Below are 144,179 nucleotides of genomic sequence, written 5' to 3'. Positions count from 1 at the left end.
CATATTTTTACCTGTTATATCGTTGTGGATCGATATATTTTTTTAAAGTATCGACACATTATAGGCGCTATAACTGCTTCTCTTTTAAATTCACAAAGTGTCGATCCTTATATAACGTATCGACACTTTTAAATTTACCGGTTTTATCATTTTGTTACCGGTTTTATCATATTTTACCTGGTATATCGTTTTGGATCGATATTTTTTAAAAGTATCGACACTTTTTAGGATTTAAAACTGCTTTTAAAGTTATGTAATTTATGTTTCAATTTATTTAATAGTGTTTCACGTTTTCCACCTACAATATTAATTTAATAATTTAATTTACACAAAATTTTATTTGATTGTTTTGATATTTTATAAAATATTATTTAGAATTTAAATTTAACAATATTAACCAAATAATTTAATAAATATGTTTTCAACAGTGAAATAAGTATGGACACTTTTATAAAATGATATATACTTTTTTGAAAGTTATGTAATTTATGTTTCAATTTTTTTAATAGTGTTTCATGTTTTCCACCTACAATATTAATTTAATAATTTAATTTACACAAAATTATTTGATTGTTTTGATATTTTATAAAATATTATTTAGATTTTAAATTTAACAATATTAACTAAAGATAATAATAAATATATTTTCACAGTGAAATAAGTATGGACACTTTTATAAAAAGGATAGATAATTTACAATATAACAGGTAAAAATATGACAAAACCAGATTCATTATGACAAAACCGGTAAAATTTACTTGATATGTTAAACGTATGGACACTTTTATAAAAAGGATAGATACTTACCGATAACCAAAGTTTACCGGTTACCAAATTTTTAATAGTTTTTCATATTTTCTACCTAAAACATTATTAGTTGTCAACATAATAGGTACCGCTAAACCGAATTTATTAAATACATTTTAATGTATCCGGTAATGCTGTATATTAGCCGTATATTAACCCGCCTTTCCTGAGACAATCCCGTATTATGTTGTAAATTAAAAATATATAATTTAAATTATATTTACACTTATTAATATTGTGTTACATAAAATATATCAATTAAATTATAATAAAAATATAAAATAAATTATTAAGTAATAATTATTAAAAATACATTACTAAATAATAAATTATTTTTTAATGATGTTAATATTAAATTATTAAGTAATAAATTATATTAAATACATAATTTAAATTATATGTACTTTTAAGGGTAAAATTATAGTTTGTTCCCAAATACAAAGTTGAAAATGAAAAGCTTAAAATTTCAGTTTTTGCGGTTGGTTTGAAATCACCATTTCCACTGCAATTTTTTAAAAATATTTTTTTCCATTTGACATTGATTTACTGTCAAAAAGGACTTTTTTTTATCTAAAAGTACGTTTGATAAAAATGTATACATAGTTATATATATATATATATATATATATATAGTTAATTAAATTTATACTAGCTTTGTCATTTTTTATCCCAATTCTTCACTTTTAAATCGTATCTATTTTGATATCGTTGGTTAAATTCATTAATTTTCCATTTATTTAATTTATTACGTGAAGTCATGAATTAAACTACTTCAGTGGTTTAATGAATAATTGTTATATATAGAGATTCTATATTCGAGCAACAATGACTACAAGGGTGATGAATTTTCATTGTCAAATTGTTGATAAATTTTATGACATATATTACCTTATAATCTCCCTAGCTTAGTAGAAGGAATTTACAATGTAAACTTAATAATGACTATTTTATAATTATTTGATAAGTTTAATAATTATGTTATAAAATTTAAAACTTTAATCATTAAAATTGTATAAAAATCATCATTTAACAATTACTTATGTACTTTATAACTTTTTTTTTATTAATATACATTCTTTCGTATTTTCACATCAATTATACCTTTGAAGTTTGAGCATTTAGCATATGGTTAGTACTTTGAAAATGTCACGTGTACGAAAACAAAATCACATGTAATTTGTAAAGCATTAGACAAATAGTGGAGGAGGGGTTTGGGTAATATGCTTACTATTTCATAATGGGTTTGAGTTTTGAATTTTTATCATTGGTTCATGTTTTATATTCTTTATGTTGGATATTAGGCCATGGTAGGTGGGATTCGTATATATATAATAAGGGATTAGTATATATATAATAAGCAAATGGGTAACTTTTGCAATCAATTTATCGTTTTTGTCCCTATCGTATTTTCGTATCAATTTAGCCTTCGAATTGTTCAATTGCATAATTCTATAACCTATTCCTAACTTATAAACCCTAAATCATAACACCATAACCTTTAAACAACAAACCTTATACCTTAACTTAGGACTTATAATTTAGGGTTTAAGTTGGAGGTAGATTATAGAATGATGCAATTGAGCAACTTCGAGGGATAAATTAATGCGAAAATATGATATGAGCGAAAGTGACAAATTGAGTTTATTACATGGACAAAGGTAAAATTTAACCTATATAATATATATATTTATATATAGGATTAGGATCTACTTACATTACGTAAAACTAATAAGTTTTATACTAATTTATAGTCATTAGATTTAAATAAATAAATGGACTAGATTTAATTAAAATTTATAACCATAAATAAATATATTTTACGTTACAGTAAAACAATATACTTTTCTTATTAGGATTAGATTTTAGGAATTATAGTTTTAGATTTAGAATTTAGGGTTTAGGGTTTAGTGTATATGATTTAGGAGTTGAGTTTGGGGTTTAGAATTGTGGGGTTTGGAGTTGGGAATTAGGGTTTTAGGGTTTGAGATTTTTATGATTTTGGGATAAAAGAAGATATTATTTTATCGAGTTAAAATATATTTATTTATGAGTAATAAATTTTAATTAAATCGAATGGCTATAAATTAATGTAATACTTATTAGTTTTACATGGTGTAAACGGATCCTGCCCCATATATATATTAATTTTATCTAAAGGAGAGAAGAAAGGAGACTTTAGAGGGAAAAGAGAAGAATGTTCATAATGAATTTAGTACCTATATATTTAATGAACATGAAAGCTTAACATTGGTTTAAACGTGGGATGATTATTTAGTTTTGATTTAGTTAATAATATGTTGTTTTTAGTTTTTTTTAAAAGTAAATATCTCTATATTTTAATATTTTCTAATTATATATTATCATTTGTATATATGTGATTTATGCTTAAAATAGGCTTAATTATCACCTTTGTCCTTGTAGTAGACCCAAATTATTAGTTTCGTTCCTATTGTGTTTTCACACCAATTTAACCCTTGATGTTGTTCCATTGCGTCATTCTATATCCTACTCCTGACTTTAAAACCCTAAGCTATAATTTATGGTTTAAATGTTATGATTTAGGGTTTTAAGTTAGAGTATGATATAAAATGATGTAATTGAATAACTTCAAGGGTTAAATTGATGAAAAAAACGTTTGTGACGAAATTGATAAATTGAGATTTGAGTTTTATATAGGTTAATTCTTTATTATTTAATTCTTAGAGTTGAGTTCTAAAAATACAATTGACAGAATTATTTTATTTTCTAATAATATATAATTAGAACCACCAAGCAGTCAACCCTGCTAGGCACCAATCAAAACAACAAACCTATCCAAAAACCAACTCATACCAAAATAAAAAACCAGAATATAAACATGTAAGAAACAAAACATTTCAGCAGACTTAAGAGAGAAAACAAACTCTGCAAAGTGATGAGTCTTGCACTGAACCTCCCGTCCCCAAAGAACCACTCTCCTCAACAATTAAGCAACCAAAACAGCTAAACTGAACATGCCACGGTCCATTTTCTAAAATCCAGTCACGAGCAGATTCAGAAGAAAACGAGAAAACGAACAAACATAGAGGTTATTACCCGCTAGGCTTACCTGAACATGAGAACCCATCAAAGCCTTCTTCCACAAGATATCCACAATCCTTTGCATAGAAGCAAAATTCGGCGCAGCCCTAAGGAATTACCCCACCAAGGACAACTTCCATTCAGAAATTCCAGCATCAAATACCTCCGACGGGGGCTGTACAGTCGGAATTCCATCCCGAACCACCGGAGGAAAGAACTCCAAAGTCTGCCCAGCAGAACCACCAAAAAGCTTCCTCCAATCCAGCATACCAGCACTCATAATGAAAAGAAGATCGTAGAAGATAACAAACAGAAGAAAACCAATCGAAAACCACCGTAAAGAAAACCATGAACGTGCGCCATCGCTTTTATGAATATTAAGATGAAAATCGATGAAAATAAAAGTAAATAAAATTAGTTAAAACTCTGGAGGTTCATCAACTTCCTACTTTAAACTAACATAACGATAATCACCAACAAAAAAAATCCAACAAGCATGACATATGGTTGTGGAATTCAAACCTCTACCTGTTGGCAGCGGTGGTCAAGATCAGCTGCTGATCGGCTCCTCCTCCTCCTCCTCTGGCGCTTCGTTCAAGTCCAAAACGCCGCTCTCCGCCACGGCTTCGGCTTCCTTTCTATTATTGTTGCTTTTGTTGTTATCGATAACTTCCTTGGCGGAGTCTACGTCGTTGTTGTCGTCGTCAACTTCGGCTGCCATGACGGTTTTCTCAACCTCAACCGCTGCCGCCCTCCACCCTTTTCCGTCGGCTCCGCTGCCTTGGTTGAAATATTTAACCACCGCCTTCATCCTTCTCAATATGGCAAAAAACTCCTCCACCTGATCTTCCTCACTGGAGGCGGCTTCTTCATCTTCCTCTCTTGTTACCTTCTTCTTCTTCTTCTTTCCCTCCAATATTACTCCCTCTTTCAGTTCCTTTTCACCCCTTTTTCTCTTATCCTTCTCCATAACTAATATCTAATGCATCAACGGACAAACTCCAAGTAATCTTAACCAAACGGAAATATTCTCTTTTTCTCTAAAAAAAAGAAAAAGAAATTGATTTGATTATGCGAGTGGGGTGGGTGATTGGTTTCTTGAACCACAATTTGTCTAAAAAGAAGCGGCCAAAGGTAAAAAAAAAAGAAAAAGAATAAAAAAGAACATGACTAATAATATAAACAAAGTCATACTTTATTATTGTTTTGTTATGAATAATTATCCATTAACATCTTTATATTCATCTTCAACAATCCTTCGTTCAAAAAAATAACCTACGATTAAACACCACTAACTTCCATCCCACTAATCGATGAAGTTCAATGATTTTAAGGATGATTCTCTGTCAATCTATTTATTTTTATTAATTTAAAATAAGTATAAAAAATATATATTTAAAGAAAATTCTCAACTTTTCGACGTTGAATTCTAATGCCTTTGACATTTATAGTGTTTGAATCTAAATCCTCATAATAACAATTCTTTTCCTTTTACCAAAAAAACCGTTTGATTCGTGCAAATATTTATTCGTTAAAAAAACATTTGGTCGAATATTTTGTAAGTGTTAATCGTGTTGGCCCGTACATTAGAATCTACAGTCGTTTTCACCCTTTTGATAGCTCATACTATGACGTACCGTGTCGGCAAACGCGTTGGATCCGTGGACGTGAGAGGTGGGAAAATACCGATTGGACTCAGAAAAGGGATGGTGCTGGCAATGCGCGATTGTTTGATACGCGAGGATAGATGGGATGGTAAACATGTTACGTGGTACTGCAAAGGAAGAGCGAGCTCCGCGATGATTCGTGAAGACCATTCGGACAAGGAGGTCAATGTTTTCGGGTCGTGAAAGTTTGGAAATTATAAGGTGTAGTGTGATGTAGCGTAAGCTCGTTGAAATTGAATCGTGAGGCCGCAGATTGATGTCGAAAGATATTGATGGAAATGCATCCGGATAGGTCAACAGTATTTGAATTTTCATTCTTTCAAGTACAAGAAAACATAAACTAATGTCTCAAGTTGTAAGAAATTCAAAGCTCCCCTCCAATACTTTCGGTACATCGGTCGTCTTCTGCCGAGAGAAGCGTTATCGTGCCCCGACAATCTCGTGCATTCACCCTATGCGTGAGGAAGAGGATATTGCTACATAATTTTCAGATCACATACAAACATAACAATTTAAGGTCCCTTCAAATCATCAGAAAAGGCCAATTCACATACAAGAGCAAGATGGTCGCTACCCCACCTCTGCAAAGTCGTAAATGCTAGATTAATATACCACGAGTCACGAAAAGATAGAGAAAACAGTTTTATAATATGCTTAGTTAATCAATTTATTACTTCTACAGGGTTACCTCAGTAGGAAGACTTGCATTTCTTCTCAATACATCAATGGGTAACGTGTCGAGAACTCTCACAGGAACAAGTTCCTCCGTATGCCTGAACGAATCGCTTTTAAGTAACTAGAAGTTTAAAAAATATACAGTATTCTACGAAACAATAATTCTACCATAATAATCTACAGTCCCCATAACTTGGAGTGGTACGATGTTGCCAAGGGCTCTCCATGACTATCTCTTGTTCTGCGGTTCCCCTAGAAAAAGTTTAACCAAAACGAAAGTTCGGGTACACTAATGTAAGGGCCAGCCATTTACTTCCAATGCCCAAAATTATACCACAGAGCAAAGAAGATTAAAGAAAACTTACAGGAGCCCTGAGATAAGCACTACAAAGGTTCAATTTGTGTTGCAGATGAGTGACTTGTTTATTGCCGGTTGCAAGCTCTACTTCTTCATCACTCCATGAAGACATTAACTGCCTGGAGTCGTGCGTCCAAACACGGTGCCTGATGTACGAAATCCAGTTAAAGCAAATAAAAGTATAACTCTATACGCTTGGTGTATAATAATCAGTGCTTATAAAAAAGGTAGTTCAAAGCAGGAAAAGGGAAAACAATCAGGATTATTCAAGGCCACGAATTTTGTTTAAGATAGAGCTTCTAATATAACCTCAACGGAGTCAATCTCAGGTACTCCGATATATCCAATGGATATAAAAAATCATAATAAAAGAAAAACCTGTATATATGCTTGTGTTGAGCTCTAATTTCTCTTCTCCGTGATGGATATTCAAGCTGTCCAGAAATCTGTCGGCGATCATGGAGTTGGGTATTGAGCTGCAAAACGAAAATCAAATAAAATTAAAGATGCATATAGCCAGACAACAAATAAATGTCACTGAGTGAAAAAACCAATAATACTTCAAGGACATGGGCTTGAAACACCAGAAGAACCAAAACTCACCTCTGATGATGCCAGAAATTGATACATAGCACTCTGGAAACAAGATGGTTAGATGGAAACAAATTCAAGATAAAAATGGGCCAGCAGAAACAAGATAACAAGCTGCATATTGAATCCGTACGTATTCATGTAGTAGTTAGGTTGCATGACCCCACCTGAGGAATGCTGTTAAAATCCCCTACAAGTATAACAGGGATATTGCCCCATTCTTGTGATAGTTTGTGAGCCTTCTCAAGAAACAGCCGGACCTATATCATTGCATGTTATATTTCCAAGCATCAATGGCTTCAATAAATAGAAGACAACGGTATTCTAAACGAGAAGGATCCTCCACCCTCCATATTTTTGAAGGAAAAAAATACAGGCGAGAAAAATTTTAACTTGGGAGGATTTGGCATTAATTCTGTGGGATAAAAAAATAGAAAACATCGTTGAACACCCAGACCCAGTACCTGGCCCAGCTTTATATCTCCACGGTTTGGGTTGAACAACACATGTATATTTCCGACCAATAATCTACGGCTTCGCCTTTTTTTTATCCTGTATATTCAGTTTTGTAGAAAAAGTTTTAAAATACAAAATAAATTTATCCAACTAACTATCAATGAAAAGTTTCCTTTTAGCCACAAACCATACACAATTTTTCATGTAAATGCTACTAGGCTTCCGGACACAAGGTTCTAGGGTACAGTTCTTGAACAAAAAGCTTCCACTTAATACACTTGCATTTTATTTAAACCAAATACATTTAAGTGAAGATAACTTATCGAGCTAACTTTGTTGGTGATTGTGAATCATGTTGGTATTTTGTGGAGTTCCCTTCAGAGGCGGATGTTTTTGGTTTAATGGTTGCAGGTGTTGTTTTTATGTATGTTATGTCAGTTACTGTTGGGTTGTTTACCTTTTGATGGAGGTTTATCTTAGGTATATAGTGATTGCCACTTGATCTTTGTGGTCGAGAAGGCGAGAGTTTTAGGTGATTATGTGTTTTGTAATGGTGTTTATCCCCGTTTGAGGGTAGTTCGTGTTTTCATATGTAATGGGTGTTTATTCAATAAAATATGAGGTACTCTTTTCTTCCTTCCAATGTTCGTTAACATACTTCTTAGTATGTGGATGAATACGAAGGGAGTTTTTAATGAGACCTCAAACTTCTATACAAAAAAAATACATTTAAGTGATAACTTTCGTTATTTGAGAATTATTTTGAAACATATGAAAGTTGAGACCTAATGTTACCAAATACAAAGTAATTCCTACTGAAATCTATACAAAGAGGGATGTCGCTAAAAGTTTAAACTTACTTTGACGGATTTGCATGCGAATTAGACTTTGGTTGATGTTGTTTTGTCTGCATGGTGAAAATTATTAAACATAAAGGAAAGGAACCATAGAAATTTACTTCTAAAGTAAGTACATGCAATAGTAATGGACATGTAATAATTTGGGGGGGGGGGGAGCAATAGCACATTATGTTGAGGGTTCAATTGGTACAAATAAAGACACGATAAATGTACAAGATAGAAGATCTAATATCTTTAGCAAGAAAATAATAAAGCATTAAGATGTTATGGATGGTAGAATCAGAAAACCAATTAACTGCAACTGATAAACTTCCAAGCATCCTTTGCGAATCACCAAAATGAAGAAATGCCTCGAGGCAAATAGAAAATCACATAATTTAACAAAAACTCAAGAAATCAACCACTTTAAAAATGGGATTAAAGCAAGTAAGGTTTAACTACTTGGATAAACAGTAATAAATCATCCCCAAAATACCTTCAAAACACAAAATTGTGCAACATTGTCACGGAGGTCAAAATCCCGGAAATCTATATTTTCTTCATGCAAAAGGGTAAATCTGCATTCAGATTTAACATTTTAAAAGTTGGATATGGCAAAGATGATAAATGAAAACTAGAACAATGAAACAATTCTAATAAACAATGAGCTCACAAGCAATGAATCAAATTTTGAAAGGGACAACTCCATGGCAAAAGAAAACTACGTTCATAGTTAACTGCTTGCTACATGTTTCACATTTGTATTAGGCAAATGAGTTGACAGCATTCTGTCGCGTCAAATAAAATAATAGCAATAATAATAGGTTGTGTTTATCTTCAATGTGTATGAGAATAAGCATCTAGGCATGATTTTATTATCATAGGAAATAAATGCTGCATATGAACAAAAAAGCAACAGTTCTACCCAATCAAACTTATACTAGTATAAAAGACTTTAAAAATCATCAAGGGAGCTTGATAAGATTACTTTTTGTGGTTCCAGAATAGAGCACAACCATCACAAGCATCACCTGTGCGAGCCTAGAGTCATTTGTGATTCTGTGTTAATAAAATAATTTGAAAGCAGACCAGCTAGACTTGGGGAAAGAACAGGGAAGATTTTATTATACCTTGTAAACACCTTTAAAGCCATCTTTACACAGCAGATCGTCCAAATCCTTAAAGCGGTCAACCTCCTATGGCAGAAAGAGTGGACTATAAGAATATATCTAACAATATTTTTCACATCTAGCTGATTTCAAATAGGTGAATTTACATGATCACAACCCTATAAGACAAAAGGAGGGTTGTCTTGCCTTATAATACAGTTCATCGGGCTAATATATAATATTTTTTCTATTCATATTAAAAGACTCATAAACACACCTGAAAACACAGGATGTCCGCATTGTAACAATTGACCTCCTTACATATTAGGTCTTTACGCCAATCCCACTCCAAGAACTTTTGTGGGACATTTAGATACAAGTCAGGATGCTTTTCCACATTTTCCACACCAAGTATATTATATGAAACAATGACAATTTTATCTGCAGAGAAAAAGTTAAAAGAATTATGTAGAGAAAAGACAAATTATTAAAAAAAATGAAAAATACATCCTCCCTACGTGCCCAAAATTATTCTCATTCAAATATTTGATACTCAAAAACATTCTCAACTTCCAGAAAAGGGAAATATGGAGCAGTAGTAACCAATGGCTATGTTCTTCAGCTTTCAAAGTTCAACCAGAAGATAAGCATTGAACTGTAGATTTTACTGCTTGCTGAAGATAAAGGAAAATACATTTGGAACACAAAGAGAAAACATATGATTTTACTTTCACATATAGTAATCATGTTTGCAATTACAAGTTAGTCATTTGATATATTTTGATCCATTAGGGTATCGCTTCTATCATTCCTTCCATAGGGTTACTATGGAGCTAGCCAGCTCAATTAACACGCATAGCTACAGCATAAGTCAATTAACTAGCAAAAGAAACAAACAAAAGTTCTTAAATATAAATCAAAACCAATATATAAACTTTTTCATTCAACAGGTTCATCATAAATTTTAACAGATATTAACACCGAGAGAAAACAAAATATGATTCTTGGCTAACGCCCAATGTTTTAACTAACCGAAATACAATTATATTAAAATATTTAATTTTACAAAACATATACACTCCAAAGTTCGATACCTTTACAATCAGAACAATCATAGGAAGAGAAGACCCATCGGCGAGAAGCTCCAGAGCTGCTGAAATTGCTTCTCTTCTGCCTCTTTCTATGCACCCTATACGATGAAGATGAAGACGAGCAAGGACGGAGGGCTTGGAAACGGTTCAAATCTGGCGGGTTCCGTACCGGTTCGGCTTGTAAAGCTAGGGTTTTGATTTTAATTTCGCCTCCAGAGGACAACCGTTTTTTCCGCTCGCTTTGTATGTTATGGTCAAATTCTTCAAAGTAAATATGCTTCCGTTTAACGGTGGCGCTTGACGTCTCCTCCGCTATCAGCCGGCAATCGTTTTTGCTCATGCTGCCGGAATTTTTAGATGAGCCGGAGCATTAACCGACTATTGTTTTGTTATTACAGTGAACCAAGTGGGCTGGGCTGGAAAGCCCTAACTATCTGACCTAAGACATACATATATGAGTAAATTACATATTAAGTACCTAAACGATCAGTATTTATCCGTTTTAGTATATAAACTTTCATTTTTTAAAATCATACCTAAAGTTTAGTTTTTGTTTCATTTTAGTATCTCTGTTCAAAATTTAATGTTAAAGTTTTGAAAAAAATTAAAAGTTTAGGTACTAAAACATACTAAAACTTATAATTTATGTACTAAATGCGATAATTTTTAATGGTGGCCGGATGTGTACTAAAATGAAATAAAAACTAAAAGTTAGGTGTGGTTTAAAAAAAATTAAAAGTTTAAGTACTAAACGAATCAAAATTAATAATTTAAGTACTAAACGTGTAATTTACCTACATATATTTAGGTCTGACTATGTTTGGTAATCGCATAGGTTCTGTTTAAATTCGACGATTGAGTCATATAAGACGTTAAATAATAAAAAATATAGAATTTATTAAATGAATTTAATGGTTAAAATATTATTTTTTAAAGATTTAGAGTTTGGACAACTTTATATGTAAAAATATTTATGCGTTATTAATGAATAAAAAAGTCATAAACATATTTTTTTTATACAAAAAAGTTTAGGTAAGGGGTGACTCTTTTAGTCCAAGATCAAGACATACCTAAGATCGAATTGAGATCTACATAAGAATTTATAAATTGCCCACCAAGAATGATGATGATATAATTCGAACTTAACCTTATAAACTCAAAATTTTAAATCTTAACCATTTATACCAACTCTCGTTGGCGTTATAAACATATAGTTTATAATCACCTTATATTATAAAAAAAAATTATGAGTATTCGAAAATAAGTGAGGTTGAATATAATTTGCGCGTGCATATGAAGAAAGAATCGAATCGCCGGCAGCTTGGAGACGAGACAAATACAAAAGGCCCTACCGACCGTACTATCCTTTGCCAAAAGCCAGGGCTCCTCGGAACTCTAGCAAAAGCAATGTCCTTTAAAAGTAAACCAAGTCCACTCCCCAACAAGGGAAAATGGGTTCCATCATAAGATCAAGGCCGTCCTTTAGTCCACGTTGACGAATGGGTTCCATCATAAGGTCAAGGTTAATGTTGAGTTCAGCTCGATGCATGGCGTGGGAGCAACTCTATCCCCATTCTTTGCCCACTTATTGGACTGAAGGGAGCTCCATCACTTCACCATATCATCTCCTTTATCCATCTCATCTATTTTTCTCAATTTCATCTCCTTTATTAAATTCATGGTTGCTTGTTTTCTGAGTTTTAACTCTTTCTTCTTCTTCAGGTCTTTATCCAATAAAAATGAAGGTCATCTGTATACGAGAGACCAGAGTTCAGTATACGAGAAGAGCCTTTTACTGATCTGGAAATAATCGGAATTCATACAGCCATATCGGACAACAAAACAAGTGGAGACCATGTTTTTCATTTGATCGCTGTAACAGTTGTGTTTAAGATTTGAAAAGTGGAGACCATGATGCCATTTGTTTTAGTCTCTTATTACTCAATCTTCTTATCATTCAATCTTCTTATCATTCCATCTGACATGCATTGGTTTCGATTTGTTTCTACCCTTCCTTTTAAGCATTTAAAGAATTATTGTTATTTTTTGAGATCTCGAGATTGAACATAAAAAAATATCGAGATCGTGAGCTTTCAATATCAAATGACTGAGATTATCTTTGAACACACACTACCTTATACTTATCCCAGATTAATTAAAAAATATTTCATCTTTATAATAATTGATTCTAATATAATCCTTCGTACTGATGTAATAATTGTAATTGTATCACACAAAAATTCTAAAACTTTATTGTAAAAACATTCATAGAACAACTTAAAGGGTTATAAATAAGACGAGACAGATCGTGAGCTACTCAAGATTGGTTAGGTCAAAATTCGATAAATAATCTATTTAAGTTCTTAACGAGCTGAAACAAACTATTTAATACTCAACTCGAAAAATTTGCCAATAACTCGAAAATATAACATATCAAGATTTTACTTTTTAAAAAGTTAAATTACTAATAATATTAATATTTAAAGTTCATATTCAAATTTGAGTTTAAACTTAATATTTTTTTCTCATTTTAAACTTTTTCGAGCTTCAATTCATGGTTTCGAGTTCGAATTGAGCTTTAGACTCTCGAATTTTTAAATTGAGTCGAATCGAACTTGACTCGGCACAGGCAAACTTACATTTTTCTTGAAACTCAAGTTTCAATATATAGTCCCAGCCCTAATTGAGAAATGAAATACATTACCAAACCTGGTGGTGTTAAAAATGAACAAATTGCTATTACAGGCCAACTCATGCCGGATGATGCATGAAAACCCTTACGGCCCCGTATAACATACGCTTGGTTCAAGTGATAAATAACTTAATATCACTTAAATAATATATTGTGTTTGAGTCCTTCAGCATGAAAAAAAATCCTTATCAGAAGATTCACTCACCAAAATTAAATGTGCGACGCGGATAGATCTGGATTGAGAGAAAAAAAAAACAATCAAAGCATAATGGGAAGACAAATCGGCCATCATGGATGGATATGCCCGCTCCAGCCTGACGTTATCGGGAAAATGGACCGGTTGCCTCAATGGATAATGGAGTGAACAGGAAGAAAAACTGTCTACTCAGTTTAAGCAATATGTGACAGAGAATACGGACAACGATGATTTGGGACCAGGAGAGTTCATATATGTAAGTGTGTCCCGCATGAAAAGATATCTAATATCAAGACATAGAGAGCATCAAATGATTTAAAAAGTTCAGCTTTGCATACTACTAGGGTTCTTGGTATAAGAACATGCTAAACACCGAGATACATAAAAGCCTTATTTATTTTTATTAATTTGGGGTAAATATAAGATAATGATATGTTTAAAGATAACTTTCAAATTTTTGACATTAAACTTTCACCCCCTGACATTTATGATGCTCAAATTCGGATCTTCAAAGAATAATAACAATTCTTTTACCGTAGAAACCACTTGATTCGTGCTACCTAAAGCCTTTAACTTGTAGAAGAAAATACCTTAGCCACTATCATATCAACAAACTTTTTATGATACAAATTATTTGCATGTAAATTTAAGAGAGACAACTCATCATACATGACCTTAGCTACTATTTGTGTTTGAATTATGCAATCCTAAAAGCAATAAAAGTGCCTCAATGGATAATGGAGTGAACAGGAAGAAAAACTGTCTACTCAGTTTAAGCAATATGTGACAGAAAATACGGACAACGATGATTTGGGACCAGGAGAGTTCATATATGTAAGTGTGTCCCGCATGAAAAGATATCTAATATCAAGACATAGAGAGCATCAAATGATTTAAAAAGTTCAGCTTTGCATACTACTAGGGTTCTTGGTATAAGAACATGCTAAACACCGAGATACATAAAAGCCTTATTTATTTTTATTAATTTGGGGTAAATATAAGATAATGATATGTTTAAAGATAACTTTCAAATTTTTGACATTAAACTTTCACCCCCTGACATTTATGATGCTCAAATTCGGATCTTCAAAGAATAATAACAATTCTTTTACCGTAGAAATGATGCTCAAATTCGGATCTTCAAAGAATAATAACAATTCTTTTACCGTAGAAACCACTTGATTCGTGCTACCTAAAGCCTTGAACTTGTAGAAGAAAATACCTTAGCCACTATCATATCAACAAACTTTTTATGATACAAATTCTTTGCATGTAGATTTAAGAGAGACAACTCATCATACATGACCTTAGCTACTATTTGTGTTTGAATTATGCAATCCTAAAAGCAATAAAAGTGCCATCAATCCCAAATCTACAAAGCAGTGATGCCTAATCTACGAGGATTATTATGCTGCGTATGATGTACGTGACCTTTTGTCCGTAAGCATTTCTGGTAAGCCGAACTAGATCGGTAGAACGATAATATTATCGTGCAATATCATAAGGTAAATTGCTTCAACTTTGAGAAGATCTTCTGCTTCGGAAGGCGACGAGTTCAAAAATCCCGACCAAATCCTTGATCTTGTTCAGGAGCTGTACCATGTATTCTTCTTGCATGTCTTGAAGAGTTTCGAGTTCGCTCAATGGAGCTGGAATCCCTTCAAGGTTGCTATCCTCGATTAAATATTGAACCTTGATCATCATTTGTTTCATCTGTACAAACCAACATCAAATAAGATGTCAGAGTTCGACATTGTTCGATTGTATAGGGCCATTGAAATCGACATAAACAACAAGTTTTCACCTGGCTTGATATTTGATGAGCTTTCGTTAAGGGTGATTCAGGGTCCACACTTGGTCTTTTCTCTAGTTCTGGAACTTTTCTCGTAACCTGCACGTGAATCTCCCCCCTTTTGACCCCTTGAAGCGGTATCCACTTATCAGCCATCTCGTTCGGGGACAATCTCTGATATTCTACAACACAAACACCTATGCTCGATGTTGGTAGCAAGGCGTTGTGATCTTTGACGTGCAACAATAAAGGACTGCCGTCATCCGGGAATTCCAATGTTTGATGCCACTTGGGGTTCAATGTTTTGTACATAATCTGAAGGGCAATCCATGGAACCGTTAAAAACTATTGAAGTATAGAACATAGAACAAACATGCATCATTCATTCAAGTCTCAATACCTTTGTTCGTCTCTTCAAGTTTCCATATTGCACCCTCACATACGGATCACTTGTCACTCGTAGATCGTCAGCTACTAGGTCTCTTGCTTCAATAACCACAAGTTCGACCCAACCATTTCCATGATTCGCAGAACTCTTGTGGAAATACGATGCACATATCAGCATAGATGCACTTGAGATACAAGATCACCAATTAGTATGCATAAAAAGTTAACGTCGATCCTTCATAGTCGTCAACCCGAACTGCTTCTATCTGGATCCTTAGTTCTTCTGAACTCTCTTTTTCAAGAGGTATCCTAACATCCCTTGGTGACCCTTCTACCAGTCCCTCGAGACTTATACGAGCACTGCCAATGCTGTCATCTCCAAAGACCTCTTCGGTGTAGCATTTTATCTTCAGATATTCACCATCTCCTATTTCTTCAAACTCAAACTTCTGGTTCCAGGTCGGATTAAAAGAATGTGTTGTCTTTGTTTTCTGAGAACCTGAAAAAGAATTCATAGCAAAAATCGATGGTAAGCATAATGAATTCTAGTGCGACAATGTGCAATAACAGACTTGCAAGTTGCAACCTCGACTTCATCATACCTTTCCGTATTGCAATTTAACATAAGGGTTACACTTTCAGCTCGTCTTTGTCATAAGATCCTTCCCTTCCACGACAGTTACACTAGTCTCCTTCCAGTTCTTGAAGGAAATTCGATGACCCGCTCAGCGATGGTTGTGAGCTAACACGTAAGTTGTTGGAGCTAAGAGAATCATCAGAAAATTGCCATTCTTTTACCACAAGCTTCACTGCCAACTGTTAAATTATATAGATAACAATTTTAGTCCGTGTGCATAAAATTCAATAATTCTCCACTAAAGAAAGGCACATCAGGTCGCACCTCCCCTGCATCGACCCCTTCAAATGGAAGAACCATTTCGTGTCTTTGCCGCAAAATTCAGAATGCTTAGCTATTACACCCGAGTATGGCCCTATTGTCCAAAACATTGTGGGATCATATGTAATGTATTTCATCTGCTCAATGGACACGAAAATGGGAAATTAACTTACCAGTGCCATTAAAGATGATGAAGATAATAAATAATATTTTGAAAAAGAGAAGGTTGTCCGATGATATATTATGGTTAACAATCAATAGCATGTTACTCTTTATATAAACCTTTTATTAACATGGAATTATGCGACTAAGCTACGTATGTAAAAGATAACATATCAAAGCAAAGCAAGTACCCGACATCTTTACTGGTAAGTAATTTATTTCCCAGAGCTGTCCTAGGGTTCATAATATATTGCATGCATTTCTTTTACACCGTATAGAAACCACCTAAAGTCATATATCAATCTTTGGCATTGAAATTTTTAATAAAATAAGCATCAACTTTACAGTACCTTAATCTCACAACTTGCTAGATAGTCGCATGTCTCACTGCCTGGAGTATGCTCGTAGAAACAGTTCCCGTATTATCATGTAAAACCATGTTAAATGTTGAATTCCATTGAGGACAGGAGCCTGGCCTCACACTATAGTTCTTGTGGTTAGCTCTCCTAACTCAACTTCAACAAATGTCTGTATAATTTTATCGTCAATGTGCTGTTGTAAACAACCTACCCCAGAACTCGGTTGCTTTCTCAAGGGGCTTCCTCTCAAGCTACTCCTCGAAAGTTTAGTTGCGGAAAGGAACGTCACATAGACAATACCGCCAACAGCCTTCTTCCTTAAATCTACGGCCGGTAAAGAGAAATATTGACGGCGAGGTTCGAACATTGTCTTAGCTAAGGTATCAGTCAAAAGTTTAACCTGCATTACAAAAAAAATAAAAATAAAGATGAAGATCAGCCCAATACTGCAAAATAAGAGCTAAAATTATTGAGATGACCTGTTTGATTTCTAAGTTAGTCCTCGCTAAGCAAAAAAAAAAAAGAGAGAGAGAAGTATGAAAGAAACATATCAACCAAGAAGAAACACCAGGCAGCTCTATTGCAGGTTGTGATTGGCTTCCTCCACTGCCGAAGGCAATTGTTATCCTAACTTCATGAGTGGATATCGAGTACAAAATCACTTTCCCATCTAGAATCGACATCAAGATCAGAAGCTGGTAAGGTAAATGTAATATCGCAAAAGGATTTATAAAAGAACTTGTCAATTCTCCACATTCAAAGACTTGTAAAAGTAAATTTGCAAACCAATCTATCAAATGGATCAAGTTTCTAGATAGAACTTCATCGTCCGATATAAATTTAAAGAAGGAATGGATACATGGCAGAAGCTTTTCTACATACATCACCCTTAATGTGAAGGCTATTTATAACATTCATTGCAGTTCTGAAGAATGGCTTGGCCACTTCGGCAAGCAACATAATGCTGAGGTCAGTTGTGTCCCAATCGAAACCCAAGCGCATAACTCTCTGTCAAAATGAGTATATGCTTCGTGAAGGTCTCAAATATATTACATTAATCAGACAAAAGAAAACAAACCATTAGAAGTGAAAAGGAAAATGACCTTGAATAATAAGTTGTAATGGAAAAAAAAAAACAGAAATCGAACCTGATCACCAAAAGTTGACCAGCAAGTCCCATGAAGACCCAACCAAGGTGGAGATGAACCTAGCGAAAACTCCAGCAACTCTACTCTTTCCTACGTGAATAATAGTCTCATTGGTGAACATGTATGTATACAACAACAACAAAACCCTATTCTCATATGTAATGGAGTAAGGGGAGGTAGGGTAGTAGGCTGCCCCCAACGCCAGGTTGAGAGCAGCTTCCGTGGAAGACCTCCAGCAGTCAGAAAATTAAAAAAATAAATATAAAATACAATGCATATATAAATAAATAAATAAATAAATAAATAAATACATAGTTGAACAGTCTTCATATGCAGTCTACATATGCGAGTCTATAATGGGAAGTAATCCCTGCGTAAAAATCTCTGCATATAGACAGAAACGTAAGTCCAGACTAAATTTAAAAAGAGGAAACATGAAGAGAATGATACACAGTAGTCAACGATAGCAAGTTACGAGAAGGAATAAAGTCAAATGGGTTAAAACCTAAACTAAGGTTACACTACTCTGTTACCCTAGTTCTAAGCCTTCATAAATTCTAATGATATAAACGTTTAAAAAGTAGAAGTTATGTAAATTACTACAAAGAAATTAAAAAGAAGACAGAGATGCTACACTTTATTTCTGTGACCCACACTACTCGGCTACCCGGGTTTTAAGTCTCCATACTTTCCTGTTAGAGGTCATGTCCTCGGTAAGGGCTAAATCCTTCAAATCAGATCTCAAGCAGTCTACCCACTTCCTCCTTGGTCGACCTCTCCTTCTGGCACCGTCGACTGTAATCGACTCTATCCTCCTGACCGCATCCGACGGTTGTCGCCTAAGAACATGCTCAAACCACCGTAGTCTTCTCTTCCTCAACTTTTCGGATACATGCACCACCCCCAAGGACATCCTAATTGCAGAGTTTGGTGTCATGTCCCACAGAGTCCTACCACATGTCCATCGAAACATTCTCATTTCTGCGGCCTCCATCCTCCTTACGTGATCTTTCTTGATTGCCCAACATTCTGATCCATACATCAGTGTTGGTCTAATTGTCATTCTATAAAATTTTACCTTTAGTTTTAGAGGCACCTTCTTGTCACACAAAACTCCAGTGGCAGTCCTCCACTTTAGTCATCCCGCCTTTATACGGTGTGTAACGTCATCATCTACACCCCATCTTTATGTATCATAGACCTTATGTACTTGAAACAATCCTTTGAGGGGAGAACATGTATGTATCTAAATATTAAAATCAATCAAAAGGATAAAACTGTTAATTTGAACTTTTTCTTGAAAACCGAATGCAAATTATATCACTTACAATAAGTTTCGATTTGTGATGTTTCAAGCGTTTTTGCAGGCAAGAAGATCCACTTAGTCATTTGATTGTAGTAAATAAGAAGTTAAAAGAATGTTTGTGTATATTTCTCTTTTTAAGAAGAAATAATTAAAACCAATATAATCTCAAAGAATATTTCTTCAAATATAGTATGTATTACAACGAATTCATCATTGTCACGCAATAGGTTAATATTTCATTAAAATCCAAGAACCACCAAATAGTGCAATAAGATAGGAAAAGGGCTATTATGATGCTGGCTCCGGCAAAGTGAGATGGGATGAAAAATCTAATTTTGCTCATCGTTGGGATCCCCTTCCAAGTGGAGAATAGAGGGTAGAAAGAACAATAAGCGAGCATAAACTCGTCAATCATATAACCATTGACAGCAGATAATTGGATGCAAACTTGATTATTTTCCAAAATATAAACAAACATATATTTGTGTCATCGGACCAGGCAATGTCCAGTAAGTTAATCTAGAAGAAATTGTCATTCAAAGATCCCACAAGATTTCAACTAGATAAAATACTTAAAACCGGAGCTTGTTATAAGACTAAATTCATGAAGTTTCTCTAAGATCCCACTGTCCTTACCTCAACAATAGATTGGAACCTTAATGAAAGTTTTGGATTCATGTAGTTGGAAAAGAGAATGGTTGAGGAACCGTCCTGATGACGAGGGAAAACAGCAATTGAACCAACATAGTCATTCTAAATCTTGTAATTCAACCCTCATTGCTAGCTGAATCTCAAAGCACCTATTAGCTACAAGGGCTGTGCCTAGCTAGCTCCAAAACCAGCTAAAAAACCGGACATGCATACGATTTAATTCAATATAGCGAGTTTAAGTTTCAACATTGAACTCCATTTGTATTCTTGTCTTGAAGTAACAATGACATTTGACATGGTAAAGGAAGCAATAGTAATTGACTAATTGTGGAGTATCAAGTACCAGAATCATGTAAGACTATGTTACTTCCACTAAGAACCATTGGCTGGCGATTGAGAACAAATAAAAATCAAGTTGCAAATATTGATCCAAATAGAAAGTAATTTTCTGAACTGAAAACAAAATGCCAGCAGGTCACATGGGGGGAACTTAAATCCAATAGTATCACCTAATCAACTGAATATATACATATAAGCTGGAATTTGAATTTTGAACGGTGTACTAAAATGAAATAAAAATTAAACTTTAAGTATGATTTTGAAAGAATTGAAAGTTAGGTACTAAAATTAACTGAACCCTAAATTTGACTAACAACAACGTTTTTAAATCAAAATGTTAATTTATCAAACGTATATAATTAATATATCTTATCAATTAAGCAAAGATCATTGACATAAAGGGAATAATAAAAGGCGGGAATCAATGTTATAGAATTTTATCAAACTTATTGAATTATTATAAAATAGTCATTCAATTTTATCAAACTAGTACAAAATGACCATTAAGCTTATTGAACCACTATAGAATGACCACTAAACTTTATCAAACTAGTACAAAATGGTCGTTGAATTTATCAAAATTTATCACTGTTTTACATGTAGTGATCATTTTGTAACAGTTCAATAAGTTTCATGACTATTTTATAATTTTTAAAGTTGAATAACCAGAAAGATTACTTCATCATAGCTTAGTGGCCGTTTTGTGTGATCTACCCTTGTTTATTTGATACACAACATAAAAACACAAATATGGAATAGTTGAGTGTTTAATTTTGCACTTTTTTTGAGATCTACATTTATAGAGTTATGTGAAGAAAACCACCACTTCTGTACACACAATTAATTAGTACACTAAAAGAAGAAAAAACATAAAGGACAGCCACGGCCAGCAAGGACCACAACCTTGTAAATGTCTCCATGAACAAGGACATATGCATCCAAGTTTTTACCATGGCCGGGACTCTCGCTTGCCCGGTTCATAGATTTAGCATCACGGGCCGACTATAAATTAGTTTGGTTCGAGAATATGTTTGATTCGATCAGCTAAATTGCTGATTGAGTAGTTAATTTGAAGACGACAAAACGATAGATGTTGTAATATGGATGGGGGTTGGGGAGTTTGTGGGCTTTGTAAGGAACGAGAGAGGCTGTAAAGAAATGGGTCAGATGGGGCCTCTCTAGCATCTAATGACCCATGTGCTTTGGATGGGACCTCGGTTGGTGTGTATTTGGGATTAAATTAGATACCGGGGAGATGAGTAGATACGAGCGAGTTTCGATTCGCGATTTATCAAGATTTGTTTTAATAGAAATTTTGAGTTCAGGTTAGGTCGGGTTGATTACAACTCGGGATCGTTTGCCAACTAAGAACAAGTTGATTGCGTTTAGGTTGCAAGTCGATGGCTTGTGCGTCCTTTGCAAGCGCGCGAGATGGAGTCTCGACTACTTTGAATACATATTTTTATTTTAACTTCCTCCTTGTCAATAGGGAGTTGTCATAATCAAATGCGAAATTCAATAAATAGAAATTCAAAACCTTGAAAAAATAGACGTAGAAAATTCTTCAAATTAGTTTGGATAATTAATAATATTAAAGACTTTTTTAATCACAAATACAAAGACTAATAAGACACTTTGAAGTTAATGATCCAATAGTAGGCACTGGCGTTAATCACGCGTGATCTCCTTCGCTGCCGTTGCACATTCATAGCTAGTCTTTGACCCTTCAATCTCTAGAGGTTCCCGTTGTTCTTAAACTATATTCATCATTATAAACTCGGGTTAAAAACTAGTTAAACTTTAATTATATAATTAATTTAAAATTCTCACAATTGGATATTGTATTTTCAGGATGATATTGTTGCTGAATATTTAATAGTTTTATTCTTATATATCATATAAAGGGTTTTGAAAAAAAATATTATTCGAAGTTTGTATGAAATACAAAACACTTATCGTAACTTATGAGATAAAATCGATCTGAATATTAAATTAGTGCATAATATGATTTATATAGGCTTAATATAAAATAAGTGTTTATATTATGTTTCTAAAACTCTTTAATGATTAAAAATTTCGTTAAAAATATGTCTAATTTTTTAGTTACACCTTAAGTGTATACCACTTATTTTTAATTAAAAAATATTTTTTTTAATTATTTATAAAAAAAACTTAATTTTTTACTGAAATTATAAAAAAAACCTTAAAAATCTAAAATATCTCATTTCAACCCTATTATAAACCATCACCGGTAATTTCGACTACCATCGCCGTCGTAACGGTCACCCACACCCATCGTCACACACCCATTGATCAATTGTCATCCTTATCGTCACCCAAAATCCCTAAATCTAATGAGGACCTAAATCCCTAATTCTCAATTTCAATTTCCTAACCCAAAACGGTCAGCCATCTTCGGCCACCATCGTCGTCACCAAAAGATTGAGTTTGATTGGAATTGCATGGTGGTTCGAATGGTGGTGGCAGTATAGCTTATGAACGTCGGAATCGACGAAGAATGACAATGGTGACTTAAAATCCGACGAACCTTTAAACGCTTCTCCATTACAAACGATGACATATTATGACGAAAGGTTAACGAGGATTTGATCGGGTTGATGCTGATGAAGGTGGCAGTGACGATCACTGCTGGCCGACCGGCGACTTTTAAAAGGGGGAAAGGGGAAGGGAGAAGGCACCGAGGGTTGTGTGTGTGTATTTTTTTAATTCTCAAATTATCAGAACATGACACGTGTCACTTAACGGATATATTTAACGGATGTTATGTTCGAACACCTAAAAGTATAAGGTTTAAAACATTAGATACCTATTTTAGCGATTTTTTTTACACTAAAACATTTTTCGATGCATAGTTTGATTACTTATTTTGTAATAAGCCTTATAATATTGGTTATGAATTTGATACTGCAACAACTTGGCGTTTTCTAGTGAATTTCTTAGCTTTAATTATCATGAGTGGTGCCTTACATGATACTCAATTTAGTCCCCCTTGATTCATGTCCATATCCATACGTCTTCGTCACAATAATTACGAAGGCTCGGTTTACATACCATGAATTCCACTTATAGATTATATAATCACAACTGGTACATGAATTCAAAGTACGAAGGTATGACACTAATTAAGTGACTTTTGTAGTAAATAAATTATTGTTATTCTTTGAAGACCCGGATTCGAGCACCATAAATGTCAAAGATGTGAGCGTTTAATGTCAAAACTTTGAAATTTATCTTTAAGCATATATTATATTGTACTTATCCAAAATTAATCCAAAAAAAAGTAAGGTATAATGACTTTATAAGATTGTTCTTTTAAATGAGGTTGAGACAGATTGAGACAAGTCTTGGGAAGAAGAGAGTTGAGATTGGGATATAAAAGATTTATTAATCGACTGGAACCAGATGATTCCTATAATATTCCTATATTTCCTAATTAATCTATCCTTGCTCACTAGCGGATGCATTAAGGTTCGACGGTTCACCCGAAATTTCGAATTTTCTTTAATTAATTATTTTATTAATGGTGTCCACCCTGAAAATTATTATGCACATCTTGAAATTTGAAATTCCTTCGATTATGACCTATTTATTGATGATGTTCATTCACTAAAATTTATTTATGATAATTCGTTCAAAAATTTTATATCTTTAATATATATGTGTAATCTTTAAAAATATTTATAGATCCGCCAAAATCTAATCTTTGCTGTTGGCAAATTCCCAGGCTTTTGCCTTGGTTGCTTAAAAATAAAAATGCCGGCTCTTTTTGGCCAAGGCCAACAGCAAATTATCCACGTTTCTTTCTACACCAGTAGCATCCAATGCTTTTGTTCAGTCAAGCACGTTTCTTGCTCAGCATATTTGAAAGCATCCAGTGATATAAATTATAAATAAAATAAACCTTATTCCACCTAACAGCACCACATTTCATTTTGAACTAGAAAATAAGCCATTTGTGGTGATTCGTTAAACTGTGTGTATAATTAAGTTGTTAATTAAGTACAGTAAAGCTTAGAAATTTATCAGTGCGTGTATATGTATATATATATATAAGTATTGGCCTTGGCTATTACTTAAGATAGAGGAATATGTCATCTCTTAGAAAAACCAGTACAAGTTCCAGTGAAGATGAAGCTGAGCAGCTCAGGAGAGGACCATGGACTCTAGAGGAGGATTCGCTTCTTATTCAGTACATCGCTCGCCACGGCGAAGGCCGGGGAACTTGCTCGCCAAACATGCAGGTCACTGAATCAGATTCTTTATTCTATTCGATTTTCGATGTAAGGTTTCGAGTTTGAGCTTTATGAATAGAAAAAACAGGATCCGACCCGGTTGGACTGTGAGAGTACTTCATTTTTTTTTACCGTTTTGTTGGTTAGGCTTAAGGAGAACGGGCAAGAGTTGCAGGCTGAGATGGCTAAATTATCTGAAACCGGACGTTAAGCGTGGAAACCTTACACCCCAAGAACAGTTTTTGATCTTTGAACTCCATTCTAAATGGGGCAACAGGTATATATCTTTATAATTTTCCCATGGTTTTATTATCGGACAGAAGTTATCATTGATAGTGGACAAGACATAAACTTGTACATGTTGGGATTCTAGGTGGTCGAAGATTGCTCAACATTTACCAGGGAGAACGGACAATGAGATCAAGAACTACTGGAGAACCGCGTGCAAACATGCTCGACATCTCAAGATCGACGCGAACAGCGCCGTGTTCCGGAATGTTATCCGGTGCTATTGGATGCCGAGTTTGCTTCAATCGATGGATGCTCAAGCACGAAACGAAACCCCTCAGCGTCAAGTGTCGACGAGGCCCGAGCAGAATTCGGATTCGGACCGGATTCGGTGCGGAACTTCATGTGTTTCTTTGTTAGAATCAATGGATGACATCTCGAAAGTGTCCGGATTTTCAGAGTACCAAACAACTCCTATTAGCGTCTTTGGTAACAATTATGGATGCAACACGCTAGCGGCATCGAAGGATTGCTATAGTTGTGATGATAGTCTCTATGACGTGGAAACCATCAACCTGGCAGCCACGTCAGCACTAGCCGAGGGATTTCCCGACCCAGTGGGCGATTGTCACGTGGCGGATAATGATTGGGTTAACGATAGTTTTTCAGATCATGGCCTATGGAACATGGGGAACTATGGGAACTCAGGAACTTCCATTGAATGGGAACCTTGTTATTTTCCTTTTTCTTTGGTTAAATGACAGTTTTGGTCCCTCTATCATGTTTAGATTCGATATTTAATCTATACTGTAATTTGACATAATTCAATCTTTTACTTATGTCATGACAAATTACGATATAAGATTAAATCCAAATCTAAAGACGACATAGAGCCCAAAATCATTGTTTAACATTTCATTCGAACAATTGCCATTTCATTCAAATATGTCTCGAGTTCGAATATTATAGATGTAGAGAAATAATCGTTTAATGTCAAACGATTGAATTATTCATATTGCATAAATTCTTCTTAGCCTATAAGTCAGATGATATTGAATGTTTAAACATATTAATATTATATCTTTTTAAATAATGTACCGACAACAAGATCAATTAAACTAATCTCAAGTATAAAATAACATCTTTTTATGTAATTGATGTAAACTACAAAGTTTTATCTTTTATGAATAAAAAGGGGTTACATCAAAATTGAAAATCGAATAAGTTGAGCCAATCCTAGGAAGTAAAGTTTCTTGTAAACGTGCCCTCTTGTAAACGACCTCTATCAATTGATTAATTTGGATTGAGTACTGCAGAAGTGAGGATAATATTCCCAACTCAGTCCGCTCTATTTGCAATCGTCAAGATTCGAACTCCTAACTTTGTTTAAAAGGTCTACTTCTTCATTCCATTAGACCGACCAATTATTGATTTCAAAATTGAATAGATTCACCAAGTTAATGTGTTTAATGCCATAATTTTAAACCATATTTGTTTAGGACACCTATACTTTAGTAGAATCAAGTTATTCTTACTCTAATGCCATATTTAGACAAAGTGGAATAATTCCAAGGTAAGAAGAAACTTGGTTGTCTGTTTGTCATCATAATAGCTCCAATTCTTTCACAATCAACCTAGAATTAGTCGGTTAACTAAAGTTGAAAAATTAATAATTTTATATAATAAGCAAATTTGAAATTAAAGTGTGTTTCATAAAAAAACAAGAATATTGGTCAGTCGATTAAACTGTTATCTTTGTTTTATATTTCTTAGATTTACGAGTTTTAGACTTATTAGGAACAATCTATTTCTTTCTCTTAAAGTATAGTTTTTCTCTCATCTTGATAGAATTAGGATTGATAAGATTAAATTTAAATTTTATAAAAAGAAGTGTATTTGAGAAAGAAATAGTAATAGGAGAGAAAATTATTATTTTTCATATTTTGTAAGAAAAACAAAAGGCATAATGATAAAAATGCTTCTAACTTTTGATTGAATAATCACTTTGACCTTAACGTTTTATTTTGAGACAAAAAGTTCGTTCTATAGATAAAATCGTTAGTTAACAAATGGTTAGCGCTTCAAATACGAATCATTTTACCTTAATAAATCGTTAAAAGATAAAACATTCTGAGAAAAGAATTATTTTAATTTTTTTTACTTATGTTATAATATAACGAGTTAAATTGCATCACAAATATGATATAAAACCCTATCTAGCAAAATTGAATGTGGGAAGCACGCACGATTAGCATATATGGAGACATTATTAAATGGATCTGAAATCATGTCATCTATGATTCAACCAATAAGATTCATCCATTCAAGATAACTCCCAAATAAAAACTACCCACCCCTTATTTACATGTAGGAAAGAGATAAGATTACGTTGGAAAAAAATGAGATGATACATTTTATTAGTTGAGATCACAAATGACGCGGTGATTGTGACGGAGCCACAGCTTGGTGGGGGTGGGCATGCACATCCTGAAATCCGAATTTTCTTCGATTAATTACTTATTTTACTGATGGTGCCCACCCTGAAATATGAATTTTCTTCGATTAGTTACTTATTTAAGGACGGAATCTATCTTGAATTTATTTGAAAAATATTTTGGATCTACAACTCAGATTGATCTAATAATTTTTCGTATATATTATATATAATATATATATATATATATATATATATATATATATCTAATATATATATATATATATATATATGGGATTTGGAAGCTAAGAAAGCCTTTGTCGCATAGATTGCGGAATTCCATGGGAGAACTTATTATCAAATGGGATGCGTGGAGAGGTAGAACTCTCTTTTGGTCTCTTTCTGTTTACATGTTATTATTAAGTTCCATGCATTGCATGACCAAGACGCCTGATCTCAAATCTCGTGGCGGGCCAGCAAAATCCTTTTCCAACTCACTGTTTCAACTCACCTCGAGATAGAATCCACTTCCAAACTACGTTTGCATCGAATTTTGATATAGGGGAAGAGTAAATTAAATATCTATTAAATTAATTGAATCAATAATCCTATCACTGATCTTATTAAGTCAGGCCTTAATCTTATAAATGAATCAGCCCATTTAGACCCGAATATCCAAAACACATCCCAATGATTTCCAAACGGAATCACTGTCGTCCACGTGTTCTGAGGATTCGCTTCCACAGTATAAAGCTCAAATAGGCCAAAACCCTAGCTCCTCGCTTATCCGCTGCAGGGAGTCCGTCGTCGCTTGTTCTGAATATTTTGAGGTGATCTTTTGGTTTTCTCATCATTTGCTTGTTTTCCTTGATAATGTGAATGATACAGCTTGAAATATAAACCTTACTGGAAAATTCTTTAGTAATCATCCTGTTATTTGATCTTGAAATTGGTATTATTGCTCTACTCATCTTAAGTTGAGAGCTTAGCTTCTTAGATTTTTAGTGAAATTATGAAGCCCTTTGATATTTGTATATGATAGTTAAATACTTGATCCTGTTTCTAATTCATTTGATTTTTTATTTCAACTTGTTATTGAAGATGTATACATCGAGGAAGAAGATCCACGATGATAAGGATGTTGAGCCAACGGAATTCGAGGAGTAGGTTGCTATGGTTCTAAAATGCTTTTATGTTTGGTGCACATTGAAATGTGCTGTGTTTTGAACGATGGTAGGAACAGTGTTTTAAAAAGCACGCCTGAGGCGCTAGGCGAGGCGTTTAGAAGAAAGCCTTCAACCACCAAGGCGGCGACGAGTACATGAGACGGTAATTCAGTCGTTGGAGGCAGCGAGAGGCAACGAGGCGATGCTTTTAGCGATTCACGTACCATGACCCATTTCAGATTGGGCTTTTTGTCTTCATGCGAGTGAGCTTCAGAGATAGAGAACGAGATCCGGTCAAAGGAAGAGAAGGGGAAGGGAGAAGCTGGGAGTGCCTTCCGGGTCGACTCAATGAGCCGTGGATGAAAGACACAAGGGAGTTGGAGGCGGCTGCCATTGGTGGAGAGATGAAGAGAAGAAGCAGGTAGCAGCGGAGATTTCGTGTTTGAAGCAAGTGGATTCAATGGTGGGCGCCAAACTAAAACAATAAAAGAATATTTTTTTTCCTTATGATCTTCGCCATTCCCCAACTGTGTTAGACATTTTCGATTCATGTTCTCAGGGATTGTATCAGGAAAGGTCGATTAATATACGGTGTTCTCAAATATATTAAAAAATATTTGATAAATTCGGTTTAACGCTACCAGAAATATCGAGTAATAATAATGTAATAGGTAGAAATTATGAAGAAATATTAAAAAATTTGGCAACCGACAAACTTAGCTTGTCGGTTTGTATCTATACTTTATAAAAATATATTAATCCATAACAATATAACAGGTAAAAAAATGACAAAATCAGTCTATAAATGACAAAACAGGTAAAGCGCTACCGGATATATTGAAAGTGTCGATACTTTATAAAAATATATTAATCCATAACAATATAACAGGTAAAAAAATGACAAAATCGGTCTATAAATGACAAAACAGGTAAAGCGTTACCGGATATATTGAAAGTGTCCATACTTTATAAAAATGTATCGATCCATAACAATATAACAGGTAAAAAAATGACAACTGGTCTACAAATGACAAAATAGGTAAAGCGCTACCGGATATATTGAAAGTGTCGATACTTTATAAAAATGTATCGATCCATAACAATATAACAGGTTAAAAAAATGACAAAACCGGTCTATAAAATGACAAAACAAGTAAAGCGCTACCAGATATATTGAAAGTGTCGATACTTTATAAAATGTATTGATCCATAACAATATCAGGTAAAAAAATGACAAACCGATAAAGAGCTACCAGATATGTTGAAAGTGTCGATATTTATTATAAGTATCGACACTTTTGGAATTTAAAGAAAAGAGTTATAACGCCAAAGTGTCGATACTTTATAAAAATGTACCGATCAATAATAATATAACAGGTAAAAATATGACAAAATCGGTCTCGAAATGACAAAACCGATAGTAAAAAAAGTGTGTGCTTGTGTGGTCATTTTTATTTCAGAATTTCATTTTTAATACAAAGTTGGATTTTAAGCAAAACCCAGTAAGAAAAAAAACAAAAACTTTGCAGTAACAAAAGAATAACATTGCAGTAACAAAAGAATAACATTGAGAAACTCACAATGTTATTAGTTTTCAAAAAAAAAAACACAGAAAATACATCTCTCAACGCAAACTTATGATATACTCTATTATCTCTATAGAATAAAGTTAGGTCAGTTTTAGTTTTATTTTTTTGTTTAGAATTTTGTGTCATGAAACTGTTGATTGAAGAACTCAAATTGGTGCACGCATAAGTGTCGATGCATTTATGAAAAGTATCGATCCAAAAAACATCGAAATAATAATTATTATGTAACAGGTAAATTTATAATGTAACCGGTAAAAATATACTGGTTAATTAGCAAATAGGTTTACATTATGTATCGACACTCTTTAAATATGTGTCGATACTTTTTTCCCAAAATGAAAGCACAACGAGGTGCACGCATAAAGTATCGATACATTTAAAATTGTATCAATCCCAAAAACATCAAAATCGATAATTATAATGTAATAGGTAAATTTACAATGTTATTAGTTTAAATATACATGTTTAGTTAGAAAATATGTCAAAATAAGCGCTACCTATTACATTATATAAGCGCTACCTAATATATTATTGTACTTGATAATATTTTCAGTTAAATGATATAATATAACCGGTCTAAATTTTAACCGGTCACGCCGTTTTTTAGACGCCGCACTGCAGAAGCTCCCATGTTTTCATCGTAATCATCGCCATCAATATAACTGCATTATTTTACCTAATTTTTACACTTTGTTAATTCAATTTCTTGAAACATATATTTTCCTATTTTTATAATAATTAATATTTTAAATTTAATCTTTTAACGATACAATAATATTAAATATTCTAAAAATGGTAACGAATTAAATTGGATCAACTTTTTATCAATACGATTTTATTCGAAAATCACAGCAGTCAGATTGATGTTTCTGGTAGCCGAAAGCTGTCGTTATCCTGTTCCATACAGATTGAGGAAACAAGGTTCAAGTTAGCTTGTGAGGGAGCTTGAAAAGAAGTTCAGTGGCAAGGTGCGGGAACGCTAACCTATTTCTTGCGCTCTGCACAAATTGAAAACAAAACCTGTTTTATTGTGTTATTCATGTATCTTTTTGCTTGATTCGGGTTTTGTTTGTTTCACATGAATTTCTGTTGTATTTATAATGATTATTGCATGTTGGTTTGATCGGTATGCTCATCTTTCTTGGTTTAATTTTAGCTTAGTTTATGCTTACATGAGAGGATGTGATTCTTATTGCCACCCGAAGGATACTGATGCCTCCAAAGAAAGCTCTGCTGTTCAGAGGCCACACAGACGCACATTAACTGCTGTACATGAAGCAATGCTAGAAGATATAGTCTTACCACTGAGATTGTCGGCAAGCGTACTAGATACAGAATTGATGGAACAAAGATAATGAAGGTACAGTGCTGCTCATATAACTATTAATTCTAATGCTACACTCAGGATGCTAAATGTGAATGGAATGTCCTAGTCCTAGTGATTGTGTTCTCCAGAATTAATTCCGGTTCAGTCCGTAAAATATATGGTGGTTGTCATCCTTCTTAGATGCTAGCTTGAGACATTCTCTGCAGTTACCTGAAGCTTGCCGGAAAAAGATGTTGTGTTTGAGTTCCCTGTTTCAGAGGCATAGATGGATCTTCTTTCAAGTGTTTGGACACTTTTTTCTGTCGATTTTGCTCCTTGGACCAAATTTTGTAGTTGAGTAACTTAAAATTGAGATTTAGAGTTTTCATGGGTTCGCAATTTGGTCCTAAAAAATGAAACCAAATGGTTTTTAGTACCCTTTTACAGGTGAGCAACGTAAGGACCTTCTCTATTGGGGTCCCATTTTCACTTTGAAGATTCCTTTGGGCTTAATATTTATATTTGACACGTGTCGCTGTTAAATTTATTAAATTAATTTAAAATTAAGATAAAATTGATAGGATTTGTAAATAATGAGATCAAATGAGTAATTATACTAGTTTTTTTATATAAACTTATTTTCTTTGTCAAATGTTAATGTTAAGTAGTTTGATTGACATTATTTAGATAATTATGTGATAAAATTGATAAAATTAATAGATTATTGGTCAAATTGTAGTGTTTTGTAGTTAAATGATCATTTATGTAGTTTACCTATCTTTTTATATGAATTGATCCTTATAATATAGAGATTAGTTGATCTTTTTAATAGTTATGGATTAAATTGAAGAGATCTATACAATAGGGGGCCTATCAAGTACTTTTACCCACGTTTTTAATTGGTTGAATGGTTGGTATTATTTTTAAACATCATTAACGATGTAAGATAAACTAAGATGGGATATTCGATGCACCAAAATGAAAAAAAAAGAACACTTATGAGTGGAATCATTATTAAGTCATAATTTAATTATAGAAAGGGCTAATGATTAAGTCATAATTTAATTATAGAAAATATTATTTCTTAATGGGTAAAACATATTGGAGATCAATAAAATATATCAAATGAAAATATTGATCACTGAATTTTAAAATTTACAAAATGATGAAAATTTATTGAATTATTTCAAAATAATCATAAATTTTTTTAAAGTGTTATAAAATTAACATTAAATTTATCAAATTGCTATAGGATGATTATAAAATTTATAAAATTCTAACACTTATTATAGTATCACTATGATCATTTTATTACCATTAATAAATCTAACGACCACTTTGTATTTTTTAAATTTCACTAAAAATAATTGTTAAATGTAAATTAGTGGTCTTCTATATACTTACTTTATTAACTATAAGAAAAAAATATTTGAGGATCCTATACTTTTGAGAAAATAAATGTGACTCTCGTATTATTTTTCTCTTAATATGGTCCTCTAACTCAAAAATAAACTTAGTATGACCCTCTAACTTAGAAAATAAATCCAATGTGACCATTTGATCAACATTTTTTTTGTCATTGACTGTTACCAGGGCCGTGGCTAGGTTTTCGGGGGCCCTGTACAAATTCTTATAAAGGGGTCTATTTTTTAGATATATTCGATTTCGGGACAATAACAGTGGCGTTTTTTTTTTGAAAAAAAACGTCGCAATAGGTCTATCTATAATGACGTTTATTGGAAAAACGCCACTATATATATATATATACTTTTTGGGCTTTTTTGGGGCCTGTACAATAATAGTGGCGTTTTTTTTGAAAAAACGTCGCAATAGGTCCATCTATATTTGCGTTATTGGAAAAACACCACTATATATATATTTTTTGGGGGCCCTGTGCGGTCGCGCAGTTCGCGCCGCCCCAGCCACGCCCCTGAATGTTATAGAGCTGATGTGGTAGTTCACGGCACTGATATGACAGTTCAGGCAGAGATTCAAATTGTGATAGCAGTCGCGTTGCGTTTATCGCGATTGCGAATGTAACTGATGTTATTGCGGTCTTTGTGTGTATCGTGGTCGTTAATTTTTCCAAATGAGTGATTAAAGGTCCACTATTCCACAATTATTCGTTATTCGTTAAATTGTGACTACAACCGTCGTTATTGGTGTGATTCACTTCACACTGCTATTTTTCACGATAGTTGTCTCGGATGCCGTTGCGACTGCGATATAACGATCACTACCGCTATCCAATCACTTATTGAATCCTCGAGTCCATAGTAATAGATTAACGTGGTGGATGACATAACAACTTTACTAAATTGGTAACTCAAATGAGATGGTCTGTAATATCAACATCGTTGACCAACATCAGTACTGTGAACTGACACACAAGTATTGTAACAGTCAACAGAAAAATATTGGTCAAGCGGTCACCTTAAGTTCATTTTCAAACCTTGAGTTCATTTTCTGAGTTGAAGGGTCGCGATCAGATTAGTTTTTTTTTTTATTTAACTACATGGACTTACCTTTCTGCCTTAACCATATAAATCGGATAAAACGAGTTAGGATTTGAGAATATTTTGAAACTGGGCCAAGATACAGCCCAGATCATGTAGGTTGATAAAGTGAAACGGTTGACTCAAAGGAAGATGAGGTCAAAGTCATTAAATTATACTAATACATGTACAAATTACATAGGTTACTACGTGGCGGTTACCCTGCTTTCCTCTAAATTTCCAAGAGCCTGCTTTTTCTTCTTATTATTATTTTACAAACCTTCCTTGTATTTAAACCCTCTCTTACATCATTGTTTTTAAACATCAATTTCCTCATATTTTCTCTTTCGATCTTCCCTTTTCTGTTGTTGGTTTGTTTGTTTTTTTGCTTTCAAATATATCATTCACCTGAAGAAGATGGCGATGAAACGAGTTCTTAGTGAGTTATGTTCTGGTCCAGATGAGTCGACGAAGGAGAAACGCATGAAGCCTCTCCTTTTTTTGCTTCGTATGAATTCTGATTGTTTGAGTGTGTGAAATTTTTGGTGTTGATAATCATGTGAATTCTAGTTATTTTGAGTGCCGAATCGGATTGGTGCAATTCAAAGCTAATTTCCTTGGTTGTTTATTATTTACAGTGTGATCGGGGACGATGCCATGGTTAACCGCTTGTCTACAGCTCTGGAACCGGTCCTTAGAAGAGTGGTATGTTTCAAGATCACTTAAAAGCATTAATCTTAATTAGTATTCATGTTATCACTTTTAAGCTTTTGAATCATTGGTTTTCGTTGTGATTTCTGTTAAGAGTTTGTTTTCCGTTACTGATTTACGATACGTTTTCAGGTAAGCGAAGAAGTAGAGCGCAGTCTTCGAAACCGAATCCGTTTTTTCAACAAGTCCCCGTCTCTTCGAATCCAGCGCCGGAGCCATCGACCCTCGAGCTGGTTTTCCCTAAACCCTCACCGTTCCTATCTTTACCGGAAGCAAGATCGTGGACGAAGAGAGCAACCAGCTTCGAGTCATGTTGGTTGATGCCAGGGGAAACCAAACGGTCCCGGTTCTTTTCCCGAGCCCGATTAAAATAGATCGTGGTTCTGGACGGCGATTTTCCGTCTGTCGACGGTAAGAGTTGGAGTAGCGAAGAGTTTGACCGGAGCATCGTGAGGGAAAGAACCGGGGACGTCCCTTGCTTACCGGAGAGTCGGCGGTCACGTTGCGTGACGGAGTTGGCTTGGTCGGAGGTATCGAATTAACGGATAACTCGAGCTGGATTCGGAGCCGGAAGTTCAGAATCGGTGCAAAGGTCGCGCAAGAGAGCTCCAATGGTGTTCGGATTCGAGAAGCCATGACTGAAGCTTTTGTTGTCAAAGACCATCGTGCGAACGTAAGTTTCGTTCTTCTTCCATAGTTATATACATGTGAGAATTTATATTACACGGATAATTACACCAAACGTCCTAAACTACCGTCCAGATTTCAAATTGGTCTCAACATTTCAAAAACCTTTTAGTTTTCAAAGTTTGCATTTTATCAATATGGACATTAAATGTCAGTTCGAACTTGATGTGAAGCATATTTAAAGTACATGAATCAAATTATAAATATGTACAAACCTAACACATTAGATAAGTTGTCCAATAGGCACACATGTATATAATTTATTTATATGCTTTATATATAATCCATCATTTTGAGCTGACATTTAACGTGTGAACTAGATTGATAAAAAATTTCCGATAGATATGATATGATACTTGAGAGTTCATTAGAATACTTTCAAGTTAGTGATTAATTTAAAATTTAGAACAAACTATCTTATTGGCCACTAAACTATGTGGTTGATTTTATTCTTACTACTAAATACATTTTATATCAAATAAATCATTGAACTTTTAATCTAGTTTCGATCAATCTAGAATTTAACATAAATATATCTTTTATCGACCATAAAACTAATACTTAACTTGATTTATCGTGCCACACCTGAAATGACCATTCAACTCAGTTGGAGAGCACAAGGCTCTTAACCTTAGGGTCGTGGGATCGAGTCTCACGGAGGACATTTCATAATTCAGAGGTCTACTACGGAAGCTTCTCTTTACTTGGCGTTAGGGGCAGCCTACTATCCTACCTCCCCTTACCTCATTACATATGAGAATAAGGGTCAGCTAATTTTTTTATCGTGCCACACCTTCACTCGAGTCCAAGTTTTCAAATCCCCTTATACTCATTATTATTTTGCAAATATATTGTAACAATTCTAATTTAACCCAAATACTATAAATTTTTGTCAAACATGAAACAAAACTTAACTTGATTCAATCGTTAAATCACTGTGCCTATACCTAGGTCTTAGGTTCAAATTACCTCAAACTCGTTCTTGTTTTCCTTAACTAGGACTAAATTGATATCATATGTAAATATTGAAACTTATTCGTGTAATCGTGACTTGATTAAAACCAAGACTTCATTGACGATAAAATTATTTAATGATTAAAATATAATAACTCATGGTTTAATGATAAACAAAATAATTATCTTAAGATTTAAACCCTAATTTAAAAGTGTCTGATGTAATTAAACCTATATATCACATCAAGTGGTCCTAAACAACATCAACTAGTACTAACAACAGATATGATTAAGATTTTGATGGCGAACTTAGAATCTAACTTAATTAATTTTCAATCATCAACAAGCTACATTGAAAATGATAGATACTGGGCACATAACCTACAAAACTTTTCAATAACAACGGCGTTTGCCTATATTCCCCTCGGTTTCTAGCAGAGCTGTTGTACTTTGCATCTGACCATACCTGAGATTTATATATGTTTCTTTTAAGTCAAATTTCAAGTTGGGAGTTTTATATATAAAAGTCTGCGTCCCTTCCATGGTCACAAAACCATTTCAAGTCATTTTCAGTCAACAAAGTGCAGCACCACTTCTCCATATTAGGTCGATCTATGATATTACTTGCCATAAATAACACCAAAACCATGTGTTTCAATCAATATCATCTACTTTTCAGTTTAAGTCGGATTGTAGTTTCGGTCCCTCGACTACCTAAAATTTAGGATTAAGTCCTATGATTTCTTTTGACCAATATATGTGCATTACTTGGGAAAAGAATCTTATACAAATTATTTGGTATTGAAGTATACAAGAAACATCATCCACCCACGTTGGGAGATGAGGTTTGGCGTCTAGAGAAGATCGGTAAAGATGGGGTATTCCACAAAAGGCTAGCCTCCGCGTGCATTAACACAGTGCAGGACTTCTTGAAAATGTGGGTGGTCGATCATGCCAGGCTTAGAACTGTAAGTATTTGCAATCACTTGTAATTTCGCTAACAGTGTATAAAATTGTTATACAGCTAATGTATCAAACATATATGAACTCTTCTTATATATGATCATAAATAACTTGTTTTGTAACCGCGTTGAAGCAGATTTTAGGAATCGGAATGTCTGAGAAAATGTGGAGCGTCACAATCAAGCATGCCAAGACTTGTGTCATGGGAAACAAATATTATGTTTTTGGAGGATCGAATTGCAGAATCTGGTTGAATCCCATTTGCCAAATTCTTAAAGCAGAGATTAATGGGAGTTTTTATCCTACTCACAACCTCAGTGGTAATAACAAAGTATGTGTCTGACACCCCTCAATGTTTAGTAGCCAAAAGGGTCCTATCTAAGCTGAACTAGATCGGATAAGATCCCATTTTGGAGGATAAGTTCTCCCAGCTTAAGGGGTATTGAGTTCATTTATCACTCGATCCAATAGGACATTGGTTACTAAACTAAATATTCTGTTAATGTATTTTGGGTCTTAAATGTCTACTAGTCCTAATGGCATTTCCATTTGCAGGCATACTTTGAAAACTTGGTCAGACAAGCATACGCAAATTGGTCTTCCTTGGAAGAGAGAGAAGAAATTTCCAATGAAATTGGCCTTCTCACACAAGGTAATCCCTTTTCCAAGGAGCACAAGCTAGTTCTTTTATTAGTGTCTGGCTAGTTGATGTTCTGAGACCCTTTTAGTAATGTTTTATATGTAAATTTTTATACAGGGGATCATGTGGTAGACCCCTACCCCAATCATCAACAAACCATGGTGAGATCATTCCAACAAAATGCGTATCTCACCAATTGTTCGATGGAGGGATATTTTCCGGGCGAAATGCAAGCAGACGGCGGTAACTGGGAAGCGAGTCGGACGTATTTCAACACCGTAAACGAAAATGGGGTCGGAATAAACATATTGAAGTCGAATTCAGAAGACGATTTGACGTCCCCGAGATCCTTTATCACAGGGGGTTGAAGGTGAATTATGCATCACTGCATGGAAACGAACATTTGCCAACAATGAGAGTGGTCAGATATGATCATCTATTCATATCTAAGTTGCAAGTGTACTTCTTTTTCCCTTTCCCCCTTAGTTCCAATGCTATCTTCTAAGTTCTAAGCAACTGATAGTCATTGTAAATAATAAGTATTTGGCTGGTATTATATTCTTTAGATGTCCGATAACTCTTTAAGGATTTATCACTCGAATGTACACCTCCCACGCATATTCGAACCTATGACGTTCTCTTACAGGTATTACTTTTACAATCATTGTCCCTTTTAATCTAAAAATATTTTTTGGGGAAAAAAAAGGAATAAGAGGCCCTTATACTTTTGTAAAAAAACCAATGTGGCCCTCGTATTCTTTTTCCTTTCAATGTAGTCCTCCAATTCAAAAAACAATTCTAATGTGGCCTTTTTACCAACTTTTTTCGTCGTTTGACCGTTATGGTGCTGACGTGGCGGATTACGGTACTGAGTGACAGTCTATTTTTCATGTTTGAGTTATCAATTTAGCTCATCTGTCATGTTATCTGTCACATTATCAACCACTGTGGATTGCCATGTCAACACTGTGGATTGTCACATCAGTATCGTAACGATCAATGATGAAAAACGTTGGTCAAATGGTCACATTGGACTTATTTTCTGAGTTGGAAGGACACATTGAGCGAAAAATAATATGAGAACCACATTGGTTCTTTTTCCCAAAAGTATACGGACCTCTAATGCATTTTTGTCAACAAATTTCATATAAAAGGTTACGATTTCAAATAAAAATGTACTTTTAGGTGAAAAATACTAATTAAATTTATTGATATATAATAATTAAATTTATCAAATCATTATAAAATAATTTTTAAATTTATTGAATTGTTTTAAAATGATAATGAAGTTTTATCAAAATTTTATAATTATTATAATATTATCGTGATAGTTTTATGATAATTTAATAAATTTAATAATTATTTAATAATTTTTAAATATTTAATAATTAAATATTTTACTCTTAAACTATTTATAAGTATAAATCGAAAAGTCGTTGATAAAACTTGAAACCCGGTGCCGCTTTTAATGTTTGGGTTTCCTTTTAGGTGATTTTCCCGATATATCACTGGTGACCGGTAATATTACTGATCTAACACCGGTCAGACTATATTTCTTGATCTAACACCCTTAGCAGTAAAGCGCCCTCTGCACCGCGCTATACGATGATTTGGCGCCACGTGGAGTATAGCGCGCCCCCTGCACCGCACTATACGGTGAGCTGGCGCCACGTGGGTATAGCGCGGTCCCTGCAGCGCGCTATACGCCACGTAGGGGTATAGTGCGGATCAGGTACCGCGCTATACCTTTACTCCTGACATAATTTTGTATAGTGCGGATATGCCTCATCTCTGTGACTATGGGTATTACTCATCAATAAATAATGGTGAGTTATCTTTAGGCATGGAGTTTTCAAGCAAAGAAGAAGCGATGATGGCTATCAAAAATTACAATATACGTAATTCTGTTCAGTCCAGAGTAGACCGCTCCACGACCGAAAAATATGTATGCTACTGTGCCCAGCGCGAAAACAGATGCAATTGGATGGTTTGCGTATCGAAGAGGAAGAGGAAAAACAACAGATGGGAACTAACAATATACAACGGTCCTCACACATGTTGTGCTGGAGGGGTCAACCAAGATCATCCCAACTTGGACTCTGAAGTGATATGCCAAGCCATCATGCCCATGGTCAAAGCAAGCTTTCATATAGCTATTGCAGTGTTGATTTTAGCTATACAATCGCAGTATGTGTACACTGTCTCCTATAAAAAAGCTTGGTTGGCAAAACAAAATGCCATTGTCAAACTTCATGGCGAATGAGATGTATCTTACAACGAACTTCCAGGTTAGTTTAGGCTGGTGCGAACGTTGAATCCTAGGACAATTGTGGACTTCGAAACCTCCTATGCATACCATAATGATCGAGTTCTTCGCGATCGATGCCAACTCTACCGAGTTTTTTGGAGTTACCCACAGTGCGTTAATGCTGTCAAATACTGCAAGCTTGTGGTCCAGATCGACGAGACTTTCTTGTATGGAAAATACAAGCAAGTTTTATTATTGGCAGTTGTCCAAGATGGCAATCGCAACATTCTTCCAGTTGCTTTTGCTCTTGTCGAAGGAGAAGATACAACTTCTTGGGCTTTTTTCCTCCGAAATTTACGGGCACATGTTATCACGAGGGAAAACATCTGTGTCATTTTAGATCGCGGAGCTGGGATCAAAGCAGCAATGGAGTCTTTGGGTCCAATGTAGCAACCACCCTTTGTCTAACATAAGTATTGTCTTCGACACATTGCCGCTAACTACCATGGAAGGTACAAGAAGAATGATGAGCGTCAATTAATTGTGCGCATGGGTAAGTGAAACTTAGCAAGAAGAATTGATCGTGGAGCTAGGATCAAAGCAGCAATGTAGTCTTTGGGTCCAATGTGGCAACCACCCTTTGTCCTCAAGCGTGATCGTGCACTCTCCGCACGGAAGATGGAATGTGTGGGTCTCCGGCCTCCACCGCTATACTAAGGCAGAAATCAGGTCTGGCTCTATCTTACAGTGACCCTGATATCTACCTATGTAACCGAATTCAGCCTCTACTAAATACGGCAAGACACGGCTGGGTATCACTAACTTAAGATTCCTAATAAAAGGATCTAATACACGACCATTCTCCTAAAAATAAATAATTACAAAAATTAATTCTTAATCTAATAATCATGTATTAAATGAATCAACTAATTATTACTAATAATTTAAATTAAATTAAAACGTTAAAATATTACCGTATCAGCAAAGTGTCGAGATATTTAATTCTTAATCTAATAATCATGCATTAAATAAATAACTAAATATTACTAATAATTTAAATTAAATTAAAACGTTAAAATGTTATCGTATCAGCAAAGTGTAGATATATATGATTTTCATCCGAGCGAAGTAGACTGTCTTCCATTATATATCTGCAAAAGAATTATATTAGTAAAATATTAAATAAAGTAAAAACATAATAGTAAAAATATTATAAAATATACCTTAAAAAGAGAGTATTTGAGAGAAATTTAGAGAATTTGAGAAAATTTAGTGTGATAAAAGTGATTAAGGATGGGGACGTGAGTAATTAGGGGTATAGCGCGCCCCCTGCACCGCGCTATATCCCACGTGTCAGATATACAAGTATAGCGCGCTGCAGGGGCCGCGCTATACCCACGTGGCGCCAGCTCACCGTATAGCGCGGTGCAGGGGGCGCGCTATACCTCACGTGGCACCAAATCATCGTATAGCGCGGTGCAGGGGGCGCGCTTTATTGCTAAGGGTGTTAAATCGGGAAATATAGTCTGACCGATGTTAGATCGATAATATTACCGGTCACCGGTGATATATCGGGAAAATCGCCTTCCTTTTAATGTTTTTTTGCTCTGATAAAGTGTTTGGACCATTATGCGTAAATGAAACGGTTTATGAAGGAGTGAAGAATGTTGCTTTGTCTGCTTTGGGAGGCATAAGTGGTATTTCAATTCTGATGATTGTTTATTAATTGTTTGTTTTCCCTTTATTGAACACTTGAAATTATGTAATTTCTGATACAGCTACTATATTTGCATATGGCCAAACCAGCAGTGGGAAGACATACACGATGAGAGGAATAACAGAGAAGGCTGTTAATGACATCTACCAGCATATAATGAATGTGCGATTCAGCTTCCCTTGAAGTTTTAACTATTTTTCTTGTTGCCCATAATTTGATTTGGAGTTTGGATTTTATATGTTTCCTCAATTGTTTTGTTTTCTATTTGAAATTGCTGCAGACACCAGAGAGAGATTTTACCATTAAAATTTCGGGACTAGAAATTTATAATGAGAATGTTAGAGACCTGTTGAATTCTGAATCTGACCGTAGTCTCAAGCTTCTAGATGATCCGGAGGTAATGGCTGTTATTTAAGCACCTATGATTTCAATCCTCCTCCAGTCATTTACAAGATTTTTGTCTGTTTAATCTGCTTGCAGAAAGGTACTGTGGATGAGAAGTTGGTGGAAGAAACAGCCAGCAATGATCAGCATATAAGGCATCTAATTAGGATTTGTGAAGGTAATTAATGAAGCAATTGATTTGAGTTAGAAGACCTTTTCCCTCTATTAAAAGCGAGTCTAACTGTTTTACTGGCATTTGTTGTAGCTCAAAGACAAGTTGGAGAAACTGCCCTAAATGATTCTAGCTCACGGTCGCACCAAATAATAAGGCTGGTATGAATGAGGATTTTTGTTGGTTTTGTTAGTATATTCGATGCCTTATGGAAGCTAATTCATAAATTTCCTTGGCTTACATTGTAGACAATCGAGAGTACTCTGCGCGAAAATTCTGATTGTGTGAGATCATTTGTTGCAAGCCTGGTAAAAGTGATCATATCCCTTCTATGAGCTGTACAATCCACACTTACTTTACTAGTTGTAGATAGCTGGACAAGTCTTATACAAATATAATAAAAAAGCTGTACGGATTGTTGTTCTGATGACAATATGCTGGGACCAAACTTGCAGAACTTTGTAGATCTAGCTGGAAGTGAAAGAGCTTCACAAATAAATGCTGATGGTGCAAGGCTCAGGGAAGGCTGTCATATTAACCTTAGTTTCATGACCCTGACAACTGTAATCAGAAAACTCAGGTCAGAGTCTATTCTAGCACATTTTCTGTTCATATATCAGTGCATCAGTTTCAAATATAATGAAGTGGTAGAAAAATAATGAATGAACTTCAGAAAGTTACATATTTTAGCATTTGGTATCAACTACATCAACACTTTCAGTTTTATTTTAAGTTCTATTATCATTTTGTTCATGATTGATTGATTTCTTTTTGCAGCGTTGGTAAAATAAGTGGTCATATACCATATAGGGATTCGAAGTTTACTCGAATACTGCAGCACTCACTAGGTGGAAATGCACGTACTGCCATCATATGTACTTTGAGTCCAGCACTAGGTCAATTTGAACAATCTCGTAATACTCTCTTCTTCGCTACCCGGGCAAAGGAAGTGACAAATAATGCACAAGTCAACATGGTACTTATCTTTCATTCCCGCTCTACGAGATTGACAAGGATTTCCAAATGAACTGACAATAATTTTTTGTTTGGAAACTTTGTTAGGTTGTTTCGAATAAGCAAATTGTCAAGCATCTGCAGAAAGAAAACAATCTCGTAATACTCTCTTCTTCGCTACCCGGGGAAAGGAAGTGACAAATAATGCACAAGTCAACATGGTACTTATCTTTCATTCCCGCTCTACGAGATTGACAAGGATTTCCAAATGAACTGACAATAATTTTTTGTTTGGAAACTTTGTTAGGTTGTTTCGAATAAGTAAATTATCAAGCATCTGCAGAAAGAAGTAGCCAGGCTGGATGCTGAGCTTCGCACCCCTGATCCTTCTAGGGAGAAAGACTTAAAAATACAAGAAGTAATCACATTTCGAATAAGCTATTCAGAACCGTCTTCATCTTGAGTCAATTTATTTCATACTTTATATATTGAAGAATAAGTAAATTTAGAATATGGTACTAAAATGAAACAAAAACTAAAGTTTCTAACGGCGGGTACTAAAGTGAAACAAAAACAAAACTTTACGTATGATTTTTAAAAAACTGAAAATTAATATGCTAAAACATACAAAAACTGATAGTTTAAGTATTAAATGCGTAATTTACCTTAAATACTAATATATATTATTTGTCTCAACCGCCAATTTAGGGAAGTGTTGGTCGAAACCCTTGCAAGAATTTAGAAAATCCGATATAAAAATATAAGAAAATCGTGGGGAGCAATAGTTCTCATTGAAACTTCTAGCCAACCTCCTCTAAATTAATTTGACCCACAAAAATACATATATATGTATCACCAAGCTTTGATTCGCCGCCTCTAGCTGCTTCAAGTCCGATCATATTTAAATTTATACTCTTGGGCTTCCTTCCACCGTCGTATTCTTCAATCAAAGCTTGAGTGTTATACATACATATATAATGAGTCTTTAATTACATCAAAGTTTGAATGCGATTAGTTTTGTTGAGTGGAAAAAGAACAATGGGTGAGAAAATGATGTACGATACAATTTTGGCTAGAAGCTTTAGTAAGTATGACCAAAAGAAGTTGGGATATGGAGCATTTCTTGCTTGCTTTCTCGTGGCATTGAGCTTCTGCACGGTCTTCAAGCCCTACTTGAGTCCTTTACCAGTTAGTAAGTTCCCCCATTCGATCTTTTCTTTCTTTTTGCGTGACCTACGTGAAAATATTATAATTATAATTTAGTGAACGTCCCCCGTTTATTTTGTAGTAAATAAGAGTTTGTTCATGGACGTTGATCTGAAAATGCTGAAGATCACTGTTAGGAAATAAACCGAGTACAAGTAATTTCCCTATAACCAGATTAGTGAGAATGCGAAATAAAAGCGGAAAAATAATACCCGAAATTGATAACGGAGTTCAGCCAATTGTGCTTACGTCTCCGGACTGCTGCAGATCTTTTACTAAGAGAGAAAATTTACAGGTGTTTACAAAACACTCACTACTCACAAGAAAACTTTCTAGTATTGGGAGAAAGAAATGATTTTTGGGATGGTTTTAAAGCTAAATGAGCTAGGGTATTTATAGTTGAAACTTAGGGACTAATCTTTGAAAATACCCTAATGTGTAATGACTAAAGTGAATTTACCCATTCCTATTTTCAACAAACATCTACCAAACTTTGAAAAACATTTTTCAAAGAAACATTTACCAAACTTTGAAAACCATTTTCAAAGAAACATTTACCAAACTTTGAAAACCATTTTCAAAGTTGGTTGCCAACCTTTGGACTTTTAACAATCTCCCACTTGAAGACTGATTTTAATCTGTCTTCACACCTCGATCGATGCAGCAGCATTTCTAGTCTTGTTATTCTTGCATGCCAACTGAAGTTGAACACAACTTCAGTTTGTCCGTGGTCACCGTCTTTGTCAACATGTCTGTTGGATTTTGAGCTCCACTGATCTTTTCAAGTTTCAAAATCCCATCTTCCAGAAGAGACCTGATAAAATGATATCGTAATTGTATGTGCTTTGTCTTGGAATGAAAAGACGGATTCTTTGCTAGATGGATAGCACTTTGACTGTCGCAATACAAGACATTGTTTTCTTGTTTCTTGCCTAACTCTTCCAAGAAACTTTGGAGTCAAACCATCTCCTTGCTAGCTTCCGTAACAGCGATATATTCTGCTTCAGTTGTGGAGAGAGCAACTATCTTCTGTTGTTGAGAAACCCAACTCACTGCGGTTCCTCCTAGAGTATAGATATACCCTGTAGTGCTCCTTCTGATGTCAACATTTCCGGCTAAGTCAGCATCTACATAGCCTGTTAGTATCGTATCTCCACCTTTGAAACAAAGTGTTTTGTTTGTGGTACCCCGCATATATCTGAGGATCCATTTGACTGCTTCCTAGTGTACCTTGCCCGGATTATTCATGTACCTGCTAACAGCTCCCACTGCATGAGCAATATCTGGTCTGGTACATACCATGGCATACATCAGACTTCCAATTGCTGAGGCATACGACACATTTACCATGTGTGCACGTTCTTCCTCCGTCTTTGGTGACTGTTCTTTGGAGAGTCTAAAATGAACACCTAAAGGTGTACTTACTGGTTTAGCATCTTGCATGTTGAACCTGAAGAGTACTTTGTTGATGTACTCAGCCTGTGATAACATCAAAGTCCCCGACTTTGTGTCTCTCTTGATCCTCATCCCAAGAATCTGCTTTGCAGCACCCAGATCCTTCATAGCAAACTGCTTCGACAATTTTTGCTTCAAGTGTATAATCTCTTGCATGTTTGAGCCTGCAACGAGCATGTCATCAACGTACAACAATAAAATAATAAACCTATTACCGAACCTCTTGATGTAGCAACAATGATCTGCTTGGCACCTGGTAAAACCACTGCTACCCATGAAGCTATCGAACTTCTTGTACCACTGTCTAGGAGCTTGTTTTAAACCATACAAGCTCTTCTTCAACCTGCATACCAGGTTTTTCTTGCCTGCCTCTATGAAGCCTTCTGGCTGCCTCATATAGATTTCTTCCTCCAAATCACCATGAAGGAAAGCTGTCTTTACATCTAACTGCTCAAGATATAAATTTTCTGCAGCTACAATTTTCAACACCAGTCTGATTGTAGATAGTTTTACAACTGGAGAGAAAATTTCATTGTAGTCAATACCTTCCTTTTGCTGAAAATCTTTGACAACCAATCTTGCTTTGTAGTGTTTGCTCCCATCGTGCTCTTCCTTGATCATGTAAATCCACTTGTTGTGGAGCGCTTTCTTGCCTGGTGGTAATTCAGCTAATTCTCACGTCTGATTTGACATAAGTGAGTCCATCTCATCTTTCATGGAAGACTCTCACTTGACTGAATCCTCCACTTGCATTACTTTGCATTGCTTCATCATAGCACTCTGGTTCACCATTGTCAGTCAGCAACAAGTATTGCAAAGAAGGAGAATAACGTTGGGTTGGTTTAGGAATTCTGGATGAGCGTCTTAGTTCCGGTGTGCCTGGTTCTTCTTGAACTGCTTCAGGACTGATCTGAACATCATTTCCAGAAATCTTCTCGAACTCAGCAAATTCCTTTGTTTCATCTTTGGTATTGGAGCTGCTTGATTCTACAGTTGACCTATCTTTGTACATCACATTCTCATTGAAAATGACATATCTGCTTCTGATGATTTTCTGATTTTCATAGTCCCAAAACCGGTAGTCGAACTCATCACCACCATAACCAACAAAGACACATTTGTTGGACTTGGCATCAAGTTTACTTCTTTCAGCAGAGTTTATGTGTACATAAGAAATACAACCAAACACTCTTAAGTGTGAAAGGTTTATTTCTTTCTTGCTCCAAACTCCCTCTGGTATTCTGCCATCCAAAGGAACTGAGGGCCCACAGTTGATCAGGTAAGCTGCAGTGTTGATAGCTTCAGCCCATAGAAATTTGGGCAATCCGACATGTATCCTCATGCTTCTGGCACGTTCATTCAGAGTTCTGTTCATGCGCTCTGCTACGCCATTATGCTTCGGTGTCATGGGAACTGTTGTCTCCATCTTGATCCCATTGTTTGCGCAGAAATCTCTGAATCTTCTATTTTTTGTACTCTCCTCCATTGTCAGACCTCAACCGCTTAACTTTCAAACTAGTCTCATTTTCCACCATGGCCTTCCATTTTCTGAAGGTATCAAAGACTTCTGATTTCTTCTTTAGAAAATAAACCCACACCTTCCTTGTAGAATCATCGATGAATGTGACATAATATAATGAGCCTGTAAGAGATGGAACCGAAGATGGTCCCCATACATCAGTATGTACCAACTCTAACTTTTCAGCCTTGGGTGTCTTACCAATCTTTGCAAAGCTGACTTTCTTTTGTTTGCCAAAGATGCAATCCTCGCATAGTCCGACATCTACATTCTTTAGATCCGGCAGCTTCCCTTTTGACAAAAGTGTCTTCATCCCTTTTTCGCTCATATGAACAAGCCTTTGGTGTCATAGGTTTGATTTTCCATCAGCATCTGCTAATGCAATGATATTCTTTAAATTTGATGTTACATAGAGAGTACCAGTCTTCTTACCACGAGCAATGACGAGTGCTCCTTTGGTAATCTTCCATTCATAGCCTGAAAAGGTTATGTTATATCCTTCTCCATCAAGCTGTCCTACAGAAATCAAATTTCTTTTGAGGCCAGGAATATGTCTCATTCCCTTCAGCGTCCAGGTGGTCTGGTTTGACAACTTTAATCGGATGTCTCATTTTTCGACGATCTTCAAGGTTTCATCATCAGCTAGATGAACCCTCCCAAAATCACCACTGACATAGTTCTCTATGATTTCTTGGCATGGGGTGGAGTGGAAAGATGCCCCTGAATCCAAGATCCATGATTCAATTGGACTGTTGACGCTTAGAATCATGGCATCACTTGTCTCCTCTGTCATGTTGGCAGAATTATGTACGTTGGTATCTTTCTTCAGTGCTCGACAATCTCTTTTAAAGTGGCCCTTATTGCCACAATTATAACAGGTAAAATATTTCTTTTCTGTTCTTGATTTGCCCCTTCTGGATTTCGATCTGCCATGATTTGAATTTCTTTCTGAAGTTCTCCCTCTGGACTCCGTGTACAAGGCTGAGGAGGTTGATGCTTCACCCGATTCTCTCCGTCGAATTTCTTCGCTCAGTACCAGATCCCCGAACATCGTCGAATTTCAATTTATTATTTCTTGACGAGCTGCTAACTGCTGTAACGGTAGCATTCCAACTGTCTGGTAGAGATGATAAAAGAATTAAAGCTCGAACTTCATCATCGAATTCAATTTCCACTGAACTCAACTGGGTTGTGATTTTGTTGAGTTCATTTAGGTGTTGTGCCATCGATGCCCATTCCGTCATCCGTAAATTGAATAATCGCCTCATCAAGTGCACTTTGTTTGAGGCTGATGGCTTCCCATACATACTGGAGAGAGCCACCATAAGACCCGATGTGGTCTTTTCCTTTGCTATGTTGAAAGCAACATTACGGGATAACGTCAGTCGGATAACTCCGAGGGCTTGTCTGTCGAGAAGAGCGCAGTCTTCATTCTTCATGTCCTCTGGTTGCTTTCATGAGAGAGGTTGATATAGATTTTTCTGGTACAAAAAATCTTCGATCTGCATCTTCCAAAAGCCAAAGTCCGCACCATCGAACTTTTCAATTTTCACATTCCCTTCGTCTGCAGCCATCGCTCCCATTCGAATTTGGTTTCGTTTGGATCGTTTCTGACAATTCTTGCGAACCACCGTGTATTAGAACACCTTCGTCGACAAACTTGTATCGCCGAATTTTTTTTTTTTATTCACGAAATTCACTATTCACGTGAATATTAATGAATAGTAACCTCGTAAAAAAATTGACAAAATTTACAACCAAAAGCTCTGATACCAGTTGTTAGGAAATAAACCGAGTACAAGTAATTTTCCTATAACCAGATTAGTGAGAATGCGAAATAAAAGCGGAAAAATAATACCCGAAATTGATAACGGAGTTCAACCAATTGTGTTTACGTCTCCGGACTGCTGCAGATCTTTTACTAAAAGAAAAAATTTACAGGTGTTTAAAAAACACTCACTACTCACAAGAAAACTTTCTAGTATTGGGAGAAAGAAATGATTTTTGGGATGGTTTTGAAGCTAAATGAGCTAGGGTATTTATAGTTGAAACTTAGGGACTAATCTTTGAAAATACCCTACAGTGCAATGACTAAAGTGAATTTACCCATTCCTATTTTCAACAAACATCTACCAAACTTTGAAAAACATTTTTCAAAGAAACATTTACCAAACTTTGAAAACCATTTTCAAAGAAACATTTACCAAACTTTGAAAACCATTTTCAAAGTTGGTTGCCAACCTTTGGACTTTTAACAATCACCGACTCAGTCGGCTCTCTGAAGTTAAGGGACAATGATGCGAGCAGTTTCATACCGATGGATGTCGATAAAACAAGCAGGTCTGAGATTGAGATGGTGGTGGCCAATAATACTGGTTTTAGTACAAATTTGACATTGAGAAACGACTCGATCAGCTCCGACACACTAGCTGACGATGACGGTGACATGATGAACAGTTTCAAGACTCCTGGATCCAACTACACTAAGGCGGTATTGAGAAACGGAATAATTAGGTTCAATAGGGTTGTGTTTGTGCTAGAGATCAACAATGGAAGCAGCTCTCAACAATTAGCTCCATTTTGCAATGTTAACGGAAGAATATAATTCTGTGAGATGAAAGGAGAAATAAGGATCCATGGGAAATCCTCTACAGTTTTCATGTTCGCTTCCTCCATGGAAAACAGTTCGTGGATCATCAGTCCTTACGCTCGAAAAGGTGACGAAGAGGCTTTGAATCACGTGACGAAATGGTCGATAAAATCAGGGATAATTGAGGGCTTGCCACGATGCGATCAGAAACACCAAGTTCCGGCAATTGTTTTCTCGCTCGGGGGATATGCAGGGAACAATTTCCATGACTACGCGGACATAATTATCCCTTTATATCAAACTTCTCGATAGTTTGACAGAGAGGTAAAGTTTCTGTTTACCGACAACAATCCGCGGAGAGGTAGTACCTCTGCAGTTGCTGGGTTTTGGTTAGCTGCTCTACTTGTTATTTTGTCCTGTCTTTGTCGATTAGGTCCATAACCAATCAAATTTTCGACGTATGGTCTGGAGAGGTACTGTTGAGTCATGCAGTCGTATTTTGTTTTTCATCTAGATGATGTTAGCTTTGTTTTGTTCTATTCGGTTTGTCTTGGTTCTTGAGATGATGTATGTGTAAAGTCTTTTAGAGTGTCAGTTGAAGGAGCTACTGTTGCTCAAAGGCTGTTGTTTTGTCCTAACGTTGTTTTGTTCTCAGCCTTGTCTTTGGTCTACGGGCTTCAAAATTTTTAGGGGCATCTTCGAGTGTTTTGTGTTTTGATTCGTTTGTATCGTTTGGAGTTGTATTTTGATCCTAGTCAAGAGTACTCTTTTCCTCCACTTAAGTTTAGGGAGGTTTTTAACGAGACACTTGACTCAAGCCTTTTTATTAATAAATCTATATTTTGCCGAGCAAAAAAAAAGGTTCAAAACTATTCTACGAAAGCTTTCCAGATACGAGCCGATCGACATCGACAAAGAAGAACAAGTACATTGTTTCCCTAGCGTGATCGTAGGCCTGAAACGTGACCCTAAAGAGCTGAGAAACGATCCTCAATGCACGACTTCAGACAGTTTCTTAGAACTTAGAAGTGCTTACACCTTGAGAAAAGCCACTGCTATAAAAATGACCGGTAACAGCCGGAAAAGAAAACCCCGACCCCTCATTCTTTCGAGAAAACGAACAAGAGCGTTTACTAAAACAAACGACATCGCAAGGATGGAGAGGAGTTTAGGCTACAAAGTACTCGTCGCCAAGGCGGACTTGAACATAGCGAGAGTAGTGGCAACCGTGAATGGTTGCGACGTAATGATGGGAGTCCATGGAACAGGCTTGACCAACATGGTTTTCTTCCGGAGAATGCGGGCTTGATCCAGGTTCTTCCGATCGGAGGGTTCGAGTGGCTGGCCCGAACCGACTTTAAAGAGCCATCCAAGGACATGAACCTAAGGTACTTGGAATACAAGATCAAAACAGAAGAGAGTACTTTGGTGCAACAATATCCACCACATCATGAGGTTATAACTTATAAGCAATCCATCCGCCATACAAAAACAGAGTTGGGATGCATTCAAGTCGGTGTACTTGCAACAACAAAATGTCAACCTCGATATTCATAGGTTTAGGCACACTCTATTGAGAGCTCTTGAACTCTTACATAACTAAACATTATATTTTTATTCCTCGTCTTCATCCCTATCGTGATGAGAGAATTGTAGAGAGTAAAATTATTTATTTATTTGTTTAGGGTATTTGTTTTATTATGAGACAAATGTTTGAGTGTTTCAAATTTAAGCAAATTCTTTGGCTAGTTATAAAGAGATAATTTACACAATTATACTTAGAGTTAATTGTGGCACATTTTTCTAATTATGATTCTTATTTTAAATTAATCCTTAAATTTTTTTTAACATTCCAATTTTATCTTCAAATTATGATTCATTTTAAATTGATCTCAAAACTTTTTGAAAGTTCTCATTCCCAAACTTTTAAACGTTCCAATAACATCCCAAAATCATTAAAGAATTTGGAAATGAAAAATGGAATATTCAAAAGTTTGGGGATCAATATAGATTGAAGGTCGTAATTTGTGATGAATCGAGAATATTAAAGGGAATCTAGAGATGAAAATCATAATTTAAGGATGAAATTAAAATATTCAAAAAATAATAAACAATTTAAAATTAGAGTTGGAGAAATGTAATGCAGTTAACTTTTACAATTATAAATATAATCATAATTAAAATATTTAAGGTCAAGCGAATGTAAATCAAATATATATATTCAAAAAGAAACATTATAACACAGCTGAATTAAAAATCGAATTAAAATACATCTTAATCTAAATTAAAATTTTATATAATTTTTATCATAGGGTGAGATCCAAACCTAAGATCTTAAAAGACTCAAGCCTTAGGCCTTACTATCAAGGATAGATCGAGAGGTGATGGCTAGAGACAATAGTTTTTCTGAAAATTTTAAATTATTATATATTTTAAATTTTTTCTTTATATCTTTTATTAAATTATTATATATTTTAAATTTTTATTAATATTTTTTATTAATAATTTATTTTCGCTCCTAAAATTTTATAAAATCACCCCTTCAGAAAAATTTAAAAGTTTATCCTATATAAAATTCTGAATTCATCCCAACTTACTACCGAGTATTTATTATTGTGTATTAAGGTTATTAATATAACATTTTTCTGGGAAAAAAATATCAAAACATCAAAATTTAATCTATGAAATGAAATATGACATGACGATCGGATCATATTTTAATTGTGATTTCTAAATGTTTGGAGCTTCATCTAACAAATAATGGAAATTTGGAGTGATTCAAACCTCGCCCTACGCCTTTTTTAAGCCAAACATTGATTGATTTTGATGTTCAAGGGGTCGAAAATCATGATGATCACGAAAGCATTGCTTGCTTGTACTATCCATATGTTGTTTTTATTTATTTATCTCTATATATTAATATTAAATTATGAATCAAGTTAATATCATGCGGATATCAACTCAGTTTGCATAGTTGTTTACCATTTTCCTTAGATTTTCATACAATTATTTTGGGTACCGTGGGGAAGGGTGGACCAAAGGGTGGTTCGAAGTGTTGGGTGGTAGGGCGACATTTAACTCATTCATTTGATGTGGGACAATAAGATTTCTCAGCCTCACCATTTCAATTGGGTTCTGCTGCTGATGTTACCTTACCACTGTTTTCAACTTCTTAGTTGTGGTGACTTGTCAAGTAGGGCAAAGCATAGAGGAACAGAAAGAGATATTGTATGAGATGAAACTAGATTCTTGTCCATATATATATATATATCATTAGGATTGCAGCAAACAAGCTCAATTCACAGTTCTGGATATTATCTTTTGTGAAACACAGCTAGCTTATGTTGATGCTCAACAAATTGTTGCAGTATGTGTGACTGTTCACCTCTTTTCACTTGGACAGAGAGTCGTTACTCACGGTGGCCGGAAATTCTGAGAATGGTGGAAGCTCAGAGCAGAGAATCAGTCATGGAGAAGATGATTGAATAGTTAAAAATACATATGATTATATTTCACATGGGAGCTGACCTGAAGCCCAAGAATGCATGGTTATTGGTATTGACTCATTCTTCTTGTCCTTGTCCTACAGCTTTGGCCAGTTTGTGTACAGTACTATGAAAGCTTGCTTGATGTCAGCTTAATTTGGAGGGACCCCATGGGTTGATAAAAGGATACTTGTACGGAGTCCAAGTATCAATATGTCGACTATACATGTTATCTGTTATTACAGTCATCGATCGTTGTTCACAGATAAAATGGAATTCTGCACAAGCAAGTGGTGCCTCAGGGCGAGGGAATTACTTTAACGATGACGATTAATAAAGGCATATAAGCATATAACATAGCATCCGAATGTTTGACAGATTACGTGGTGGAGTAGACCAGGGAATCCCAAAGAACTTCCTTATCTTGAATTGTGCGTATGCAATATCTATAGGAGAACTCGACATCAAGACTCGAACTTCAAACCTTGCTTCATGTACACCAAACTTTTTCAGAAAGGCCTGATAAAGATCTTCTTGATCCTGGACAAGGGATATCTTGAGCAAAGCCTGCTGCCTCCAAATTTTAAACTGCAAAAACATAACAACACACAGGAAGAAATGAAAACCAGGGAACAAAAAAATATATATCATTCCGACGTCGTGTTATATAAAGAGAAGGTGTTGAAGAGTATAAGAGGGTCTGAAGATGATGACAGAAGCATAGAGACTATAGAGCACAAAGGAGTGGGGTGCGCATATGCACACCATCATCTGTGCTCTCTATCTTCTGTCAACACCTTTCACCAGTGCGTCCTCTTACCTCTCCCCTTTCCCCCCTCCTCTCCTGCCCCTAAATGTTACTTTAAAAGGAAAGGGAAAGAATATTGGAGTGAGAAAACATATTGGGGGGATGATCTATAGGAGAAGTCCCCTAGGCCTCTATTTATAGAAAGAAATGGCAAGGGTAGGGTAGGGTATATATAACTGGATGGTATAATATTTTTCCTTATGGGGACATAACAACCCTAATCGTACAACCCCATTCCTGCTAAGCTCACCAACCCTAATTTTCAATGAATCTAGACTAACACAAATCAAATACCATAAATATTCACGATACGAATTGATACAACAAACACAAATGAAAACCCATTACGTCAAACGATATTTGTTAACGATCCAGAAACATCGCAATGCAAGTTGGCAAGAAAGATGGAAGGGGCAAAGAAGGCAAAGGTCGAAAGCATCCTTCAACTCACATATCTTATCTTGAACGTGTATTTAGATCACCTGTCACTTGCACACCGTTGGAAAAGAGGAGAGGGGGACCAAATGGGGCGGTGGATTATAATTCTTTGACTGCTACTCATTTCCAAATTAACCCTACTTCCCTTGATTACGTGTCCAGACCCCATACACAGCCTTCTACATTTGGGCTGCACCATGCATCCTAAAATACCTCCACTTTCATTCCCTATGCCACAACAGGTGTATAGTATTAGAATCGAGATAAAACTATACAATTTTAAAGATCGAAATTAAAATTTATAATTTTAAGATCATGTTTAAGATAAATTATAATTATTATTAGGGTAAAGAACGTAAATGGACCTTGATTGTAAGGTAATGTTTTATTAAGTCTTTCGATTATTAAAAGTTATAAAATAATCATTCAACTATAGCGTGTTACTTTTTTTAGTCCATCAACTATTAAAAGTTACAAAATGGTAATCTGACTACTCATTATGTTCCAAACTCGTTATTTTCAATTAAAAATGGACAATATTTAGAGTTGAACGTTAACTTGTTGACTTTGTTATGAAAAAATTTGATCCCAAAATTTCAAACGACTATTATATCTCAGTCATCATGTTAACGTCCAACTTAAACAACCGCAATTTTTTTAACAGAAAAAGACAAGTCTGGAATATAATGAATAGTCGAGTGATCATTTTGTAACTTTTAATAGTCAAGGGACTCATTATAGCAATATTCTATAGTCAAATAACCATTTTATAACTTTTAATAGTCGATAGACCTAATAAAATAGTATCATATAGTCGGGGACAATTTGCGTTCTTTACCCTTATTATTAATACATTTAATTAATAATGTATATGTTTAGGGATAATCAACAGATGTTTAAATCTTTTGTATAGAGGAGAATGGGATAGAGATATGTCTTCTTTTTTAATACATTTGTAGTAATTTCCATGACTTCTACTTTATATACGTTACTGTCATTGGAATTTATAAAGGCTTAGAACTAGGGTAGCGGAGTAGTGTTGCCTTAGTTTAAGTGTTAACCCATTTAACATTATTCTTTCTCGTAGCTTGCTATCGTTGACTTCTATGTATCATTCTCTTCAGGTTACCTCTTTTTAAATTTAGCCGGGTTTTACTTTTCTGCCTATATACAGAGTTTTTTACGCAAGGATTTATTTGCATGAATTACTTCCCATTACAGATGCGCATATGAAGACTGCATATGAAGAATGATCAACTATGTATTTATTTATTTATACATGCATTACATTTTATCCTTATTTTTAATTTTCTAACTACCGGAGATCTCCCACGGAACTGCTCGCAACCTAGTGTTGGGAGTAGCCGACTATCCTACCTCCCCCTTGTCACATTACATATGGAAATAGGGTTTTGTTGTTGTTGTTGTAGAATGGGATAGAGATAGAACCGAATTTATAATAAGAAATATTGGGTTCAAAATGGGTGGTAACGATTAGGTGTGGGAAATAGGAGCCAATCCAAAAGCATGCTGTTTTGGGAATGAATATTATTAAAGTTTGTGTTTTTCCTCTTTTGGATGGGATGATGTAATGAGGAATTTGGTGTTTGATTGGTTGCTTTTATTGGTTCCCTCTCATCCCTTTGGAATTCTTTAGCACCTCCTCCGGTCCAATTCATCTTTTTATCTATATTTTCCCACTCCCTTCTTTATTATATAGTATTTTAAAAAATATATAGAGCACTTTGCTCGGCATGACAAACAAGGATTCAAAATTTCAAATAATAAATAAATGAGTCAAGTACATAAATGGTCCTTAATTATAGGATAATGTTTTATTGAGTTTATTAATTATTAAAAGTTACAAAATAGTTACTTGACTATTCATTATGTTCTAAACATGTTCTTTTCCGTTAAAAAATTAACAGTCGTCTAAGTTGAACATTAACACATTGACTATGATATGATAGTCATTTGAGATTATGAGATCATATTTTATCATTTCTCAGTCAGCAGGTTAATGTACAGGTCATATTGCCGTCAAATTTTTAACATAAAATGATGAGTTTGAAACATAACTAATAGTCGGTGATCACTTTATAACTTTTAATAGTCTAGGGATTCAAAAAAGTAAGTTCCTATAGTCGGAGGACTAATTTGTAACTTTTAATAGTCAAAAGATTCAATAAAACACTATCCTATAGTCAGGGACCATTCGTGTACTTTACCCTGAATAAATAATGAGTCACCCTGGAGTACGCTCCTGGATTCTACTTTCCCCGTAACCACGGTTCCCATGTCTTTATATGTGTGGATAATAGGCATCCTATGGAGCCGATAACAGATGCGTATCATACAATAAGATGACCAACAATTTGGTTATACAGGGCAACGGCCATGGAAGGTCGACCTAAATGGAACTTTGGGACCTTGGATAGGATCGAGGGCTTCGAATAGGCAAGGGACCGTTTCACCAAGGACATGACATTCACTCTTGTCTACTCTTAGTTTCATGTTTGTACCAATAAGACCAGATATTGGCAGGAACTTAACATCTGCAAGTTCAGACAAAAATAACCAAATAATATATCATATACCAAATGTCAAATGTCATGGTTATAAAATCTATGAAACATCCACACTAATTATGCTCTCTTTTTATATGAACCTACTATTAAGAAACTTCTCCCTAAAACATATTTTTTCCTCTCTTCACTTTTCTTTGATCATTATCGTCTTGCATATGGAGTGAGTTACCCATTTGTTATGAGTATATAAACACACACATATAGGATAGTTTCATGTTACATAATATAAAACTCTTTTAATTTTATACAGATTTAGAAACGTTAGATGAGTAAAAACATATGACTAAGATTAAAAATAAGAAATGTGAAGATATTTGCACTCGGGTTTGAAGTTGCAATTATTTATGCAATTTTTTTTTTTAAAAGAATCACATAATTTGAAAATATTCAATATAAATAGACATAATTTTATGAAATAACTGATCATTTTTATGTCAATAGTATAGTGCCTATTCACAAGAAGAGTGTTTTGGATGTTCAGTGTATAACATCACGACTTCCTGCAGAGAATGCCGCCCTTTCAAAGTTTGATTCTTTATCGAGGTGTTAACAGGTCTCAACGGAAACTTTACCAAGTAAACCTCAAGACGAATTAGAGGGGGTGAAGGCTTACATATGCTCTCAATACCATTTATATTCGGATCCTTTTACAAATTTATTATTTATAATTTTTTGTCCAAATCAAAACAAAGAATTACATGTACTTTTAAATATTCATTATAATTAAATTTAGGGTAAAATACACAAATGGTCCCCAATTATATGATATTGCTTTATTAAGTCACTCGTGTATTAAAAGTTACAAAATAATCCTTCGACTATAGAGTGTTACTTTCTTGAGTTCCTCGACTATTAAAAGTTAAAAAATGGTCACTTGACTATTCATTATTGAGTGCCAAGAGGGGATGAATTGGCTTTTTGAAATTTTAGGGAGTAAGAAGTAAAAAGATAAAAAAAATTGCACAATGATTTATTGTGTCTTAACTTCCTCAATGAAGCCTTAACTTTTCTCTTGATGATCAATACTTGGATAGGTGTTGTGTAACCTTATTCAAGTGTCTTGAACTTGTTTTTATATGTTGGAATGACTTACTAGCGGTTTTTAGCCGTTTGTGAAGGTTTAGAGCCATTAGAAGCTTGAGATAGTTTCGAAGCTCTTTAAAAGTATCGAAACTTTTTTGGGAAATTGCCTTGGAAATTTCGAAAGTCTTGTAGAAGTTTCGAAACTTCTAGTCAAAATACTCATTTTAAGGTTTTGATTGGACTTTGAATTATTTTGATGAAAACTTTGAATAATTTCAATTTAGTCCAAAAAAATTTCTCCTTATTTGCTATATCAAAATATTATTTTTACAATTATGTTCTAAACCCATCATTTTTGAATGATATCATGAGTTGAACGTTAATCTATTGATTGAGATATGATAAAATCTGATATGAGAATCTCAAATGACTATCATATCACAGTCATTGCGTTAACGTCTAGCTTAGACATATGTCAATTGTTTAACGAAAAAGAACTAGTTTAAAACATAACGAAGAGTCATTGACTAGTTTATAATTTTTAATAATCAAGAGACCTAACAAAATAATATTATATGATTATATGATCATTTTATAACTTTTAATATTCGAAAACTTAATAAAATAATATTCTCTAATCAAAAGACAATTTGTATACTTTACCCTTAAATTAATCATAAAAATCATTAATCAAAATTAAATAAGTAAATCTTTGATATTGACCACCACCACATTTTCCTAACATTTTATACTTTTGGGCCCTTTCCCTTAATTATTGAATATATTTGTTTTCTTAAGGTAAATATAATGCGAAATTGGTTTACGAGAATAAGGTTAAATTGTCTAGTCAATACGACTAACGGTAAAAATAATAGGGGTCACAGTCGTAGCGATAGTAAATCTCTCGTGGGTTGGACAGGAGCTGCACCTGCACCATACCATAGCCATATGAGATGCCATTATCAAAACAGGGAATCTTATGAGCCGCTTCCCGAGACTTTTTCACCTTACACTCAACTATTATTTTCTTTTCTGTGAAAAAGGTAAGAAAAAAAATACACAGATAAACAGTAAACAGTGGCCTGCCAACCCACCATCATTATCTTTTTCGATCAAAACCCTAATGCACTTGTATTATATATACAACCCTTGTTATCATCTACCTCCCCATGGCTAAGGTTTCGGTAGGAGAAAAGATGAAATAAAGGGTCGTATATCAGTGGTTTTTATGAGTTCTACGAGTGATTTTGGATCGTCACTTAGGGTTGAAGATTAGTTTAGATCTGTTGAGTCAAACTGTTGTCTGGTTTTCCTTTTTCTTTTTTTCTTCTTCCAGTTAATGGTCGGAAGGGAGACATGTTCATGTTCCTTGTTTGAAGGCTGCTGCTTTGGCCCCTCTTTTATAGGGTCGAAGGAGGAGTGGAGCTCCTTGAAGTCCAATAGAGGGTCTTGCGAGGGTGTAAAGAGCTGCTCAGCTATGGATCCCAAAGCCCTATCTTATCCGACATGGAAAGACAGGGTCTGTGGTTTGCATATCTCAGGAGCTTCATTGCCCTAAAAGCCAGATCCTTGTTTGGATTGAAGGGAGCTCTACACTTCTCTCTTCCCTCTCCTTTCTTCTTCCATAAATTGTTTTAGTGAACTATTACCTAACCCTGAACATGTCCAAATGGTTGCTGATCTGTGCAGGAACAAGGCTTTTCATGGTCAGAGGAGATGTCGGACTTCAAATCGTTCTTGCAGCATGAGAATCTAACTGTCTTTTATGTATAACTGTAAAAGTTGTAAGCATGACAGAATCTGAGAGGCAAATGAAAGATCATGGGAACACATGAGAGCGAGATCGTGAGCGGGTCAAATCCTGTTCCAGATTCATTGAGTTCTGATCCGGTGATGTGCGTAGGATAAAGGCGGGGGCGTACACCGAGTTTTTTAAAAGACGTAGATGATAATGTGCGCTTGGCAGGCGTAATGAGGGTAGATGGACCCCTGCAACCTGTGCTGAGCGGTCACATCAACGTCGCTTTTGTTTAATTAAAGAAATATTCAACGACTACCATTCATTTACCCCTAGATTTTTTTCCTTTATTTATATCAACATTTTGTTTTAACATGAAATTTAATATATGAATTTATATTTGATATGAGATTTTAACTTTGATTTTATTTTGTTCATTTTTATTTTAAATTAGTATAATTATCTATATTTATAATATATAATTATAAAATGATGTTTTGCTCATGATTATAGTAATATTTTATGAAGATTTTAATCAAATTAAAATTAGTCTTCTAATATTTTTTCAATTACATTTTATATCCATTGTTATATTTTTTCAAAATTTATTTATTTATAATAATAAAATTATTATTTTTAATTAAAAAAAACTTAGGGACTGTTTGTTTGGCTTTGAATATAATCATTCAGCGTTAAATGTTGAACCGTACCTCTGAATGATTCAATGCTGACGATTCAGCAAAACAGTGTTGAATGATTCAACATAATACATTCTGAATGATTCAGAGCTATTATCAAATAACATGTCACATTCAGAGCTAATTTATACAGAGCCTCTGAATCATTCAGCACTTAATCATATGTTAATTTATTTATAAAACCTCCAAATTTTTACTAAAATCATAAAAAATTAAAATTTATCATTTCAATCTTTGTTACCAACCATCGTTGGCCATTCTCACTCAAATCCTAAATTTCCAAATCTTTAAACTTTTAAAATCTTATTCTTTAGGATTGAACATCAGAGGAGCACCGACGAAGTGACGACGAGGATGCGTTTTGAGTGGAATTGCGTTATGGTTCAAGTGGTGGTGGCGGTGTGGCTCATGGGCGTCGGGATAGTTCGGAATCAACGAAAAACAATGATTGCTTAAAATTTGTCAAATCTTTGAACGCTTCTCTACGACAAACGATGACAGCTTACGATGAAAGACCAATGCTAATGACGGTGGCGGTAACAGTCAGAGATTGACGTGTGTCATTTAACGACCAAAATTAATAGTCAACACCTAAAAGTGAAACAAAAAAAAACGTATTTATTTTTAACGAAAACTAGGCACTAATTTTTCAATTAAGCCTTTAATGAAATAAGGAGTATATTTTTTGAAAATTACTTGATTGGAAGTTGTCAATAATTTTTAATAAGAATTTAAAAATAAAAATAAAAATGTGTAATATATAGTCATATAAGTAAACTCTGAATACTTCCAAGTTATTACTATAGCACCAGATTTGATTGGGTAGATACCATATGAGATTTATTGTTAGTAATTTGCCTTTTTTTCATAATGGGAAGTCATCGATCAAATATACATTAAATTGGTCAATAATAATATTGCCGATTACATGTTCGATTAAATGCTGCACACAATGATAACGGCGTGATTGACTCACTCTAATGGTGCACCTCGTCACATTGGCGTCCGAGTCAGTAGAAAAGAACAGAGATTCAAAACCATAAACAAAGACGGAGCTGAATCTTATCCATCTAATAAATAAAGCGAAACACAGAATAAACACAGTAATTCAGAAATACAAATAATCCCAAGCTATAGTTAGGTCTCCCTATGTGGAATATGAGGACATTACAACTCGAAAGCAATTGCGCATTTGTAATGGCCACAAGCAATTACAGACTGAAACCCTTGCACTCAGATCTTAACACGATCGATAGACAAAAAGAAGTTTCAGAGCTCGTATAAACGAAACAACCAAGCAATTACAGACTCCCTTGGTATTCGATGTCACACTTTAACGGAAAGACATCAATAGCAGCCAATTCTTCGAAATCCAGGTCAAATACAACATACAGCAACAAATTCATATGCTCCAACATGGTGAAGATAATGAATTACACAGTGCGAGGAATCACGAACGGAGACAAAGTGCATGGTGATGGATGGGAGCCTTAACATGAGTACATATTCAGGTGAAACCAAGCACAATCGTGTTCCAAATGAGGAAACCTAAGTATCTAATGCAAGACATCAGTTGAAACAAATCAAACTCGAACTTCTTGTCCATCACTCCTAAGTTTACTGGAAAACACCAAAATGGGAAACCTGGTTAAGGTAACGGTGACGAAGAAGATGGCATCGGAGCCTGGGGTGTAGGTTCCCTTTGGAGTTCCTTGACAACAGCAGCCAAAGCCTCAGGGTTTAGACCCAAGTCACAAAGGGCAATGAGGACCGAGAGAGTATGCCGATCAAGTCCCGTGTCAAGAATATTCGACATGTGAAATGCCAGATCTAGAGATTCTCGGGCGGTTTGTGCGGCGTCCGGATCCATAAAAACAAGCTAAAAAAAGGAATTCAGAAAGTTATGCTTGATTCTACAAGCTTACAAATATACATCTAACAATAAACCATGAATCATTTCATCATACCACAGGACAAGAAAATACGTTAATAAGCTTAAAAAGCAAAATTTCACTGATTTAGCTTCTGCTTGGTTGCGCGCATGTTAATCTGTTTAATCCTTATGGGGGACGATAGCAGTAATGAAGTTATTTAGCTCTGGTTGGGTTTACTGGTATTGATTTTGTAACAACCCGAATATTTACAAAATAATATTTAATTGAAAATTTGAGGTTAATTGTGAAAATTGGTAAATTGTTGGTGACTAAATCAAAATTTATGAGAGTTTATAGGACATTTTAGAAGTGAAGGAAATCCAAGGACCAAGCCTTGAATTTACCCTAAAACTGTCGGCAGCTTTGATTATAAGCGTACATTTGGTTCTGATTTTCAGAACCAAAATGCTCCCAATTTTCCTTTCCCATACGCAGTTTCCAACTCCGATTCCGACGCCGTCCAAATTCCGATCATCATTTTAAAACCACCGTTGTGTTCATCATCGAGCGAGGAACAAACCCTTCAAATTAATTGAAGCGAATCGCGGCCAAACGTCGGGAATTTCCAGTCAAACTAGCGACGGTTTTGTTAGCTCTATCGCCGAGGAAATCTTAAATTCACCGCTGATCGTTGCTCCGTTTACGACACCTCCCGCACCATCGTGTTCCTTGTGCCGTTCCGAGTTCACCGGTGTCAACCTTGTCTGCCGTAGACGGCGGCGCGTGAGGAGATGGTGCAGTCAAAGATTCGGCCGATTTGAAATCGAGCTCTCCGCCGTTCAAAAATTTGAACCGATCGTTGTAAGTATCTCGAAATCGCTCAAAATAATTTTTAGAAATTTTTCCGGGATTTTTAGGGCCCCGGAGGACGCCTCACGCGCCACACGCGCCGCCGCAGGGCGAGTGGCTGCTGGAAACCGGTTTAACCGGTTTTCAACCGGTTCTGACCGGTTCGAACCGGTTTGTCCGGTCTGAATCGGTTTGACCGGTCTGACCCGACCCGACCGTTGACCCGACCCGACCGTTGACCCGACCCGACCGTTGACCGTTGACTTTCTTTGACCAAAACTTAAAATGGCTTTGACCGAGCATTAAACGACCGTTAATCTTTTCCGAGTATACCTATCCTGATAGTTTTTGACGTGCCGAATCCGTTTCCGTGGTCCGTTTTGTCAAATTCGAATCCGAAGGTCTCCAAATCTACGGTCAAAGTGGTTGACTTTGACTTTGACCAAGAATTTGAATTTTCGAAAAGTCATACTTTATGTTTTTCGACTCCCTAATTCCGATTCCGCAATCCGTTTGGCCAAATTCAGACTCGAAATACCTCAAATTGATAGTCAAACCCGAAAAATGCTTATATACTTAAGAAGTTTAGCTTTGAACAATTAAATAGGATTTGGGACTGATAAATATTATTGTTTGAAGGTACAAGAGACTCTCCGGATCGTTCGACAGCTCGACCCAGCTCTTCTAGATCAGTTAAACCACGTGTACCAGTATTCACCCGTTCGAAAACTATAGCAGAGCGTGGTGAAACCAGCAATCAGTAGATTTGTTATTTGAATCTATTGTCGAGGTGTGTTCCCTACTTATTACTGAACTGTATTATTGGTTTTAATATGTGGTACACCGAATTCATTGGTTATTGTTTTATTGATGCACCAATTTAATGTGACAATTCATGGAATATGACTGCTATCTAATTTTTGTTTTGAACTGGTATATGATTACCATGTTTTTGGATTTATGGAATTTGTGTCACGGTGCAATTGAACTTTGGAATTGAATTACGATGGAATAGCTCTGATCAAGCTAACTGGGCCTAATGTGACTCTTGAGGGCCCCAAGATGTTTCATTAGGTCGGCTTTCCTTTGCTGTGTGCTTAGGGTAAGCTATATGGACTTATTGACTTGGGCTTAAGGATACAAGCTTCAGAGCCTATCCTTAAGTCGGCTTTCTTTTTTGCTATGTGCATAAAGTAAGCTATATGGAAAATAATTTTGGGAACTACTGATGGTGTACCGGAAAAGGGTTTAAACTATGATTTTCAAAAAGTCAAACTCTTTTACGAATTTGTGAGATTACTGGACTATGATTTGTACCTATTGTGATTTTATGGAAATGTTGGGACACACTGAGCCTAGCTCACCTTTTGAAAATGTTTTCCCATTTCAAATACTGTTGGTTAGATACCTTGGTTCGAGCACTTGGAGGATCAACATATCTCTTGAAGTAAATCAGATTGTAATGTTTTTATCTGGCAAGTTGATTTTATTTTGGTGACATGGACCTTATTTTAAAATATCGGATTTTATAATGATAACTCTTTTGCTAATACTGCTCGGTTTACTGTGATATTGAATTTGAAGACATGTTTTAAATTACATTATTATTTATTGGTACTATATTTACGAGTTGGATTTTGATAGTATAATTTTGTTTATAATTTCAGGTTATTTATAATGTGATTTTATATTGATGAAATAACGGTTTCGAAAAATGTATTTAATAATCATAATGTGATCCACTAGACTTAGTCGAAACGCATAGGCCGGGTCTAGGGGGTTACATTTATTGGTATCAGAGCTTTTGGTTTTTAACCCTCGGACTGTGTATGAGTCCACATTGAAAATACGGTTTTGAAATATTTACAAAACGAGTTACTAAGGCCATGTCACAAAGTTATTAAGATCTTAACTATGTTTGAGACTCCAAGTGCTTATCTAACCCTAAGTTTATCTTCTGTAGTAAACTTGAGATCCATCAAAATGAGTGCTAGACGTGGTCGTCGAACTAGCCGTGGACGAGGTCGAGTGGCTAGATTCGCAGATCCGATCGATGAGATACGGGTAGATCCCCCACCTCCGATAGGTGATCATGCTCCTACGACCCCAACGGATCTGCCTCCTGCCGCTGGTATTGGCATGACTACACCGATAATAGGAGCGACCGATATTGAGTCAGAGTCTACCAGAGTTGCTTTGGATGAGAATTTTGGTAGACAATTTCTGCAGTTAATACAGGGAGCAGTCAGAGCTACTGGTGTTGTAGCTGAGGTTCCTATTTCGCAGACTTTGATTGCCAATGGAGTTAGAACTTTTGGGGGACAAATAGGTGGAGCTCCTACTGAAGCTGAAGATTGGCTCCAGGATACAGAGAGACGCATGGATCAGTTGAGTTTGGACTCAACTAAGAGATATCAGGGTGCTGTGGCGATGTTAGATGGCAATGCCTACCTTGGTGGGAGTCAGTGACCAGTAGTGTTCCTACCGATCGTTTGACCTGGAATTTCTTTAAGGATCGCTTTCGGAGCCGTTTTCTGGGAGAGCGCTACTTAGCTCAGAGACGACAACAGTTTCAAGATCTGGTTCAGGGAGACATGATTGTTTCTGAATATGAGATCGAGTTCCTGAAGTTGCTGAAGTATGGATTCAGTATGGTACCTACGGAGAGAGATCGATGTCGTAAAGTTGCCCTTGGACTCAGATACGAGCTGCGTAGGCAAGTTGTAACCCATCAGGATGAGATATTTGATATGCTGGTGGGCAGAGCCAAAGATGCGGAAGAGGTGGAGGTTTTAGCTTCTTGTAGAGAGCGTGTTGATCAAGATCGATCTAAGAAATTTTCAAGCCCGATGGAGTCATCAGCACAGTCCGGAAAGAGGACTCGTACTTCAGCCCCTCAGAGAAGCAATACACGTTTCAGGCCTGCAGCATCCTCACCTTTAGCTGTCAGTCGAGGCGGTTCCTCGTCGTATTATAATGGGCCCCTTTGTGAGTATTGTGGGAAACAGCACTCAGGAGAGTGTCGTAAGAAGATGGGTCTTTGCTATCAGTGTGGATCTAGTGGTCATTATCGGAGGGATTGTCCTCAGTTAGTTTCGTTTGAGCAGACCACTACCCAAACTCCTGTGCGTTCGCAGACTACAGTACAGACCCCAATTAGAGATCATAGTCAAGGAAAGACTCGAGGATCAGCGTCCAGGACAGACAGTAGAGCCCGACCTCAGCAAAATAGAGGGCCAACAGCTTCTGAGGCTAGACAGCCAGCTTTAGTTTATGCAACTAGACGTCGTGATGACAGAGATGAGCCTGAGGTTATTGCAGGTACATTTACTATTAATTCTACCCCATACTTTGCATTATTGGACAATGGCTCCACTCACTCCTATGTATCGAGATCAGTATCTCGAAACCTTCAGATTCTGATCGAGAACACTGAAAATACTGTTACAGTTACAAGTCCAGTAGGACAAGCGATATTAGTGAATAAAGTATTTCGGCGTTGTCCTCTCGAGGTTCAGGGAGAAATTTTTCTCGCTGATCTTATGGAACTTCCTTTAGGGGAGTTCGATCTAATTCTTGGAATGGATTGGTTGAATAAACACAAGGTAAAGCTGGATTGCGAATACAAGCGGGCTACTCTGAATAATTCAGATGGTCGGACTGTTGTGTTAATTGGTGAACGGCGTGGTTATCTCTCAAATATAGTTTCAGCGATGGAAATTGATCATATGATCCGGAAGGGATATAATACCTTCATTGCTTGTATTTTGAACACCAAAGGTGCATTGTCCACGATCGAGGAGATTCGTACAGTTAGCGAGTTTCCTGATGTTTTTCCGGAGGAGTTGCCTGGGTTACCTCCTGATAGAGAGGTAGAGTTCGAGATTGAGACTTATCCAGGATCTTCACCTATTTCTATAGCACCTTATTGTATGGCTCCAAAGGAACTTAAGGAGTTGAAAGTCCAATTGCAAGAATTATTCGATCGAGGATTTATCCGACATAGTACTTCACCATGGGGAGCTCCAGTTCTATTCGTGAAAAAGAAGGATGGGTCGCTAAGATTATGTATTGACTATCGGAAATTGAATAAGATGACGGTCAAGAATAAATACCCATTACCCAGGATTGATGACTTATTTGATCAATTGCGAGGAGCTACTGTATTCTCTAAGATTGATCTTCGTTCGGGGTATTATCAATTGAAAGTTAAAGGATCTGATGTTGCAAAAACAACCATTCGCACTAGATATGGTCATTATGAATTTTTAGTAATGCCTTTTGGTTTGACGAACGCTCCTGCAGCTTTTATGGATTTGATGAATCGGGTGTTCCGACCATATTTGGATCAATTTGTGGTGGTCTTCATTGACGATATTCTGATCTATTCTAGTACTGAGGCAGAGCATGACGAGCATTTGAAGATCGTTCTGCGGACTTTGAGAGAGCATCGTCTATATGCCAAACTAAGCAAGTGTGAATTTTGGCTTCAAGAAGTGTCATTTCTGGGGCATATTATTTCTGCGCGAGGTGTTCAGGTGGATCCCAGCAAGATAGAGGCTATTATGAATTGGAAACGACCTAAGAACGTATCTGAAATCTGCAGTTTCTTGGGCTTGGCTGGTTATTATCGACGTTTTGTTGAGGGCTTCTCGATCATTGCTTCTCCTTTGACAAAGTTGTTAAGGAAGAATGTGATGTTTGACTGGGACGAGGCACAACAGGAGAGCTTTGAGAAATTAAAGGCGGTTTTGACTCAAGCACCGGTGTTGATTCAACCAGAGTCCGGGAAGGATTTTACAGTGTATAGTGATGCTTCAGATTCAGGACTTGGTTGTGTTTTAATGCAGGAAAGTAAGGTGGTGGCTTATGCATCCCGTCAGCTGCGGCCGCATGAGAGTAACTATCCTACTCATGATTTAGAGTTGGCAGCAGTAATTTTTGCCTTGAAGATTTGGAGACACTATCTTTATGGAGAGAAGTGTTACATTTTCACAGATCATAAGAGCTTAAAGTATCTTCTGACCCATAAGGAACTTAATTTGAGACAGCGTCGCTGGTTAGAGCTTCTAAAGGATTATGATTGTGTGATTGATTACCACCCTGGTAAAGCTAACATTGTAGCAGATGCTTTGAGTCGAAAGACGGTATCAGAGTTGAGGTCTTTAATGGCCAAGATGAATTTATATGACGATGGCACTTTGTTAGCAGAATTGCAAGTTAAGCCGACCTTGGTTGATGATATCAAAGCTAAGCAGCCCCTTGATAGCTCCTTACTTTCCATCTTTGAGCAAGTAGAGCAGGGGACAAACTCAGATTACGCAATTGATCAGGATGAAGTTTTATGCTTTAAAGGTAGATATTGTGTGCCTGATGATGCTGAGTTGAGGCAGACTATCCTTACTGAGGCTCATAGTAGTCCATATGCTATGCAACCCAGAGGAGATAAGATGTACCGAAATTTGAGAGAGAGGTATTATTGGATTGGTATGAAGAAAGACATATCTGACTTTGTGGCTAGGTGTTTGACTTGTCAGCAAGTTAAGGCAGAACATCAACATCCATCAGGTTTGTTACAGCCTATCAAGATTCCTGAATGGAAATGGGAGCGTATTACTATGGATTTTGTTACTGGCTTGCCTATGACTCATTCGAAAAAAGATTCAGTTTGGGTGATTGTTGACAGACTTACAAAGTCATCTCACTTCATTCCTGTGCGAGTAAATTATACTTTGGATAAGCTGGCAAGATTGTATATTTCAGAGATTGTCAGATTGCATGGTGTTCCATTGTCTATTATTTCTGATCGAGATCCGAGATTTACTTCGAGATTTTGGAAGGCGTTACATACGGCTTTGGGAACAAGATTGGATTATAGTACATCCTTTCATCCACAAACTGATGGTCAATCTGAGAGAGTAATTCAGATTCTGGAGGATATGTTGCGGGGTTGCGTAATCGATTTTCATGGTAGTTGGGAGAAATTTTTGCCGTTGGCTGAATTTGCTTACAATAACAGTTATCAGACCAGCATTCGTATGGTACCCTATGAAGCGCTCTATGGACGTAAATGTCGCACTCCGATCTGTTGGACTGAGTTGCGTGATAGGAAAACGTTGGGACCTGAGTTAGTGCGAGAGACAGAGGACACAGTCAGATTAATCCGTGACCGTCTGAAAGAGGCATTTGATAGGCAGAAATCTTATGCAGATCAAAGAAGGAAGGATATACAGTTTGAAGTGGGAGATCGGGTCTTTTTGAAAGTTTCACCCTGGAAGAAAGTATTGAGATTCGGCGTAAGGGTAAATTGAGTCCAATATTTATTGGACCATTTCGTATCTTGAAGAGGGTAGGACCTGTTGCATATCAGCTTGAGTTGCCTTCTGAGCTAAGTCGTATTCATGATGTCTTTCATGTATCAATGTTGAGGAGATACCGTCTAGATCCAGGTCACATTATTCAGGTTGAAGAAGTAGAGTTGAGACCTGATTTGTCATATGAAGAGGAGCCCATTTAGATCTTGGAGAGAGATGAACGAGTTCTTCGGAATAGACGAATTCCAATGGTCAAAGTTCAGTGGAGTAATCGAGGCCCCCTCAGAAGCTACTTGGGAGACATTCGAGTCAATGGAGGCTCAGTTTCCTCAACTATTCTCATAAGGTAAATTTCGAGGACGAAATTTCTTGTAGAGGGGGAGAATTGTAACAACCCGAATATTTACAAAATAATATTTAATTGAAATTGGAGGTTAATTGTGAAAATTGGTAAATTGTTGGTGACTAAATCAAAATTTATGAGAGTTTATAGGCCATTTTAGAAGTGAAGGAAATCCAAGGACCAAGCCTTGAATTTACCCTAAAACTGTCGGCAGCTTTGATTATAAGCGTACATTTGGTTCTGATTTTCAGAACCAAAATGCTCCCAATTTTCCTTTCCCATACGTAGTTTCCAACTCCGATTCCGACGCCGTCCAAATTTCGATCATCATTTTAAAACCACCGTTGTGTTCATCATCGAGCGAGGAACAGACCCTTCAAATTAATTGAAGCGAAACACGGCCAAACGTCGGGAATTTCCAGTCAAAGTAGCGACGATTTTGTTAGCTCTATCGCCGAGGAAATCTTAAATTCACCGCTGATCGTTGCTCCGTTTACGACACCTCCCGCACCATCGTGTTCCTTGTGCCGTTCCGAGTTCACCGGTGTCAACCTTGTCCGTCGTAGACGGCGACGCGTGAGGATGTGGTGCAGTCAAAGATTCGGCCGATTTGAAATCGAGCTCTCCGCCGTTCAAAAATTTGAACCGATCGTTGTAAGTATCTCGAAATCGCTCAAAATAATTTTTAGAAATTTTTCCGGGATTTTTAGGGCCCCGGAGGACGCCTCACGCGCCACACGCGCCGCCGCAGGGCGAGTGGCTGCTGGAAACCGGTTTAACCGGTTTTCAACCGGTTCTGACCGGTTTGACCGGTTTCAACCGGTTCGAACCGGTTTGTCCGGTCTGAATCGGTTTGACCGGTCTGACCCGACCCGACCGTTGACCCGACCCGACCCGACCGTTGACCGTTGACCGTTGACCGTTGACTTTCTTTGACCAAAAACTTAAAATGGATTTGACCGAGCATTAAACAACCGTTAATCTTTTCCGAGTATACCTATTCTGATAGTTTTCGAAGTGCCGAATCCGTTTCCGTGGTCCGTTTTGTCAAATTCGAATCCGAAGGTCTCCAAATCTACGGTCAAAGTGGTTGACTTTGACTTTGACCAAGAATTTGAATTTTCGAAAAGTCATACTTTATGTTTTTCGACTCCCTGATTCCGATTCCGCAATCCGTTTGGCCAAATTCAGACTCGAAATACCTCAAATTGATAGTCAAACCCGAAAAATGCTTATATACTTAAGAAGTTTAGCTTTGAACAATTAAATAGGATTTGGGACTGATAAATATTATTGTTTGAAGGTACAAGAGACTCTCCGGATCGTTCGACAGCTCGACCCAGCTCTTCTAGATCAGTTAAACCACGTGTACCAGTATTTACCCGTTCGAAAACTATAGCAGAGCGTGGTGAAACCAGCAATCAGTAGATTTGTTATTTGAATCTATTGTCGAGGTGTGTTCCCTACTTATTACTGAACTGTTTTATTGGTTTTAATATGTGGTACACCGAATTCATTGGTTATTGTTTTATTGATGCACCAATTTAATGTGACAATTCATGGAATATGGCTGCTATCTAATTTTTGTTTTGAACTGGTATATGATTACCATGTTTTTGGATTTATGGAATTTGTGTCACGGTGCAATTGAACTTTGGAATTGAATTACGATGGAATAGCTCTGATCAAGCTAACTGGGCCTAATGTGACTCTTGAGGGCCCCAAGATGTTTCATTAGGTCGGCTTTCCTTTGCTGTGTGCTTAGGGTAAGCTATATGGACTTATTGACTTGGGCTTAAGGATACAAGCTTCAGAGCCTATCCTTAAGTCGGCTTTCTTTTTGCTATGTGCATAAAGTAAGCTATATATGGAAAATAATTTTGGGAACTACTGATGGTGTACCGGAAAAGGGTTTAAACTATGATTTTCAAAAAGTTAAACTCTTTTACGAATTTGTGAGATTACTGGACTATGATTTGTACCTATTGTGATTTTATGGAAATGTTGGGACACACTGAGCCTAGCTCACCTTTTGAAAATGTTTTCCCATTTCAGATACTGTTGGTTAGATATCTTGGTTTGAGCACTTGGAGGATCAACATATCTCTTGAAGTAAATCAGATTGTAATATTTTTATCTGGCAAGTTGATTTTATTTTGGTGACATGGACCTTATTTTAAAATATCGGATTTTATAATGATAACTCTTTTGCTAATACTGCTCGGTTTATTGTGATATTGAATTTGAAGACATGTTTTAAATTACATTATTATTTATTGGTACTATATTTACGAGTTGGATTTTGATAGTATAATTTGTTTATAATTTCAGGTTATTTATAATGTGATTTTATATTGATGAAATAACGGTTTCGAAAAATGTATTTAATAATCATAATGTGATCCACTAGACTTAGTCGAAACGCATAGGCCGGGTCTAGGGGGTTACAGATTTTGGTTGGGGTGTTTTCTGTTTTGATGTAACAGGGACTATGGTTGTTTGATATCTTCCCCTCAAGGTACACTATTTTTTCTCCATATAGGTTTAGAGAGGGTTTTTTAATGAGGTCTTGCGGTGGCGTACTTTATGATCTTAATAATACAAAGTATCATTCTTTCAACAACAAAAAAAATCCCTGCGAATTTCAGGTGCTTGAAATGAATGCAGTTCGTGAAATTACTCCGATTTTGAAGCGGTTTAACTGAAAACAAATTAATAGCAAAACCACACGATATAGTCAAATAAACCCCCAAAATATTAAGATTTGAAATTCCCAGTTCCCACTACTCAATCACGAATCAAACGCCTATGTTGAGCAAAGATAATAACCAATCATCTGAAATTTATCCATAGATCATCTAAAATATCACCCAAACCAGTTATAAACGCATCGAATAACAGGAAAAATCATTGCAATTTTAGCCAAGATGACTTCTTTGATTGAAATTTTCAAGATATTGTTTCCAATTTCACAAATTTATTCAAAATTCAATAAAGAAGATACATATCCTAACCTCGAGAGTTGAGAGTGACGGAGAGCGTAAAAACAATCCTAGTTTTCCCACTAAATCAAAATCTGATTTTGGATTACTAAGTGATAAAGGCTCCTCCAGGCCCACGAACCCAGTCCACAAACGCAGAACAGAGTTAAGTAATCGAACCCGCTTTATTTTTTAGATAATTTATTTAAGTGTACTTGAATAATAATATTTAAATAAATACATTTATATTTGCTCCATGCTATTGAAAAAAAAGTTTACTCCAAGATTCTACTTGATTGTGCTTCAAAAGGGTCTTTAAGTTTAGCCAAATTTGTTCATGGGAAGATAATAAGAATTGGGTTTGAGCCAGATTTGCATTCATGGAACATTGGAACTCTTTAGTGAAAGTTTGTGTAAAATGTGGGAGCTTTGGATATGTTAGTAAAGTGCTTGATAGAATGCCTGAAAGAGATGTTGTGTCTTGGATTACTCTGTTTTCTGGTTTAGTTTATGAAGGTTATGGATATCATGTGTTGGATTTGTATTGTTTAATGAAGAAGGATGGTGTTTTCCCCATTGAGCATTGCTTAGTGACTTCTTTGAAAGCTTGTTCTTTGAGTTCAAAGTTGATTTCTGGGACATTGTTGCATGGGGAAGGTGTAAAAATTGGGGTTTTGATGGGCCCTCTCTTGTTGATCTCTATGCGAAATATGCTGAAATGGAACTGGCAGAGAGAATGCTTATTTGCATGGATAAAAGGTTTATTGTCTCATGGAATGCATTGCTTAGTGGATACTCTCTAAAGATGTATAAGTTTACTCTGTCAAATGAGCTCAAAAGTTGTACGTACTAGGTAGACTTAAAATGGAGATTTTGATTGTGCGTTCTTTTGCTGATTAAGAACGGTTGTGAGTATGATGGATTTTGTTGATTGTTACCTTCTTGACATGTATTCAAAATGCGGTCTGCCTAAGGATGCACTTATGGTCTTTAATATCGTTCAAAGACGCGACATAGTAGCCTCGAGTGCAATGATCGACTGCCTCGATGAGCAAGGCCAGATTGAAGAAGCATCTGAGCTGTTTTGCCTAGCGAGGCGCAAACGGGTAAGTCCTAATCAGCATACTTTTGCAAGCATTGCTGGTGTAGCCGCTAATTTGGATGGTCAGTTCCGTTGTGAAGGCATTCATGCTTGTATACTTGATAATTTGATATGAATTCGGATATGAAATATGTAACATTGCTAATAATATACCATCTTACATTCTCACTAAATAAAAAAAACATGGTGATATAATATTTTTAGTAATTTTCGGATAACATTATATTTGAAAAATCTTATTCTCAGAAGTAATCTTATATTTCGTGAACTAAACATACCCTTATAACTTAGAGGAGAAACTCCGAGTCAAACACCTTTCTTAGATAAACTATTATGGTGAACCTAAGAGACCTTCCTTTCATGTCATACCCATTAACCAGTTTACAAGCAAGCAACACGTCATCCACAATGTACTTTGATAGTTTGGTTGGCATGGGTTGAGTAATAAATTATAACTTAAGTGATGAAAATACAATAAATGAAAATGTATTGATCAAAATAAGAAGAAATCTAAACAAAAATGACATACGGGGTATTTACATAAAGATAAATGACTTAACTAGTAATTTACTCTTACAGCTAAAAAAATTAACCGAAATCAAACTAGAACTTCAGTTTGCAACTAGCGAAACCCTAATTCTAGTAGACAGGTACTATATAAGCTTATTATACGCACTCATTTTCGTTTCCCAACCTCCTTCTCGGCCTTTCATTTTTTTTCCTTCAAAACCCTAAGCTCCCGCCGCCGCGGATATCGCCAACGACAATGGCTTCCGAAGGATTGGTTCTCCGCGGCACCATGCGAGCCCACACCGACATGGTCACAGCCATCGCCACCCCCATCGACAACTCCGACATGATCGTCACTTCCTCCCGCGACAAGTCCATCATCCTTTGGCACTTGACCAAAGACGAAAAGACCTACGGCGTCGCTCGCCGCCGTCTTACTGGTCACTCCCACTTCGTCCAAGACGTTGTCCTCTCTTCCGATTCCCAGTTCGCCCTCTCCGGTTCTTGGGACGGTGAGCTTCGACTCTGGGACTTGAACGCTGGAATCTCCACTCGTCGTTTCGTCGGACACACCAAGGATGTGCTCTCAGTTGCCTTTTCGATTGACAACCGTCAGATCGTTTCGGCTTCACGTGATCGAAGCATCAAGCTTTGGAACACACTTGGGGAGTGCAAATACACTATCCAAGATGGTGATGCACATACCGAGTGGGTTAGCTGTGTTCGTTTCAGCCCGAATACTCTCCAGCCCACTATTGTGTCAGCTTCGTGGGATAAGACTGTGAAAGTTTGGAACTTGACTAATTGTAAGCTTCGTAACACATTGGCCGGACACTCCGGTTATGTGAACTCGGTGGCCGTTTCTCCTGATGGGTCTTTGTGTGCTAGTGGAGGAAAAGACGGAATGATTCTTCTTTGGGATTTGGCTGAAGGAAAGAAGCTTTACAGTCTCGATGCTGGTTCTGTCATTAACTCGCTTTGCTTCAGTCCAAACAGGTACTGGCTTTGCGCTGCCACTGAGCAGAGTATCAAGATCTGGGATCTGGAGAGCAAGAGCATTGTGGAGGACTTGAAGGTTGATCTCAAGGCCGAGGCTGAGAAATCTGATGTCACCGATAATGCAAACAAGAAGAAGGTAATAATGTCTTTTATTATAACTATTCTTTCAAGTTTTATAATTTTGCTTTATGTTTCATCGTTTGTTACCGAACTTTTGTTTTTATTTCAATGTCACAGTTTGCATGAAAGTACTGTGTAGCTTAACTATGATTCTGTATTCTTCTGTTTATGCTGAACACAGAGAATTTTAGCTGTTTGATAAATGCCGTTTACCATGAAAATATGCAGGCAAGCATTTTCACTTTAAATTTAATGCCCATAAATATTAGAGTTTGTTGATTGGGAGTTATTTTCCAATTGGGCATGTTCATGTCTCATGTTAAGGCTGCATTTGCGAACATTATCATGCTTATTTTTATAAAGCTCAAAGCTTTGAACTTGTCATTATGTTACTCGCCAAGTCAAATGGTAAAGCTTTTACTATAATCAAGCTTGTCTCGTTCTGGATTGGTTTCTTTGTTCTTCTCTATATTCTGTTGGACACTTCATTTTTTGCCCCCCCCCCCCCCCCGGAACAACACACACACATGGATATTGGGGATATGACCTCTCTAGATCCTCCAAATACATGGAAAAAACTATGAAAGATTAATCACACCCGAGTTTGAGTCTCATGGATTCCCTGTTTTGAGTTGCTCTTAATTCAGCAATTGGCGTTGTTCAACTGATGGAATTATATTTATGGTTATTGCAAATAGAAGAGAAGAAAGAATTGAGCATTTGAATTTGCAGGTGATATATTGCACGAGCTTGAACTGGAGCGCCGATGGAAGCACTTTGTTTAGTGGTTATACAGATGGGGTAGTCAGAGTTTGGGGAATTGGTCGATACTAGACTACTCGCATGCCTTGCCTCGAGTGAGTAATCACAATATGAAACAACTGCCGTTGCATTTTCAAAGCCTTTGTTCAAAATGTTGGATCTTTCGAGTTATTTTTGCTTTGTTCGGATGTGCACTATTCTCTCTGTTTTGGGTTTGGTTGTTAAAGTTAGATATTCTAAATTTAGTTGTTTTACTATATCCAACGCACTTCTCTTCCTAAATAATTCAATTAATAAATAAAATATAACTACTAACGCTGTTCTTATTATTATATTACATGGAAGTGAATTTGTGTTGTAATACAATGTTGTTTTAATTATAAATAAAAAGTATATGGACTAATGTGTTTCCTGCAATCAATTTGTGAAAGGATGGATTGTGAATTTTTTTTTATAAAGTTGCTAGTTTTATTAAAAATAAAAATATTCAAAATTACAATGATTTATAAGCGGAAACATAAATTAAATTATAATTGAGATATTTTCTTATAATCAACACAAAAACTAATCACGGTCTCACAAAGACCAAAAAATAAATATTAAAAAACTTAATCAATGTTCGAACAAATTTAATTGTATCGGTAAATGAATTACAAAAGGATGATTCTATTGAAAGACTACTGACAAATCATAAATTAATGTTAATCGACATGAAAAAATTATTCATAAATACAAAATGCGTATCCAAATCAATTCGAGGGTATAAAGTAAGAAATATCAATATGATAACAAATAAACACAATGAGAAAATAAATGAATGAAAACAACGACCAAATGATCAAAAATTACCAAAAGGCAGAGAAATACGTCCCACATAGGCAGAGATAAACGTGTAATAAAAATAGAGATAAACGTGTCATAAAGATAAAATTATTCTTATTAAAAACTAAAAAAATAAAGAAAAAATATAACATACGATTAGAACCCAGCATCAAATCCGATACCGCCGCCGACTAAATAAAATTAAAGAAAAAATTGATCTAATCTATAGAAATTAACACAAATTGTAGGGGGGAAAAAGAGAGAAAGGGGAAGGAGAAGGTGGTTATTTTTTTTAACAACTCTCACCCGATAAATTAAACGATAATAAATAGGATTGTGAATTTTATATTAATTATTATAGGGCTATTTGATTAAATATTTTATATATTATTTTTTTAAAAAAAATAGGCATCCCATGCATGTAATATGTTTTGTTGAAGTGTTTTTTTTACATGTATGTTATTTTCTATTTAAGATTGACATGGAATGTTGATTAAATTTTTTGTATATAGATAAAGTAAAGAAGTTCAGTTATCTAGATAAAAAAAATATTTATTTTGAATTAAAAATAAAGTAATTATGTAAATAAAAAGGGGAATTTGCAGAATGGATGAAACTATTACAAATAATACATATACATATTATATACAATGAACTCCGGTCCTAGAATGAAATGCAATATGATACATTATGCAAGTATATTTTAGAACATATGTGTAATTATAGATGATAAATTAAAATAACGAAATAAAAGTTATCAAATTGGTAAAAAAAAAAAAAAACTACTCAACTCTAACACTCACCCCACTTGAGGGGTTTACAAATTAGCCTCTCCGGGCAAATGCCCTTCAAAGATAAAAAAAATATTATATCTAAAAAATGCCATTTAATAAAAAGATAATGTCAAACTCTCGGAAAGGTAGGAAGATTTGATCCTGAATCTCTACCGGGTATGGTTGATGAATCTTATCTATTAGAACAACGTCTAGACCTAGAGGACTCGATACTCAAACTCGTATCTCTAGGTCTTATGTTGGGATCTCTATTTCTTGTACTAGGTCACGGCATATGACATCCTTTGGTATTATTCCGATCTATTTACTCTTTGTCCAATGAAACATATAAAGGAAAGAAATATTCGGAGCTCTTAGGTCCCAGGTGGAATCAATCATTCCATATGTACTTATTTTCCAACCTTTTATTTGGACGTGTCGCCTCTTTGTGCCATGGTTACCCGCCTTTTCTTTAACTGCTTGCACCAACATGCAAGGGTCATGTCTTCCTCAATCAGTTTGTCTGGTTCCCTCACCACATCATCGACCTGGCTGCGGTCACCCGTCCCTTCCAAAGTTGACAACTGAGCGTTTTCAACAGTTCCTTGCCTTCTCTTCTTCGATTTATTGCGAAGAGAGCAAGCAAGCGTCTGGTGATCTTCGTCTCCAGACTGCTTGTCGATATTTCTGCTCTTGCTGTGCTGCTGCCAAGTTCTCCTCTTTTTCGTATTTTTCTTTGCTGAATCCTTAGCTTCAACGATCCTTGAACATTGTGAGTTTGATACAGTCGTGCATGTTTTCCTCTTGGATCTTGGTTTGGTAAAACTCTTCTTCTTAGAAGCATCCTCCGCACCACGATTTTCCAACTCTACACTACTGTTCTGCACCACTTCAGCACCGTCATCACCTCTTGAAAACACAGAATTCTCTGAACAGATTGAACACTGTTCTTCATGCAATTCGTTTACAATCCTCTCGGAACACTGTTTAGGTGCCCCTCTGTGATTCTTTCTCCTCTTTACAGTAAGACTGCTACCTAATGATTCAGCCTGATGATTGGTGGTCATACACAATGTTGAAAGCGGGTGAGATGAGGAATTATCCTGCACTGATTCAACGCATTTACTACTCTCTGGCTGTTGTTTTCTTTTCTCCGTCCGAACAGCATCATCCTGCACTTGGTCACTGTAATCAGTATGTCCTGAAGGTGGTTGTCATATTTTCTCTTGAATAGCAACATGTGCTGGTTGTTCAGTATGATCATTATTTCCTGAAGGCGGTTCTCTCTTTCTTTTCTTTTTAAAGGTAACATCTTGTGCTGGTTCAGTACAATTTAGGGATGGCAAAAGGTCGGGTATTGGTGTCCGTTTCCATTTAAAAAATCGGTATTTATTCTCATTTTAAAAATCGCGGGGATTTAAACGGGGATCCCATCGGGTAATCGGGAAAAACTGCGGGAAAACGGGTATTTCCGTTTAGCATAAACGTTTATTTAAACGGATATCGGTAGGGTTGTTCATTCGGTTAATTCGGTGGCCGAACCGACTGAACTATTATTAATCGAATTTTTTTTCTTTAACCGTTAATTGAAGTAAAAAAATTTTTCGAAAATATTAATCGAACCGAATAAATTTCGGTTAATTCGGTTAATTTTTACCGAAATTTTTTAGAATTTTCGAATTTAATACTAGAGAGCAGCTGTTGTTCCATTTGCTAGGGAAGAACGTGATGTTGGTATAAGTCCCGAGGCTGATTTTAATATGGCTAATTCACATATTTCGCTTTGTCATAGGAACGTTAAAACTTGTATAATGGAGACATCTTGTATGAGGTTATTGGATTGCGAGGTGAAAATGAGGGTTGCTGTCGAAGAGACGAAGACAATATGTAAGTTGCATTGATTTTAAATTTTGCTGGACATAAGTTCCAGCTTGCCAATGTTAGTGGTGGGCTTCAGGTGTGTAATAATGTACTGAACGAGGACCCTACAACAAGTACACGTTCGTTGGAAGTGACAAAATACCACCAAACCAATCAGACTTTTTCCATTTAACTAGACAATATTTGTCTATTAAAAGATATTAAAGGTTCACACGTGATTACAAACAAGAAGTGTAAGTACTATTTTCACGATTAAAAGAAAAAAAGAATATTATGAAACAATGAAAATTGAGGTAAATTCTAGAAATTGAAGCGGGGACGATGTTTTAAAGTGGGGCAGTATGGGTGAAAAAAATAATAAAAAATATTTAAAGGTTAATTTAAAATATGTTATTAATATTATATATAAAAAAATAATTATTTTTAATATTTATCGGGTCGGTATCGGGCCGAGTAATCGGGGCGGGTAATCGGGGCGGGATTACCAAACCCGTCCCCGTTTAACATAAACGGGTTTTCCCCGTCCCGTCTCCGTTTATCATCTCCGAACCCGAACCCGAACCCGACCCGTTAAATTCGATTTTCGATTTTTTCTATCGGATTCGGGTTTTTTCTGGCATCCCTAGTACAATTATTATTCTCCGAAGGTGAATTTCTTCTAATCTTCCTAACAGAATCATGCCCACTAGCAGCCTCAGCCTCATTTTCATCGATTATCCCCAGAACTTCAACAAGACCAGCTTCAGCTCCTTTTCTACATCTCCTGTGGCTCTTCTTTTCTGGGGAAAGCCTGTAGCACAGGAGCAAAGTACGAGATCGTAAACGAGTTATAATATGGTTAAACAGGAAAATCATAATTTGAGTGAATACAAGTACTGAAGTAGGAATGATAACAGGCAAAATGATACTAGAGGAACTTCTTCATTCTGTTGAGTAAGGAGCAATGAAATTGGATGTAAAAAGTCTCAACTTCTTGCTGCAGCATTTTCCTTGTCAGAGTCCGGCCTACTAACTCTGCATAAAACAAAAAAGCTGAATCAAACTAGAATCAGAAGAATAAGTTAAAAATGAAACATAGCATGATTGTCATACCTTCGTTTCCTTTTTCCTTCCCTTGGCAGATTCATATTTTCAGGCTCAGGAGTTGCAGCTATCATTGGTACTGAGACAGCTAGGTCGTTTTTCTTTCGTTTCCTTTTACTTGGCCGATTTGTGTTTTCCGGTTCAGATGCTGCAGTTATAATTGGTAATTGAATATTAAAATCATTGGGGCCAAGGGCAGGTCGCTCAGATTCCCGATCTACAAAGTTAGATATAAGAGCAGCTTTACGTACTTTTCTAGCTTCTCGTAGCAAAGGCACTGCTTCAGGATGCAACGTTTTCCACCTCCTTTATAAAAGACAGAAGTTGCAGTTAAGAGGTTGAACAGAGAAACAAAACATGGTATTGGTATGCACAAATATAACAATAACCACAAAATCAAACTTGAGATCATTCTCAAGATCAATCTTCAGCGAGGTGTAGCTTTATGGCAACGAGAAACATATAACTAGACACTAACTATTTCAAGTGCAACCTAAACCCGATAGCTAAAATCTTCTTCATGCCTCCAACACTGGTTATCAGTTCGTGAAGACATACATGTGGCAATCTTTGACCAGCAATATCCGTGTTCTTCAATGGCAGTCTCCAGTCTTGTGTCTTCTTCTTCTTCAGTCCATATGCCTACATTCAAAGCTGGATCTAAAGAATTGACCCACCTGGCAACAGAGTGAAAGATTAGTAATTTTATTTAACACCGTCTTAGTTGATTTAAAGATTTCTATACCATACCTTTCTCTACACTGCACTTGAGTTCGACCAGGAATAACTTCAGCTATTTTTCACCAATTTTCGGGGCCAAAAAGCATCACAGCCACTATTAAGCGTTTGTCTTCATCACGTGTCCATCTCCCAACTCTTTGCCTCGTTGGATGAAGTGATTTTTTCCATCTGCAGATTAAAAGCATCTCATTAGTACAAGAAACTGATAATGATACCAATTACACATCAAAGGAATGATAAAATAAACTTATGGAAGGTAACATATGTCGGAATAGATCAAGTTTATAGATGACGAAATAATGAATTCAACGTACAGAGCGAGGGGTCTAACTTAAATGTTTCCTAAATTCACTCTCACCAGAACAGATTTAGTGTCATTAACAGGAAAGGTATGACTCCAAATAGATACAAGGAAGTAAAATGGAGCAGTTAAATAACCTATTAGAGCATTGAGTGCCAGTCCGTCCTTTCAATGTAGAAGCCACAGATTGCCAATCACATTCGCCAAAAACCTCAACAGCAATGCGAAGCTGATCCTCCTCCTCCTCGGTCCATTCCCTTTTCAGTATGCACACATTCAAACTCCTCTGGTACCGTGTCAGACATTGAAAGGGGGTTCTGTTTGACCCCAATAATACAGCAATATCAAGCCAATTATCAATCTCCTTTTCTTGAGCAATGAACAAAAGATTCTTATCTTCTTCAGCAGCCCATGGATTGCGATTGATGAGGGGATCTTCATGATTCAGCCAGCTGCAGGAATGAAAGACGAATATAAAGATAAAATCATCAAAAATATAATGTAGATACAACGGTTCTGGTCTGAAGGGCATGAAAAATGAGACCATCACAGACAACTGTGATGACAATCATCAGATGCATTAAACAGTAAATTCCACTGTTTTGAGTAAAGCAGGTGTCATGTAGGAGTCCAACCTGTCTGACCTGCACAAATCTTGCACTTTTATTCAAATCCAACAATGGTTAACACATCTGTGATTGTCATCGTCAGAGACATCTGATAAACTTTCCTCAATTGAAGAAAGGACACATGTTTCAGAGAAAACCAAAGAACATGAAAAACTAGTTAATAACTACACATATTGAAGACTGAAAACAAAGTAAACATGAACCTAGAAAGCATAACACATGTTGGTATATTTTTAAAAGGAAAAAAAACAATATTTGTACAAGCATCTGTGATTGTCAGCTTCAGGGACATCTAAGAAACTAGGTTTTGTCAGACACGTGCCTCAGAAAAAAAAACAAGATTTTTTTTCTAACTAAAAGTCCAAGGATGAAATGGTCGTAGGATGTAAGAAATTCATTCAATGGTGGAAATAGATAGGCACCAATCAAGACAAGCATGTTTCATGCATTTTCTATCCCCAAAATAGAACAGAACAAAGAGAAGAAGAGCAGGGACAGAAAACAAGAATTTGGTAATAAAAAGCATACAAAATAAGTTAAGAAAAAGAAGACAGATTAAGGATATAGTAGAAGTCAAAAGTCCCCTGAAACTAAAAATATGCAAAAATCAATGATAACAAAAAAAAGGCACAAATATTAAAGGCAAACTGCAATATTTAAACATACAAAAGTGAAATGATCAAACTCTAGCATTATTTCTATTCCTTAAAGCAGAAAAGAGTTAAGTTTTCCAGCATTTAAATGGGACTGAACAGCGTTAGTCATGTAAAAATGTTCAGACAACAAAGTGGAACTTGTTAATGGGTTTTCAGCATCAATAGGAAGCCAAACAATATATGGTATATAAAACCATTCCAGACAACAAACAAAGAAGTGGAACCTGTTAATCCCAACAAATTGGACCCTCTCTTTTAGATAAGCAAAATTTTCCAAATGTGAGACGAACCGAGCAATATCAATTTATGCTAGTCAGTGTTTTGTGTTTTACGGCAGTCACTGTTGCAATGATGCTATCCAAATTATTTCCATCTTGAGGTGACCAATCTGAACTACTGGCAAGCTAAAGTGCATGAGTATAATATATACGTCAAATAAACAACAAAATCAAAAAAGAGAGAAATGTATCGTTCTAAGTTTAGTGATATCCCAGAAGTATATGAATATTAAACAACTAACACAGAATTTTCTTGATCCAAGTCACAGAAATTATGACGATAAGAAAAACAACTTATATGCTTCCAGTTGCTTTTTATTTTATTTTCTGCATTTAAATGACAATTGAGATGTTCAAAAATAAGATAACCATCTCATAAAGATGCACTAAACAGCCCCCAAATCCTTGTTATCGGACAAGCTACACTACACACTCTTGAACAGACTTGAGCAGTGCATTAAATTTATTATCTCCAGTATACAAGCCCAAGATATGATGATATATCAGAATAAATTTGCAAGGAATATGTAAGAGATATTAGAAAGAATATCATTCATCCATAGCATAAAAGTTAACAAATTATAACATTATCCTAATTTGAATCGCAATATGCATAACTAGTCTTGTGAGTTGCAAACAATTGTCCATTTAAGACATGACTTCAGACACAAAAATGATACAGCTATGGAACAAAAACAAATGCTTTAACTATTAGAAAAACACACCTCAACCAATCCGCTGAAACTTGAAGTGCCCTCTCCTGAAATTGTTGCCTTATTCCCTTTCCAACATTTTCTCTTTCTTCTCTGGACCATTTTTACCGATGAAGTCTAAGTGGAAACTCCATTAAAGCCATTTTGTAACTAGCTACACTAGAGTTCTCTGGTGGACCATAATCAGCAGTGACCTCTCTATCATTATCCTGCAGCGGCAAAAACATGTCAAACTCACCAGCAGATGGCACCTTAAAAATCAAATCTACAACAACTTCACAAGAAGTTTGCAGTCATACATAGAAGCAAAAACAATAATTATACCTTCACTTCACAAGACACAGATGCACCCAACCAATTATAGAGAAATTATTTTTTTGAGCCATCACCTTACAGAAAAAAAGCATCCCTAGACACACCAGGTGCCCATAGGTGCACACCTTGACAACACTAGATATGCAGAAATAAATTATTGGGAAGCTAACTATTACATGAGAAGCTCCCACCCCCAATCACAAGAAAAAGGAAAATAAAATAAACCCAAAATACTATTAGTTGGTATTTAGGAATAGAGGGAAAAGATCCATGCACCAAGATCTAGTTAGTGTCACGCTGAAACTTACAACAACGGTATATGCAGAAAATATTTTGAAGTGCATAATGTACCGTAATAAATGTCTGCTAACATGAGAATAGAAACTTTGGACTTTTAAACAATAAACATGTGAAACACTTGACAACCTTTATTGTTCATTCCAAAAATTAAATAAACACACATATATAACTATGTGAGAATAAATAGAAGCATATAATGCTCGGCCTGTTAGTTTTTTGCAAGAAACCTGAAAATTTCTAAGAATTTTAACACGTTCCTTCAATTTCTTGTTCTCCTCAATTTTAACTTCAATCCGAGTCAACTTACATTGAAGAAGCTTCTGATAAGACCTGTTCTTTTTAATTGCATCAAACAGAAGCTGTGCAGACTTTGGGAACCTTGAGGACTTATATGTTGATAACTCATGGACATCAGACTGGTCCAACTGAACTAAACCTACAGACTGCATCTCCACATTGTCAATTGAAACATGAGAAATATTACCAGACTGCTCATGATCTTGAAATCTTTCCCAAATATCATTGCTTATTGCTTCCTCTATGGTTTTTCTAGTCATATAGGTGGGCTCTCTTTTCTCCATGTCATCCTCTCTGCTGTTTTTCCATGCGTCTGATCAACAGAATTAAAAGAAATGTAAACCAGGAGCATAAACGAGCAGCAACCACAGGTAATTTTCATGTTTTAACAAATAACCATTGCCTTTAACACATCTAACAATATTATGCACCACAAAACCTGAATATTAACAAGAAAATCCACCACGATAACTACTTGTTTCTAAAATAAATTACTACAAATTTGGTGAATACAGTTAAGAACCTTACAAACATCTTTGAGAGAGAGGATTCCTGTAACTAAAAAAAACAAATTTTACCACATCTGGATGGCGTTCAATATGAAAAAAGTTACAATTTCGCAAGAAAAGAAAAGAAAAGGCTTCAGAGTTCAGACCATATTTGATCTCTTAGACTTAAAATTCTTAACACCCCCCCCCCCCAAAAAAAAGGACAGAGAATCTTATGCATAGTTTTCACTTATTCACCTCTACCAAGTTACACATGCAATCAAAATTGCAATTTCTATATCGGTATTTTAGTAATAATTCTGCTATTTCAACCTTCAGACAAATTTTCACTACTAAACGTGTGATATTGAACTGAAAAAAAGTAAGGCACAAAATTCAGAACTTCAGAGGATATCAAGATGGGCTTAGATTTAACATTTGAATTAATGATGAAGCAATGAAAATTCTATTTTCGAACACGAAACAGGAAATTTACTATCCAGTTAAATAGAATTCATTAAAACACCAACCCACTAAACAGTAAAACCATAGTTTCAAGGAGGATAGATACTTACCATCAGTAGAATAAGCCAAAACCCGCTTCTGGATAACTCGAAAAGTCTCCAAATCATCTTCAGCATCCTCATAAAAAAAACGGAGGAAGACTGCAGAGAGGCTCCATAGAAACAGGATCAGAAACGTCCAGGGAAAGCGCTAAACGATCCCGTACACTCATCAATATCATCGTCGGTCCCCGTGTCCGTGGACGCAGCCGAGGCGGCGGCATCCGAAGTGGAAGGTCGGTCACTTTCGGTGGGGACGTATTCGAGACCGTCAAGGCCGCTGAACTGTATGTTTACATCTGTGGACCCGTAGACGACGGAGTCATTAGTGTCGACGGGATAAAACAACACCGGCCTGCCTTTCGAAAATCTTTGTTGGACTACGAATTTCGGACAACACATCGGCATTTCAGCTGAGGAGGCTAAGTCGAGCCCACAACCACCAGCACCTCATATCGCTGACACGATGTGGTATTCGACGTCGGAGCGGATCTCGTCACCACTGGTGAGCACCGGCTCCTTTGCGGCGTTGGCTACGGAGAAGAGAAAGAAGACGAACAAAGCTGTAGCTGATATAGTGTTCATGGTTTAGGGTTTTTGCCCTTTTGGGTGCTGGTTGCGTAGTTTGTTGCACCAATTTATAGACGTTTAGGTGCATGAAGCTTGGGTGCATGGCACATGCTCAAGTTAATTTACCATTTATGTACACAGAGAAATCTTCGAGAAAGGATTTGGAATTTTTTAGAAATTCGGGAGAACTATTATTCTAACGAAACAAAAGAAAATGGGTCTCTGTTTTTATAATATATTTTGTATGGATATACTTATTTTTTAATTACGAAATATAAAATTTATTTTATTTTATATTAGGGTAACCTATGCGAATAGTGTCATTTATTTTCGGTTTGATCAATTTTAGTTACCAATTTAAAAATTAATGTACGTGATCTCTAACATTATTGATCCATTTGATTTTAATCCTTAACGTTATAGATCTTTTTGATTTTAGTCTCTCAATCGTTAACTCTCATTCGATTTCAGTCTATCTGCTATATCACATATTCATTAAAGGTTAATGACCGAACGACTTAAATCAGGCAGACCAAAAACATTAAGAATCATTTACCTTTAACTTTTAAATTAATGACTAAAATCAAACATATCCTAAACAAAAGAGACTATTCTCATGGTTTACCCTTTACATTAATAGAAAAGAACCAATCCTCCGTAATATATGTTCTTTTTTTCTTTGAAAGTTTATATATATTCTGCTAAGTTACAACTGGCCGATAAAAAATACACTCTTTTAAGAAATAATTAAAAAATATATTTCTGAAATAATTAAAAAGGCAATACTTTTTATTTTATTGTTTACTTTAACTTTAGTTTTGTCCGTAAAATACACTATATTCGGTTATGAATTATTAAAATGTCAGAGGCTGCACATTTATCTAAATATACCAGAAGCATATTTAAGCTCATGACTTTAGCATCTGAATAATTAATGGTTTAGAGCACATTTTAACTACTAAAATGAGAATTTTGGACAAGTGTACTATGCCCAACTTGTCAACAGTTAAAGTATATCAATGAATGAACATGACAAAACATACTTATACTGCGATGCCCGATACTATGCTTCTACTGTTAGATTCTGTCCAGACAAAAACCGAAGAAAAGATAATTTTTGGTGCAAATCACTACGAACTCCCCCTCTTCCCAATAATCAGAGGGGAATGGGTGACGCGCCAAGCCAACTATGAGAAAGAAAATTCCAAGTTTTGATCACGCATAAATAGCTGCAACATCCCGAGACAAGGCATTCACCGTCTCATCGTCCGCTTCAGCCATCGGTTCCTCCTGCAGAAGCAGAAATAAATAAGATATACACAACATTTGCTAGGTCCCACGATGGGAAAGGGTTGTTGGTTGCAAGACATAAAAGCGAATAGTCTACCGTTGTTTCGTTTGTTTCTTTCACAACAACACATTTAGAGGCGCTAATGCTAGCGCTCTTCAATAGGCTACGGGCACTACTGTTTCCTTTGCTAGGCCCATTTTCCCCTGCTGGGATTGTGTTTTCTGAGACGTCTGAGAACCGAGAATTTGAAGCTGTGTCATTATTCTCAATAACATTCTCATCCTTGGGAACAGGAACTCGCTCTCTGAATAGAAGATAGCACAGTTGATCAAGCTAATTGAAATATGACCCGTAGAGAAATAGAGGTTTTTCCACCTAATCTAAAGTATGATGGTAGCTCCTGGTTTTATGCTTAAAAAGGGGCACAAAACTAATATGATTCCTAAAATTTATGGAGCATACCGAGGCAAAGAAGCATGCTGTCTCTGAAGCGCAGGAGTACTTTCACCTTTACCATAATGTTCCTCCAGATGTGCAAATTGTCGCTTGAACCGATCAACGCCGCTATTAAATTGAAAAAGAAAGAAAATGTTAGTTGTGATGCTCGCAGAAAGTTTTCAAATAGTCCTATATCTTTTAGGCCAGAATTCCAATTGTTAAGCAACATAGTTCCCATTCATGGACATATATTTACGAGTGTTTTCTAACCTTGGGTACATGAAGCTGGTTTGCTCCCCACCCCGAAGAAACTCTTGCAGCATCTGTGGATGATACTCTAATATCTGTTCACTCAAATGAAGAAGTTGATTACGCTCAATGATAGATAAACACCACATAAATACCAAAGCCACACATGAGGAGTACCTCTCGGTAAATCAGCTCTCTGACATCATCTTTTGCCAGTTTCCTTCTCTCAAACTCAAATTCTAGTTTCGAAATAGGTTGGGTGGTTGGTTCTCGATCCACATTTGCCAAACCATAGAAATATGGATCAGCTAATGCCTGCAAGCATAGTGCATAAGCATTAAGGATATCAGAAGATTGTAAGTAAAGATCTGACTTGCTTTAATCATTTAAACTAGATTTGGTGTCAGCGGTGGGTAGCATTGCCATATCTTTGATGAAATGAAGCCAACAAAACTTTAGATCAGAAAAGTAGCATTCAAGATTATCCCTTCATTCAATTTACTTTAATCCTTTCCGAATACACACACATCGATTTCAGGGTTATCTCTTGTAAGCATACTTCCTTGTCCGTGCTTTATATATATATATATTTGGTTGGGGGGGAATTAAATAACAGATTGTAATCTTACTTCTTCAGCTGTGACACGATCTTTAGGATCAAATGCAAGTAGACACTGAAGTAAGCGAAGAGCCAAGGGATCTGCTTTGGGGAACTTTTGTGAGAAAGGAACCGGTTGCTTTCTACGCATGCTACTAAGGTACCTCCTTGCCTTTTCATTCCGAATCTGCCAGGTCATGATAATTTAAGTATTGATGAGTTAGCTAGTATTTAATCTCCAGAACCTCAATGACTATGAGGAGGCTTGAGCGTCAAATGCAAAATACAGCTGAATATTGAGGAAAAAGAAATCAACCTTTGATATGGATTCAGCAGAAGGTGTACCAAGCATATCAGTCATGAGATCCAATTGGTGCACCACATTTTTCCCAGGAAAGAGTGGTTTTCCTATAAGCATCTCAGCAAATATGCATCCTATGCTCCAAATATCAACTGCAGGAGTGTACTGAAGAAGAACGAAAGATTCAGAAATTCCAACTATAGTCTAATAAAAATATTTTATAGGAATGCAATACATCAAAGGGCAAATGAAATTTCAGATCTCATGTGCAAAAGATATAAATATTAGTGATCCACCCCTTCCTCACCAAGAATCGCAACAATAAGAATGATGAAGACTATCGATACGTGCACTAATAGTAACAAAAGTGGGTAAATATTCATGATAACAGACATGGCAGAAAAACTAGATCCATGAATACTTTGGAAGTAAAGGCACAAACGTTCAGTATCTTTAGCTCCAAGGTTAGGTGCTAACATACTCATTCCATTTCTTATTTGAATGCAATAAAAGTATATGGGGTTATCTAGGTAAAGTGATAAAGTGAGAACTTTTTTATTATTTTAGCCTTGAAATAGTTTTCAAGAACATTACTCAACAGATAACATCAAATTACAGTGAATATAGATAAGTACGTGCACAAAGTATGTTAAAGGAAACTCCTTATCCATCAGAAAGAAGGAAGCATCCTAATGTGGCTTTCACTTTTTTTAATACAAAGTTCAAACAAAGAAACAGATTATAAGGGGGAAGACCAGTGGGATAAAACCATTCAAGGGAAAAATCCAAATTTCATGTCTAGTTAATCAAAACAGAAACATCAATGTCTATAATTGGAGCCATCTAAGCAACTGAAAACAGAAAATAAAAACAAAAAGTAGTATATAGAAGATCATCAGAACTTACTTTGGAGAAAAAAGATCCACAAAGTTCAGGAGCTCGATACCATCGTGTTGCTACATAGTCCTTAATGGATGAAACAAGTTTAATTTAGCGTAAGAGTTTTAGATGCTTACCCTCAATGACGTGGAAAATAAAATTTAAAGAAAAATCTAAGTTTTTGACAAATTCTACAAAAGCATGAATGCAGAAACTTAAAGAATAAGATTTCATGACAGAACAACATACAGTCCAAAAAATCGCTGATGGGGCATCATTAAATGATACTCGTGCAAGCCCAAAATCGCATATCTTCAACTTACAATCAGCATTAGCAAGGATGTTCTTGGGTTTTAAATCTCGATGGTATACATTTGCTGCAGGAAATTTTAGAAAAAAACATCAATAACAAATCCAAGGTGTGAGGGTAAGAAAGCATACTGAGAAGAACAGACCTGCATGTATATACTTCAGACCGCGAAGAAGCTGGTATAAGAAAAACTGATGGTGCTCAGGAGTTAAGTCGTCATTGGCCTTAATTACTTGATGAAGATCAGATTCCATCAACTCAAAAATTACATAAATATCTCTAAATTCTCGTCGCGATGGAGGGAGCATAATGTGTTTTATTTGTACAACATCTGGATGACGAAGCAACCGTAGCAGCTTGATTTCTCTCAAAATACGTGTTGCATCGGAGACATGCTCAAATACATCGTTAATCTTTTTTATTGCAACCTTTTCACCAGTGTGGGTGTCAATTGCAGAAGCAACAACCCCGTAACTTCCCTTTCCAATGACCTCCTGAACTTGATAACGGTTAGCGTCTCCATACTCGGTGAAAATTCTTTCTCAAGTGCACCCTGTATAGCACCATTGTTCAGAAACATCAAAGCTCATATTTGGAGAGAAGGACAAAAGCCAGAAGATGACAGGAGATGCATGTATTGAAAACGAATACTTTCTAGTTGTATTATATTATCATTGGCACTACTATAAAACCACAAAGAAATGAGGCTTAAAAGTGCATGCTAGCTAAGGTGGAAAAAGAATCTACCTAACACAGTCAATAGAAACTCCAGGATCACAAATGCAGCCTCTCAATAACAATTTCTATTGGGCTTCCAAAATGAAAGGAAATGTGTTCTCTTCATACCTCTCAACAGCAGCTATAAATAAAATACAGGCATATATACAATATTAAAAGGGATATTACCCCTAACTTTACCATCTGAAACAAAATTCAACTTGGATTAGCAGATTGACAACTTGGACACAACAATGGACTTGGTTTCCAAATTTTAGAATAATAGAACAATGCTTGCCTGCTAAAAATAAAAAGGGAATCATAGCATCTTTGAAATGGTAGAGTACGAAAGCATAAAGTAAATACAGAGAAAGTTATTTAGCCACAAATTCCAACATAGATGTAAAAAGGAATAACGGATCATTTAGAAATAAGTTTTTTTATGAATAAACAAATAAGCAACGACACTTGAGATCCTTTAGTACTAAATTAGCGAGCAAAATAATCTTCTAAACTTTGACTCATCTTAACGCAGTAACAAAAGAAAAGGTATAAGGAGATCGCAGCGCTCATAGAACATCATTCAATCAAATAAATTTATGTTTATCTATAAATTAAAATCATAGTAAACAAAGTAATCTTTCTGTATTAGGAAAATTAAATGAAACTAACTCTTTCTTTGGTAGGAAATTCCAAAAACAAAAAAATCTGGTTTTTGAGAAGGCAAATTTGGTCCATTTTAGAGAGCACTCCTAATGATTCATTACAGAGCACACAACGCACTGAAACTCTCCGTATTTTTCAGTTTCACATTTAACAAAAATCTCTCCGCAGTGAAAGCAGATGAGATCTGGGGGGAAAAAAGGAAAGTACCTTTTTGTGAGAATCCATGGACGAATCAACGAAGTAATGACGCTTAGGAACTTTGACGAGCCTCAAGGAAGAGAAATCGAAATCTTGAACAATAAGATCGGTTGTTGCTGTTGCTGTTGTTGTTTCTTGTGATTGTTGTTTCCGAGTGAGAGTTATAGAAGAGGAAGAGGAAGAGGAAGAGGAAGAGGAAGAGCCATCATTGTGATCGATGATAGTGGTATTCTGATGATTCGTAGAAGAAGAAGGAATTAAATTGCGACGTTGAAACCAGCGACGAACACCGTCCACGAGAGTTCCATTTCCCCCCATATACTCTCTTATTTTACTTGGATTCGCAGCCAACCAATTCCAGCATTTCCAGTTTCCTGTTTACTCCCACTTTCTCTTCTATTTATCATCCCAGACTAAATTAAAAAATATATATATTCCATTTTTTTACACCATGCTTTAATTTTTTATTTTTGACCATTTTTTATATTTAATATATTTATTATGAATTCGGTTAATTATAATTATATGAGTGTATTCATTGCGGTTGAATACGCAGTGTTGCTTGGGTTGGAATAGGTGGCCTAACGAAGTCGACGCGGATAACTGTCATTGCTCGCTGGGGTTTGCAATACACGGTCACAGCTATTTGCCAGTTTGCACTTTAGGTTTCTGTACGGCTTAATATCAAAATAATTATATGAATTAGGTCTCGAAAAACGTGTTTATATTTGAAAAAAAAAATTATTAAAAATAAGTGTATAAGTTTTTTTTTATCAATTTATATGTTTAGAAGTTAACTGTCGTTAAAAATTCATGTTAAGTGATACGTGCTACGTTTTGATTTTTTTAGATTTTTTAAAAATGTTTTATATTAAAAAAATCACATGTACGTTTATCCCCCTTTCCCTCCCCTTTTCTTCTCCCCTTCCCCTGTCACGACCAACTGCCACAGTCGACCAAACAACAAATGACCGATCACCGCATCTGATCAAACTGTTGATTATCACGACCAATCTAAGGGATTTTTATAGTATCGAAATCATAAAACCAAAATTTTTGATTACACCATTTTTGGGCGGGTCGATCGATTGCGAAAGCTTGGGGTTTTTGGTCGTGGATGGTTGGTCGGCCACATTTCGTTGAGTGTTCAGTCGAATAACGGTGCTGGTGGCGACCGACGATGACAAAGGGATTAAAATGAAGTTTTTAAAAGTTTTGGTTTTTTTTAAGATTTGAAAAAATAGTTATTTTAAAAAATTATATTTTTATTTTTTATTTTAAATAAAAAATTCAAAATAACCAGAACGTCACACGTGTCACTTAACATTGATTTTTAACAGCGGTTGATGTTGAGAACTTAAAAGTGTGACGGAGAAAACGTTAAATACTTATTTTTAGCGAAAAATTCTTTAGACACTAAAACACTTTTCAATACATAATTTAAGCACTTAGTTTTTATATTAAGCCTTGTTGTACTTTCTAAAAAATTGATGCGTCTTTCGTATTATGTTTTCTTTTAATGTAGTCTTTTAACTTATAAAATAAATCTAATGTGATACTTTGATCAACATTTTACTCGATCATCATAGTGCTAATATGACATTTTACAGTGCTGACATGTTAATCAACGGTAATTGATAATGTGGAGGATAACATGATAGATAAATTAAATTGATAACTTAAACATGACAGATGAATTGTCATAATAGTATCATGGAGTGCAACGTTAGCATTGTGATCTTGGCACCGTACCGGTCAAACGATTAAAAACATTAAGTAAAGGGTCACATTTTATTTTCTAAACTAGAGGATCATATTGAAAGAACAAATAATACAAATACCTCTTATGCATTTTTTCCTTTCCTAATTGAAAACAACACACTTGCGTTTATAAGTAACGGCTGAAGAAGAAGAAAACAGTAAAAAAGTACTGTGAAAGCGAGTAGAGGAAGGTGTCAGCAATTGTGTGGTTGCAAACAGCCGCAAATAGGGTTAGGTTTGAGTGCACGTTTCCGCCACGACGCCGAAAGTGAAACCATACACTTTCCCATTTTGTAATAACAATAATTTATATGATTAGCATTAGGGATCTAGTCTTTTAAATATAGTTTAGTCGCTCTAAATTATTTAAAAATTATTATTATTTGGATAAATTTAATTTTATTATTCAAGATGTAGAATTCTTCTGCAGAAAAATCCCAACAAAGAGATAAAAGATACAAAATATTATCCTAATATTGGGATAATAGGCTGCCTACTTACAACATTATTGGATGGTCGATACTCCAACAATTTCAAAGATAAATATTAATATTATCTAATCTATTTATGTTCCTTCCTCTTAATTGGATACGTATAATCTCCTTAATAGAGTTCAACATTCATTTCACACTTCTTTTGTTATCTTGGAACAGTCTTCTGTTTCTTTCCTCCCACAATGAATAGATTAAAGCGCACCAAATAAGTTTCAAGATAGTAGTGAGGAAGGACTTTCCTTTTCAAGTGGTACATGTCCAATCTAACATGCTCATCCATTGTAAAGGGAAAGTGCGTAAGCCGGAGAGGTTCAAGATATCTTTCCACGAGAAAATTACATGAAGGCATTCGCTGAACAGGTGATCTCTAGTCTCCGTAGCCTCATTGCATAATATACATGAGCTGTTAGTATTGATTTTCATTCTAAGAAATTTATCTTTAGTTGGGAGTCTCTCAAGAAACGTCATCCATGTAATCATGTTATATTTTAGAATGTGAAGTGGAAACTATATCAATTTGTACCATAAGACTTTTATTCCTTTTACCCGAAGTTTTTCCAGAAGTCATTTGTTTTTTTATGAACATATAGATAAAATAGGGATGGCATTCGTCTTTATTCAAAAATTATTCATATATAGCTTTCACATCCATTCGTTTATTTATTTCAAAAAACTGTTCAACGAGAGTTGTGGGCTAGTAGTGGTTTGGGGTTTCAACTGGATGAGGGGAGCCGCTTGATGCTGTCTCTCGATGCTGTGTCATCCTATCATTTTATTACAAATGGTACTAGAATTTGTCAGTCTCTTTGTGAGTGAAAGCAATGGTTTCAAATGAATGCTTAAATTTTACTCGAAGTAGTAAGTAGTTTGATATCGTTTAAATAAGATATCGGATTTGGGTTCTTATGTATATATAAAATCCCTATTAGGAGACTTACTCATCATAACTAGACGTACGAACTGGATCGATTCAGATTAATCAGAATAAAGTCTCGAAACTAAAGAGAGAAAAATGGATGCTTGAACTTTGCCAAATCTTTTAGTTGACAAAATTTGGGATTTTTCCCTCTTGTTTATTATCACATTAAAGTTCGTTTTATAAACAACTCATCCCAGCTTGTAATTTTGTTTAAGATTGTGAGATTATTACAAAGTGTTGGCACAGGTGAGTATATTTCTGGGTGGTCACATAATTTTAGTTTACCATTCGTTGATGCTCCTAGTTTTCCTGTTATTTAAAAGGCTTAATATCAATATAAGTGCCCAAATTATACCTAAATTCTCAAATAGGTGTCTAAACTATTTTTGATCTCTCTGTGTCTAACATTATAAACGTTATAATTTTAGATGTTCGGGCCGTTAACGGTGTTAATTTTCCCGTTAAGTGACACGTGTCACAATATGATAATATTAAATTTTATTTTTAAAAAAATATTATTATAATTTATAAAAAAAATAAAACTCTAATTTCTCTTAAATTATAAAAAAGTCCCGAAATCTCTAAAATTTCCAAATCTTATCCTTAACCCACCACCATCACTTTTTTTTACCACGACTATCACCGCCGATGTAGTCTCTGTCATCCTCCTAATCATACGCCATTGTAGTTGCCATCGATTGGTCGTCGAGATTGCGATTTTCATTATAGGATTTAGGGGTATAAAACCTCGATTGATCACGATTTTATGGGGGTTGTTCGCCAATGGAGATGAGGTTAGGTGGAGTTTTGTCGACGGTGAAGGACGACAGTCGGCATGGGTTTAGGGGTTGAAATAAATGTTTTTAAAGTTTTAGTGTTATTTTAAAATATTTATGATTTTCTTTAAAAATATATTATTTTAATTATTTTAATTTTAGATAAAAATATTTAAATTCACCAGATTTTGACACACGTTATTTAACGGGGAAATCAACTCCGTTGACGGTCTGAACACCTAAAATAATAACGTTTGTAACGGTATAAACCTAGAGGGGTCAAAAAGTAGTTTAGAAACCAATTTGAGAATTTAGGTATAGTTTGGGCACTTATATTGGTATTAAGACTATTTAAAACGCCCGTGGTTTCATGGATATTAGGGATCATTCGTAAAAAAGCTTCCTCCCTGTTTAAGTATTACAGAGCAGATGTTTCCATGAAAAATAGGCCTTGGGGCTCGCCTAGGTTTCTTCCTTCTTCTTCGGTGACTTGTCTAAATTTACTCAAAGCCGATTTGTTTCCGAAAATGGCTGAATCAACCGACTCCCGTAGCTCATGTATCCATTTCTTCACGTTGTCACGTTGTCCAAGGTTGGTCTTCGGGTTACATTGTACACTGACACTGCTCCTAATACTCCCCGATCGTAAACCTGCTGGGAAAAAAGCATTATTCAGGCAACTACATCATCATGTAGCTGGAAAAGATATGTTCATATGATTTCCCTGATCCAGTTAAGTCGCAAGTTCATACAGATGCATGAAAATCAGTTTCTACATAGTGAGTCCGTTAGCTGAGCCTGAATTTTAGCGAGTTAAATCTAAACCAGTCCATCAACATGCTTAATACAACAATTAACTCAGTTGATCAATAGTTACTCAACCGATAGCTTAAGCAAGGAATCAAAGGGTTTCAAGGAAGAATTCATATGCAAAAATTGAGAAACAAGGTAAAAGCTATACCTTTCTTGGCCGGTTGTGTCTCGTATTTGAGATTTGATGATCTTATTGCCGATCTTAACATTCCGGTAAGCGAATTCAGCTCCGATAGTAGGCTTCGAGTAATCAACTCCGAGATAAAAAAGCAGAGGAAAAGCTTAAGAGGATTACAAGGGAAGGTTGAAAGATTCAAGAAACCAAGATGTTTGAAAAACATTACGGGATGTCTAGTAATACATAAGACATGGTTGCATGTTCCTATGATGTTGATTATCACTGACTTAATGAAAGCAAACATAAACCCTAGCTTCTTGCCTGACCCCTTTGTTATTATATAAATATATATGATTAATTACTTAATCAAATCAGAAATTTCAATTGCTCGGGCCTCAACTCTATCAAAATTGAATGACTTGAAGCATGAGAATCAAGAGCAACTCAACTGAGTTTTGACTAAAGTGCCAACTCGACCGAGGTTGGTCAGTTTACAGAAATGATGAGTGAGTTGTCCAAACAATAAATTAATTCATGGGTAAACTACACATTTAATATTTAAACTATCATTCTTGATCTATTTTAGTACTTAAATTTTTAATTTTTTCAAAATCATTCATAAAGTTTAGTTTCCATTTCAATTTAGTATCTCACCCTTAAAAATTTTAATACGTTTAATATCTAAACTATTAATTTTGGTCCGTTGCAGTACCTAAACTTTCAATTTTTTTAAAAATTTAACGTTAAATTTTGAACGGGTGTACTAGAATGAAACAAAAACTATAATGCTTAACAACGGGTACTAGAATGAAACAAAAACTATAATTTTTAACAACGGGTATTATAATGAAATAAAAACTAAACTTTAGGTATGATTTTGAAAAATTAAAAGTTTAAGTATTAAAACAGATCAAACGTAATAGTTTAGGTACTAAATGCATAGTTTACCCTTAATTCATTAATGAGGCCTTTGATTCAATGGTCAAATTGTATATGTGTGGTAGGGATGGCAAACGGGTACAGTTTTATGGATTCCGTACCGCATCCGCTCCAATTGGGGCGGGGATGAGTATAATTTTAGCGGGTAGTGGGCGGGTATGGATTTAGAAAGTGATACCCATCGCGGGTGGTGGGCGGGTAATGGGTTTAAGACATTACCCGCCCCACATCCGCCCCGCATCTACCCGCCCCACATCGGCCCGCCCAGCTAAATATCCATTAAATTTTGGACCATTATGAATTTAGGTGTAATTTTAGAGACTAACTTATAAATTCTAATATTGTATAAGATATAACATGTAATTTATCCAACTCTCCAACAAATAGCAAATGATATTTTGGGCATTCTTGTCTCCACTGTCCCATCAAAATCTGTATTCAGTATAGGTGGAAGAATAATTGGTCCTTATCGTAGTCGACTACTTCCGGAGACGATTAAAGCATTAATGTATGCTCAAAATTGGCTTTGGGCCGATATTAAAGGTAATATTATTATTTAATTTATATTAGTTGTTAAATTGTGCTTAATTATCTTATTAAAGTTTAGTTACTAACTTATATTAGTTTTACTTTCTATTATATATGTAGGTAGTAGTGAATTTAAATTGGAGCGCTCTCAGTTGGAGGAAATAGAGAATGATGATTGTAATACTGGAGTATTATATGTCACAAATATTGCCTGAAATTTTAGAATGTTGTGCCAAAGAACAAAAATATTATGTGTTTGTCATTTATGTTTCTAGACTTTAATTATGTCCTTTATTATGGTGTTTTATGTATTTTAAGATCTATATTAACACTTAACTTAGATAATCATTTGATTATTTTATTATGTTTCTTAATAGACATGTTTTTTTTATGTTTGTTGCTTATGTATAACTTAAGTTTGCTGTCAGGCGGGTCTAGACGGGTACGTAGCTAGTTGGTAGTGGGTGTGGGGATGGATTTGAGAATGTACCCGCGTGGGCGGGTGTGGATTTGAAAATTTGTACCCATCATGGGTGGTGGGCGGGTAGTGGATTGAAAAATATTAAGTGGGTATGGGGATGGGGGAGGGGGTATCCACACCTGACCCGCCCGTTTGCCATCCCTAATGTGTGGACTGGAAGTCTGTAACTCGGCCTGATATGATATATAGGAAGTGCCAGACCAACGGGTTTGTCCACAGACAAAATGGCCTTTACCTTTTGATATGCATGCGCCAATGATTTGAGCCTTGAGGGTACAAACATTTGGATGGTATGCTCCATAATCCAGCTAAACGTGGAAGCCACTATATCACACTATTACAGTGGTGAATCTAGAAATATCTTTAGAGTTGACATATGTATTAATTATTGAGATTTTTTGTAAGCATGAGAACGAGCATTAATAATAAAATAAATAACTAATATAAATAAATTCAGATTATATGATAAACATGAGAACATCGTAAACATATTTTACATCCACGACTGCACAAACCCATGGCCCCCACCCACTAACAGGATTGTGCCTTCCGTCTCTTCTTTACGTTACTTCTGTCATGCATCTTTTTACTAACATGATGGTGACCACCATGCACCAAACTCAAGAGGATATCATAGAATGAAATAGAAGGCAACTTCTATTGGATATGCACGGCATAACCGAATAATATACCAAGCGGTGGCTTTGAGCTTTATTGGAACCAACCTCGAGACGAATCCAAGGCCGAACAAATACTACTCTCGCAAAACAAAATGCTAACCATGGATAAAGGAAACATGTTCAAATATTCCTACAAACCCTAATGTTTTATTATAATATTGAGTAAAGTATATTAAAGGTCTTTAAAATATGTAAAAATGGTTAAATTTAGTTATTAATTTTTTAAAAAATAATAAAAATAAATATCATGATATTATAAAATATAATTAAAATTTTAGAAAAAAGACATTAGAGGTCTCTGTACTTTTGAAAGAAAAAAAATCAATGTGGCCATCGTATTATTTTCTCTCTCTCAATGTAGCCCTCCAACTCAGAAAACAAACCCAATGTGGTCCTTTGACCAACGTTTTTCGTCGTTAACCATTACAGTATTGGCATGCCAATGCTGACATGGCGGGCCACGGTGCAGACGTGGAAGTCCATCTGCCATGTTTGAGTTACCAATTCAATCAATATGTCATATAATTCGCCACGCTAATCTGTCACCCTAGACTGTCATGTCATTATCTTGGACAATCATGTCAACAATGTGAACTGTCACATCATTACCGTAACGGTCAACGACGGAAAAAAACGTTGGTCAAAGGATCACATTGGATTTATTTTCTGAGTTGAAGGGTCACATTGAGAGAGAAAATAATATGAGGGGCATATTGACTTTTTTAAAAGTACGTAAACCTATAATGCCTTTTTACCTAAAATTTTATTATATTTATAAATAAAAGATTTATAATAATTCGATAAATTTAATAATTATTTTTGAAATGTCAATAATTAAAACGATTGTATAAGCATAGTATAAGCCCTTTGGTGTACTTTTCCCTATAATATTTTCTTTTTCTTTTTATTACTTTTACTTTCTTTTTTGTTAATCAAAGCTTCAAATTCACTTCAAATTGCACACGACACAAGGAGATTTCGGAGACCAACTTTCATATTTAGTTGATTTGGTTAAACAAAGAATGGTGGCATCTATATATGCACTTGCCCATAATAGTATTGAAGGTGATGAAATGTTATTTTTTAAATATTTATTCATTTATTCATTTATTCATTTATTAAATATACGAGGCGTCCACAGTTTGACCTGGTCAAACCCTTCCATTAATAAATAAACTTTATTCTTCATCAACCTTTTGTTCAATTCATTTGGTTCATTGTGTGTATTGAAGGTGATGAAATGTTATTTTTTAAGAATAATTTTTATTTTAAAATAAATATTGACTTTATTATATTGTGTACCTTTTAAAATGAATACTGACTTATTATATTGTAGTACACAATATTAATAAATTTACGCGCACACATATATATATATATATATATATATATATAGTTGCGGATATAGAAATATTTTTAAGAGTACAAACATATATGGTAAGGAAATAAAATTTTTAAACAAGGTAGACATAAATAAAATTTGAGGGTGAACATCATCAATAAAATAAGTCATAATGGAAGAAATTACAGATTTCAAGACGAACAACTTCAATAAAATATACGTCTGATCAAAGAAAATTCGAATTTCGACCTTGATGTACCGGCCAGTGCATATATTAGAATAAGTAAGTATTCACTATGAAATCCGATTTGTCATATATTTGCTATTCATTTTATTGTCATAATTATCTTTAAATTTTATCTGCATTCATTTAAGTATATTTTTTCTACTCTATTTTGACATATGCATGTTCATATTTTAAAATAATTATAGATATGTGACTAATATATAATCATAAATAATCCTAAATATTTTAGAAAACAGTAACCATATAAGCATAGTGGATACGATAATAAGGACTTCTTTAACATAATTAATACCGTAATAAATACTTCTTTAAAGATATTAATAATATTTATGTTTTCGATACTATATAATATACCATATTGTAGTGATACATAGAGCCTGGTCAAACAATATGTTAAAAAAAGGAAGTACATAAATTAATTAACTGGGACTGGGAGATTCTTTTCTGTTTGGGAAGGCAAAGGAAATTTTGTGCAGGAATCAATGATTCCATATCCAAACAAAGCATTGAGTGATGGAAAATTTCATAAAAAATGCAGGAAAAAGGAAAATGGCGAGAAAAATCTGGGCAATGGAATCAAAGACATTTTCATTTAATTCGATGAAGCTAAGAACCAAACAAGAAAGTCTAGTCCTGCAAATTACGTATGGCGAAGGATTTATATATGAAAACAAGCTATGGAAATCTCTAAGAACGCTACCTTTGATCCACGTTGTTTGGACCAATCAATCACCGGCCGAGAAAGGCTTCGAATCCTACGGCTTAGGTCGACGCCGACGAGGCACTCATCATCTTCTTAAACTCCTCGAAATTGACATTACCGTCGGAATCCGTATCAACGGACTTGATCATCCCAACACAATCGTCGACCGAGCACGTCATCCCCAGGCGGTTCAAAACCTGATGCAGCTCGGTGACAGAGATCAGGCCGTTCTTGTTCTGATCGTACAAATCGAACGCCTCTTTCAGCTCGGAAGCGGCGTTTCCGTCGTCGGAAGAGGACCAGAAGGAGGCGAACTCTTCGAAGTTGATGTGTCCGTCTTTGTCGCTGTCGACGTCTTCCATGACGCGCTTGAGCTCATCCTCCGAGTAGTTGGATCCCATTGCCTTCAACACGTCGCGGAGCTCCGCTATGGAGATGTGTCCGTCCTTATTGGCGTCGAATTGGTCGAACACCCTTTTGAGTTCGTACTTGTTTGGCATGGAGGCGGCGTTGGGGAATGCTCAAGAGGGGAAAAGGAAATCGGAAGGGAAGCAAAAGAGTTTAGGTTTCCACTTGGAAGCGATGGAGATCAAAACAGGGAGGGCAGTGGGGAATTATGGGCGTGGGAGGAAAAGCAGGAAAAACAATAAAGGGACCACAATGACCACTAATAAAATTGGTTTCCATATAAGTAAAATTAACTCGGTGGATATTATTTATCCATTATAAAGAAGTATGGTGGTGTAAAAATCAACAGATAAAATTAAGGGTAAAATATATAACGACAATGTTTTATTAAGTACATTGATTGTTAAAAGTTATAAAATGATTATTTGATTGTGGAATATTACTTTTTAATCACTCAATTATTAAAAGTTACAAAACGATCAATCGATTATTTCATATGTTTTAAACTCGTCTTTTTATGTTAAAACATTGACGATAATCTAAGTTGGACGTTAACATGTTCACTATGATATGATAGTCATTTTTAACTTATAACAGTTGATGAACTCAATAAAACATCGTGTTATATTCAGAGAACCATTTATATATTTTATCCTAAAATTTGATTATACATGTAGTTTTTAATTTTTATTCGATTATATATATAGCTCTTATCTTAATTTGATATTATTCCTAGATATAAAAAATGTCAAATATTATTCATTATGTTATAGATTTAAAGTGCATGAAAAATTATCTAAATTTGTTTCCCCGTAATTGAAACAACCTATACAAAAAGGTTAAGTTTAGACTTGTTGCCCGTCGATGTAACTGTTTCGGTTCGCGAGATTGGTGCATCTGTCAGCTATTTCATTAATCAAATTAAACAATTTAATATAAGTATGATGAAATAATTATCGTTATTATTTGAAATTTTAAGTTCGAATATATTAGATATGTAAATGTTTAATATTATTAGGATGGCAAATAGGTAGGGTACGTACGAATACTCCTTCCCCATCCTCATACCCTCTTAATATTTTTTTATTCATCACCTATCTACCACTACCACTCACAACAAGTAAAATTATTAAATCTACATCCGCCCATATGTGTACATTCTTAAATCCATCCCCACGTCTATTAACTAACTGGATACTCACTATCCATCCCATACACATATGTACTCATCCATACCCACCAATTTGAGATAGGAGAAACGTTTGACTTTAATTTTAAAAATGTTTATACCATAATGAATAGTTAGTAGACGGGCAAATGTGGAGCTAGGCGGATGCGAAGTAGATAAGGCCTTAAACTCATCACCTACTCGCTACGAAGGGTATGATTTTTTACATCTACACTCGCCTATTAACCACTAAACTTATATCCATCTCCATCTCAATTGATGCAAATAAGGTACGAATTTTACGAAATTAGATCCTTCTATCATCCTAAAATAAATAACATGTAATAATTCAATTCATAAATAAACATATCCAATAGAAAGTGGGAATAAAGAAATAGAAGTAAGGGGTTGCAAGCAGTGTTCTTAGAAATTGATTGGGATTGAATTTTAGCCTTTCGATCTCATTGATCGGAGATCGCAGTACAGAAACGGCTTCCACACGCCATTTTGGTCCTAGTTCACCTCGATCATTTTCGTACAAGAAATTTATTATGACGAAGTTAAAACATTTTTTTTATTTTTTTTTATAAATACAGATTTTTAATTTGAAAGGTTTGATATATTTTAAAAATTAAGATAAATTACACCGTTACTTATACTCTCTCTTATTTTTCTCACACAACTTTTAATTTGATCAATTTGCTCACTGAAGTTTACAATCGAATCATTTTTCTCATTCGACCGTTTTTTCTCTAACAAATGATGACGTGGAATTTTTTTTATTTTTGTTTAATATAAAATAATTAAAACAAAAAACAGAAGGTGGTCATGCCACCGCCGACTTCCGTAGATGGTGGTCGTTCGGTCTTGAAATGGGATGGGTCACTTTGCCTCGACACCTTGAGTCTGAATCCGACTTCCATTTTATTGAAACTTGCTCCGAAGTCAATGAATTTGAGATAGAAAGTGAGAAAATTGAAATGTTTCAGTCAAAATTCACGGGTTTTGGGACAATTTTCGGTGAAACAACCACCAGATTCGGACTCAGGGGGTTGAGACGAACCGACCCATGAAATTTGGGACCAAACAACCACCATCTACATCGGTCGACGGTGGCTAGAATGAAAATGACGTGGTGCCCGGAATGAAAATGACGTGGTGCCCAGCGGAGAGAAAATGAAGAAGAGAAGGAAAAAGAATAAATTACACCACGAGTCATTGAATTTTACTCTTTCTCCTATTTTACTCACTGAAACGACGTTGTTTTAGGGTATATTTGAGTTTTTCAAAACGGCATCGTTTTGATGCATGTACCACGTCATAACTCCGTTAAATAATTAATGACAGAGTGAACAAAATGAATTAATCTGTAAAATTCAATGAGCAAATTGAAAGTTGGATGAGGAAAATATGAGACAATAAAATTCAATGAGAAATGGTGTAATTTAAAAAAAAAATAACTGCCGGGACCAAGATCCCTCGCCCCATGAAGCTCCGCCACCGGATGTCCTTGTCGTATAAAGCTACGAAATGGCACGTTTGTAACACGAAAAACACAGTGACATGGATTGGGCCGATAATATTAGGCTATTCAACTATTTGTAAAAAGCTTATATTAACACCGGTACGTGTAGTAGGGTTAAAATTAATTTAATTTTAGTTTGTTTAACATTATTGTGAAGCTCGAACAGAAACATCATGAAACTTTAGGAGTAAAATAGAAATAAAAATAAAATGATGGTATGCTTCTAATTGATAAGCAATCAATTTAAAATTAAAAATTTAGAGGTTAGGAACTAATTTGTTGAATTTTGAAATTGAAAGTACCTAAAAATATTTAAACCAAAAAATTGGTAGACCAAAGTTTAATTTACCTAGTTTTAAAACTAAGATGACCTAAAAAGTAAATGTGCCAAAACAATCTCTAACTTCAAAATTTCAGGACTTGAAAAGCAAATACATTAGAAAAAAATTACCAGGACTTGACCACTAACATTTTTGGTCCTATAGTAATTGAGGTCCCTAAAAATTAAAATATTGGTTAAATTGCATCTTAGTTTCCAGCATTTTAAATTTAAATATGGGTAAACTACACATTTAGTATATAAACTATCAATTTTAGTCTGTTTGAGCACCTAAGTTTTCAAAATTTTCAAAACTATACATAACATTTAGTTTTTGTTTCATTTTAGTACTCACAGTTAAAAAACTTATCGTGTTTAGTACATAGACTATCAATTTTAGTCCGTTTTAGTACCTAAACTTTCAAAAAACAATTTCAAAAATTAATGTTAAATTTTAAACAATGATACTAAAATGAAACAAAAACTAAAGGAAGAACCCAAAACCTTAACATTGAATTATGATGTTATAACTCTAAATCATTTGACATTGAACGCTCACACCTTTGACATTCATAGTGCTCGAATCCGGGACCTTAAGGACAAAAACTAATAGTTTAGATACAAAATGTGTAATTTACCCTTTATATAATTAATAGATCTTTATTTTTTAAGAAATAGATAATTTGACATCTTTTAATGTTTAAGGAATAACTCAATTTGCCTAGGCAAGGCTCATTATTGGTAGCCTTCTTAAACGTTTCGCTAGCCTAGTGTTATCCATGTAAACTTTTAATTGATCCATCCATGGATCTAAAGATGAAAAACAAGAGTAGGTCCTCTCGTCCCCACTCCCGAACGGTAAACACCACCAAGATTCTCAACTCAAAACAAAAGTCTCAAGCTCTAATTAAACTATGCAGATCAAAGCCAAAGATCTTCACCTCACGATATGATAATAGGTCCACTGCAGAACAATACACGAAGCAGATGTAGATAATAACAACCAAATACAACTCTAGCGACGGTGAGGGCAGAAAGTGACCAAATAGTTGCCCCGAGAGCAACTTGGGATCATCGTAAGCATAAGAATAACCTTTGGGGCAAGCCGTCTTGAAAATCCTGGAATACACGGTCGGCTTACAAGACTGGGGGCTCCCAAAGATTCCGGTGCAGCAATACCTGGGAGAATTGAAAGCGAAGCAAGCCACCACTCGCTTGTTATCCCTCCCCCTCACTTGTAAAGCCACCGGGCACATCAAGTTCAAGTCGCTGACGCACCCCGCGTAGCTGCATTTGCCGGTGCCTCTCGAAGGAGTTATCGACATCGCTATGTTGTACTCGTCCACCAGGCTGACGTCGTAGAAATCTTGTTGCGTCCCGAGGGTGATTTCGGCCAGAGTGGCCGGGGCAGTGCCGCCGAGGCCTTTGCAGTACAGAGACCCGCCGCAGTCACCGGTGGCGAAACGGCCGCGTCCGGTGGCGTCAAAGGAGCATCCGTGGCGGCCCCAGAAGCGACCTGACCAGAGAGGAGGTAGATTCATGGAGTAGGCCCTGTTTGGGGGAAGCTTGAAGCCGCCTCGTGGTAGAAGTGTCTTTTCGGCGCTAGGTTGGATCCCGGGCCAGACTGGGTGCGGACACTTGTTGTAGAGTGTTAATGTTGTCGCCGACACCTCAACTGTTAGCAGCCGAAAGAGGAAAACCCTTTAATCTAAGACATGTTTGCTTTAACGAAACCAAAAATCTAGCAATGTAAGAGATTTAGTTACCTTAAGCGTGGAAGAGGAGAAGAGCGGAAAGCGTGAGATTTAACACAGATCTCAGCATTGTCGCCATGGCTGAAACTTTTGGGAGGAGGAGGGTTAAGGTACAAGAAACAAGACAGGCAGTTATTTGAAGTGAGTGAAGAAGAAACTAACAAACCACACCATCAACTAAGGAATAACTATGGTTATGGCGTTCCTTCTAACGATAAAAAGAAATATAGACCCATCTCTTGTTGCTCTGTGGTATATAAGGCTATAACTAAGATTCTTGTTCATAGGCTGAAGAACATTCTTCCTGACTTGATTACTCTTAATCAAACAACCTTTGTTAAGGGGAGAAATATAATTGACAATACCCTCCTAGCACAAGATCTTGTTAAGGGCTATGGAAGAAAATCCATTTCTCCAAGGTGTGCTATCAAGATTGATCTCCAAAAAGCTTTTGATTCTTTGGACTGGGGTTTCCTCTCTTCCATCCTCAAAGCTATTGAAACTTGTTATTATGGAGCAAGATATTCAATTTCTTTCAATGGTTCTTTGATTGGTTACTTCAAAGGTGAAAGAGGTCTTAGGCAGGGTGATCCACTTTCACCCATTCTTTTTGTCTTAGCTATGAACATTCTTTCTAAGCTCCTAAATCTTGCTGCTTCTAGAGGTTTATTTGGTTATCATCCAAAATGAAAAAAATGGACTCACTCATCTTACTTTTGCTGATGACCTTCTAATTTTTGTGCAAATGAAATATAGAGTCTATTGCTGGAGTTATTTATGTTCTTCACAAATTCCACGAAATATCTGGGCTTCAACTAAATGTGACCAAATCAAAAAAATTTGCAGCCGATATTTCTCAAAGGAATATCGAAATCATCAAGATATCTACTGGGTTCAAGATTGGTCTTCTGCCAGTAAGATATTTGGGGTTCCACTTGTTTCTCGGAAACTCTCTATTAGGATTGCTCTCCTCTCATTGATAAGATCAGAACCAGAATCCACCATTGGTATGGGAGACACTTAAGTTATACTGGAAGGTTAGAACTCATAAAAACTGTCTTTCAAAACATTGCAAATTTCTAGTGCCGTCAATTTCTGCTCCCCCATTTTGTTATCAATAGGATTAATCAACTTTGCTCAAGATACTTATGGAGAGGCTCAGACACTTCTGCCTCTGGAGCAAGGGTAAGTTGGGGAAATTTGTGTAAACCAAAATCTGAAGGAGGGCTAGGCTTAAAAGACTTAAAATCTTGGAATAAGGTTTGCATGATAATGCTTGTTCGAAACCTTCTTGCTGGCCATGGTTCTTTATGGATTGCATGAACTCATTCTTATGTAATTAAATCCAATGATTTTCGCCTTATGACATTTAAAAAAAACTCTTGAAATTGAAAACCGAGGCCATCCTCATTTTAGACGCTGGAATTACGAATGCTAAAGGGATTTGGGAAGAAGTTCGAATCAAGCATGATAAAGTCCCATGGCAAAAGCTTATTTGGTTCCCTCTTCACATCCTTAAATTCAATGTCATTGCTTGGTTAGCTATCCTTGATCGACTCCCAACTAGGGAGAGACTCTTACGAATGGGACTCACCATCAATGGTCAATGTATTTTATGCAATACTGCTCTTGAAACGAGAAACCACTTATTTGCTGATTGCATTATGGCAAATTCTCTTTGGAATGGTATTTTACATCTTTCTCTACTGTCTTTGCCTCATATGTCTTGGGAAAATAAGCTTACTTGGGCTTATTCAACTTAGAAAGGTAAATCTCTCTTAACCTCCATTATGAAGACTGCATGGAATGTTTTCATTTACAAAATATGGGAGGAGAGAAATAGATGCATATTTCAAGGGAAATCAAGAACTGTTGAAGACTTGCTTGATTCTATTAAAGATATTGTTGGTGCTCATCATAGGAATAGAGACTTTAATAGGTTTGACAATGTAAAAGGCTTCTTTGTAACAATTGGAACATAGGCTGATTTTGTTGTACAGTGATACTTTCCTTCTTTGAGATTTTGTATGAACCTTCATTTGGATAATAAAAAGCTTACTCATCCAAAAAAAAAAAATTACTGTGGGTTGTTTTGGCCAAAACTATACGGAAGTGGGGTTTGATAAGTAGTAGTTATTTGAACTTTTGGGATAATATCACATTTGATACCTACACTTTTAAAATATTTAATATAAAAAATCTTAATTATAATTTGATCATCGATCAGACAAAGACATTGCACTGGAATGGTTGTCTTGTAATGAAAAGAACCAAGATCTCAGTTATTATAGGTCTGATGCAAACGGGGTGGGAAGAAGTCAGTCTGTCCACATAATTAAAAAAATCTTTATATTTTCTTTTTATTGGAATTTGGAGTAATTGCTTATTGTTGGATGTTCTTCGCCTGGAGAATTTCCATGCAATTAGTGATTCTTGGTTAAATTACCGAAATATTTATATTTTATTATCAATTTTTTTTTAAAAGTTTTAATTGTTAAATCACAACCTGATTTTAAATTACCTGAAAGTTGAGTCAATGCCTTTCCATTTTCCAGTGTTCTTAGTCATGTAAAGCTAAACCTCAGTTCTTCAGTACTGGGAGGGACTGGTCTAGCATCACCGGCCTGATGAGAACTTTGGGTTGAACCCCAGAGTTCACATGATAAAGAGCCATCCGCTAGCTATTTCAGGCCTAAATTCTTGAAAATTCAGGTCCAGTCAATATGTCGGCCACTTTATTTTCCTCCCGTCGAGTATGTTGTATGAGTATGGTCCAGTCACGGTGATGGAGCTAGTCCAAATGTCATTTAAGAAGATGTGTCCCGCTAAAATTGTCCTTCAAAACCCGAATCGCCTCCGGACTATCTAACTAAAGAATAATTTGAAGTAATCCATCCTCCCAAGCATAAAATAAAGCTAAATAAACACCCCAAAACTGAACATCCAGCAGCGAACAAATGCCAATGAACTTTGCAAACTCAAAACACCACTCACCTAGATCGTTTCGAGCTACACCACCACACGTAACGTATCCATTCTCCTCGCATCTCGACCCATCTGAATTAATTTTAAGTTGACATAATGATAAAATTGTTAAATTCTGCCACTGGTTAGTTTGGTTGTTTAGGTAACTATATGGTTATGTATTTGTAATGAGTGATGTAGTTTGTAATTAGTGCTTTTGTCGGAACTAAACTAGATGATTCAGTGCTTCAAATTTAATCTTTAATATCAAACCAACCCTTGCAATTCACTTTTGAACTCAATCATCTAAGTTCTAATCTTAATGCAAATAAAGGGGTGTCCATTACATTAACAATTTTGTAATATCTAAGCTTCAGGTGTGTCAGAGGATGAAAGAGACGAGGATTTACCTTTGATGTCGTTGAAATGATGAGCTCAACATATAAACAAGTAGGATGGATCGAGGGGACGGGTGGGAGTAATGACTCTCCTAAAATTTTAAAATTACCTTATATTTTAGATTTTGTTAATGTATTTTCTATTGAAAATTTATTTTTATCCTCTCTGAAATTTTATAAGTCTAAGGGGCTGTTTGTTTACTTCAGAATGATTAAGTGCTGAATGATTCAGAGGCTCTGAATGGTTTGGCTCTGAATGTGACATGTTGTTTGATAACTGGCTCTGAATGATTCAGAATGTACTTATGTGTTGAATCATTAAGCACTGTTTTGCTGAATCAGTCAGCACTGAATCATTTTAGAGGTACGAAACAAACACGCTGAATGTTGAACAGTTCAACATTCAGCGCTGAATGGTTTCATTAAAAGGCAAACAAACAACCCCTAAGTTCGTCTCCAAAATTTTATAAATTCCAGTTTGCTCTCTTTACATAAAATTCTACGTCATCCCGGGAGAGAAGAGATAACATGATATGCAATAGAGATAATTGAGAAAACATAAAGGTAGAGAAATGGAATCACATGCCATAATATATATATGTATGTGAGAGAGCTTTAAGTAAAACAAAGAAGATAGGTATTGCTGCTCCACCTGCTACATGTTTACTTATAAATGTGAAATATGTAGCTGCCTTTTGTTGGTAATATTGACTGCAAAATCACCGTTAGCACTGATTGGAAAATAAATAAATAATTCAAATCAACCGAAACTGTATCGTGGTAAAAATGATTGCCTTAGAAACAAATTCGCCCCAATGTGTGTAATCACTCCAATAGGCGGATCGTCCCCCGAGGTTAGCACGGTCGCTCCAAATTTCGTACATCCGAAACCGGAGTGGACTGCTCGTGGTACTGCTCCTCTGATCGCCGGAAAGACTCAAAAGCTTAGAAAGCTTTGAGAAAGTTTAGAGATGTTTGAGTGAATCGTGGGATAAGTTGAGAAGTCAAATGAGCTCTCTATTTATAGGATGTGTCCAGGGTAAAAACATCCAAAAAAAATCAAAATTAAAATTCTGATTTAATTCTAGAAATTTAAACATTTGTAACTCCTGATATTAATCATATGAAACTGCTGAAATACACAGTGAACCTGGCCCTCAGAATGTCCATATTCATTATGTAAAATTCAGCCCATTTGTAACTCCATAAATAAATTTCTGTAACTCTTGTAACCGGCCCATTAACAATTTGTACCTTATCTTGAACAATTCAGGTTCATCCAAACGTTTCTCTAATTAATATTAAAAGTTGATCATTTGAATTATTATTTCAAAAATTAGAAATCAATACCAGCTGTTACTCTATGAAATTATAGAATTCAAACAGACCTCTTGGACACACCCTATAAATACAAGAAGAAATGTTTGTTCACAATCATTTCTTTTGTTATGTGAAAATTCCTTATGAATATGTATTGCCTTGACCTTGACCACGGGACGGACGGACGGCAGCACGCGAAAAGCCCCCTTATTCTCTATCACTCAACAAAAAAGTGAAGAATGAAAGCCTTAAATATCTAATCTCAATGTATTTACTCACTCAATATGAGATTGAGCATTACTAACACGTGTTGTCCATTTCTCAACCCTCTTCCTACACCTCTCAACCCACCCTATGAGATCAAGCGATGAAAAGTTTTTAAACATTTGTTAAAGAAATTTTATTTCAAGTCAGTGAATAAAAAATTTTAAGTGATAGGACAAAGAATGTTAGATTTTACGACATGTTTACTTAAAGAAATTATATTTCAAGTCGGTTCGTGCGCATAGCCAAGTCTTGTTGCTCAAACAAGGAGGCATTGACCAGGAAGCACAAAAAGAAAGCAGAACTAGAGGCTTTAGGGTTTTCTCTCAGCTTGGAATTGCTGTTTTGATTCGGAATGCAGCTTGTAGTTAGATCTGAGACTTTAATTGGAGGGTGTTGTATTCCCAATGGAGCTGGAAAACATTGGTAGCATCTTATAAGCCATGGGTTTAGTTTTAGGTGGAACATGGAGCTATGTTTCAGGGTTACGAGGTAAAATCTTTTTTAGCTTTGGTCAACACGTGGGTAAGTCAAAAGTGGTGAGTTTAATTATGGACTAACCCAGTCTCCTTTGGGCTACTGTGTTTAGGTGCTATTTCTACGTAGACCTTGTTGGGTCAGTCACCATTTTGCATTTAGATATGACTAAGATCCCGCCTCACTTTCACCGCTTGTATTCTTCTTGTTGTGTGAGCAATAATACACATTATCTTCGTTAGAAGTTAATGGGCCTCTCAAGACTTGATTTGCATTTTCGAGACCAAATTTTTTGTGTTTGGGGACATGAGTTCAAATAGTGCATATTTGTGGGATTTTAGCATATATGTGAACTCAAACGAGTTATATTTTAGTGTAATTAATGGTGATGTTAATATGTTATAATTGGTAATATCGCATTAGTATTAGAAAAAAATATCACATCAGTATCATTGTTACTTTTTAACTTAAGGATCACCTTTATTCAAGTAGTAGACCTAATTTATCATTTTTACCCTTATCGTATTTTTGCATCAATTTAGCCCTCAAAATTATTTAATTGCATCATTTTATATATCATCCTTAACTTAAAACCCTAAATTAGGATTTAAGGTTTATTGTTTAGAGGTTATGGGTTTAAGGTTTTAAGTTATGGATAATGTATAAAATGATGCAATTAAGCAACTTTGAGGGTTCAACTGATGTGAAAATATGATAAGAGTGAAAGTGATAAATTAAGTCTACTACATAGGTAAAAGTTACTATTTTGACTTACTTTTTTTAACATATGGTAATCAAAACACATAATGTTAGATACAATTTTAAAAAAATAATCATTAGATGACAAACAAATAAATTAAATAATACGTGGATGATCGAATAAAGAAATTATTCTTAATTTTTTATGTATACCTCGAATTTTAATTTTAATATTTCCATCTCGTTTTATTAGCTCTATTCTAAATCTGTAATAAAAGGAACAAAGATTCACTACAACCAAAATCAAAGTCACTTCAACATCAAAGTCATTCATGTCCGATTCCCATTTTCATGTCCCCTTAAAATTTTCAAAATCAAAATCAAATGCATTTTATGGCAACCCTTCCTTCGTAAATAAGCCCACAATCTTCCCATTGTACCCATTCCATGAAATGTAACATCGCAACAATGAAAGTACACGGTTCCCAATTTCCAACAGCAAAAATAAATACATTAACCTAAACATTACCCGACATCTCTAATTTTACCTACGTAGCAAATTAAGTAAAAAAAAAAAAAGCATGTCTTGGTTGGTTTTTAGTTCTTCAAAGGAAGGAATTCGAAAAACTGGCAGTTAGGACCGAGGTTGTCGATTGTGTGCACGGTTGTGACCGATATCTCGTTCTTCTTTTCCTTGGAGTTATCGGAACGAAGAGGGAAGAGTTGTAGGGTTTGAGAGTCGACAGCTTCATGGCTGAAGTGGTCAAGCACGTTTGCATTTTGCCTGCAAGGGGATTTAAAGATGTTGAGATCACGCGTCTTGAAAATGTGGTGGTGCTTTGGGTCCATTGGTCTGATCGCGCAGACGGTGGGGTTGGCGGTGGTCGCAGTGCTAATCGCTGCCGTGGGCGTAGTGGAGCTAAGACCAGTACCCGGGCTAGGAGTAGGACTAGGAGGGTAAGGGAATTGCATCTTATGCTGCTGCCACGTGTCATTCCTATCCACAAAGTTTCTCCTCTGCTGTAATTCCCCTTCCTCGAATTGGAACCATCCATCTGCCCTACACTCTGACACTGTTGCCTTTGCTGCCATTTTTATTGATACAGATTCCTGCTGACAGTAGTAAATAGTATAAATGCCATAATAAAAATATAAAATTTAAACTATCTAATAATAATCCGTGAAATAATAACATAATAAATATCTCTTATGGCCATGGACAAATCATCACTAACATATGAACATAATACATTTAACCAACACGTAATACCAAACTGAAAACTGTATATACGGTGACATAAGTCTGGGGACACTTCTATTTTATTAGGAGGACAGGTTTTTCATTCCATTCAAATCAAAGAACAAATGGTTCAAAGCTGATATAGGCTGTATGAGATGACAAATTGTACTATTGGGGTGAGCCCAAGTCTTTTCACTGTCAGCCTGGACAATATATATATATATATATATATGGATTTGGAGGGAGGGTGATGGTGCTCAAATCAATATCTAGCCTGAATGCCATGAATGCATATCGAGCACAACACCCAAAAAAACTCGCTAGTTTGATAACAGCAGCCCCGGCAGAAGGAAGGAATGCAGCTTTTAAGCCCCTTTCGTTTCCCAACAATTCAAGACCTTTTCTTCTTCCTTCGGATATTATATATATATATATATATATATATATACACACAGAGAGAGATTCATATAAAGCCTTGACTCTAATCCTCATTAATGTTAATGTAATATCCGGTATTGAGAACTGATTAGGGTTCCTGATAACATAATTATAAGTATTGCTATGAAAATGCTGCATGGACGTGTGTATATTGACTATGGGGAAAGACAAAGGAAGCAAAAGGTGAAGAAAAGAAAGGGAATGGAATGGAGATAGATATAGACCTCTGCTAGTGTACTGCAGTTTGTAGAGAGTGCCCAGTTTTTGGTCTGTTCGACTTCATAAGTTGTCCTATTCGTTTCTGCAGACACATAAACAAAGACCAAAAAGAATTCAACTTTACACATGCATATGATATGCAAAAGATGAACATTACTGTATGTATGTGCCTTGTCTATTTGCCAATGGATAAACTTTAACACGATTCTTTTACGAGTAGTTTATATACCTGAATCCTTTCGTTCCAAGGAGTCGGGTTTGCGTATGTGTTCATCTTGAGTTGATTCCTTTTGCCGGCGCCGTTTTTGGCGTTCCCTTGCCTTGTGGTTCTGGAACCAATAGAACACGTTCTTCCCTTCGATCTTACCATATCTACGGAGCTGCGCTGTTATATGCTGAATTTGATCAGCCGATGGGGTTCGAGTGCCTCGTCTGTAAAGCTCTTCAAGTGTTCTTAGCTGTTCCGGCGTTGGATTCCACCTCGAGCTCACCACAACTGCTGGTTGTGTATTGAACTCCCTCTTGTTTTGGTCCCCCATACCTGCGAAATAAACGATACAACATTTGGCACCACGGCATGCATATATAACCATGAAAACCATGAAGAAGAAGAAGAAAACGTACTTAGTTGATGATTCAGTGCAAAAAAGTCGGAGCGCTCATCATTGTTAGGAGAAGATATCGGTCGAGGGATTAAAGGCCTGAGCTTCCTACCATTGAAGGAAGCAGGCATGTTGAACTCGGCACCATCATTGTAACCCATCATCCACATCTTCGCCAACAGTAATATAGTTCTAGGGTTTAATTAAAAGAAAAGGGATTAAATGAGCTCTCACACTCACTCACGCAGTCACTTTCGTTGCCGTGAAATGATAAAAGGGGTTTATGAAACGGTGGCGAAATTCTAGAAAAAGGGAAATGAACTAACGAAGCATGCGAAGTTTAGCAATGGCGATGATGATGATGATGATGAGGTTCAAAAGAAAAGTAAAAGAAAAACCCTAGTTTTTGAAAAACATGGACTTGTTGTTGACATATAAGAAGGAATGAAAGAAAAGGGGTGGAGAGTTTGAGGAGAAAGGGATGGGTGAGAGAAAGCAAAGAGGAAAGAGAGGAGTTGTTTGAAGAAGGAAGGAAGATGAGGTTGACTAATGACTATGTATGTATGTATGAGGCACACACACACAGGCTGTTGGCAATTGGAAGAAGATGATGAGAGGACAAAAGGGCTAAAAAGAAAAGGCAAAGATAGAGAGAGAAGGAAGCGTGGAATTCTGGGAGGGATTTGGGGAGTGGTGAAAGAAAAACGACGTGACAATGATGAGGGTTATCATAAGGCTCATCACACCTCTCTTTCATTTATTGTTCGCCTCATGTCCTCTCCCTTTCATTCATATTCTCAATCCAAACTGCCCCTCTTCCTTGCCTTGTTCTCGGTCTATATCTCTCCCCTTGCATATACATGTATATGCATGTACCTATGCATTCATACATGTAGCATTTACATCATTTTTCCGCACATTTCAAAAAAATCAAATTGACCCTTTTATTATTTTTCATCTGAATGTGACATTTCAACTCAAAAAAAAAGTTCAATGTAACACTTTGACCAATGATTTTCATCATTGACCATTATAGTGTTGATGTGGTAGTTCACGATGTTAACGTAGCAGTCCACGGTGCTGATGTGGTAGTCCATCTGTCATGTTTGGGTTACTAATTTAGCTCATCTATCTTATAATTCGTCATGTTATAAACCCCGTAGACTGTCACGTCAGCATTGAAACGATCATCACAAAAAATATTGGTCAAAGGGTCACATTTGATTTATTTTCTGAATTGAAAGACTACATTGAAAAAATATAATACGATAATCTCATTATTTTTTTTCAAAAATACATAAATCTCCGATGCCTTGTTTTGCCTTCTTTTTCTTAAACATTATAATATTAACATGTACAAACAAGCTATTAACGTAGTAATAAGGTATGTTGAATTCACAAGGTGAGAATTAAAATTTTAAATTTTAGAGATGACATTGTTAGAAAATATAGTCCTGAATTGTGAACCTAAAAACATACAATAAACCCTAGTTTTTTAAATGGGTATCTTTTATTACACACTAAAATTTAGGAGAAGAAAGAGAGTCAATAGTGTTTGATTTTACTCGTATGTTTTAAACAAGAAATGATGAAATAGCTATGTGTACGTGTAAAACAAAAAAAAAAAGTTACCAATCGGTGAATGCGCATGCGCATGCAGACATGCAAACAAGACATGAAAGCAAAACTGTGGTGTGAGATGTCATACATATCCAAACAAATAAAAAAATATATATTTTTTTGTTCCTTCATCTGTTTGCATTGAAAACTATACATACATACATACTATCCGAGTACTGCTTAGTGAGAGTTGGCTCGTGCATATCCTGAAATTCGAAGTTTCATCTATTAGTTACTTATTTTATTGATGATATTCATCCTGAAATATGAGTTTTTTCGATTTGTTACTTATTTTACGGACGGAATTCATCATAAAATTTTATGTTGTTAACGTATATGTCCCCATCCTAAAAAAAATTATATCTAAGGAGTATTTGGTACCATAGTTGTCTTTAGCATGTATACATATACATTGCATGGGATAGTTCATGTACTATTTTACAGTGTTGAAAGTTGTTTTTGGAATCTTCCTTGTGCTTTTGATTTTTGGGTTGCAAAATCCCACCATACAAAAAGTTTATATTTTTCTTCGACGATGTATGGGGTTTAGCCCATCGATAATTATGATGAAATGATTTGAATTTCTTCAGTTATGGGGTACCCTGTTACCCCTCCCTTTATAAATCCCCGGAAATTCTTCATTATTGAATATTGATTAATTATTGATTGTTTCTGTACGATAGTGACTTAGCAAATTCTCTCTCTATATATAATTAAGTATAACCTTTTTGTATATGATTGAACACTTGGGGTGTACCTATTTTGGGTTTGTTATTTAAACTAAGATTTCCTATCATATAATAATTTATTAGGAACAAAATAAATAAAATATAATATACTCGTATTTTAAGGCTAGTATTTAAAATTTGGTCTTGGTGAGTTCGTCCCAAAGGAAAAGTTATGAATATAGGCATATTTTAAGGATTTAGCCTTTAAGCCATGAATCGTCGTTGTCGGTTTCCACTTTATTGACTCTCTTCTCCGTATGAAAACACAGTTTCAACACAAAATCTGCTGACAAATTCATTATTCACAAATCAATGAACCATTATTACGACCTTTCTCCTATGGAAGGTGAAGGAACGTTAATCGAGCGTTGTAGTCGACTTGTCCAACTAATGCTTCAGGCCCGACTAGAGGAAAAACCGTCGGTCACTACAAATACTAGAATTCACCGCGGCCATTCTCATTGGATGTTGCCTCCGGCCCCATGGATTAAGCTCAACACTGGTGTCACTCGGAGAGAGACTGATTGTTATGCTCGGTGTGACGGAATTGCTAGAGACAATGCTGTTAATTGGTTATTCGGATTTTCCAAGTTTATTGGAGCTTGCTCGGTGATTGATGCTAAGTTGTGTGGTGTTTATGTTGGGCTAAATCTTGCCTGGGATGCGGGATTTCGTCAGGTTATTCTCGAGCTTGACAGCATGGAAGATTTAAACATTCTTAGGTCAGATTACAATGGAGCACACTCATTAGATTGGCATCTTAATGAGTCGAAATGTAATTGGTGCGTTAAAATTCAACATGTGATGCTTTGGCTAAAGATGTTTCTTTTGACAACTTCGACCCTACTATATTCGCTTCCCCTCCGTGCTCGATCGCCGAACTTTTGCTTGAAGAATGATGGAAACAAATTCTGTTAATGGTTAAGTACGTTGGTCGGCTTTTGTAGATTAATACATGTACTCTTTTCCTCCATCTAAGTTAGTGAGGTTTTTAATGACACATATGTTAATGCTTTACCTTGTAAAATTCTCTTGTTTTTTGAAATCATACCTTTCACTGAAAAAAAAGAGAAAATATATATTAAATAAATTATAGTTTCTTTTACTATTGTTCATAAAAAATATAAAGAAAAAATCTGAAAAAATAAGAGAACTATAAATTTCTAAGGGTATGACCGCGTTCTAGCAGCTCCTCGGTCCATCCCTGCTCTCCAGCTTTGGTCCTTACCAGCTTTGCCTTCCACCCGACAACAATATCGTCATAGCCTTCCTAAAAATTGGAACTCAAGAAAGAATTAAGGACTATTTTGTAATAGTTTGATAAGTTTAATGACCGAAGCGAACATTTTGACATAGTTCAATGACCTATAGTACTTTACCCAAGAAACAAACAGATTATCAAAATGATGATGAAAGCTCACTTGTGAAGAGTCTGATGTCGATTATAAAACCCAAAGCCTAATGGAGACATACATGGATATAACTATTTTGGGCCCAATGGAGACAATTTGACGAATTCTATTACTTTACTATTGAAATCTCGGCCACCCAACCCATATTTACCAATGGGTAATTTTGACCCATTACGGCAGTCCAGAAAAAAAAATTAGGGAATTAGTAATTTGACTTTTAATTTGGACTTTACGACATGACATTTGTTATAGTGTATGAAACTCGTTATCTCGAAGTGACGAGTTATAATAAAAAATTTATATATTTTTAAACTTTTACCTCATGATGTGATAAAAATTAATAAAAAAATTATATTAAATTAGAACTCGTCACCTCAATGTGATAAATTTGAATAAAAAAATATTATTTGGGTGAACTCGTCACCTCAACGTGACCAATTCGTTAAACATTGTAGCAAATGCCGTAGATTCCAAATTAAAAAAGTTCATGTGCCCTAGTATCTTAAATTTTTTCTAAGTGCGGTATTGAGCCAATTTCACTCCCGACCGATGAGCTTCACATTCTTATCCTTCTATTTAATAGGAACCCAACCCGTATTTGAATTTATTTTGAATTAATCACTTATATTTGATCTATTGATTAATTAATTAAGATCGGATTTTTAGAGGTGAGGGTGACCCTCCAAACTCAGTTTACTCCATTTGTACATCAAGGTTCAAACCATTTGACAATGAACGCTCAATCACCCTGCTGTAACTGGCGATGTTCGTACTCGTGACCTTTATGAACAACAACGATTCTTTTAACCCCTGAAGTAAGTTGGATTGATGAGGTATTAGATTAGTCTATCTTAATTTGATCATAAATTAAAGCTTCCTAGTTATGCATCAAAGTTTGAGTGCATGCTTGTAAGTTGTGGTCGTGGGCCTTTCCCACTAGGTTTTGCCTCTCTTTCTTTTTTTCGTTTCCTTCCGGTGAGAATTACATATATCATTAGTCAAGATTAATTTTAATGCATATCCTTGCCGGAAACGACGGCCAAAATACTCTCAAGTGTAAAACAGTCAAAAGCTTGATGACAAAAAAGGTTTTGGGACTCTCAAGATGATATGGAGGGACATGTTTTAAATTAATCCTTCTGATTTTCCCTTTTTACATTTTAAGAATCTTTTGAAGATTTACTATGGTTCCACCCATTTGCTATTCTGATTCTCTCTAGTTACTTATTGACAAAGACAATAGATATGGGATACCATTATTATCCATGCTCTTTGTCTTCATTTCTCAAGACGGAGTCAAAACTAAATAATGAGAATTTGGATGAGGGAGGAGGTCACTGACTGGGTAAATGTTACTGTTGGATGGATATGGAATGAGACCAGGGAGAAGAATGTGAAGGTTGTCTTGTGTGGTAAAAACTCATCTGATTCCCTATGAATGTCCCCAAGCATTCGCTTGCTGATAGGCTGCTTAAAATGAGGATTGTGGTTGATGAGAGCTGTAGGAATTGTGGCGCAATGCCAATGCCTGAGACTCAAAATCATATTTTTTTTAGTGTTCCTTCTTGAGGACAGTTGATAGGGTAATGGGTAGCTGGGGAAGAAGAGATGAGTTGAGCAATTACTTAATTCAAAGAAAAATCATTTATTGCCTATATTCTTAGAGTAATTTGATGTGCTTACATGTAGTGTATATGAAAAGAAAGAAATTATAGACAGTTTACGAATGTAAATAGAAGCATTAGAGAGATTGTGGAATGTACTAATGGAATTATTAGGGCAAAGGTGCTTATGTAAGTTACTGGGAGTGATACTGTTAGTCATGAGCTTTGTACGAAGGATTGTCCGGGAAACGGCCGACCCAACACAAGTTGGTGGGAAACATGGATCTATCGCTTCCATTTCATTACAATGCCCACCAACATTACATATTAACACACCAAGGCGGTAAAGATAACACTGGCGCTGCTTTTTCTTACCCTTTTCCTTTTCCATTTTTAGTGCTTTGTCGTTTTTCTTTCTCTATACTAATAGGATGTTAAAAAAACTTTAATCACGAACTAAGTGAATTCCGTGATGCTTGTTATTATTTTTTAAAGGTTTGAGTTTGAGTATCATAAATGTCAGAAGTGTTAACATTCAATGTCGAAAGGTTGAAAGTTATCTTTAAACATATATTGTTTCTATCTATTTTGATTAAATAGAATTATGTTTAAATAAAATTTAAGATGTATCAATTAATTTTTTTTTATGTTGAGGTTAAATTTAGACCAAACTCGTTTCGTTTTAATAATAATTTTCTATTTCTTAATTAGTTTCATATAATATATTTATAAGTTCTTTGTTAATATTTTTTGGGATAAGATTGAGTTGAAGTTCTTTTAGATTTTTTTAAAATTTTAGGGTTTTGAGTTATATATATTATCTTTTTTTTTTGCTTTCTCTCGGTGTTACAGGTTGAATCTCGGGAAATAGAAATTCAACACCTTATCATCACACGACCTCGATTGTTTTTTCCTCTAATTTCAAAGCTTCGCCTCGATTAATTTGGATCAACTAAGATTATACACTTAATTTTGGCGGATAAATCTCTCGGTGTAGATTTTCTGCATACTAAAGACTCAAACCTGAGATTTTATTTAAGAGGTATCAAACTTCTTATCACTTGAACCAACGGCCTCAATTGTTAATTATATTAAAGAAAAGATAAAAGATAAGGATAAGTACAACTTTAGGTTGTTTGTCAAAAATTTGTGCGGGGAATCATGAAAAAGAAACTTAATTATTCAAACAACGTTAACATTGCTTCCTCATCATAATTTGATGAGATTAATTAATCCCCCAACTTGAATGATAATTAAGCCAATCAAAAGTTTCATTTTTTTCTGATGAATAGGAAGAAAGAAGAAATTGTTTAAGGAGTAAATAGTAATTAACATAAATTATATTTAAATAATTTATTTTACAACAAATCTTTATACTTGGTTCAATCCATGCCTTTTCATTTGGATAGAGTACGCAACGGTGGAGTTTATTTTATTATGTGCAACCATTTTTCATGGCTGAGTATACCAAGCGTGTAAACGTTTATTGTCAAATGGTTAAGAGTTATTTTTAAACATATATGGTATTGTACTTATCTCAAATTAATAAAAAAATCTAATTCATATATAATGCTTCTAGCTTAATTAGATAATGATATAGTTGGTATAGGTTATATGTAACACCCCAACCCGTATCCGACTCGAATACGAGTCTGAGATGTCACATAGACTTTTAAAAACTATATTCTTACAAAATATCAAAACTTTTGAACTCTTTTTAAGAAAATACCACAATATTCTATTAAATCATGTTTCAGTATAAGAATTCAAGTCAAAACATATTATGAACAGTAAAATACGGTATGAACAATAATGAACAGTAATGAATAGTACTATGAACAGTACCTGAATGTTAAAAAATTTTAGATTGCTTAAGGGGTATCGATTCCCCTGCTATAGGGAACCGATTCCCCTGCTACAGTACCTCTGCAAAACATGTATAAAACTCATAAAATTCTAAGCTTTCATTCGTATAAAATTTCCATTTACAAATACATCTTTAAAACATTCCAAAACTCGATCAGAGCGTATCCAATACAAATCTTTTATATTATTACATGCCAACTAAATTCTTTCTAACAAAATATTTACATTTCTGATCTGATCTTCGGTAAGGATAACTGACATGTCTTGTTCCTCTTTACTTCTCTTTCGCTTTCCAAACCTACGTGTGAAACAATCACACGCTAAGTCGAAGACTTAGTGAGGCATATAAAACATATAATATAACCATATACCATTTAATATAAACGAAAGGCATACATCTGTAAATACTATCATATCATATAAAAGCATATATCATCATTTACCTTCTTAGCATTATCCTTAATCCCTTAGTCATATGCTCTTGTATCTAACATTCTTAACTAAGCAATATACACATCATCATATAATTCATGTAACATTTCATATTATCATAAGCATATACATCACATATATATTTGTGTTATCTCTTTAATTAGCTCATGTACACAAAGAATTCAGTGTAACCAATAATAACACGATATCATATAATAATTCAAATATTTTTATATCTTTTATAGGCCCATGTACAATGTTAAGAAATGAAGATATGTGAGTACATTGAGGTTTTGCACTAATGCTGTCACCACAGCTCGTATAAGTCCCACTGAGTGGCATATGGAATTTGTTCCGAAGGACCACTGTATTGTCACGAAGGACCACTATAACCCTCGACTCTTGGCATGCCAACTATACCTATAGCTCTCGTATTACATACCATAGGCATTATTCTTATGTTTCATATGTTCATGTACTCATGTCATTTCTCTTGTGATCACATATACCTTTCTTCTGTCACATATCACATGTAGGTGCAAACATCTGTATCATTTCATATAACATGTATCACATAGGTTTATATCATGTAACATATATCATTTCTCATGGATTCATGTAAACATGTATATTATATCTTATTCACATATGTTCATATATACTTCACATATATAAACTTGTACCTATATTCATGTATATATTTTCGTCTAGTCTGTATAATGATGCCCTATACTTATCTCACAGTTTTACATAATCACTTATATTGAATTCACGTGTCCTATCTTACACAATCCTATAATTACTTATATCAATACTACATAGCTTGTATTATAATTTCATATATTCTACGCATTAATGACATCTAGTTTTTATCCTATTTTTACATGATCACTATATCATATTTCTTATACACTAATTTCAGATTTTCCATTAGTTCATTTCCCATAGCTTATCACACAAATAACATATAACATCTATGAATCTATTCATGTATTCATGCATACATGCATAATAGTCATATCAAACACATACTTAACATTCAAATATTTATTCAATCAAATATTGGAATTAGACTCATCGCGGGTCTTATTTCCATACACATCATTTACAACTAGTATGCACTCACCTTAGCCTTGCTTGCTTTAATTCAATCTTAATTATTTGATTATTCAGGAACTTGTTTAGGCTCTGTGTCTACATAAATATAATTTTCAAAACAATTATCAGAAGCCTAAGCCTTAAACTTGATGTTAATAACTTAAGCTAGTTTAATGAACCAAAATTCCATTTTTCCTTTAGGGGGAATCGATTCCCCCCAGGGGTATCTGTACCCTCTGCATAATCTGGAAAAAAAATTTCTTTCCCAGAAATCATTGTTCATGCACAAAAATTCACTATATCAACTTAAATTCTTCATGTTTCATTCCCTTTCATATTCTTAACTCAAATATACATACTTAAACTAATTTCTACTCATTTATCTCATCATAAACCTCAAAATCCTCTCCTCTTTATGAACTTCAATAATCATACCAAATTTTCAACATGTTTCAAATCCAATTCTAACACTTAATACTTCTTAATTAAGCTGATGACAAGTCAAATTTAACTTCAAATTCAATTTATCAACTCTATTTCAAGATTTCATTCAAGAACTCCAAATCTTTAATCTTCTCTAACTCCTTTATATTTTAATTTTAAGATAACTTAAGCTTTCCTTAAGCTTAGTTATCATCTAATAATCAAAACCCAACCTTTAATTCGACAAATAATCAACAAAATAGAAAACTCACCTTTGCCTTGGAGCCTTCACGGAAGGAAGAAGAAAAGAAGAAATGAAAGAAGAAGAATAAATGTTTTCATCTTACTCTCACCCACGTTTTTATCTCCTATTAAAGGGGAAAAATATATTCCCTTGTCAATTGGCCATTTTGCCTTTTAATTCCTTTGAAAATTACTAATAACTTTCAGGAAATATTTCCAAATAAATCATTGAACTATTCTACTTTTATCACCAAATTCTGAAAAATTACGATTTAGTCACTAACCCGTAATTTGGGATGTTACATTATAGGTGGCAAATAGATCATTCAGATAGGGTTTGGGTCGGGTCAATTTGGTTTGGGTCATTTCAGGTCTAGATTATATTCGATTTAATTTTATTCAGGTCATTTCATGTCTAGATTATATTCAGTTTAATTTTATTCGGGTCTGGTTTGGAGTTAGTTCGGTTGTATGGTTAATTGGGTCGGGTCGAGTAGCGGGTTGATCAATTTTTGAGTGGGTCAATTTTTAGGTCAGGTGACTATAGGATCAGTTATTTTTCGGTTCGGATCAATATCAGATCGTTTGATTTTTGGGTAGGGTTAATACCGGATCAGTTAGATTTTGGGTCGAGTCAATATCGAATCGATTGATTTTCGATTTGGATCAACCTTTAGATCAAGTCGATTCAGATTAATTTCAGATCGAGTTAAATTTGGTCCATGTTGCTTTTCGGTTCGGGTTAAATTCAGTTCGAGTTGTTTCAGTTTGGATTGCTTTTAGTTTGGGTTAATTTCAGTTCAGATTGTTTCGATTCAGGTCAGATTGGATATGGATCCATATTGGATCAACTAAATTTTAGATCGAGTATAGTTCAGGTTAGATATGGTTCGAGTTTCAAATTAAATTTGATCATCATATTCGGGTTAATATCAGTATTGAATGGGTAAATTCGTTCGAGTCAAGTTTGTCAGGTCAAGCAAGGATTACAATTTTGAGTTTTAAGGTTTTGAATTTAGGTCTATCGGACGTAATTTACATATGGTTTCTTTTTAGATTTATTTTTAAATTATCTCCTATATAATCATATAAGAATTATAAGAAGATATGAATCAAGTGATATCGGTCATAAAAGATGAATCAAGTGACATCTGTAATAAAAGAGTCGTGGTAATATTTTTAAATCAAATGTTTGCTTATGTTTAAGTTGATCAATAATTTAATTGAACTAAAATTCGTTTGATAATTTAAAGGAATTTTAACTTAAATAAAGATGAATTTCTTTGCATATAAATAACATACACGCAGAAGGTAAAAGTAACGGACCAAGAATATTCATGACGCATAAATGAAATTACTTTCGTTTAAGAATAAAATGTGAATATTTGTAAGATGCCAATATATTTAAGCCAACAACAAGAATATTCTTTACGATAAGATTTATATATGTTCGTCATAATACATACTCTAATAATATCAATATTTTTTAATATGTTCATCTAGCAACAATGTGTTGTTAACGTGTACGTGTTTATTTAAAAAAAATATTTTTAAATATGTCATAGTTTATAAAAATAAATTTATATCATAATATATATAGTATATAGTATGATAATCTTTTTAACTTGAATTAAATAACTTTCGGGTCACAACATCCGCGTCCCTATCCCATTTTCTCCCAATTGTTGGTGAACAAAGCATCAGCTTATAATGTTTTCAACTCCAAAAATGATTAATAATAAGAGACGGCCGCATGCTTTTATGTTGGGGTAAAATTTTAGGAGGATAAATTTGAAGCTATAAATTTTAGAAGGGGTAAATACAAATTTTAAATAGAAAACACATAAAAATACTTATAATATATGATAATTTTAAAATTTCAGGAGGACGAACGTTCCCACCAGCCCCGCCGCCTAGATACATCTCTTTTAATAACTACTCTGAATAATGCAATATGGAGTTTGTTGAGATAAAGTTGGCTTCCCTGTAACCGAGCATGTGTTAATTAGTTTGTTGAGATAAAGTTGGCTTCATTATGAAAATGGAGAAAACTTTAGGTTTTTGTCTCTTGTCAGGATCAATCAGTGCCTTACAATCAGCACATGCACGTTTATAAAGTTAAATAATGCGTCTTTAACGTATGGTGTATAAATTTATAAATTTGTCAACAAAATACATAATTAAGGTAGGAAAGACGAGGATCAGGCTCTGTATAATAGGGTGATTTCCAACGAGTCTCGGGAAAAAGTAGATTATCTTTTGCCTTACAACGATCGTTTTCTGTGATATCTGAGTTGAATTTCTCATTCGGATGTAATTTTTATCTAATTGTGGTGTACTCTTTTCTCCATGGTTAAATGGTGTGTTAGTCTACCTTAATGCCTTGGATTTGATAGACTGTTTGTAGAGCGTACGTTGTTAATGATTAAAAAATATTACGAATAAATATTACCTGATAACTATTCCAGATTGTTTTATATATATATATATAAAAGAATAATCGTTGGGATTGTCCTTAGAACATTGAAAACAAGGGCCGTCGAAGTTGAAAAAATGAAACTTCAAATGGATGTGAACTGGAAATTTACAAGTTTATGGATGCTGATACAGACGCAATCGAAGAAGAGAATGCCGCAGACTAATGGGTAATGTCATCCACTCAATCATCACAGCTTTAACCATTTCAATTTCTTTTGTTCTACTTTCTCCAACATCAATGGAGATGAGGCTTGACCTTATAGTCCCATCACATACTCTAGGTTGCACTCTGCATGAATTCTAACCATTCTTAAAAGTTAAATCGAATCATATATTAAAAGTCCGAATATTAAAGTTTCAAATGGTAACCTGATATGTTTCAACAAGCTCGTCCTTTTTCTTTTAAAAAAATTATCGTTTGTATGAGCTGGATATTAACATAATGACTGAAATATGATAGTTGTTTGAGATTTTAGGATCATATTTTATCATAATACAATCAATATGTTAACTCGAACTCGTAATCTAAGAACAAAAATATTTTTTTTAGCCATCGAAATAAGTTGGTTAGTGCAATTAAGAGTAATTTTAACAATCACATTGATAGAATAATGCGGCGGAAAATTGCATAAGGTAAGTTGTGGTGCTCCCATGATATTTATCAGCCAAAGATTTGTTTGAGAAGTGCAATGCTAATTAGTCAATATTGGACAAATCCTACTGCTTGGTTCCCTTTGCTTGGTCCGACAGATGCAATTCTTTTTCCAAAAATTCAGACACTCTTTTAAATGTTTAACTGTGCATCAGAATAAGCAAGTCAAAAACTAATTATCAACCGTATGTAACAGACAATAATTTAGGGTCAAATAAATTAACTTTGTGTTTGTCTCTCGTCATATCGTGTCTGATTACACACCCTAATTTTTGCTTTGGATATTTTCCGACCTACTTTTATTAATAAGTTAATTTCCCAAGGCATAATTATGAAATGACCATCCAGCTCAGTTGGTAGAGTATAAGGTTCTTAACATTGGGGTCGTAGGATCGAGTCTTACGGAATGCATTTCAAAATTTGGAGGTCTCCTACGGAAGTTGCTCTCAACCTGACGTTGGGGGCAGCCTACTATCCTACCTCTCCCTTACCCCATTATATATGGGAATAATGGTCAGCTAATTAATTATATATTAATATATAGTTGATTGCATTTTTGGGGTTCGAATTCAGAATTTCAAAGAATAACAACAATTCTTTTACGGTTGAGATCATTCGATTGGTGCCTTTAAACTAATTTATTATATTAATAGATAAGGGTAGTTATAAGTTAAATCGAATCGGATAAGATTTTTAATCCATTTGAATTGATTTGATTATAATATTCTTTCATCTATCACTTGATCGAAACATGATCCAATTTTTGAAGTAAAAAAATCATATTTGACCCAACACGTGTATCTACATATATATAATTATAATTTTTGTTATGTAAAATAGGGGTTTGATTGAAAAATATAGATAGATGAGTATTATGATAATTGTTCTTAAGATATGTAAAAATCAGTCATACTATTATCGGAATCCGACTCGACCTGACTGCATACTCAAAGAATCCAATCCGAACTCAAAATTTGAAAGATGAATTATGTAAGCAAGGGTCTAGTCGAAATGCAACAAATTTGAGTCAAATACCATCTTAGCATCTCTATTAATCAGTGCTTACAGTTCTCTCAAACAGACTATGTCTGAAATGTGATAAAATTAATTATTTACTAAAATTTTAAATATTTTTTAAAAAATATACAGACAGGCTCTTCAACTTATTATTATTTTTAATAAAATGGACGGAGATATTATGTATTTAAGAAAGGGAAAAAAAGAATGGCACACAAAGCACGAAGGACATAACATTTAGTAAATAGGAAAAAGTGTCTTTATATAATTATAAATAAATGTATAATTAAAAAGAAAAAAAAGAGTTGGAAGAACCCAAAGGATGTGACTCGTGTCTCCAAAACGGTCGACATCTCGTCTATTTGATATATCATAATATCAAATTGCCTCTTGTATTAGGGTCCCCTCTTTCATTGTCTTGTACACCATTCGTCCTTTATTTCTACCCTCATCACAACTTCACGTATATTGGATTTCATAATATATAGATTTTTTTTTTGAATAACTATATGTATCCGATCTATTATCGACTAGTTCGGATCGAAGATTATAGAGGCAAGGACGACCCTCCCAATCCAATTTGTTTCATTCATAATCGTCAGGATTTGAACCCCTGATATTGCTTAAGGGATCTAGATGGGTCATTCGGATAGGGTTTGGGTCGGGTTATTTCCAGTTTAGATTATTCCATTTAATTTTATTCGAGTTGAATCGAGTTTGGTTCGGATTTAGTTCAGGTGTATTGTAAATTGGGTCGGGTAGTGGGTCAGGGCAATTTTCGGGTTAGATGACTATCGAAACAGTTGTTTTTCGGTTCGGATCAATATCAGATCGATTGATTTTGGGTCGAGTTAATACCAGACCAATTAGATTTCGGGTCGAGTCAATATTAGATCGATTGATTTTCGATTTGAGTCAACCTTTGTAATCATGTCAATTCAGATTGAATTGTTTTTGAATCTAATCAAATATATATATTATTGATGTATTCTTGTAAAAATATGTCTTCATTTATTAATCTTATAGTTTAGGCTTAATTTAGTTATAAGTCTAATCAAATATATATATTTTATGTTCATTTTGCTTTCAATTTTGATTAAATTTGGTTTCGGATTGCTTTTCGATTCGGGTTAAATTCAGTTCGGATTGTTTATATTTGAGTTATTTTCGGTTCGAGTTGCTTTCAGTTCGAGTTAATTTTGCTTCAGATTGTTTTCGATTCGGGTCAAATTGGATATGAGTCCATATTAGGTCAGCTAAATTTTGGATCTGTATGGTTCAGGTTTCGGATCAACATAAAATCGAAACATAAAATTAGAAGATGCAATTTGAAACATAAAATTGTAGTCAATTATGTTTTAACATAGAGTAAATTGAGCAGATTTGTTAGAAGATGCAATTAATAAAGAATAAATCAACTAAACTTATGGTGCGATCACAATATTATCGTCTCAATTATGAGTGAGAATGTGTATTTATTGGATGGAGTTAAACGGAAATAGTGAGTTAATCAAATTTATGATTGAGAATATGTGTAAGTATAATTTGTAATGTTATGTTATAAATTTAATACATTTTAAAATTATATAATATATTTATAATGTTATTTTTTAGAATAAGAGATTTTGAAGATAATTATTGATTAGAGCATAAAAAGTCAAAAAATTATTGGAACTAAATTAAACCCTAAATTACAAAAAGAAATTTTTTTGTTAAAAAGGATAAATTATGCGTTTAGTACCTAAACTATCATATCTGGTCTGTTTTAGTACATAAACTATCAGTTTGTTTGTTTTAGTACCTAAGTTTTTAAATTTTTTTCAAAATCATACATAAAGTTTAGTTTTTGTTTCATTTTAATATATGTTTAAAATTTAACGTTAAATTTTGAAAAAAATAAAAGTTTACCTACTAAAACTGACAAAAATTGATACTTTAAATACTAAACGCGTTAAGTTTTTAATGGCGATGTACTAAAATAAAACAAAAATTAAAATTAGGTATGATTTTTGAAAAAAAATTAAAGTTTAAGTACTAAAACTGATAGTTTAAGTATTAAATGAGTAGTTTACCGAACAACAAATATGAACTTACACATTTATTCTAAAATGGTTGAAACTATGTAAAAGTATTATTATTTTTTTAGATCATATTCAAACACTATGAAGAGTATACAATATCAAATAGTTAAGAGTTATATTTGAACACATATTACCATATATTTACTCAAAATAGTAATAAAAAATAAAGTGGGTAAGAAGTATATCATTCAAATTTGGTAAAAAATAAATTAAAAACAAATAAATTTGAAAGAAACAAGAAAACTAAAATCAAATTAGTTAAGAAACAATTATAAAATTATATAATAAAAATTAAAAATAGGACTAAGATTGAGTGTTTTAAGGTTGGTGGATAAGAAAAAAAATCAAAAGTTAAAATTAATTCATTTTTTTTAAATAAATATCTTCTTATTTTCTATTGTTAATCTCAATATTTAATTTTTTATTATTTAACAACTATAAAAAAAATGTAAACTATTTAACTTTACGCTATATAAATGTATCTTAACTCAAAGAGACATTCATTTTCCCCCCTACAGAGAGCATAAATTCTAGGGATAAAATGACATGCACTGAAGCCTAGCTAGGCTAGCCCCCCTCGATTCTGCTTTTATAATTAACGAACAAAAAAAGGAAAAAAAGAAGGAAGAACATTCGTTTCCTTATGAAATTGACTACAAATAAGATTTTACAAATCTTTCTAGGAAAAACAAAACATCTGCATAAGTGAGATTAAACCACTGATGTCTTAGCTCGCCTCGCCACCCCTCCATTCTGCTTTGTCCCTTTGAATTTCAATGAAGGGTTTACATTTCTTCGCATCACTTGCCCTACAAAAAGGGCCTTTTCGTTTGAGGTGATGCAGCGAGTTCTTCACACGTTAAAAGCCACTTTATATCCCCAATAAAATGTAGTACACCAGCGTTATGGGCAGCGCTATTAGCATCCCGAATATAACACTGTGATTCCAGAAAAAAAAAATTACGATAAAATGACACGTTTAATGGGACGGAGGGGATATATAATTTTACGGGGTGTTACGAGAAATCTTACGCTGTGCTGAGAATATCAGGATGCACGTTGTATTCCTTGGCGAAGACGAAGGGACAATACCTTGTGGGAGAGCTGCCTTTTAGAAGGACATTCTAGTTGAACTGAATTGAACTTTTTGCTTTAAGGTAAAAAAAGAAAGAAAGATGACCTGAACAATGGCAACGTGTAGGAGAACGCCACGGAGACCAACAGCGATGGAAGCGGCTGCCATAACAGCTGGACCTGTAAGGAATCTAACAGCCATTGCAAAAGATGCGACCGAGTTCCCGCATGCTATGATCCTCGGTTGCAATGCCATGAACAGACCTAAATGTATGTATGTACATATCAAAAAGCATGCCCCCATCATCACTTCCACCAACCCCAACACATATTATCATTACCCACACTGTTTCTTGCTTGCTTTATTACAGCATTTTAATAATAATCTTAAAGTTGTAAGAGAATAAAGAAAAGAAAAGATTGTTTGTAAAGACTGACCGAGACTGAACATTGCCATGCCGAGGCCTGCATCTGACAGTATGGAAATGGACTTTGCTATGATTGCAGGCATTTGTACATTCCACCTACAACAATCCAAGCATCCCGGTTATCAAAACAGATTTATATACCCATACCCATATGTAATAAAGATACAAGTCTAATTATATTGGATTCCCAACCTGAATGAGATCAAGGACCAAGTGAGGCCTATTAAACTGGAATAAGTGTTGGGATTTCTAATAAGCTTTCTCCAAACCATGATCAGTATGAGCCTTGTCATTACACTTGTGGGAGGCATGGTTATGGGTTTACTAATGACATCACCAGCTTTGTCACCTTCCTGGACATTGTTCATTTCTCTTCTGTTCCCAAAGCTGAACTCATCTCTCTCCATCATCTTCTCCTCATTCTCTCTATGCCCTTCAACTGACACAACATATTAATATTAATTTAAAAGAAAAAATTATCTGCAAGTTAAAAGAAAAGACTATACCTTTGCCTGGAGAGACAGCTACCCTAACTTCTTTATTGTCCGTTGCAGCACCATATTCATGGCTACCGAAGACATCGGATACTGGGGAAGCACTTGAGCTCCAAACAAACATATGAAGATCTTTACCACCTTCTTCGTGCTTTTGCTGACCTTGAACGTTAAGCTTTTTAGCATTACCATTAGCACCTTTAGAGCCGGTGGGCGAGAACATACCCGGATTAGGAGCAGGGTAATGAGCCGTTGCCCCACCGGGTGCGTTGTAATGTAACCTTGGTTTACAGGTGGCCGCACCGTCTTCCTCGAAATTCGACGGCCTCGGGGTCGGTCCACGGGAAGCAGACAAGCCATAAACGTCGGTAGAACCGAAATTCGAATTGCGTCCACCGGCCATCATGGAGTAGAAATCGGTGTGGTTAAAGCTCGAGCCTCTCGGCGTGGGGTTTCTCGATGATTGCAGGGAGTAAATCTCGGCATTGGTTAGATTGGAAGGTCGTGGCGTCGTAGAAGACAACCCTTGGGACCTCCTCGAGAAAATGTCAGACCTTGAAGCATTCGATCTTCGGACAGTAACATGGAGCTTGCCATCTTCTTTGATCTCAGCTTCGGTTTCAATAGGCTGTCGACCATCGAGCGACATGATATCCGAGTCGACATGGATCGAAACAATGGAACCGGCAGTGTCCGGGAATTGCTCGGAGATGAGCATTTTGGCAGCTCGGTATTCAAACATGAAAAGCATCAAAGTGTACCAAATAATGCATTGAAGGACGACGATTTGCACCATCAAGCTGCCCGAGAAATCACCGTACATGCCTTTAAGCAAAGGGATACCCATAACCAAAGTATTGGGGAGCGTGGAGAGTGAAAAGAGTGTGATTGTCCATTCCAAGCAGCCTCTTTTGCTCACCTTGGTCCAAACCGCTAACACCACGAGGACTATAACTTTCTGCAGGCTATCAGCTGCTATGAAACGAAAGTTCATAGCATAAGGATTGTTTTGCGCTATGAAGTGAAAAGAGAGAAGCGGCACCGCAAAGAGAGCCACGAAGCGGTTGATGCCGGAGCACTGATCGGGAGTGAAGATCTTCCACCACTTCACGGAGCCGTAAGCTAAAATCATGGCCACGTAGAGTGGTACCATTGCAGTCATGACATGGTAGAAGTCTGTTAATGTGATCATCTTTGAAACAACAACACAAGATTACAAGTGCAAAGAAGTAGAAGAAGAATAAATATGAGAAGAGAAAGAGCATGTGATGTTGGAGTATTGGAGAAGGGAAAGTGGGTAAGAACTGAAGAGCACAGAATAAAAAGCTTTTGAGAGTTGTGAGCAATCTTGCGCTTGCAGTCCCCAATGCCTAAAGCAATGGGTTTTTTTAATGGTGTAGGCTTTTGAGTTGTGATAAGATGGGTGTAAGTTGGTATGGCTCTACCTTCGATGGACTCTATTGCCCACAGTTCAGTAGGAAAAAGGAAAAGAAAAGAAAAAAGAAAAAGCAATTTGGTTGGGAGAGGAGCTCCAAGTAATCGTTTGGGGGTGATATACGCTCCTTTTCTTCAAGCATTAAATAGGGGCCCTTCAACTCTTTTTCCTTCTTGGATTCGTTTTGTTTTTTCGTAGGCTTTGTTTTGACTTTATAATGTACAGTTGAACTTTTAATAGGAATTTTCTACGACTTGAATCATTTACTTTTTTATTCTTTCACTCTTACCATTTACTCATATAAATCCCTTTAAAGTGCACTAATCAATTCATTTGGTTAGGTATGTTTTGATTCAATCAATTAAAATATTAGTTAGTTTAATTTAATATATAACTCTTGAAAATATTGTTGGATTAGTCTAAATTAATGGGTTTTAATAATTTACTTGACTGGATCTAAGGCCAAAAACAATAAAACAAGAACAAGTGACAACACAAGAAAATCATATCCAAAACCATGCACGTACCAGGTTAATGTCTTGAGCCTGACATATTAATTAAGGGTGATAGCAGCTCAAGGATGAGTGGTGAAATAAAATCAATTTGGGGATAAGTGAATGAGCTTTAAATATACGGCGTTAGATTTGGAGCGGTGCAGGACAAGTATATAAGCCCAAAGCACCACTCCCCCTTCACGTGGACCCGAGTTTATTCATATCGAAACGCACCACTCTCCGTTACATGAACCGTCTTCAAACGCCATACCAACGCTTATCGACGAATTCAAATTTGTCGCTACTCGTTGCTATTTAGTTCAATCGGGGCTTAATTCAACTAACCTTGTCTTTTGCTAATAGTTTATACGCCCATATCCGTTAAGATGAATCTCTTTCGTTGCACGAACTTAACTTATTTAAATGTTGTTGTTAGAGATTACGGATTCGAGTATCAATGGTTACAGTAAGTGTTAAAAGTTAATTTCAAAGTTTGACAATCAATTTTGAAAAATATTTTTTCAAAGTTTGGTAAATGTTTCTTTGAAAAATGTTTTTCAAAGTTTGGTAAAGTTTGTTGAAAATAGGAATGGGTAAATTTACTTTAGTCATTGCACTTTAGGGTATTTTCAAAGATTAGTCTCTAAGTTTCAACTATAAATACTCTAGCTCATTTAGCTTCAAAATCATCCCAAAATCCCAAATCATTTATTTCTCCCAATACTAGAGATCTTTCTTGTGAGTAGTGAGTGTTTTGTAAACACCTATAAATTTTCTCTCTAGTAAAAGATCTGCAGCAGTCCGGAGACGTAAGCAAAATTGGTTGAACACCATTATCAATTTCGGGTATTATTCTTCCGTTTTTATTTCACATTCTCACTAATCTGGTTATAGGGAAATTACTCGTACTCTGTTAATTTCCCAACAACTGGTAATCAGAGCTTTTGGTTGTGAATTTTGTCAATTTTTGCGAGGTTAATATTCACGTGAATAGTGAATTTCGTGAATAGTGAAATTTTGTCGGCGATACGAAATTATCAACGGAGGTGTTCTAATACACGGTGATTCGCAAAAATTGTCAGAAACGATCCAAACGAAGCCAGATTCGAGTGGGAGCGATGACTGCAGACGAAGGGAAGGTGAAAATTGAAAAGTTCGATGGTGCGAACTTTGGCTTTTAGAATATGCAGATTGAAGATTTTCTGTACCAGAAAAATCTATATCAACCTCTCTCAGGAAAGCAACCAGAGGGCATGAAGAATAAAGACTGGGCTCTTCTCGACAGACAAGCCCTAGGAGTTATCCAACTGACGTTGTCCCGCAATGTTGCTTTCAACATAGCAAAGGAAAAGACCACGGCGGGTCTTATGGCGGCTCTCTCCAGTATGTATGAGAAGCCATCAGCCTCAAACAAAGTTCACTTGATGAGGCGATTGTTCAATTTGCGGATGGCGAAAGAGGCATCAGTGGCTCAACACCTAAATGAACTCAACACAATCACAACCCAGTTGAGTTCAGTAGAAATTGAATTCGATGATGAAGTTCGAGCTTTAATTCTCTTATCATCTCTACCAGACAGTTGTAATGATACTGTTACAGCAGTCATCAGCTCGTCGGGAAACAACAAATTAAAATTCGACGATGTACGGAATCTGGTATTGAGTGAAGAAATTCGACGGAGAGAATCAGGTGAAACATCAACCTCCTCAGCCTTGCACACGGAGTCTAGAGTGAGAACTTCAGAAAGAAATTCAAATCGTGGCAGATCGAAATCCAGACAGGGAAAATCCAGAATGGGAAAGAAATATTTTACTTGTTATAATTGTGGCAAGAAGGGTCACTTTAAAAGAGATTGCCGAGCACTGAAGAAAGATACCAGCACACAGGATTCTGCCAACATGACAGAGGAGACAAGTGATGCAATGATTCTAAGCGTCAACAGTCTGATTGAATCATGGATCTTGGATTCAGGGGCATCTTTCCACTCAACCCCATGCCAAGAAATCATGGAGAATTATGTCAGTGGTGATTTTGGGAAGGTTCATCTAGCTGATGATGAAACATTGAAGATCGTCGGAAAATGAGACATCCGACTAAAGTTGCCAAGCCATACCACCTGGAAGCTGACAGGAGTGAGACATATTCCTGGCCTCAAAAGAAATCTGATTTCTGTAGGAAAGCTTGATGGAGAAGGTTATAGTATAACCTTTTCAGGCTGTGAATGGAAGATTACCAAAGGAGCACTCGTCATTTCTCGTGGTAAGAAGACTGATACTCTCTATGTAACCTCAAACTTAGAGAATATCATTGTTGCAGCAGATGCTGATGAAAAATCAAACCTATGGCACCAAAGGCTTGGTCATATGAGCGAGAAAGGGATGAAGACACTTTTGTCAAAAGAGAAGCTGTCGGATCTAAAGAATGTAGATGTCGGACTATGCGAGGATTGCATCTTTGGCAAACAAAAGAAAGTCAGCTTTGCAAAGATTGGCAAGACACCCAAGGCAGAAAGGTTAGAGTTGATTCATACTGATGTATGGGGACCATCTCCAGTTCCATCTCTTGCAGGCTCATTATATTATGTCACCTTCATCGATGATTCTACAAGGAATGTGTGGGTTTATTTTCTGAAGAAAAAATCAGAAGTCTTTGATACCTTCAGAAAATGGAAGGTCATGGTGGAAAATGAGACAGGTTTGAAAATCAAGCGGTTGAGGTCTGACAATAGAGGGGAGTACAAAAATAGTAGATTTAGAGATTTCTGCGCAAACAATGGGATCAAGATGGAGACAACAGTTCCCATGACACCACAGCAGAATGGCGTAGCAGAGTGCATGAACAGAACTCTGAATGAACGTGCCAGAAGCATGAGGATACATGCCGGATTACCCAAATTTCTATGGGCTGAAGCTATCAACACTACAGCTTACCTAATCAACCGTGGGCCCTCAGTTCCTTTGGATGGCAGAATACCAGAGGAAGTTTTGAGCAAGAAAGAAATCAACATTTCACACTTAAGAGGTTTTGGTTGTATTTCTTATGTACACATAGACTCTGCTGAAAGAAGTAAACTTGATGCTAAGTCCAACAAATATGACTTTGTTGGTTATGGCGGTGATGAGTTCGGTTACTGATTTTGGGACTATGAAAATCGGAAGATCATCAGAAGCAGAGATTTCATTTTCAATGAGAATGTGATGTACAAAGACAGGTCAGCTGTAGAATCAAGCAGTTCAAATACCAAAGCTGAAACAAAGGAATTTGCTGAGTTCGAGGGGATTTCTGGAAATGATGTTCAGATCAGTCCTGAAGCAGTTCAAGAAGAACCAGGCACACCGGAACTAAGACGCTCCTCCAGAATTCCTAAACCAACCCAACGGTATTCTCCTTCTTTGTACTACTTGTTGTTGACTGACAATGGTGAACCAGAGTGCTATGATGAAGTAATGCAAGTGGAGGATTCAGTCCAGTGAGAGTCTTCCATGAAAGATGAGATGGACTCGCTTATGTCAAATCAGACATGAGAATTAGCTGAGTTACCACTAGGCAAGAAAGCGCTCCACAACAAGTGGATTTACAGGATCAAAGAAGAGCATGATGGGAGCAAACGCTACAAAGCAAGATTGGTTGTCAAAGGTTTTCAGCAAAAAGAATGTATTGACTACAATGAAATTTTCTCTTCAGTCGTAAAACTGTCTACAATCAGGTTGGTGTTGAAAATTGTAGCTGCAGAAAATTTACATCTTGAGCAGTTAGATGTAAAGACAGTTTTTCTTCATGGTGATTTGGAGGAAGAAATCTATATGAGGCAGCCAGAAGGCTTCATAAAGGCAGGCAAGAAAAACCTGGTATGTAGGTTGAAGAAGAGCTTGTATGGTTTAAAACAAGCTCCTAGACAGTGGTACAAGAAGTTCGATAGCTTCATGAGTAGCAGTGGTTTTACCAGATGCCAAGCAGATCATTGTTGCTATATCAAGAGGCTCGACAATAAATTCATTATTTTATTGTTGTACGTTGATGACATGCTCGTTGCAGGCTGAGATATGCAAGAGATTATAAACTTGAAACAAAAATTGTCGAAGCAGTTTGCAATGAAAGATCTGGGCCCTGCAAAGTAGATTCTTGGGATGAGGATCAAGAGAGACACAAAGTCGGGGACTTTGATGTTATCACAGGTTGAGTACATCAACAAAGTACTCTCCAGGTTCAACATGCAAGATGCTAAACCAGTAAGTACACCTTTAGGTGTTCATTTCAGACTCTCCAAAGAATAGTCACCAAAGACGGAGGAAGAACGTGCACACATGGTGAAGGTGCCGTATGCCTCAGCAATTGGAAGTCTAATGTATGCCATGGTTTGTACCAGACCAGATATTGCTCAAGCAGTGGGAGCTGTTAGCCGGTACATGAATAATCCGGGCAAGGTACACTGGGAAGCAATCAAATGGATCCTCAGATATTTGTTAGGTACCACAAACAAAGCACTTTGTTTCAAAGGTGGAGATACGATATTGACAGGCTATGTAGATACTGACTTAGCCAGAAATGTTGACATCAGAAAGAGCACTACATGGTATGTCTATACTCTAGGAGAAACTGCAGTGAGTTGGGTTTCTCAACTACAGAAGATAGTTGCTCTCTCCACAACTGAAGCAGAATATGTCGCTGTTACGGAAGCCAACAAGGAGATGGTCTGGCTCCAAAGCTTCTTAGAAGAGTTAGGCAAGAAACAAGAAAACAATGTCTTGTATTACGACAGTCAAAGTGCTATCCATCTAGCAAAGAATACGTCTTTTCATTCCAGGACGAAGCACATACAATTGAGATATCATTTTATCCGATCTCTTCTGGAAGATGGGATTTTGAAACTTGAAAAGATTAGTGGAGCTCAAAATCCGGTAGACATGTTGACAAAGACGGTGACTACGGACAAACTGAAGTTGTGTTCAGCTTTAGTAGGCATGCTAGAATAACAAGACCAGAAATACTGCTGCATTGATCGAGGTAATGAAGACAGATTAAAATCAGTCTTCAAGTAGGAGATTGTTAAAAGTTAGTTTCAAAGTTTGGTAAATGTTTCTTTGAAAAATGTTTTTCAAAGTTTTGTAAAGTTTGGTAGATTGTTGAAAATAGGAATGGGTAAATTCACTTTAGTCATTGCACTTTAGGGTATTTTCAAAGATTAGTCCCTAAGTTTCAATTATAAATACCCTAGCTCATTTAGCTTCAAAATCATACCAAAATCCCAAATCATTTATTTCTCTCAATACTAGAGAGCTTTCTTGTGAGTAGTGAGTGTTTTGTAAACACCTGTAAATTTTCTCTCTAGTAAAATATCTACAGCAGTCCGAAGACGTAAGCAAAATTGGCTGAACTCCGTTATCAATTTCGGGTATTATTTTTCCGCTTTTATTTCGCATTCTCACTAATCTGGTTATAGAGTACTCTGTTAATTTCCCAACAACTGGTAATAAATCATTTATTGTCAAATAATTGGGTTAATTAAAAATAGGACAACGTGATTTGTTGATTTGAAATAGGAGTTGTAACAAGGAGTTTGAGTCGAGAGTGCTTTGTCCCTCGTCAAGGGGTTCAATCCAACTCAACTCCGAATATAATCGAAGTTCATTTGATTATCGGATACAGGGGTCTCAGACAAAAGAAAAGGAAAAGAAATACCTTTTGTAAATAAGATTTCATGCACATAGCAATTGAAAGAATACAACATATTGTGCAAAAATGGGTATGAAAAAGGCACGAAAAATACGTATTGAAGAATGTTTAACAAGGAAAAGCTTCTCACGGAGAAGCTTAGAAAATTTTGTACAAAACGTAATTACCTCAATGGGGTATCAATGGTGAGATGATTACCAAAATTTGTTCAATCCTATATATGAACCAAGTTCAGCTGCTACTAGAAATAGATCTGACTACATATTCAGACTATTGTCAGCATGAAGCCAACTAGGCATCCCGTACTGGAAGCTCCGGAACCTTCAGTGAAACATAGTGATACGGCATTTTATGAATTTCATACACCTTTAGACCCGGGAAGGTCAATCCAGTTGAGTTGAATTTCCAGTTCACCGCACTCCACATTTTTATTATTCGATCATGTATGCAAGCAAATATTTTATTTTTCGATCGTGTTTTGCTGTCTATCAGGAATTCGGAAAACTGCAGAATGGTCTCTACACAGAAACCACAAAGACAGAAGATTGCTTTGGACTAAACTCATGGAAAGAAAGCATACTGTTCCTTGATATTTAAACAACTAAAAATATAAATTCGGTATCTGCATATGATGACATTGAATACTGTTCGGTAATTCTCACTGGTAACAACTTTGCAAAGAGCAGACATCAAACCAAGTCAAGGAATTAGAAAAAAGGAACGAACATAGCAACATCAAGAAGACAAAAACAATTTAAGCGTATAAATGCTTGTAAGGTTCGGTGTTCATATCTTAGTTAGCATAGAAAACAAGTGGCAATTTAATTTAGAATCAGTTTTGATGTGCTTATTATATGAAAAGTTTTGTTATTTCAGTTCCTGATTAATTTTGGTTGTTCTTAGCATGAAACTTCAGATGAATGGGATTGATCTTTGTGATGAGCAGACTTCTATGTAGTGCACGATTTGTTTACCATCTATGCTTGTCAGTATGTTTAAAGGATGCAGAAACATGTTGCATGTGCCGATGATATTGTTTGTTGCAGTCTCTGTGCTTGTTTGTTTGTCCACAATCCTTTACTTTGTCGGACATGTCGTACTTGACCTTTTCTAAGGGCTAAAAGTAAAATCCTTTCATTTTGTGAGAAAGTATGTTCATAGTTTACAATGTTGCAATATCTTTTGGTTATGCTTGCAAAGTATCGTGGTTGTGGATGCTGAATTGCCGATGCCTTTGTTCTTGTGTATACATGCATTTGCTTTGGAGTATATGAAATTACATCAACCATCCAACTGATTATTAACAATTCATAATGGAAGCAACTCGTTAGACAACAAAAATGAGAAGCTTGATTGGAATGTTACTAGCATAGCGCAATTTCCCGAAAACTGTGAGAATCTGGCGTCGCTAGATGGAAGCCGATATACACTCGTGTAAAATGTCTTTGATCTATAATATACTTGAACATGCAGGGAGAATTTTTGGAGTTTGCAAAATAATACTCACTCAGGCTATTATGTTAGAGTCTTAGAGACGAGACAATTCAGTGTTTGCCTTAGGTTGAGCCTTACGGTTGTCTTTGATACATGCAGGGAGAAGAATGAACCTTTTACTTTTAAGTAAGCGTTATGCTCATATAAGTGGTGGTTTGTCCCACAAATACTTATCGACGATGTCTTAGCTTTGCATCGTTTCCCTTACCTATGATCTCCGATTTCATCGTCAAATGTTAGATTATGATGTTCACAGTTTCATTCTGTTTCGGGTTCCATGATTTGTCTGACATCTCATCCATGTTGTGTGTTTACAGCCGGTCCGAAAGCGGCATGTGTTGCCTTTGCTGCATTCTCAGTTGCAATCGAGAAGTTTTTCGACAGTCACACTTGATGGGAGAGTAAGAGTTACCCCTGCTCCAATTTTGCAGACGTCTTCATTTCATGACAGAATTCATAGCTGAATTTATCATATATTTTTTGTGCATTTTTTTACCTGATTCATAACAACAATGGAAGGAATATAATGATTTCGGTTCGGATCGAATTCGAAGTATAAATAGAAAACTCTGATTACCTCATAATGTTTTGCTTTTCTATAAACCCTAAACACAGCATCAAACCGAGTATCAGTGGACAGGATTGAAGCAGAGAATAAATCCTTCTGTTCCCGATAGTTAACGGCTCTTCACTCATTTTAAAATAGCATTATTTATCTTGCCAGACGTGTTCGGTTAATAAGTCATAATATTTTTAATTACAAATAAAACAAAATACACTTGTCTGTTAAATAATATAATTTTATTGAAATGATTAAGATGAGTTAATTGCATTACTTGTCCCCAAAATATGACCCTCATTTCAAATTATTCCTTAAACTTTTGAACATTCTAA

General features: G+C 35.5%; 5 protein-coding genes and 9 pseudogenes across 8 annotated transcripts; 6 read left to right on the top strand and 8 right to left on the bottom strand.

Moving 5' to 3' along the window:
- Positions 1-5,835: 5,835 nt before the first annotated feature.
- On the bottom strand, positions 5,836-11,053 carry LOC120200911 (carbon catabolite repressor protein 4 homolog 5-like). Of its 4 annotated transcripts, none has more exons than XR_005523612.1 (14): positions 10,657-11,053; positions 9,840-10,003; positions 9,584-9,649; positions 9,442-9,494; positions 8,950-9,031; positions 8,475-8,521; positions 7,623-7,710; positions 7,326-7,418; positions 7,171-7,203; positions 6,946-7,043; positions 6,575-6,713; positions 6,378-6,461; positions 6,223-6,307; positions 5,843-6,115 (listed from the first exon to the last, which is right to left on the bottom strand). XR_005523612.1 is itself a non-coding variant. In XM_039201638.1 (14 exons), exons 1-13 carry the CDS (start codon positions 10,991-10,993, stop codon positions 6,257-6,259), a joined length of 1,290 nt encoding a protein of 429 aa, XP_039057569.1. In that variant the 5' UTR covers positions 10,994-11,053; the 3' UTR covers positions 5,843-6,115; positions 6,223-6,256. The 4 variants fall into 4 exon arrangements, 3 of the variants coding, with proteins under 3 accessions (XP_039057571.1, XP_039057570.1, XP_039057569.1); XM_039201638.1 differs by having other exon boundaries at positions 6,423-6,461; XM_039201639.1 differs by lacking the exon at positions 7,326-7,418 and having other exon boundaries at positions 5,837-6,115; positions 6,423-6,461.
- Positions 11,054-14,965: 3,912 nt separating this feature from the next.
- Positions 14,966-21,564, bottom strand: LOC120200878 (annotated as a pseudogene).
- A 3,078-nt stretch (positions 21,565-24,642) lies between these two features.
- On the top strand, positions 24,643-25,890 carry LOC120200861 (annotated as a pseudogene).
- A 3,031-nt stretch (positions 25,891-28,921) lies between these two features.
- LOC120200877 lies at positions 28,922-31,873 on the top strand (annotated as a pseudogene).
- Positions 31,874-34,387: 2,514 nt separating this feature from the next.
- On the top strand, positions 34,388-38,566 carry LOC120200859 (annotated as a pseudogene).
- Positions 38,567-40,806: 2,240 nt separating this feature from the next.
- On the top strand, positions 40,807-43,688 carry LOC120200876 (kinesin-like protein NACK1). The gene is made up of 10 exons (XM_039201610.1): positions 40,807-40,810; positions 41,874-41,954; positions 42,036-42,136; positions 42,255-42,371; positions 42,455-42,536; positions 42,624-42,691; positions 42,779-42,838; positions 42,986-43,110; positions 43,308-43,506; positions 43,593-43,688. The coding sequence occupies exons 1-10, from the start codon at positions 40,807-40,809 to the stop codon at positions 43,680-43,682; spliced, it is 927 nt and encodes a 308-aa protein (XP_039057541.1). The 3' UTR covers positions 43,683-43,688.
- A 6,590-nt stretch (positions 43,689-50,278) lies between these two features.
- On the top strand, positions 50,279-51,858 carry LOC120200875 (annotated as a pseudogene).
- A 23,319-nt stretch (positions 51,859-75,177) lies between these two features.
- On the top strand, positions 75,178-77,086 carry LOC120200910 (guanine nucleotide-binding protein subunit beta-like protein). The gene is made up of 2 exons (XM_039201637.1): positions 75,178-76,140; positions 76,857-77,086. The coding sequence occupies exons 1-2, from the start codon at positions 75,262-75,264 to the stop codon at positions 76,956-76,958; spliced, it is 981 nt and encodes a 326-aa protein (XP_039057568.1). The 5' UTR covers positions 75,178-75,261; the 3' UTR covers positions 76,959-77,086.
- Positions 77,087-79,232: 2,146 nt separating this feature from the next.
- LOC120200874 lies at positions 79,233-87,418 on the bottom strand (annotated as a pseudogene).
- A 777-nt stretch (positions 87,419-88,195) lies between these two features.
- LOC120200909 lies at positions 88,196-93,357 on the bottom strand (annotated as a pseudogene).
- A 9,246-nt stretch (positions 93,358-102,603) lies between these two features.
- LOC120200908 (probable calcium-binding protein CML27) lies at positions 102,604-103,292 on the bottom strand. Its single transcript, XM_039201636.1, has one exon. It carries the CDS (start codon positions 103,242-103,244, stop codon positions 102,804-102,806), a length of 441 nt encoding a protein of 146 aa, XP_039057567.1. The 5' UTR covers positions 103,245-103,292; the 3' UTR covers positions 102,604-102,803.
- A 3,887-nt stretch (positions 103,293-107,179) lies between these two features.
- On the bottom strand, positions 107,180-108,104 carry LOC120200858 (annotated as a pseudogene).
- Positions 108,105-114,557: 6,453 nt separating this feature from the next.
- LOC120200857 (WUSCHEL-related homeobox 1-like) lies at positions 114,558-116,720 on the bottom strand. The gene is made up of 4 exons (XM_039201601.1): positions 116,562-116,720; positions 116,167-116,478; positions 115,943-116,019; positions 114,558-115,150 (listed from the first exon to the last, which is right to left on the bottom strand). Exons 1-4 carry the CDS (start codon positions 116,707-116,709, stop codon positions 114,638-114,640), a joined length of 1,050 nt encoding a protein of 349 aa, XP_039057532.1. The 5' UTR covers positions 116,710-116,720; the 3' UTR covers positions 114,558-114,637.
- A 16,177-nt stretch (positions 116,721-132,897) lies between these two features.
- On the bottom strand, positions 132,898-135,430 carry LOC120200907 (annotated as a pseudogene).
- Between the last annotated feature and the right edge of the window lie 8,749 nt (positions 135,431-144,179).

Source organism: Hibiscus syriacus, unplaced genomic scaffold (assembly GCF_006381635.1).
Source record: "Hibiscus syriacus cultivar Baekdansim isolate YM2019G1 unplaced genomic scaffold, ASM638163v2 tig00006613_pilon, whole genome shotgun sequence".
NCBI classification, from domain to species: domain Eukaryota; kingdom Viridiplantae; phylum Streptophyta; class Magnoliopsida; order Malvales; family Malvaceae; genus Hibiscus; species Hibiscus syriacus.
Note: the sequence above shows the minus strand (reverse complement) of the source record. Positions and strands in the feature narration are given on the sequence as shown.

Bases quoted from the DNA above. Each gene is read 5' to 3' on its own strand.
- LOC120200910 (XM_039201637.1), top strand. From the start codon at position 75,262: ATGGCTTCCGAAGGATTGGTTCTCCGCGGCACCATGCGAGCCCACACC. The intron at 76,141-76,856 runs GTAATAATGTCT...TTGAATTTGCAG, and splicing joins ATAATGCAAACAAGAAGAAG to GTGATATATTGCACGAGCTT.
- LOC120200857 (XM_039201601.1), bottom strand. From the start codon at position 116,709: ATGTGGATGATGGGTTACAATGATGGTGCCGAGTTCAACATGCCTGCT. The intron at 116,479-116,561 runs GTACGTTTTCTT...TTTATTTCGCAG, and splicing joins TGCACTGAATCATCAACTAA to GTATGGGGGACCAAAACAAG. The intron at 115,151-115,942 runs GTCTATATCTAT...TACTGTCAGCAG, and splicing joins ACTGCAGTACACTAGCAGAG to GAATCTGTATCAATAAAAAT.
- LOC120200911 (XM_039201638.1), bottom strand. From the start codon at position 10,993: ATGAGCAAAAACGATTGCCGGCTGATAGCGGAGGAGACGTCAAGCGCC. The intron at 10,004-10,656 runs GTATCGAACTTT...TTTTCTCTGCAG, and splicing joins TGATTGTTCTGATTGTAAAG to ATAAAATTGTCATTGTTTCA. The intron at 7,711-8,474 runs GTAAGTTTAAAC...CTGAATATACAG, and splicing joins TCGCATGCAAATCCGTCAAA to GATAAAAAAAAGGCGAAGCC.
- LOC120200876 (XM_039201610.1), top strand. The intron at 42,839-42,985 runs GTAAAAGTGATC...CCAAACTTGCAG, and splicing joins GATCATTTGTTGCAAGCCTG to AACTTTGTAGATCTAGCTGG. The intron at 43,507-43,592 runs GTACTTATCTTT...AAACTTTGTTAG, and splicing joins ATAATGCACAAGTCAACATG to GTTGTTTCGAATAAGCAAAT.
- LOC120200908 (XM_039201636.1), bottom strand. From the start codon at position 103,244: ATGCCAAACAAGTACGAACTCAAAAGGGTGTTCGACCAATTCGACGCC.